Source organism: Ursus americanus, chromosome 2, assembly GCF_024610735.1.
Source record: "Ursus americanus isolate L20-20 chromosome 2, mUrsAme1.1.p, whole genome shotgun sequence".
Lineage (NCBI taxonomy): Eukaryota > Metazoa > Chordata > Mammalia > Carnivora > Ursidae > Ursus > Ursus americanus.
Window position 1 is genome coordinate 94479972 of NC_142128.1, and position 126696 is coordinate 94606667.

The following is a 126696-nucleotide window of genomic DNA, read 5'->3' on the forward strand; positions in this document are numbered from 1 at the left end:
TGAATTAGATCATAACGCTCTGATATATGAAAGCATTTGCTGAAGGGAATGTGTGGTCAGGGAGGGTTTTCAAAAAAGAGGAATATTATGCCATCTTTATAGATTGTGGAGAATGGTCCAGGGGAAAGGGAAAGATCAACAACTTGGGAGAGTAATTGGTCAAATTATAGGAGAGATGTCCTTGGGTTAAGTGTGAAAGGATGGAATCCAGAACACTGGCAGGAATTGCCCTTCGGAGCATAGATAGTCACCCCTAGTAACCGGAAAAAGTATATGGATACAGCTGCAGGTGGATTGGAAAGTGTGGTGGTGGGAACCTGGTGGTGCTCTCTGCTAATTGTCACTATTTTCTCATCTGAGAGTGAGCTGAGAAGGAAATGGTGGAGGATGTGGCAAGAGGTGATGATATAAAATAGTCATCTAGGAGATCAGACTGGGGAGGGAAGGAATTAGAGCAATCTAGCAGGATTTGGGGGCAGTAGCATTGGCATGAACTGGAGAGTGATTAGTTAGGGGGCTGAGTGTTCTTCCTTTGCCTAAAGTCAAGTGCTCAGGGGGAGGTTTGAAGTAGGTGGAGAGTTGGCTTTTGACCAGAGTTGGAGTTCTGACATGCAACTATGAATGAATGAGAGGGGGTAATGAGTTGAATGCACATGCAAGTGTGATATTACCAAATCACAAAGTCTAAGCTGGGTAATGAGGGAAATGAGAAGCTGAGGGGAGGCGGGAAGTGAGAGATGGCCGAGTGTTTGGATTGGAAGTCCCAGCAGTTAGAAGAGAAGGTTGTATGAGGAAGACTTAGCTGGAAGACGATGGTGTGATTGGTGGAAAACATAAATCAGACCATGGAGAGCTGCTCTTGCTGAGAATGACAAGGCCAAGACTTGCAGTGGCTGATACAACAGCCACTAGCCATATATAGGTATTTGAGATTTTAATTAATTAACATTAAATAAAATTAAAAATGCATTTTTTATTGGCGCTAGCCACATTTTAAGTGCTTAGCAGCCACATGAGGCTGGTGGCTATCACATCGGAGAATAAAGATGAAACATTTCTGTGATGGTGGGAAGTTCTCTTGGGCATCACTGGTCTAGAGGGTGAGCATAGTGGTGAGCGGTTGAGACAGGTGGAGGGTGAGATGGTTAGAGTTAACTGGGTTAAGGAACTGAGAGGACATGGTGGGGAAGGATTGTATACTTGATTGTGAAATCACTGAGAATTATGAGAAAAGTAATGGTAAAGAGAGAGACGTTGAGTCAACGATCCATTCACTCCTCCATGCAGCTCTTAAGCCTGGGAATGCTGGCTCCCCCCACCCCCTCACCTCCCTGCTCCAGGTGTGGGTCTCTCTTTCTGTCAAAGGGAATCCCATCCCCCCGAGGCAATGATTGCCTCTGATGCAATTCAGGCCATGAGGACTTGAGACATGAGGATAGATTCACTGGAGACTTTTGGATGTTTTTGGTCTTACCAATGATCTCTTGGATAGAACACCAAAGGCACAGACAACAAAAACAAAGATAGACAAATGGGCCTTCATCGAACTAAAAACCACGAAGTGGGATTCAAACCTGGCAGGCGGACTCTGAGGTCTGTACTTTCACACACAGTTCCAGCTGAACCCTGCTCTGTAGGAGCAGATAGGATTGATGACTGTTGGGGGAGGGGGAGAGGTCAAAGGATCAGGGTGACTTTTGTGTTTCAGTGGAAAACTATGGATGAATGGAATTGTTATTCACTGAGAGAGGTGCTAAAAGAGAATTCTCAAAGGAGGCAAAACCATGACTCTCATACAAATATAAAAGGAATACTGCTGAAAGACTTAAATTAACTTATTATTAAAGAGGGCGGGGGATTGGTAAGACGTTACCATCAGTTAGAAGGTGACACATATTTATAGATTCAGGGATATTGAAGTGAATATCGCAAAGTGGAGGCAAAACTGGTCTTTTCCACAGTGGGGAGCGGAAGCCAATTAAACCTCTATTAGATGTAATTTACATGTCTACAGACAAGATAGTTTTGCATTGCTATTATTGTCTATAATCTACAGAGTTTTAAAATAGGGACTTTTTTTATAGTGGAGAAAGGGGCAGCTCTCACTGGAGGTTGTTGGCATGGAGAAGGTGGAAATGGGCTAGCTACAAGCAAGACATCATACATGACTGGTTCTGGGGAGTGTATCTGACTTTCTTTTGTTGGTCCTGAGTTGGAAGCAGGGACGTAAGTGAGAAGCTGGCACTCACTGATCAAGTCCTGACTGTTCTGGACCGATGCAGAGGTTGTGGGTCAGAGTTCTACTGTTGTAGACGGTCTGTTCATTGTCTGTTTGTACATTCAATCCCTCAGATCAATATATTCAATGCAACAGAGATTAGGTTCAGGTCCCAGCTTGTGTCCTCGTGGGATGTCACTGTGACCTGGGGCCACGTTTCACCTTGAGTACTGAACCTCTCCAGCCGACTTCATGAGGAATGATCTGCTTCGAGGGAGAGTATTCAATGGAGTAGTTTTTCATTATGAATTTCTATGTTAAGGGTTCTGCACCCAATTCCAATGTGTGTGGGGGCTTTTCCCCTATACTGCAAAGCAATTTTTGGACATTAGCTGGGTGTCCTACAATTGAACTCAATTTTGACATTATCTGCCCAGAGACTGCATCAGATTCCACAAGTGAAGAGCCCAGTCCTACAAGATGGCCTCCCCTCTCACTTCAGCCCAGATCGTCATCTGTGCTTCCGAGGACTGGCTATAGATTGGAGATTCCAGTGACTTGGGTTTGCACTAATTTGCTAGAGTGGCTCACAGAACTCAGGGAAACGTTTCACTTGCTAGAGAACCAGGTTATTATAAAAGGATATAACCCAGGAAAAACAAGATGGAAGACACACATAGGGCAAGATATGTGGGAAGGGGTGAAGAGCCTCCATGTCTTCTCTAAGGACATCACTCTCCCCAAACTTCTCGTGTTCACCATTCTGGAAGCTCTCTGAACCCCTTGCTTTTGGGTTTTTATGGAAGTTGCATTTCGTGGAGCTGGGCTCCATGAACTAGCGGAGGTGGTTAATTTTCGGTGAGGTAGATCTGATTTGGGTTCTTACTATGCCAGCTGGAGCGCCCTATTTTGTTGTAGAGTGCATTCTAGGGGAATAAGCACTCCCAGGCAGGAATATCCCTTTATTTTTATTAAAATAATTTTTTTCAATATAGTGATTTGATGATGATACACATTGTAAAATGCTCCCCATAAGCGGTTACATCTTTCAGCGTACAAAGTTATTATAAAATTATTGACCATATTCCCCATCCTGTATTTTTTATCCCCATGACCTACTTATTTTATAACTGGAAGTTTGTACCTCCTAGTCTCTTTCTCCTATTTTGCCCATTCTCCCACCCCTCGCCCCTCTGGCAACTACCAGTTCCCTGTATTTATGAGTCTGTTTCTCGATTTTGTTTCGTTGTTGTTGTTGTTTTGTTTTGGTTATTTGTTATTTTGTTTTTTAGATTCTACATATAAGTGAAATCTCATGGTGTTTGTCTTTCTCTACAGTCCCTACATTCCTTCAGACACATTCCAGTGAATTTATTGAACCCCAATTCTTTTATGGCCTTTATGAGTAGACACCTCATCCCCTTCTCCCTTTCCCCTCATCTTTTCCCCAACTTGTAAAAAGCATAAAAGACCACAGGAAACATTAAATTTCTAGGTTTTCTCTTTCTTTTTATTTCTAATCAGCTGATACCATGACAGGATCATTTTAGTACAACCAAATCTCTTGTGGAGTGGGGGGTTTTAGTTGAGGCCTATGAAAATAGTTCATATGAAAGGAAGATATGAATGCTCAGAGTGCTGTCTTAAATAGCTCTCTCTTGTAAAGTGAACCTGGAACTTCCTAGCAGCCTTCGAATGCACAGAAATAGTGATTATTTTCCTCTAGCACTGGAATGGAAGCAGGTGGAGCTAGGAGAGGCTCAGCAATACCAGTGGTAGCCCTGGGGACAGCCAGGGAAGGACGGGAGGTGGCCGTCACCATTCAACTATGGTTCATGGCTATGAAGATAATTTGGCAATGGAGGGAAGAGAGCACTGTAAATCTATGTGGATCTGACAAGCCACCTGGGTAATCTTTTATTTATAGGAATATTAGGAAAATGGCCATAAGCAAAGCCAGAAGGCTTAAGAGTTTAAGCAAGCTTGCAAAGGGAGATGGGGATTCTTGTACAATTCGAGTTTTGGTGACTTTGAATGTTCGATCCCACTGGGTCAAGATGGCATTTCTGGCTCCTTTCCATTTCCCTGGGCCAGTCAGGCGGAACTGGTACGGTGTGCATGGGCCAAAGAAGATGGTCAAAGCCAGGCGTGGGTCCGTCAGGAGCAGAGAGAATAGGTTGGGTTTTGCATTGATACTGGTCAGGAGTTCATCTATGTATGTGATATAATCTGTTTGTAAAGCTTTGCAGTAGCACAAGCCAAACCTTTATAAAAGGAAAATCGGGGATAAAGAAGAAGAAAAAAAGATAAAAGAATGATAAATCAGAACAAGTAAAAGTACCAAAAGTAAACAGCGGTGTTAGAAAATTTGAAATGGTTTGTGTGTTCCTCCCTCCAAGTCCATAGCTAATGGTCTCATTGTATTTTTTTTTTTTTTAATACAAGCTGAACTCCTTGACAAGATACTCTATATGCATGGTGCTCCAAATGCTTGTAATGCAGCTGGTATTTCTTTAGTTTTTTGGGCAAATAATTAGCAATTTCTAGAAAAAAGTTTTTATATAATTTTGTTATTCTAAAATTTTTCTAAAACTCAATGATTGTTAGATTTGTATAATGTGAAAGTCCACAAAAATCAATAGGGTGGAGTTCCCTGTAATGCTGGTCTTAGTCCCTAAAACCACTGACTGACCTATGTGACAAGAAGCCTTGCACTGTGCAGTTCTAATTAATTATCTATGTTATAGCAGAATTCCATAATGGCGATTGAATCATATTCTGGGTTGAGGGTGGAAAAGAGACATCTAAAATGTTTTTATTATTTTGGGATTTAGTACTTTGACAAGGATAGATCAACATGACGTTTGCAAACATATGTAAATTAGAGAAGTGATGAAAATTCTTAAATGCAGTGATTTTAAAAACTTTCTTTTGGTCTGAGAAATATTATTTAAGGGAAAATTTATATGAAAGCCCAAAACAGATTCACAGTGAAACAGATAAAACCAGAGATGTTTTAGCTGGATTAGGAGTGAGAATGGGGGGTGCGGGGGAGGCCAAGACTTCCTTCTTTGCTGGCCACTTCCCTTCTGTTGTCCCTGGTCCCTGAGTGCCAGCCAAAGAGCAGAGCATAAGTGGAAACCTTTCTCCAGGAAACAGGGTCAACAAACTTATTCTGGCAAAAGGCCAAATGGGAAGTACATTAGGCTTTGAGGGCCATATTACCGTCTCTGTCTCAGCTACTCAACTCTGCTGTTGTAACTCAAAAGCAGCTATACACAGTCTGTAAATGAACGAGTGTGGCTATGTTCTCATAAACTTTATGTATGGCCACTGTGATTTAGATTTCCTCTAATTTTCACATATCAGAAAATAATCTTCTTTTTCTCCACCCATCTAAAAACATAAAAGAGGGGCGCCTGGGTGGCTCGGTCAATGAAGCGTCTGCCTCCGGCTCAGGTCATGATCCCAGGGTCCTGGGACTGAGCCCCGCATCAGGCTTCCTGCTCAGTAGGGAGCCTACTTCTCTCTCCTCCTCTGCTGCTCTCCCTGCTCATTCTCTCTCTCTCTCAAATAAATAAATAAAATGTTAAAAAATATATATATATAAAAAAATAAAAACGTAAAAGAAAAATTCGAGCGATCGGCAGATTTGGCCCACAGGCCGTAGTTTGCAGAATCCTGCTCTAGAGAAGCCAGCTGAGTACAGCAATAGAGCTAGATAAAGATTTGTTGAATGAATGAGTAAGCAGACCCTTCTGGCGTCAGAGTGATGAACACAGCTCTTTGCCTGATTATGAATAAGGCGTGGAATAAGGGATCTGGGAGATGAGACTTAATTACATTTGGTTTAGAATCCAGGCACCATTTGGCGTTAAATAATCATGGCTTGAAGTGACAGTTTGGGGACACTTAAACTCATTTTCCTTTCTGCCCTCTCTCCTTACACAGGCTAGCCTAGATTTTTTTTCCCTTTCAGTCTCAGATGCTTCTTTTTCCTCCAGTGTAGCTCACCTCGGCCTGCTATTGTTTTACCAATTTGAGTGATGATTCAAAAAAGATGCATAAGTGGTTCATTTAGTTAACTTACCCACTGGGTTTATTTTCTTTTCTTGCATTAACTTCCTCTATCATGACACTTTGTGGTGGTAACTTATTTATACCTATGAAACATAAGAAAAAAAAAGGGAATTTAACTTTAAGCCTGCTTGCTTAGTGGTTGAAGATGCTTTGCTATTGCTCCTCTTTTATTCTTAGTACCCACTGACTTGCCTGTTCTGGCAAAAAAATGTTAGCAGCCTACTTGGATTGGTGGTATGCTCCTGGTAATAATGCTACCAGCTGAGAAGTTGTAAGCATCTGATCAGCTCACTTGTTAACGGATACGACAAAACCTCACAATTGAATCCTGTCACTCCATTGACCGGAATTTTAATTTTAATCGAAGCTGTTGATTTGGTGAAAATAACAGGCAGACACAACTTGTATTTTTTGAGCCCTGATTTATCTTTTGTGCTGGTACGGGCTCCAATTCATTATAATAGTGGAATTCCATGCAGACTAGAATAGATCCTGCTTTTAAAGACTGTGTTGTTTTAGATTGGAGCTGGGGATGGTCTCAGAATTTCCAATATCCCAAATAACATGGCAAACCAAAAACGTATGCCGTGCGGTTTATCGTGCACATACCTTTCAGGACTCGAACAACCCATCGTGCTTGTGTTTCTCCTGTGGGTATCATGGAGCCTAAGGGTTTGATGACGCCAATAACAGCCAGGGTTGGGTGTGGCAGATGCGCAGGGAAGATGTACTTGTACAGCGATGCCTGGCCACTTTCAACTTTGACTACAGTCTCATCAAGGAAGGGGAAAGCAAAGGTGTAGCCAGTGGCAAAGACGATGATATCAATGGGCTCTTCCTTTGGGGTGTTGTTAAATACAACAGAGTTTTCCTTCACCTCCTTTATACTTGGCTTGATGAGCACTTTCCCAGTGATGATACAGCCTGGAAGCTCGTCATTTAGCACAGGCTCCCTCAGCTGCGTCCTAGACAGAAACATGGGCAGGGAAGAGATCTGCCAGTGACGGCTGTGGCCAGCCCTCCCTCCTCCTTCCCTTCCTTTCTTCATCCTGGGACTCTCCCCTTGGCCAGGCAGGAGGTGCCAGCCGTGGGAGAAGTTACCTCTGTAGGAGGGACTCATGAATGTCCAAGAGTGATGAAATGTGTTTGCCATTTACTAGAGTTTGGAAGCCTGTGGAGAAGGGGATCGGAACTTTCTCTGGCTCCTGTTTCCCTTGCTGAATTTCAGCTCTCAGTTATCACTGTCATTAGAGATAACCCCGTGTGGAAGGACTACAGGGGAAGGCGGGGACTTCTACATCTGCTGAGAACTGTTGGGAACTCTCTCCTCCTAGGGAGCAATTGTACAAGGCAAGCAGGCATGTGCTTAAAAGGAACAAGGGCAGAATTATCTTTTTCTGCCTATGCCTTTGGGATCACTAAGCAAATACTTGGTGAGATGATTTTAAATAAGCTGAGCCATTTTGAGGTTGTGATGAAGGCACAGAAAGAGACAGTGTGATAAAATGGAAAGAGCACTGGAATAGGAGGGAGGAAAGGTGGCTTCTTGTCCTAATGTTTATACTTAACAGGGCTTGAGGAAGTCATTTGGTCCCTATTGGCTTTTATTCATCTGTAAACTAGGGATGCTGACACTTGCTATCCTTAGTTCATTGGGTAGGATGAAGAGCATATGAAATAGATAGGAGCTGGGGACGGTCTCAAAATTTCCAATATCCCAAATAACACGGCAAACCAAATAACATTGCAAACATGAAATAGTATATATGCAAGAACTTTGGAAATGATAAATGATTAAATCCAAGAGTGAAGGGATGATAGTTCCTTAGGCTCATTTCACCTCTTCTAAGGTTTTGGGGATTAAATAAAATACTTTATAGTCCTCCAGTTGCCATCCAGGTTAGACTTATGGTAGACAAAGCTGTGGTGGCAAGAGTCAAAACCCCTGAGGGGCTTGGAAGTGGGGGGTGGAAGAGGGCAGGTAAGAAATACGGAAGGAAAAGATGGTGACAGTAGAGACAAGAGGAGAGCAGGGTGAGAGGAAGATATGTGAGCGAAGGATGAAGAGAGCAGCCCCCTTGTGTGCCATCTGTGGTGGCTTGGGTGCCACGTGAGCCATGCTCGTCCAGAGTGAAATCTGGAGGAAGATCAGACAGGATCTCCAGGCTGTGGTGCCACCCTGGTAATGGAATATCATTGTACAAACTTAATGAATGAGAAAGTAGAGCCTCATTAGCAGTTCTTGCTAATGAGATAAGTCGTAGGTGATAACTCAGTTACAGACTGAATTAAGGACAGACTGAGATCAAGGTCATCTTGACAAGGGCAAGAAGGCGTTGCTATTGAGGGGTGGTGAGGGGCAACTACAGCATTTGATTTTTCCCACACAGTGAAACAAGGCAAGTGTGTTGCTTACGTCAAAGGAGTCATAGACAAGACGCTGTCTTTGATCACTGTAGCTGAAGCTTGTGTAACTTGCCTAACTCACAGAGCTCGCCTACTCCTGAATGAGCTTGGGCAAGTAACTGAACTTGGCAAAGCCTCAGTTTACCCATGATAAACAGGAGATTATAATAATACTTTAAAGGGTTATTGACAAGATGAAATATATAGTTTCATTTACCAAGAACTCAAAAACAGTTAGCTCTTATGAAGTACATTTGTATGAGGTTTTCCTTCATATTCAATCATGTGATTGTGTTATCACCTGGTTTGGATATGCCAGGGAAGGATCAAGTTTCCTTCTTCCCAGCAGCCCTCAGGAGATACACTATATTTACCTGTCTTCTGGTACTAAGCCGTAATTTGCATGATTGAACCAGCTGTTCATCTTTCTTGCAATCAACCAAGTCACAATTGGAGTTGGGAGAGAATTTCTGAACATGTTCTGAAATCGAGTCATGAACACCATGTCCCATGGGTATCCGGAGTCGAAGACTCGGCTTATCACCCAGGCCCCTCCAGTGGTGCTGAGGAACACCTGGAAGCAATCAAAGAAGCCACTCAGTTTGACCCAGAGAACAGGGCTGGCTTTGCCAGAAATTCAGGAAGTTTCATGATTAGAATGGCACCAGAAATCTGCCACCCTCAAAATACATCCTCAACCACATAGTTCTGGCTCCTCCAGCTCCCATCCTAAAGTTATTCTTTTGAGATCATGGTTTGACTGCCTAGAGTATTAAAACACCGTAGCGCATGTAACGGAGAACTTATTATCTGCCAGACATGGCGTTAGCACCACAGTGAGTGAGATACCGTGACCACTAAGGGGGCGTGCGACTCTCATGTGAAAAGAAAGCGAGCAGGTGGTTACAATTTTGTAGGCATGACAGCAGATGAACGTGGTCTACAAAGAGATTCAGTAGAAACCACTGTTCGAATTGACAATAAAGTTCAGTAACACAATTAGTTTTGGTGAATGCTTTTTTTTTTTTTTTTACTTTACAGATTGGCTCTTTGAGTTTATCAGCTGACTGAATTTGAAATTTCCTATCATTAGAGAAATAGAAATAATACTATGCTACCCACATGTGGTGGGCATACTGGGTGAGACTGTGCTCTTTTTCCTTTCAGGACCTCCTTTCCCCTTCTTTCAGGAAAATTCCATCACACCGCTAGTCTCTCCAAATCAATCAATCCATCAGGTCCTTGTTTGAGAGCCTCCAAAAGGAATATTATAGTCACACATTCCCAAACCTTTTTCTTTGTGGCTATTTTCACTCTTGAAATTACTTACGTAATTGTCATCTGTGTCCCCCACGACTCTATGCTCCACGATGGCAGCAATCTCGTTTCTATTGTGTTCTTCCGTGTATCCCCAGTACCTGGCACAGTATTTGGCACACCAGAAGCCAACAACTCATCTTTATCTGTTGTTAACGTGTGCCAACTGAGGAATGTTCATTACAATTACTACATAAATTCGTACTAGAGAGAGATCACTGTGTTGGGGTGAGATGGCTGGGGATGAACACGTGGATTGTAATAAAGGAGAAAGGGCACTATAGAATGAAGGGGTAGGGTACAAGCAAAGGGGAAAACACGCCGAATCAGAACGGGCCCAGAGTAGTGGGGGATAAGGTTGAAAAGGCAGATTTGAACCAGATTAAGGAGAACCCTATAATGGAGGGCTCATCCATCTGCAATTTATTATTAGTATTTCTTTTGTGTTGATTTTATTTTATTTTATTATTTTAGTAAAAAGAGTTTCCCTGTACGTTTTGGCAGGAGCACGGACCCAGCATTGCTTTCCTAGCTTCCGTGGTTTGGCAAAGTGATCAAAAGAGGCCTGTGCTTTCTCAGATCTGCCTCCTCTGCTTCCTTCTCCCACTTTTTTCTTTTTTTTTTTTTCCACTTGAGTATAGTCGACACATATTTTTTTAGGTAAAAGGGGTTATTAGAAGTTTTTAAACATGAGTGTCATAATGAGAGCTGGCTTTTCAGAGGATTTGTTTGTTGCTGTGAGGGTGTCTGTGCAGATTGCCACATGTGGCAGGAAGGACTGGGCATGCAGAGAGGCAGGCAGAAGTAGGAACAGGTGCTTTGGGTCAGAGGAACTTGAACTTGAAGGCTGGCTCTGCCATCTGCTAGCAGCACAACTTTAGGCAGGCCCCTTGGCTTCTGTAAGCCTCAATTTCTTCATCTACAGTCAGGGGTACCGACAGCACCCACTCCAGCAGCTTCCTTTGATGACTGAGGTCATGCAGTAAAGCATTTAGTGAAGTGCTTGGCACAAAGGAGGCCCCAATAAATATGAATTATTTCTATAATTATCATTAGGAGGACAGTGGGGTAGCCTTTGTGTACGGACTTGCTGAGTGTAGTGGTGGTTAACCAGGAAAGGGGGGAGCAAATGGGAGATCTTCGCAAGGGACCAAGGACAGGATTTTCTCACCGATGGGACTAGGTAAGACACAGATGTCTCCTAAGCTCTTGTTGGATGACTGGGAAAATGACAAAAATGGGAAGTCAGAGAAGCTGGTCTTGGAAAAAAAATGACACTTGGAATTTGGAGTAAAATTTATAAACACATAAGAAAAAATACTTTAAAAATCTGTTTTTTTGGGATGCCTGGGTGGCTCAGTCAGTTAAGAGTCTGCCTTCAGATCAGGTCATGATCCCAGGATCCTGGGATCAAGTCCTGCATCAGGCTCCTTGCTCAGCAGGGAGCCAGCTTCTCTCTCTGCCTGCTGCTCTCCCTGCTTGTGCTCACTCTCTCTCTCTCTGACAAATAAATAAATGAAATCTTAAAAAAAAAATAAAAAAATCTGTTTTTTGTATGTGTGTGTGGCTTTGGGCGTATTTATTTCTTTCATCATTTATCACTGTTTGCCTGAGGCATGCATCTTAAGATAAAGTTCTTCATTAAGTAACATGAAGCATGGTACCTTTTTTGCCACGTGGCTGGCCTCCACAGCAATGTCTGTGCCCGAATTCCCCATTCCAATCACAAGGACTCTCTTGTCCTTAAACATATCTGGATGTTTATACTGTCGGCTATGAAAGTACTGGCCTTTAAATGTATTTATACCTATAGAAAAAGAAAGTCAAATAAAGAATTTTACAGGATCAGTGAATGAAACATAAATATTGTGCCATTAATACCCTTTGGATGGATTATTTTGGTTATTTTTAAATAGCATACTTTAAGAAAATCCAAAATACGAATACATGGCTTTATAAGACACAGAAATCAGTGAGTGATTATTTATTTAATGGAGGTACTTACTCTATTTCACTAGGTAGCCCTCTAGGTTTATTTACTACTAAGTTGAAATATTGTGGCATAAAGATTTATCAAGCAAAAGTGGAAGGAGTCATTACCATTTAAAAGGTGATAGAAATCAGTGGGACAGTAGTATTCTACTTACTAATATTTGACTGTATTAGAGCTTTTTGCAAGCAAGGAGCAAGAGCAGAGAAGTTAAAGGAAACTTGGCGTCTGTGCCTCCACTTTACTCAGCCAACTTTTTTTGGCATGTATGTGCTTGGCACTGTGCTAGTTGATATTAGGGAAATAAGATAAATAAAATGTGGTTCTTATTTGAAAAGATCCATGTGAGTTGGGGAAGTTCACTGAGAGTTCTCCTTGGTGACTGACTATAACGCAGGCTGGGTTTGCTGAGTCAGCAAGAGCTGGCTCTGAGAAAAAGGGATTATGTTGGTTATACTGGGTTTAGATCTACTGTTCTAACTAGAAAGGGTATCTCAGGCGGTTGATACCAAATTTCTCACTGAAACATTACATGTGAATGGAGAGTGTTGGAAAATACTCTCAAGGTTGCATTAACACAATCAAAAGTAATACATACTATACAAAGAACCTATTTTTTCCAGAAAAAGTGATAAGACATCTAGATTCTCAGGGGATAAATATGGATGTTTGTGGCAAGTAGCCTTATCAAGATCTGGTAGCTCTTTAGTTCACCTTGAGTCATTAGAAATCTGATCTGAATCTCTGTTAAAACTCACCATAATCCAGAGCCTTTAGAACTTAACAAGGATGCAACCAAGTTCAAATATTAATTCAGACAGGATCCAGTATGGATCAGAGAATGGCTGAGGAGGGAGAGCTAGACAAGTTTAAGGAGAATCATAGAATTATTATCCCTGGATGTTAAATTATCTTAGATTCACTCTAGAACAGGCTCTCTGGGATCACAAATGAGCAAAAATGAGTCTCTGTGGCTGAGTCTCCTATCAGACTAGTATTTTCCCCTCTTACATCACAGGAAGACAGAGCCAGGACTTTTATTAGGTGAATGTGGTTGTGTTAGTAAACACACTAGAATGTATATATCTTAATGAATAAAAGTAGTTATCTTGGGAAATTAAACATTTATTCTATGACACCTGTTATTTTTACTAAGACTTTTTGGAACATCTCTGGTATTACCTCCAGAACAATGTGCCTCCAGACACGTTTTTGAATGTCTTCAATGAATTTGAATTTTTGTAACGGTTAACAATGACCCCAGGGTGTATGTACTATGTACTAAGCAAGTCTGTGGAATTTGGAGGACTCCTTTTCAAATCTAAAGTCACAAAACTTTAGAGCTCAAAGGCTCCTTAGTGATTAACTAGCCTGGGATTTCAAATGGCCAGTTGGTAGTGGCTGGTTAGACTGGTATTGAGAGGGCACCTGGGTGGCTCAGTCGGTTGAGCGTCTGCCTTCGGCTCAGGTCATGAGCCCCCTGCATTGGGCTCCCTGCTGAGTGGGGAATCTGCTTCTCCCTCACCCTCTGCCCCACCCCCCTGCTTATGTGCACACACTCTCTTAAAAAAAAAAAAAAAAAGACTGGTATTGAGAAGATCTGTGAGTCCCGTGGAGCTCCGTTTGCTTGATTTGTGATGTATGCTGTTGGGTACAGTGGTCCAAGCCCCTCAGATTATGGGCAAAAAACTTAGAAATGTTAAGTGGAAGGCCCAAGATTGTATACCTTGTTGACCGGGTAGCCTAGAATCTGTACTTCCTGGTCTCAAGCCCATCCTATTCAAACTGAGGACATTGGTTCAGTTGCTTTCCAGTACACTTTATCCTAATCCGACCTGACTTGAATGACAGGTGCAGGACAGAGCCAGCACCATTGGGTGTACATGAGTTTGTTGTAAAATGAGTATTGGTTTCACTTGCAGGTCATATGTAGACTGTGATTCCTCCACTGGATTCCTATAAATCTCATTTCCTTCCTCCCATACAGGCTACATATTGTCTTACCCATCTCTGTATTTTTTAGTACTTTGTGTAATACACTGAGTGCCAAATAAATTCAGTGTACTCCCTATGTCATGGAACCTTCTGGATTCTTGGAATGATCCTTTACTGGGCACTCCTTCCTGGGAGTTTGGAGTAGTTTTCCTGCTCAGGGATTTGCTCTGTGGACAAGAGCTGAGAAAGGATTGGGCTGTCTTGTGGGGTGGGGAAAGTCCACTGTTGAACTGTTCAAGCAGAGGCTTGAACTGTTGGAGAATAGTTCCTTATATTGGGCTTGATCCTTTTTGATTCAATGACTCTAGTCCATGGCAGTTTTCAGGATGTGCTTTATCTTGACTTGACATGACGTGAGTGAGCTCTGGGGGCATTGGAAGTATGTGAGTTTATTTTAAGATGAGCCTTGAGATCCCTCCAGATCTTATTTAGATGATGAAGAGAAAAATCTCCTAAAGTTTTAACTTTTTGAAAACTTACTACGGTTAAAAATAAATGAAACCATTTCATCTTCTAGTCCCTCTTCACTGTTGTCCACTGGAAATTTGACATAGATTAACATGAATCATGGTTGCAAAAACCAGATAAGGAAGCTGAGATCCAAGGATGACTTAACTTATCTCCCAAGATTCTTCTCCCTGTTGACTACTGACCTAGTGGTATATACCTCTCTGATCTAGCTAAACCTCTACAGAACAAAACAAACAAAAATCATGCTACTTTTCTCTTTATCCATTGATTGAATAAAGGCCTTTGTGGCCTTTAAACTCAGCTTTGGCTGTGTGCTACTCCTGAGGCTAACCACTTGTGTAAGTATCCTGTGTCTCAGAAGACTCTCTGACTGTTACCCATTGCTTACCAAGGGACACTGAATCTCAGTGAAGCATAAAACTGCTTGCTAGTTTTTTTTTTTTTTTAAGATTTTATTTTTATTTTTTTGAAGAGTTAGAGACAGCCAGCGAGAGAGGGAACACAGCAGGGGGAGTGGGAGAGGAAGAAGCAGGCTCCTAGCGGAGGAGCCTGATGTGGGGCTCGATCCCATAACTCCGGGATCACGCCCTGAGCCGAAGGCAGACGCTTAACGACTGCACCACCCAGGCGCCCCTGCTTGCTAGTTATTTATTCTACTTTTTGGCACCTATAGGTCTTTTGGAACAAATGAAAGCCAAAAACTGGCCAGAAAGTGCTGGTTAGAAATAAAAAATCCCTGTTACTTTACAACTTTAACTATTTAATGGAGGAACCATAGACATTCACTCCCGGATCAAGCCAGTATCAGGATGGCTCCCTTGAGGCAAATTAAGGTCAGTTTCAGAAAATGCCGTACCTGGAAAAGAGTCCAGTGGCAAATACTGATTAGTAAGGAAACCAGTGCAGACCATGACAGCATCAAAGATGGCAGACTCTTGCTTTCCTTCACGCTGAGTGACCACCTCCCATTGGCCGGTGGCAGTAAAATCTGGGCATTTTGTTACTTTGCAGACTTTAGTCTGAAAAAGAATCATAGTCACAATTAATTGTTGTCAAGTTTCTAGTAAGGGCTTGCTGGCCAATGTACTAGTTGACATTTCAAATGTTCTGGAACACAGACTAAACATAGTTAATAAGCGTAAACTTAGAAATTGAATCGAGTTATCAGATTAACCATAATTTTCTGGATGGAAGTATTCTGAGCTTAGAGTTATGGTGGGGTATTTAAGAGAAGTGATGAGATCCAAAAAGTTTGAGTGATTTGCTCAAATTCTCACAGTAAGTGATAGAACCAAGAACCATGGTCTTCTGATGTCTTTTTCATTATTCTTTCTGTTATGTGTATCTCTCCTAGAGCTGTGCTTTAATAGAGACATGGGTAATATAAATTGAAAATATAAATTTGGACCTTATGAAAGGTGCTATAAAAAATGTTGCTGAAGTTTTCCCAGATCCAGAGAATGTTTGGGAAATGCTAACTTTATGGCCTGAATGTTCTGGGAGGAGTCCAAATTTCAGTCTATTTTTTGTTTTAATCAAGTATATATAAATTTATGGGTGTGAGGTTCTGATTCAGAAAATATGTGAAATAAATTCACAAGTCAAATTTAAAAGCATAAATACTCCACTGGCCAAGAGACTTTGCTGTCTTTCTTTTTTCAGTTTTCAGAGAAGACAGGTATCTCAAGTCTTTCCTAATGGGGTCACTATTTGGTTTATAATATTTATTTATTTATTTATTTTTATTTTTTTTTTTAAAGATTTTTTATTTATTTATTTGACAGAGATAGAGACAGCCAGCAAGAGAGGGAACACAAGCAGGGGGAGTGGGAGAGGAAGAAGCAGGCTCCCAGCGGAGGAGCCTGATGTGGGGCTCGATCCCATAACGCCGGGATCACGCCCTGAGCCAAAGGCAGACGCTTTAACCGCTGTGCCACCCAGGCGCCCCTTGGTTTATAATATTTAAAGCACTTGTTGGATTCCAACATTGGTAATAGGAACTCTTACTTCTTTAAATATAAGTTTTTAGTTAATTAAATATTAATTGATTTCAAAGTAGAGTTTACTTTTATTTAAAAATAAAGTAAGAACTGTTTGTAATTAAAAATTTGGAAAGTACAGAGAGGAAAGAAATCTCTTATGTGTGTACTTTCTTGAAACTTTGGTGAACATCTAGCTTTAAACATTTTTTTCCCAATTATTTTAAAATAGACTTGGGGCAGCATGTAGTAGAGGAAAAGCTTCAGATTCAGGAACTCTGATGCATTAAAAATATTTCTGTGGATCATATTCATTCATTATGGTGGTGTTTCATTTTTACTGTGTCCCTTGAAAAATAAGGAAGTAGAGTAAAATATACTTTGGAAAACTGCAATACTTCCATTTACTCCAGTTGGATTGAAACATAATTGGTGTACAATATGGTATGAGTTTAAAGTATATGATGTAATGATCTGATAAATGTGTAATACTGCAAAATAATTGCAACACACAATAAATTTAGTTCATATCCATCACCTCACATAGTTGTAATTCTTTTTCTTGTGATAAGAACTTTTAAGATCTACTCTCTTAGCAACTTTCAAATACACAATACAATACCATTAACTATATTCAGCATGCTGCACATTATATCCCCAGAACTGATTTATCTTATAACTGGAAGTCTGTACCTTTTGACCATCTTAACCCATGTCCTCCAACCCCCACCCTTCTCCTCTGGCAACCACCAATCTGTTCTGTTTCTATGAGTTTGGTGTTTTTGTTTTGTTTTTTGGATTTCACACACAAGTGAGATCATACAGTATTTGTCTGACTTATTTCACTTAGTGTAATATTCTAAAGGTCCATCCATGTTGTTGCAAATGACAGGATTTCCTTCCTTTTTATGGCTAAACAACATTCCAGTGTGTGTATGTGTGTGCTATGTTTTCTTTATCCATGTACCCACCGACGGACACTAGGGTTGTTTCCATGTCTTGACTATTGTAAATAATGCTGCAAGGAATATGGGGGTGCAGATATCTCTTCAAGATAGTGGTTACATTTTGGTCAGTACTTTGAAGGTAGTGAATATGAATTTTATTTACTACTAGTTTTGGTCATTCATGTTGCTTTCAATTCCCTAGGAATTCCTTACCATCCCCATCTGTAGCAGGGAGAGGGGGATATAGGAGAAGAAAAACACACGGATTTTCATGTTTCTTGGAGAGGAAAAGAACGGGAAAAAAAGAGTATATTTATTTGCCTCTGTGTTCTACCTTCTTCCTGTCTCTGTTCTTGGAAATGGAAAGGGAGGTGGATAAGGCCTATGAAAATAACAATATTCAAAGATTTTTGTATTTCCAAGGATATCTAGAAAAGATTTCCTTCAAATAGTGAGGTTCTCTTGTCTATGGGCCGTTGCGCATGTTCATTCGTACAAAGGGATACTCAAGAAGAGAGGACCTAAGGACTGGTAGAAGTCATCAATGTCCCTGTGCGCTTTTGTCCCAAGCTAAGAATGTGGTTTGATATTTTCAGGTCCCTTTGGCTACTTGGATGACATTATTACAAATTAAAAATGTATACATGTGAATCCTTACAGAGAGTATCCACCTCCCCCTCCAGATTTACTGAGGGGGGGTGCGAGTACAAAGGGAAAAGGAATCCAGCCAGTTGGCATCCATCTTGCCAGTTCACGATCTCACCTACAGAGCCAAGGGCTAGGCTATTGAGAGAAACAGGAAACAGGTAGGCAACACTTTCTGACTGCTGACTGATGTTTTGTGTCTTACCTTGAACTGAATGCATTCCAGGAGGTTGAACCGGTTTGCATACATTTTGAGATATTCCAGGAATTGAGAGTTTGGCACATAGTTTGGATAATCTTCTGGGAATGGAAAGTCTGAGTAACAAGACATCTCCTTGCAGCTGTTGGAAACCACAGACTTATAGAGGCTGGCTCTGCCTTCTTCAACATGGTCCTGTCCAAACAGTGTATACACATGAGTGTGTATGCATTTGTGCATGTGTGGGCACACGTGAAATAGATGTTAATATTAATTTAGACGTTTCAAACATTGACCGAGATTAAGGTTACCCTTTCTAATGGGATTTGTTATCCTGTACTTGAGGTAGGGTGAACACTGAACACTGAATTTTATGATCTGAATTGCAATTTCACTCATTACATGTGAACAAAGAAACCCAGGATGAACTTACCTGTCCAGATTCACACAGCATGACTGCAAAATACTGGAACATATGGAAATAGACCAGAGCCAGGAAGTAGTGCCTGGATGATGGACAAATGCTAGGTAGTTTGGTTTCACAGGGTGTTGTTGTAAGGATTATGGATGGAGAAGGATTATGAAGGATTTTGTGTCTAAAGTTACAGAATTTGGATTTTATAGGAAGGTGAGGGCAGTCTTCTGAATGTTTGAATGTGGAAGTGATTCCTGTTATATTTTAGAAAGATAATTCCTGTCCTACAAAAGATGAATGACAGAAGTCTCTGGAAAAGAAGGAGGGAGGTCAGTGAATAGCCTAAAACACACATCCACTTTAGCCAGCACTGAAGGTAGCCTGAGCAGAGGCAGTGGCAGTTGAAAGAGGGAAGTGGAAACTGAGGCAGCAGAAAGACAGAAGGCACAGGAGAGTGGAGCTGTTTGGATTTAGGATCTGGGATAAGAAGCCGGACAAAGGTTTCTAGACTGGATAACTGTGCACATGGAGAAAGACTCATTTCCCACATCCAGTTTTGAGATGAATAAATGGCAAATATCAGTATCTCAGACAACTCCCCCCAGGTTGAATAATAAGCAGTTTTGCTACCTGTAGTCGTTAATACACATTGCCTCTGTCTTGTGGATGTATTATGAAGGATGTTCTGAGTTTAGTGGGAAGGCAGTTCTTAGTATTTTAATATTATTTATCATTTTGGTTACGTATAAGTCTTTTTTTTCCTGTGAAACAAAAATTATTTTATTTATGTGAACAAGTGGAAAGACAACATAAACTTCACATGTGGAGGAGGGCTCACCTCTTTCCCTCAGAGAATGTGAATCGAGATCTGCGTGAGATGTATAGTGAGTACAGGGAATAAAATTATAAACATATCTTTGTGGTTTCAGTTACTGTTGCCATCTCATCAACTAATGAATTCACTGTATCTTGCTTGTCTGTGGCCCCACCTCTGACAGTCTCATTTGTCCAGAGTAGATCTAGAAAACTGGAATCGAAAGGCTTCCGAGAACGATGCCGTTTATTCTGCTGGAAGATCTAAAGCTGTGTTACTCAAGGACGTAGCCGGCGAGCAACGGAGCTGAATTGTTCGTTAGCGCGCTCTGACAAGGTAAGTACCCAAATTGAGAGTAAGCATCTGGTGGAAACTTTTGCAGCGATAATTCAGCATTGCTCAATATCCAAGCATGTGGACTCCTGTATGTTGAATGAGACTCAGATCAGTCTCCGTTTTGTCTGACTCCTGTGAGGAGCGCTGTGGTGGTCAGGTTGTGTACTAGACATGGGCAGTGGGACTACGTTAGTGACGTTTTAACGTTAGTTTGAAAACTGTTATCCAAAAATGCAAACAATTTATCATTTTCTTTCATCGAAAGATAACTGATCTTGGCACATCTGGGCGGCTCAGTCAGTTAAGCGTCTGCCTTGGGCTCAGGTCACGATCTCAGGGTCCTGGGATCGAGCCCGAGGCTGGGTTCCCTGCTCAGCAGGGAGTCTGCTTGTCCTTCTCCATCTGCCCCTCCCCCAGCTCCTGCAAGTACACGTGTGTTCTCTCTCTCTCTCAAATAAATAAAATCCTAAAAAAGAAAGATAACTGATACTTAATTATAACCTTAAAGAATAAATTCTCAGAACTGGCCACTGATAAAAGGTTGAAGATAAGTTTTGAAAATATAACACCACTTGATTCATTTTGGATAGGAGTTATAAGAACGTCCTGGGCACCCCGCCTGGGTGGCTCAGTCGGTTACGCCGTCTGACTCTTGATTTCAGCTCAGGTCATGATCTTAGGGTTGTGGGATTGAGCCCCATGTCAGGCTCTGTGCTCAGTGTGGGGTTTGCTTGAGATTCTCTCTCCCTCTGCTCCTCACCCTGCTTGTCCTCTCTCACTCTCTCAAAAAAAAAAAATGTCCTGAACTTCCTGAGATCGCTTTAAAATTTCTTATTCCCTTCCAATCAATGTACCTTTGTGAACAGTGATTCTCTCCTTATGTGTGCTATTAGGCAAAACTTAGAAACAGTTTAGATATACACTGTCCCTTGAGAAGAACATGGTCATTCCTCCAATCCAGATGAGATAAAATAACAAGCAAGAAGCTAGCTTAATGATCCCAGTAAAAACTTTAACTATTAATATGTCCAATGCATAGTAAAAGTGTGCCTACAGGTGTTTCAACTGGAGACTATTTCACACACAATGCTCTATTTGGCTAAAAGTTGCAAGTGTAATAGTGATGTGCTATATTAATTGCCTATGTATACATATGCATATAAGAAAGAAAAATGGGTCCTCTTTTTGGAATTGTTTTCTTTGTATGTTCATTAAATGACATTTGCTGAATTTTATTTTATGTCTTTTGACTCTATAAGAGTTTTGAATTCATATTTTGACATTTTTCTTTGTTTCATTTTCATTGTTTTCATAGTTCATTTTTACTATATCTTACAAACGTAATTGTATCTACTCGATTGGAAATTAAGCAACAGAACAAAAACTGATTCTTCTCCACAGTTTGAGAAGCACAGCTCTCTAGTCAGTGCTCCTTAATCTTGTGAAGAATTACCTGGGGAATCTTATTAACATGTAGATGATGATTCAGTAGGTCTGCGTGAGCCTGAGATTTTTTTTTAAAGATTATTTATTTGAGAAAGAGAGAGAGAGAGCACACTTGTGAGAGCAGAAGGAGGGGGGGCGGAGGGGAGGTGGGGGAGGGAGAAGCAGACTCTGTACTAAGCACAGGGCCCCACAGGCAGGGCTGGATCTCACAACCCTGAGATCATGACCTGAGCTGAAACCAAGATTTGGTTGCTTAACCAACTGAGCCACCCAGCTGCCTCACGCCTGAGATTCTGTATTTCTAACAAATTCCCCTGCAGATGCTGTTGGGCCTGGGCCATAGTTTGAGTAACAAGGCTTTAGAGCAGTCCTACCCAACAGGAGCGTGGTGGAACATGCCCACTTTAAAATTTTCTGGTAGTCATATTTAAAAAAGTAAAAAGAACCAAGTGAAACTAATTTTAACAGGATACTTTAACTCAGTATATCTAAAATTTTATACTTTCAATGTGTAATCAGTATAAAAATTATTAATGAAATATATTACATTCTTTTATGCATAACAAATCTTTTGAGTATCAGTGTATATGTTATACTTCTCAATTCAAATGCCAAATGTTGATCCAAAAAAGGAATTCATATCCCCAAATTGTTAACGAACATACTTAAAAGTGCTCCAGTAACTGAATTGAGGATTGGTTTTAAAATTAAAATTAATTAAAATTAAATGAAATAAAAAATTCAATTTTTTAGTCCTATCAACCAGTTCCACAGTTCCACGTGGCTGGTGGCTACGTGAATAGCAGAGTGGTGAATAGCACAGCTTTAACCTGAAGCTGGGTATTAGCACGAAATTTAGTGTTGCTTTGATTTAATTAAAAGTGAAGTTTCCTCTCGGTTATAGGAAAAAAGGGAATAGGAACAGATGTAAAGAGCTGTAATATGGAGCAGAAAGACCAAACAGCAGGGGAAGAAATTACAGTACAATAAGAGAAACATCAGCTATGAACATTGTGGGGTCAATCAGGCCAAAACTCCCTTACTGTTCTCTGTCATCTGAGAGCATCACGTAGTGAATCATACTTGGTTAGTGCTGTCAATTTCTAGTTAACAACAATAAAAGGCTAAATTTGGAATACATACTACTTAGGAGGAGTAGAGTTGTGCATAATACATGTTGTAAAGATTTCCATAAAGATGGTTCAAAAAATTTTTAAGTATGTTGTAGCGGTATGTTTAAATAGCAAAGAGTAATGGGGCTCGGTGGAGTTAGTTAAGCCACGGAACCATGTACTTATAGGACCTGAGAACAAATGAACAAAAACACAAATAGAAAAAAAAAAAAACCTCCAATAACAACTCTATTTTGTAAAACTGTGGGAGATGTAAAGGGAAAAAGAAGAAAACTTTCCAGGCAAAACTGAAGCCTATCTTGAAATAATGTATCACAGATGTTAGCTGAGGAAGAACTACAGTGCAGAGTGGAAACTTAGCCCTTAGGGTGGAATCCAAGACCACCTCTTTACTCTCGTCTCTCCTTCTTCCCATGGATTGTTCCTCCTGGAACAATACGTGGTCTGGAGTGCACAGCTTATATACCGAGAGTATGGGTCCGTGCCGCTTCTGAACGGTTTTTGGCTCCTGAGCCCTCCTCTCCCATGTTTGCCTCGGGAGGCCACCTGCCCCACTGATTCCCGGGCCCTGCTGGGACCTCCGGCTGCATTGTCCCTGTCGGTCTGCCAATGGCCCTGGTACTCCAAGTATGGAAACGCATGCCTCCCGAAATGATGGGGCCACTGAGGGGAAAGATTTTTGTCTTGAAGAGAAAATTAAGTGGGAGGGGGTCTGTGGGCAGAGGGCAAAGGCTAAGAGCATGAACAGAGGGGTTCTGGCTGCCTGGTGCACTTTCGTCCTGCAATATGCTGGGAAGATCCCCATCACTCCCTAAGACGCTTGGTGGGATTCCACGAACAGACTAGAATTTGCCTGCCCTCATTCCTGAGCCAGACTCTGGAAATACATGAAGCACAGTTCTTGACAGCACAGACCCAGACTCAGACCGCCTGAGTCCCTCTTCAAGCTCCACATTTTTAGTTCGGTAACCTTGGGGATTTTCTTAATCTCTCTGTGCCTCAGTTTCTCCAGCTATAAATAGGCATAATAATATCCCTTAGGATAAACTGAAACGATAGCTGTAATGCATTTTGAACAGTGTCTGGTAAGCACTCAATAAATATTAACTGTTATTCATTTTATTCTTCTACGATGATTATGGAGATTTACTTTCTCAAGCTTTGTGTCCTTCAGAGAGGATTATAGGCAATGGGAAGAAAGCTTTGGCAGGTCAGAGGTCTCTCCTTCCTCATTTTAAAAATATTTATTTATTTATTTATTTATTTATTTATTTATTTGTTTGTTTTTTGAGAGAGAAAGAGAGCATGAGTGGGGGAGGGGCAGAGAGGACAGGAGAGAGAATCCCAAGCAGGCCCCACACGCAGCACAGAGCCTGACGCGGAGCTCAATCTCAGAACCCTGAGATCATGACCTGAGCTGAAATCAAGAGTTGGACGCTTAACCCACTGAGCCACCCAGGTGCTCCTTCCCCTTCCGCATTTTAACAATAAATGTAAAATGATAATAAAAGTTACTCCTAAATAGAGACATTCTCTCTATACAAGACGTTCACACCTCCTGTTCTCCAAGAACAATTATTTCCTTCTTTCCCCCTCCTTTGAGCAGCCAGAATCCATTTTTCTTTCTCTCCTCCTCTCCCCAGTGAGAGGCAGAATCTTGCTGGAGGATAGTGCCCGGTTCTCAGATCTATGACCCATGCGAGCTGTGGATACTCAGAAATGATGCGAGGAATCCCCAAGAGGATGGGGGCCTGTCAGGTGTACCCCCTTGAAACATAATAGGAATTCAATAAATGTTTGTTGAATATGTGAATAAAAGGAAACCTACGAAGACAGTTGAACTTTTAGAAATAGCCTTTTAAAGAAAGACTGGAAGAATTAGGTTTACTAAGCCTAAAGAATTAACTGAGAAACTTCTTCAGTGATTTAAAGGGGGAAGTGTTACACGTCTTCATTTTCCTCACTGAATGTAAATATACGTGGTATATAAGGCACAGGGTTGATGTTCAATAAATCTTTGTTGAATAAATAAATGAAAGGTTGCATGTGCAGAAGAAAAGACCTTGAGGCGCGTCTGGGTGGCTCAGTCGTTAAGCATCTGCCTTTGGCTCAGGGCGTGATCCCGGGGTTCCGGGATCGAGCCCCACATCGGGCTCCCTGCTCCGCTGGGAGCCTGCTTCTTCCTCTCCCACTCCCCCTGCTTGTGTTCCCTCTCTCGCTGGCTGTCTCTCTCTCTCTGTCAAATAAATAAATAAAATCTTTAAAAAAAAGAAAAAAAAGAAGAAAAGACCTCGATGCCCGTAAGGAAGAACATCATTGCAGGGAGGGGTCTTAGGCTCTGGACTGTGTTTCAGGGATGTGAAGGACGAAGCTGAGTGTGTTCCCACCAGTGGAGTGTAATTCCCTCTAGATGACCTCAGTGTGGGTCTACAGGAAGAGCATCGCCTAAGATCCCTTCCTATAGATTCTCTAAGAGTAATATTAATTTTGCGTGATGAGACAACGCCTCACATTTTATTTCTTCAATACGACTTTATAACTGAGGTAATTAACCCGCGGTAACACTACAGTCGCTATTCAAGAGCCTAAGAGAGTTGGTTGCAAAACAGACTTTCCGTACGTACCTCCAGCTTGAGTTAGTGGACGGAAGTTGGCTCTTTACCAACATATCCCTTTTCTTTTTAAAGACTGCCACCCCCTCGGCCACCCCAACCAATGATGACCTTCTTTTCTATTGCAACCTTTGTCTGTTTCTTCTTTGCTTAAGGCTGTGGTAGTTGGAAGAGACAGAGTCATGTGTCTCTGAGTGTTGAATTACGTGCAGTGCTTTATAATCTCTGTAATCTTTGGCGCATCTCCCTATTTGAATGCGGTCTCCATATGCGCTTTCTTGGGTTTCTGCAGATCACTTGTCCAGTTTTGCATGATGGCCGCTGCTGCCCAGAACAGGCACTAAGGATCCCTCTGTGGGCTTCCTGGTAAGTACAGCCCTCGCTAGAGCAGACACTTTAATGTGTAGGTTTTAAGCTGGCCACCTGCTTGGAGTGCAGAGACACTCTAAGCAAGCCTGTGTGTGTGTGTGCGCGTGTGTGTGTGTGTGCGTGCGTGCACGCTGAGGTAGGAGGAGGAGGATGGGTTGTCTCTAGAAAGACTCAGGAGGTTCATAGCATGTTAGAGCTGGAAGGCCCCTTTAAGATCACCTAGTTTAGGGATTTTCTCTCAGGCATTAGAGGAATCTCAAGGTGGTCCAGTTGTCTCAAGAGGCCACTGTGTCAAGAAACGGCCACTGAATGAAGGTGGGGGTGGTTTTTCCTGCTTCCCAGCCCCCTAGCTTTAACTATCTTCCAAACTGGTTCCCCATTCTCATTCAACACATGAAGCAATGGGGCTGGAATGACTTGTTAATGGGCTGCTGCTGGGTTACCCTTTTTGCCATCCTTTGGATATCCTGTCATGGGCTTCACAATATGTGTTCACGACCATCTCTATTTTTCTTACTTCTCCATGCCACCCCCCCCCCCACGCCTTCTTCACCCTCCCCAGATGCTGCATTTTCCCGACAGCGTCATCGTGGCCTCTGATGCGCACACTCCTGCATCTTGCTTCCCCTAAACTCCAACGTTTCTCTTCGTGTTCACTTTTCCTTCCCTTCCAGGGTCTGAGGAGGTTGTGCCTCTCCCCCTTTTCCAAGGCAAACCCTTCCATGTGTGTCCAACTCAACTCCTTCCCTTTTCTGCCAGGATCATGTTCCATGTTGGGCTTACGTATTCAATAGTTTCCCACCGTCCAATGTTCTCTCCTTACCTGTAAACGTGTTTGGGTCTTCCCATCATGCAAACAAAACCAATAGAGCAACAAGTCATCGTCTTAATTCTGTTCCTCATCATCGATTGCTTTCTAAATTGCATAGGAATCCTGCACTGGAATATTCAGCCACCCTCGTCCCCTCCGATTACTTATCTGTGCTGCATATACCAATAAGCTATTTTTATTTTCCAAGCATGCCCCCTACATTTTCTTTACTAGTTCCCTCTGTGTAATCTCCCACTCAATCTCATGCACCTGTTGAAATCCTTCCAAGTCCCTCACACACCATCTCTCCCATGAAGCCTTCCCTGATTTCCCTCCAGTGCAAGATAGAACCCCAACCTCATTTAAATGCCCATAGCACTGTTTCTGGCTTGTAGGATCCTACTCCTTCCCCATGACCCTGGCAGCAACCTGAGCGTGGGATGAATCCTTCTCATTTTTGTGTCCCGCCTGGTGCTTGTGCGTAGGCATTTGACCTGCCCAAGTCACACAGTCAGGTGGGCACAGCTGGATCTAGAATTCATTTCTCTTGATTCGCAGATCTGCGATTTTATGTGTTAATAATTATGTGTCTGTGAACTGTATAAGGTGCATTTTTGTCCAGTATCCCCAGGTCTCTGGACTCACTTTTGCTTTGACTGAAATTACTTTAACCAAGTAAGCCTGCTAATTACCCTGCTAACTGGGAAGTTTCATCTTGCAAACCAAATCCCAACTCTGATAGATTAGTCCTATTTGTCTGGAGTACGTATTAAGAGGGATTCTGAGACTCATCAGGGGGAGTGTGTCATGCTCGATGAGTGACATCTTCTGAAGGCACAGGAGGGGAGGGTTACAGCACGGGTGTCTGTTAGGTTTCTGCTATCCTAATGGAATGTATGCACTTTGAAACATGGGAACAAGTGTTCTCTCACCTAGTGCCCTTGGGGAGGTTTCTATGTATTGATGGTCACCTTTAGTGGTTAGACACATTTCAAAATACACAGTTCTTTCTGCGAGCCAAGCTGGCCTATGCTGGGACAACTGCCACTAACCAGTCAGAGTATTAGAAACTATTAGAAAATACTTTATTCCAGTTCCAAATTCTACCCTTCTACAGTTAGAGGAATGCCATGTTTTCTCTTAGCCCCTTATGGGCTCTGAGACCCCGATATCTGACTCTGTGCTCCTTTTCACTATTCCTGACAGCCTTCTTGTCAGCACGTTTAAAGCTCATGGGAATTGTTCTTGCCTTCTTGAGAAGGAGGGGAAGTAGGGGGCTTGGAGCTCTGATGCAAATGTTTCCCTGGCCAGCCATGGAACACAAAGGGTTTCAGCGGCCCCAGCAGCACCCCCGTGATCCCCTTTGGCCCAGGCCAGTGAAGGGTGGGCTTCATAGTCCCCTCTTCTCCTTCCTCACTCATTCTCCTCTCCAGGTTGGACTGTAACCTTGCTGAGGTTTGAGGATATTACTTTCTTTTGCTCAGGAAACAGAAAAGGCTCCAAACTCACATTCTTTACTTCTGATTGTTCTTGGCCTAGATTGGGATTGCCTGGACTTAGGACCCGGAGGTTAGAGCTCATCCTACACTGAGCCCTGTGTTGTTCCCCCTCGGATGGAGCAGGACAGGGAATAGAAGCAGGAACAGCACAGCTCAGTGTTGCAGGCAGAGGCCGACACTGCTGCGCAGCTGGGTTCCTGCCTTTTCCCCAAACACTGTGGTCGCTGGCCTTGCTTCAGACCCCCTGGTTCTGCTCCTGCTCCCCTTGTTCTGGGCTTGCTTGGCCTGTCCCAGCCACTCCATTCTCTGCCACCCTTTGGGGGCATCTCTCTTCCTCTTGGCCCCAGATAGAGTTTACAGGGTGGCTCGTGCCCTCCCCACCCCAAGCATAGGCTGTGCCCTGCTCCTTTCTTTTATCAGTGTCCTTTAGTCCTCCTGGCTCCCTGCTCAGCAGATGCTTCTAACCCCTCCCCCCCAGGGGCAGTCAGCGTTGGGGGGGGGGATTCAACCTCCTTTCACATCCGTTGAGCCTTTTCCAATAAGACGCTTCACACAACTGCTGAGACCCCTACTTACGGTGAATCTCCACAGTCCCCCGAGGTCGTCGCTCCTCTCGAAGCATGTGGGCTCCAGTCCTTCCTCCAGGCAGCACTTGATGGAGGCTAGGCCACTGACCCCGGCTCCCACGATTGCAACTCGCTTGGCCATGTTCGCCTGTGTGGGGAAGCAAAGCAGAGCTTTTTATTCACAAGTGAAAGCCCCACCCATCCTTGGCTGCTCGAGCCAACCAGGAGAAAGAACTGGGCAGATTGAGAAATTTGCTCCGCTTGAATCCTGCCTCCGTGGCTGTTCTCTGGTGGTGTGAAGGTGAGGAAGGTTCAGGTCACCGCTTTAACCCTGGGCCTGGTGAGCTCCCGCCCCCCCTGGAGCTGCCGCCCGGCGTTGAGACTGTGGCTTCGGAGCGTCCTGCATTCCAGACTGCACGGCGGCCTCCAGCCTCCCTTCCCTGACCGCAGAACGGCATGGAGCGGTGCGCCAGAAAGAACCACCTCGTCAAACACGTTTCGTAAATAACATGCAAAAACAGAGCGCAGATTGGTGTGGTGACATGACACAGGGCCATGCGGCCGTGGTGGCCTGGAGCTGGGAGCAGGAGCCAACCGCGGTGGCCACCGCAGGAGCTGCTACGGCAAATGCTTCCCGGGGCTGTGAGTCCCAGCCGCCCCCGCATACCCTGGGGGCCCAGCTCTGCCACCATCCTCCTTCCGCCTGAGGCCGGGGGACAGCCACCAGTGGAAGAGAGAGGCTGCTGCCAGCGAGGCGGTCTGTGGACAGCCACCCCTCCTCTCCCCATCAGATGCTAGTTCCCCCCAGGGAGCATGGCCCTGTCCCGACTGGCACGGGTGGAGGTGATCTGTCCCCAGACCACGGAAGAACACTGAGAGGCAGTATGGCGTATTGGTTAAGCAACCAGGCTCTGGCAGATTGCCCCGGTTCAAGCTCAGCTCTGTCAGTTACTGCCCTGTGATCTTGGGCAAGTTAGTTAACCCCTCCGTGTAGCATAAACATGGAGAAAACAGTGGTAGTTTCCTTGCGGTGTTTGGTGAGAATCAAGTGAGTCAACACACGTGGGTTGACTTAGAGCTGTTCCTAGCATATAGCAAATGCTCAATAAATACAAGCTATTAGGTGATTACCATAAAAGCATTCCCCCAAATTGGTGTCCTCTCCTGCCTTTGCCATTGGTGAGCCTCTGCTCTTTTAATTCCTATACATTTTGGTCAATACACACATGTTTAACACCGCATCATGCGATTTTAGATGTTGTTCTCTAATATGTTTTTGTGATAGTTTTATCGCCTCAAGTTAGTGAGTTTGGAAAGCACACGGGTCGCACAGTAGATGCTATTTTCTTGTTTCGCAGATGAGCTCTTGCCACCAAACTGGATATACATCTTTTGCGTTTTAGGATGGGGAACCTGAGCGAGATAGCTCAACTCTAGGGATGTCACCTGCTTCTTCTCTGCTATGGCCCCCGGGGCCAGGGAAGCACTGGGAACAAAATACAACAGGTGCTCAGTACACAGCTTTTGAATGAAACAGCAAGGCCCATTTTTGTCAGGTGTTATATAAAAGTGTTGCAGGGCTGGTTCTTCCCTAGCAACTGGCTCAGCCTGGGGAAGAGCTGGTAGATTCCCTGTAGGGAAAGTCATGCTCTAGATCCTGAGGGACACCCTAGAATCACAACCTTATACAATTTCCCCCTCCCGGGGTCCTAGAGCAGTAAAGTGACCCCACATTCGGAGAGGCAGCTAATGTAATGGAGTAAATGTGGATGTTGGGACCAGACACATCTGTTTCAAATTCCCTGCTCTATCCCCTTCGTTGGTGCATAGGAAAATACCCCCTTTGGGCTTCACGGTCCTCATTTGTAAAATGGGACATAATGCTATTCATTTTTGTGGGACAGAGCAGTCATTCAATGAAGAATATCCACTTTTATGGGAAAAGTGACTCTAGGAACAAAGAGGGGAATTGCACAGATCATTATGATGCTTGCAGCTGTAGCCCTGGAGAGACAGCAGGTCTGATTACAGCAAGATGCTTGCGCCCTCAGCAGGAGACCAGGAAGCAAAGCAGTTTCCTGCCGTGTAAGGGGAGTGTGTGGAGTCATTTGCAGGAGCTAGACTGAGAAAGAGACTGGGGCAATTTCCTCAGCCTGGCTCCACCGAAACTAGAGGTCCGCAGGGGGAGATCTAACTTTCCCAGGAGAGAAGCTGGTCGGTGTATATCCTGTATAATGTGTCCCGGGCACATCCCAGGCAGGAAAAATGGGCTCTTGGTATAGCAAGAGCCCGTGTGCATGATTCATTAACTAGGATGTTGTAGCTTCAGGCACAAACAGCTGAATGAAAGCGCCAAGATGATTCTATAAGAAGAAAGGCACCCATAACATTGCATGTCAATGACTCTTCAGTAATAAATTTAAAAAGAAGGAGAAGAAGGAGAAGGAGAAATGCATCCATTCCAACAGCTAGCTTGGTCAGACGGAGGGCCAGCCAGGGACCTGGCTCCCCGAGAACTAACCGTGGAGGCCTTGGGTAAGAAAATCAACTGTATTGGGCTCACTTTGCAAAAGAGGCTAACGTGTTAACTCTTACTCCAAGGGCCTGACTCAGTTCTGTAAATATTTGCCTATAAACATTTGAAGAATCATTGCAAACAGAAAGATTAGATTTAAGGCCAGTGGTGGAACTGAAGATGTTAGAGGAAGGCAAATTTTAGCTCAGTATAAGCACTTCCTAGTATTTCAGGCTCTGATATTTGTTCAGTAAGTAGGAGATTAGGTAGAGGATGGAATCAAGTGCCCTATAGGGTTCTGTCAACCCAGATTCCGTGACTCCTTCTCAGATTAGTTCAGCCATCAGACACCCAGTGAGGGGCTTCTATGATCCTAAGTCCGAGGCGAGGTATTGGAGGTGCAGAAGATCCATAAGGTGTGATGCTTTCTCTAGAGTCGCTCTTACTCCGGTGGGGAAGTCAGACTGATAAAAAAGTCATTACAATGTTCTGGTGTCCCATGCTAAGACAGAGATGTGTTTTATGTACACATTGCAATAAAAGCATGAAGGAAGAGGCTCATAACGTGACTTTGGGATGTGGGAAAGCAACACTGGGGAATACTAGTGGCTTTAGGGTTTAAAGTGTGGCTAGAACGCCAGTGGGCAGAAGAGGGGAGGAAATGAGCTCCAGAGACAGCAGCAAGAGTAGGGGCCAGAGATGGTCCAGAGAGGCATCTCCCACTGCTCAGCTTGCCATCCTCTTGAAACCTACAGGAAATCGCATGTTCCCAGCAGGAGACTGCCACGGTGTTGATTCACTGGATCACGTCTGTTAATCTTCTCTCTACTTAAGGCTATACGTTTCCCCAAAATAGGGCATTTTCTTTGACTCATCTCTTATTTTCCCTTTTTCTTATTTTCTATAGTGGCACACTTGGACTGTACTCGTAGTTGCCTAAATACTTGGCAATAAGTGGATTTCCTAGTGGTAAATGAATGAATTCATCACCGTATATGCTTTGCAATGAAAAAGAAATAAATAATTGAGCAAATACTTACTGGGAGCTAATATCCTAAGGTCAGAGTTTCCTTCCTCAAAAGGACCTTCTATCAAATGCACAATAAATAGAAATCCTCTCTCTAAAGGGCCATATGCACCCCAATGTTCATAGCAGCAATGTCCACAATAGCTAAATCGTGGAAGGAGGCGAGATGCCCTTCAACAGATGACTGGATTAAGAAGTTGTGGTCCATATATACAATGGAATATTACTCAGCTATCAGAAAGAACGAGTTCTCAACATTTGCTACAACATGGACAGCACTGGAGGAGATAATGCTAAGTGAAATAAGTCAAGCAGAGAAAGACAACTATCATATGATTTCTCTCATCTATGGAACATAAGAACTAGGATGATCAGTAGGGGAAGAAAGGGATAAAGAAAGGGGGGGGTAATCAGAAGGGGGAATGAAACATGAGAGACTATGGACTATGAGAAACAAACTGAGGACTTCAGAGGGGAGGGGGGTGGGGGAATGGGATAGACCGGTGATGGGTAGTAAGGACGGCACGTATTGCATGGTGCACTGGGTGTTATACACAGCTAATGAATCATCGAGCCTTACATCGGAAACCGGGGATGTATGTATGGTGACTAACATAATATAATAAAAAATCATTAAAAAAAAAAAAAAAAAAAAGAAATCCTTTCTCTAGCCATCATTGCAACTGAGCGTGAGCCAGATGCAGCCAGCCTTCTCTGAGTATCTGAGTATCTGTGTATCTCCTCCCAGGGCAGTAGGGAAGCTGGGAGTCAGACCTGGGTATGAAGGTCAGCGCTGGCCAATTACCAGCACCGGAGTTTAGGCAACTGATCTGTTTCAGTGTCTCCTTTTCTCTAAAGTGAAGCTAGAACTAGAACGTGTTCTAAGAATGAATCGACTAACGTATAAACAGCACTTAGCCCAGCCTGTGGGACGTTGATGTGACTATGTTATTTTTACAGCTTCAGGAGATTTTTCCTTAAACTGACACTTTTGTAGGTATCTACCCTGACAATCTGGGGTTTATTTACAGAGACAAAGTTATAGAATATTTGGAATCAGAGCCCTTAGGGTAAGCTAGAAGTGTGTATCTGAAGGTTGTGTTCCAGCAAGAGAAGGAAATGAGTAGGGAATTAGAGAAAGAGAGAAAAAGAAAAAGAGCACAAAATAGGCTTCAAGGTCACCTTCTCCTTTCTTGTGTTATTTGTCTGATTCACATCTGCTTGCTGTCTCCCCAAGGTGTCAGCGGAGTTGTTCCCACGTTTGCAAAGGCAAACCTGCAAGATGACATGAACACATCAGTGTGCAAGGTAGTTGCTGCCTTCCCGGGCTGGGAACAAGGAGGGCTTCCCACCTCTTTGTTTAAAATGGGTGATTACATGAAATCAAAGTGATGGGGTTGTGGAGTATAAGTGAGGTTCAGCGGGGTGGAGTCCGGAGCCGACGACCAAGAAAGAATTCTTGAGACTTCTTTGGTGCAAGATGGTGGTTTATGAAAGCACGGGGACAGGACCCGTGGGCAGAAAGAGCTGCTGCCCCAGTTGTGAGGGGTGGCTGATTATATACTATGGGGTTGGGGGAGGTAAGGAAAAAGGAAGGTTTCAAAAGGATTTTCATATGTTAAAGAAGACTCACAGGATACCAAGGCCTTGCCCTTGTCAAGTAAAGGTTGTTTTCCCCTCTAGTAAGGCATTAACATGAAGATAGTTGGGAACTTCCTGGAGGCTGCAGGTTATAAAGACATTTAATTGTATCTACATTCCCTTCCGGAAGCTAGGTTATTGATAGAAATGCTTTGTTCTTGTAGACTGCTAAAACATTTGTAAACTGAGGGAGACTCAAGTCTTGCAGGATTGTGGTCTCTATAGGTTAACTATTTCTTTTTCCTTCAGGGCAGCCAGGAGTGCCTGAGGGATGTCATGTACATCGCATGGGGGGGGGGTTGTGGGGTGTCAGTTTCTGCTTTGTCCTCAGCTTGCCTTCTGTTCCCTCACCAAAAGTGTGATCAAAAAAATTTAAGTAGGGGCGCCTGGCTGTCTCAGTTGGTTAAGCGTCTGCCTTCTGCTCAGGTCATGATCCCAGGGTCCTGGAATCCAACCCTGTGTCCGCCTCCCTGCTCAACGGGGAGTCTGCTTCTCCCTCTCCCTCTCCCCCCCACTTGTGCTCTCTGTCTTTCTGTTTCTCAAATAAATAAATACAATTAAAAAAAATAAAAAAAAATTTGCCCTCTTTTATTTCAGACAGAGTGATCAACGACACCGTAGGCAATTTTACTAGGGTGGGAAATACACTAAAGCTATTGGTTATTGGGGGGCTGTTTCACATGCTAGTGCAAAAATAACATTTAAAATGTTGTTGCTCCTTATGTGACTATTCAGTAAAAATCAGGCCATTCCTTTGTTGAGGGTTCTAAAGAAACGTTACTATTATTTTAATGAAGAAAGCCCTCTCAAACGTGACTAAACCTAAAAATTATATAAGCAATCAAAATTAGGAAAATATAACTGAATTAGCAAGGTCAGTCTAGTCACTGGTGGAAAGTGAATTTATTTTTTACGAGGTGAATTTATAAAAAACAACACGTAAAATAACCTAAGCAACATGAAATTGCTAAGTGAGTTGGGAAACCCTGTTAGTTGCATCAAAGTTCCCAGTTTTTAACCACAGTATTAGAAACTGTTGTTCTTTTCCTGGACATTCTATACGGCTTCCTCTACTTCAAAGAAGTAAAATGCAAGTATGTAATGCATTAAAGTCAGATGGAGTGTCCAGTTGATGAGGGAACAGAAGGCAAGCTGAGGACAAAGCAGAAACGGACACCCTGCAGCCTCCCCCCCCCCAACGGGATGTACGTGACATCCCTCAGGCACTCCTGGCTGCCCTGAAGGAAAAAGAAATAGTTAACCTATAGAGACCACAATCCTGCAAGACTTGAGTCTCCCTCAGTGTACAAATGTTTAAGCAGTCTACAAGAACAAAGCATTTCTATCAATAACCTAGCTTCCGGAAGGGAATGTAAATCTAATTAAATGTCCTTATAATCTGCAGCCTCCAGGAAGTTCCCAACTATCTTCATGTTAATGCCTTACTAGGGGGAAAAGCAACCTTAACTTGACAAAGTCAGGGCCTTGGTATCCTGTGAGTCTTCTTTAACATATGAAAATCGTTTTGAAACCTCCCTTTTTCCTTACCTCCCCCAACCCCGTAGTATATAATCAGCCACCCCTCACAACTGGGGCAGCAGCTCTTTCTGCCCACGGGTCCTGTCCCCGTGCTTTCATAAACCACCATCTTGCACCAAAGACGTCTCAAGAATTCTTTCTTGGTCATAGGCTCTGGACTCCACCCCACTGAACCTCACCTATATTTCACAACCTCATCGCAGTTAGGTTTCCTAAGATAATGTAGGGGTCAGCATATGAACCTAGGCCTGCCATTCCCAAAGCGGTGTGCAGAGGCTGTCTGAGTTATTTTAAAATCGCAGGGAAAGCACATGTTTATTGCATGAGGAGCAAAAGCAGAGGTAGTTGACAGTTTTAATATCAGGTAGGGCAGTTTTCCATCAGATGGCGTCATATCTTTGCAACTCTGGGCTGGCGGCAGTTGCAATGTTAAAAAGCAAGTACTACGTGAACACTGGTTGAGGTGAAACAGGAAAGAAAGGGGTGATGTCCCCTCTGACTCCAAGGATTGAGAAATTGTAGGGTGCCTAGCAGGCACATACACCTCATTATTACGTAGTTGTGGGTATTCAAGAAGGAAATAAAATGATTATTTTCTTTCAATTTGTGTATTATTTTTCAAACAACTACAAAGACGTAAGAACAGAAATACTTAATTTGTTTGGACCTGACCACTCACACACTATAGGGCCTCTTGAATCTAGAAAGTTTGGGAGCCTCTGGGTTAGAGTCTTACCTTCCAGCTATATTTTATTTTATTTATTTTATTTTATTTTATATTTTTTAAGTAGGCTCCATGCCCAACGTGGGGCTTAAACTCACAACCCCAGGACCAAGAGTCACATGCCTGACTGACTGAGCCAGCCAGGCATGCTGGATATTTTTTTCTTAATTGACCTGGGGACCTTGTCTATTGGTATCAGGAAAATGCAGGTGATCCTATATCTGCGTCTAGCACTGTATCAATTAAGCCGTGCTTCTTAGCTATGTCTAGTAGAACTTACCTGTATGTTTCCCAGCATGCCATCTCTACTGGTGCTGTCAGACTTGCATCCAAGCCTTTATTTATACATTCCCCATTCCGCTCTCCTTCTTCCCTCTTCTCTCTGTCTCTCTCTCTCCCTCTCTCTCTCTGTCCCTCTTCCCTCTTCTGTCTGTCACATACACACACACACACACACACACACACACACACACACACACACACACACCATCTTGGCCCATGGGTACTGGCACTGACTACACAATGATACAATATCTTTAAGGGCTGTGCATTTCTGGAATAATCAGAGATAAGTACATTGAGCTGGATGGAAGACAATCGGAGGTGCGTGAGGGTGGCTACTTAGCCCCTGAGAACAAATGAGCACAAATTAGAAAGAAACTCAGGTCAGAGCAGGGCCATGCTCTGTGATTCCTATCTCCCAGCAGCCGTTCCCTGCCTCCTCAAGCCAGTTCCTAACCACATAAGAAAAATTCTGCTAGGATTTAAATTTATCTAGCCAGTTACAAGGCCATAGATGTTTCCTAGGCTGGAGGAGAAACTAAGAAATAATAAAGGACCGAGACTTAGTTTCTCCACCTGTAAATCAGACGACATTAGACTAGTTTTCTATAAAAGATTTCCAAAACCTTTGAAATGTATAGTGAATTCAGCTGGGAGTGGCATTAATGAAAGAGATCTGACAATAGAAACTCAAGAAACTTTGTCATAGTGCATAGAATGGAGCACTTTGAACCACAGGAAGAAGGACAGCACATCAACATAAATTAGATTCTAAAGGGGGGTTGGTTATCTCTCTTTCCCAACTTGGCCAAAGACAAACCCCCAAACCATGTCTGATACCACGTTAGAAGGTATTATATTAATGGAAGCACTTACAAAAAATTGCTGATTTCTCTTTTCATTAGGAATCCAAGTTTTCCCTTTTGATTCATTGCTTAATAATCTACCAGCAGCGTACTTACCAGTGTATGCCGAAGACTTGCGAATACGCGACTTTACGGTCCCTTTGCAAGTACTCAGGCTTTTAACACTCTCTGTACTGGGGGGGGGGGCAGGGAGTGGCTTTATAGTTCCTCCCGGGTCACAGACTGAGCAGGCGACATTCTGCCGAGGGCATTCCATCCTGAAGCACAATAACACAACAGGAAAAGTCTGGGCCCCACCTCCCTGACTCAAAGAAATCAGAGATTGTATCTGGTCACTTACTTTACGTACTTACTTCATGTACTTGAAATTCCGACAACACCCATCACAATTTGGACTCTGGAGCTAGTGGAAATTGAAATGGATGGTCGGAGCCAGTGTTGGCCTGGGAGTCCCCAGCACACGGGATGAGCTGGGTCTAAGAGATAAGGAATGTTATGCAGAATTTGGGACCTAAGGTTAGTCATTGTTTACATTTTAACTTGATTAATGGTAATAGTGAAATGCTAAGAGAAATATTGCATGGTGGGTGATGCTGTGGAGAACAAAGGTAAAAGAAATGTAGGGAAATTAAATCTCCTTACAATTTACAGCCCATTGGCAAGTGCTTGAGACAGGCTCTCAATTGCCTCATCTTAATATTTGCTAGAGGCAAAAGTACCTTAGCTTGACATTAGACTGAACTCCAGGATCCTCTAAGTCTTTAACATATAAAAAAATCCCTCTGGGGGCGCCTGGGGGGCTCAGTCTGTTAAGTGTCCCAACTGTCGATCTCAGTTTAGGTCAAGAGTTCAAGCCCCACATTGGGCTCCACACTGGGCGTGGAGCCTACTTAAAAAAAATTCCTTTGGAAATTTCCTTTATCTCTACCCCTCAAGATATATGTTAACAATCATCCTCTTTCTGCCCTTGGGTCCTGTCCCCATGCTTTACTAAAACCACCTTTTTTGCACAGAAGATGTCTCAAGAATTCTTTCTTGACCATTTGCTCCCGGAGCCCAACATTTCACATCAGGTGATATGCCCTTTAGACCCACACTTCTCCTTGAAAAATAGAAACTAATTTAAGGACTCACAGAGCATCTTCATTGTTCATCAATTTCACTCTTTGAAGGAAGAAAATAAAAGAAGACAATCATGTCAGCAGCTGCTACACTGAAGATTTACTTTTAAGGGTTTGGTCTATTTCACATTTAGAGAGAATTGTTACTTTTAAACCACACATCACCCACATTGTCAAATTCATCTTTAAAAACCTTTTTTAAGTGCCCAGGCATTTGGAAATGTAACAAATACATGGGCAGATCATGACCTTTGGAGTCACAAGTCCTGCGTTCAACTCTTGTCTTTACCAGTTGTTATCAGTAATCTTGGGAAAATTATGTGAAGTTTCAGTTCCTTAATTAAAATAAATACGATAATACCCAGCTCAGACAGTTGTGGTGGGGATTAGAAGAGAGAAGCCATGCAGAGTCTTATACATAGTGAACGCCGCTTACAGCTATGATGACGGTGATGGTGAGATCATTAGGCCAGATAAGGTGTCTTGATTATTGAATCGTAGTATTAAAATGACTTCCACAGGCACAGACAGTAAACTCCAGGATAGATTAGGCTGACTGAAGCGGGGGGGGGGGGGGTTGTCTAGAAGAATAAATCTCTTTTTCTTGATTTCATTATAGTAGAACCACACCCTTAAACTGTATCCAGAGGGTCTTGTATTACCGAGTCTGTTGCTTGCTCATTAGGTGTACCCTTCACCTTATTTCCGGCTAATTAAAGACTTGGCATGGAGACAGCATCGTTCGCTGTGTTGAGTTCAGCTGCCTCTTCCTGCAGCTATGAAGATGATGATATTTGGATGATTTCAAAGCTTAGTTTTTACCCAGAAAATAAGTCTTCAAAACTATTGTGAGTTCAATCATGTTTTTAAAAACCAAAATATCTTTGACATCGAGTCGGGGGCACCTTGAGAGCTGGGGCCACAATTAGTGTCTGGAACCCCAGTACTCTGGCACTTACCTTGATATGTACATGCAACTTTGGTACACACCCAGTAGGTCACTGGGCCTGACCAGGCATGTTGCTAACTTTAGTAGAAACGAAGAACTTAAAATATTGGTTGAGCATAAACATGATGATTTATCAGATCATCTCATTTTCCATAATTAGCAAGAGACTTGTAGTAATTATAACCGGGGAGACTTGTAGTAATTATAACCGGGAAGACTTGCTTTCAGTGGCACTTTTTTCTGCCCTTTTTAGTGCTTATTGTAAATCAGCTCTCATTGAGGCCGTGGGATGGGGAAAGCTATCCAGGACCCTTTTTGAAGTGGACCTATACCCTCAGAAGCCAAATTAGTAGACAATAATGCACTTTAGAAAATATTTCGGACTTTCTGCCTTCCAGGCGCACGGGGATTGAACTTCTTGTTCTGTTGGTGTTTGACTGGGAACATGTGACTAACTCTGGTCAGTGAACCGTGAGCCAAGGTAACAAATGTCCTTTCTGGGCTCAGGGCAATGAATCGCCAGTATGAGACCCCAGAGAGCTTTCTTTGTCTTCAGTGTGGCAACAGCTACTTCCAGCAGCGCTGTTCCATTAGCCTGGATGCCTGAGGGACTGATGAGCAGAGCCTAGCCCCCAGTGGATACATAACACAAAAGAGAAAGCATCTTTGTTTTATTTCAAGGTTTTGAGATTTGGGGTTGGTGGTAGGTGCACCATACCTCGCTTCTATGGATGGATGCGCTAGGAGGATCTTTCTGGCTCCTTCACTGTATTTCTAAATCATCTTCTGAAGTCTCCCCTCCCTTCCTTCTTCCACCCTGCTCTGACGTGTAGCCAGAACTAGAGAATCTCAGAGTTGAAAGCGAGAATTTACTTAGTTTTAGTCCCAGTTGAAATTAGACCTACCTTGTGCAATTTTTTTCTATCTCTCTCTAAAAAACAAAGTGATTGTGATTGGTGATTGATTGATTGATTGGTGTTCTTTTTTTTTTTTTTTTTTGAGAAAGGGCAGAAACTCATGTTTATTTCATTTTAAGGGCCAGTCACTTACAAATTTTAACCAAAACCAATTTTTTCTTATTTCAAAAGTATATTTTTAGGGAAGCAGTAGTAGATATTTTTAATCATGGCTTTGTTCTGTGAAAAAATTTAGTTATTTATCAACAATGTATTGGTAGAATTTTTGTGGAATATGTAAAAACACAAGAAAAAGTTCAAACTACATAAAATATATTTAATCTTAATAATATTTAACCTTATTAATAGGATTAAAAATAATGTATATTGATGGGAGATGGAATTATAGTTGGACTAAGAGCCTACAAGGTACTTTATTTTTTATTTTTATTATTTTTAATTTTAATTTTTTAATTTAAATTCAATTAATTAACATATAATGTATTATTAGTTTCAGAGGCAGAGGTCAGGGATTGATCAGTCTTATATAACACCCAGTGCTCATTACATCTTGTGCCCTCCTTAATGTCCATCACCCAGTTACCCCATTCCCTTAACCCCCTTCCCTCCAGCCAACCCTCAGTTTGTTTCCTATGATTAAGAGTCTCTTGTGGTTTGTTTCCTTCTCTGATTTCATCTTGTTTTATTTTTTCCTCTCTTCCCCTATGATCCTCTGTTTTGTTTCTTAAATTCCACATATGAGTGAAATCATATGCTAATTGTCTTTCTCTGATTGACTTATTTTGCTTAGCATAATACCTTGTAGTTCCATCCATGTTGGTGCAAATGGCAAGATTCCATTTTTTGATGGCTGAGTAGTATTCTGTTGTGTATATGGACCACATCTTCTTTATCTATTTATCTGTCAATGCACATCTAGGCTCTTTCCATAGTTTGGCTATTGTGGACATTGCTGCTATAAACACTGGTGTGGAGGTGCCCCTTGGGATCACTACATTTGTATCTTTGGGGTAAATATCTAGTAGTGCAATTGCTGGGTCATGGGGTAGTTCGGTTTTCAAATTTTTGAGGAACCTCCATACTGTTTTCCAGAATGGCTGCAGCAGCTTGGATTCCCACCACCAGTGTAAGAGGGTTCCACTTTCTCCACATCCTTGCCAACATCTGTTGTTTCCTGAGTGGCTAATTTTAGCCATTCTGACCAGTGTGAAGTGGTATCTCATTGTGTTTTTAATTCATGTATCCCTGATGTGGAGTGATGTTGAACATTTTTTCATGTGTCTGTTGGTCATTTGTATGTCTTCTTTGCAGAAATGTCTGTTCATTTTTTTTGCCCATTTCTTGATTGGATTATTTGTTCTTTGGGTGTTGAGTTTGATAAGTTCTTTATAGATTTTGGGTACTAGATAAAGGTATCTGACAAGAGATTTGCAAATATCTTCTCCCATTTTGTCAGTTGTCTTTTGATTTTGTTGACTGTTTCCTTTGCTGTGCAAAAGCTTTTTATCTTGACGAAGTCCCAATAGTTCATTTTTGCTGTTGTTTCCCTTTCCTTTGGAGACGTGTCTAGCAAGAAGTTGCTGCAGCTTAGGTCACAGACATTGCTGCCTGTGTTCTCCTCCAGGATTTTGATGGATTCCTGTCTCACCTGTAGGTCTTTCATCCATTTTAAGTCTATTTTTGTGTCTGGTGTGAGGAAATGATCCAGTTTCATTCTTCTGCATGTAGCTGTCCAGTTTTCCCAACACCATTTGTTGAAGAGACTGTCTTTTTTCCATTGGATGTTCTTTCCTGCTCTGACGAAGATTAGTTGACCATAGAGTTGAGGGTCCGTATCTGGGCTCTCTATTCTGTTCCATTGATCTATGTGTCTGTTTTTGTGCCGGTGCCATACTGTCTTCACGATTATAGCTTTGTAATATAGCTTGAAGTCTGGCATTGTGATGCTACCAGCTTTGTTTTTCTTTTTCAACAGTCCTTTGGCTATTCGGAGTCTTTTCTGGTTCCATACAAATTTTAGGATTATTTGTTCCAGCTCTGTGAAAAAAATTGATGGTATGTTGATAGGGATTGATTTGAATGTGTAGATTGCTCTGTGTAGCACAGATATTTTAACAATATTTTTCTTCCAATCCATGAACAGGGAATGTTTTTCCATTTCTTTGTGTTTTCCTCAATTTCTTTCATGAGTGTTCTATAGTTTTCTGAGTACAAGTCCTTTGCCTCTTTGGTTAGGTTTATTCCTAGGTATCTTATGGTTTTTGGTGCAATTGTAAATGGGATCGACTCCTTAATCTCTCTTTCTTCTGTCTCATTGTTAGTGTATAGAAATGCAACTGCTTTCTGTGCATTGATTTTATATCCTGACACTTTGCTGAATTCCTGTATGAGTTCTAGCAATTCTGGGGGGGGGGGTCTTTTGGGTTTTCTACATAGAGTATCATGTTGTCTGTGAAGAATGAAAATTTGACTTCTTTGTGCCAGTTTGAATGCCTTTTATTTCTTATTATTGTCTGATTGCTGAGGCTAGGACTTCCAGTACTATGTTGAACAACGGTGGTGAGAGTGGACATCCCCACCATGTTCCTAATCTCAGGGGAACAGCTCTCAATTTTTCCCCATTGAGAATGGTATTTGCTGTGGGCTTTTCATATATGGCTTTTATGATATGAGATGTTCCTTCTATCCCTACACTATGAAATGTTTTAATCAAGAAAGGATGCTGTATTGTGTTAAATGCTTTTTCTGCATCTATTGGGAGGATCCTGTGGTTCTTGTCCTTCCTTTTATTAATGCAGTGTATCACACTGATTGATTTGTGGATATTGAACCACCCTTGCAGCCCAGGAATAAATCCCACTTGGTCATGGTGAATAATCCTTGTAATGTACTATTGGATCCTATTGGCTAGTATCTTGGTGAGAGTTTTGCATCCATGTTCATCAGGGATATTGGTCTGTAATTCTAATTTTTGGTGGGGTCTTTGTCTGGTTTTGGGATCAAGGTAATGCTGGCCTCAGAAAGAGTTTGGAAAATTTCCTTACATTTCTATTTTTTGAAACAGCTTCAGAAGAATAGATATTAATTCTTCTTTAAATGTTTGGTAGAATTCCCCTGGGAAGTCATCCAGCACTGGACTCCTATTTGTTGGGATTTTTTTTTTTTAAGATTTTATTTATTTATTTGAAAGAGATAGAGTGAAAGAGAGAGAGATCACAAACAGGGGGCAGGGAGAGAGGGAGAACCAGACTCCCCACTGAGCAGGGAGCCCGAAGTGGGACTCGATCCCAGATGCTTAACTGACTGAGCCACCCAGGTGCGCTGGAAAATTTTTGATTACTGCTTCAGTTTTCTTGTTGGTTATGGATCTGTTCAGGTTTTCTATTTCTTTCTGTTTCAGTTTTGGTAGTTTTTACATCTCTAGGAATGCATCTATTTCTTCCAGATTGCCTAATTTTTTGGCATATAGTTGCTCATAATTTGTTCTTATAATTGCTTGTATTTCTTGGTTGTGATCGCTCCTCTTTCATTCATGCTTTTATTTATTTGGGTCCTTTCTCTTTTCTTTTCGATAAGCCTGGCCAGGGGTTTATCAATCTTTTTTTTTTAATTTTATTTATGTATTTGAGAGAGAGAGAGCATGAGCAAGGAGGAGAGGCAGAGGGAAAGAGGGAAGCAGACTCCCCACTGAGCAGGACCCCGGGATCATGATCTGAGCTGGAGGCAGACGCTTAATTGACTGAGCCACCCAGGTGCCCCGGGGGTTTATCAATCTTATTCATTCTGTCAAAGAACCAGCTCCTAGTTTTGTTGATCTGTTCTGTTCTTTGGTTTCTATTTCATTGATTTCTGCTCTAACCTCCTTTATTGTTTCTCTTCTCCTGCTAGGTTTAGGCTTTATTTGCTATTCTTTCTCCAGCTCCTCTAGGTTTAATTTAGGTTGTGTATTTGAGGTCTTTCTTGTTTCTTGAGAAACGCTTGTACTGCTATACTCTTCCCTCTTGGGACGGCCTTTTCTATATCCTAAAGATTTTGAACTGTTGTGTTTTTATATTCATTTGTTTCCATGAATTTTAAAAATTCTTCTTTAATTTCCTGGTTGACCCATTCATTCTTTAGTAGGATACTCTTTAGCCTCCATGTATTTGAGCTTTTTCCATATTTCCTCTTGTGATTGAATTCGAGTTTCAAAGCATTGCAGTCTGAAAATATGCAGGGAATGATCTCAATCTTTTAGTACCAGTTGAGATCTGATTCGTGACCCAGTATGTGAGCTATTCTGGAGAATGTTCCATGTGCACTCAAGAAGAATGTGTATTTTGTTGCTTTAGGATGGAATGCTCTGAATATATCTGTGAAGTCCATCCGGTCCAGTATATCATTCAAAGCCCTTGTTTTCTTGTTGATCTTCTGCTTAGATGATCTGTCCATTACAGTGAGGGGGATATTAAAGTCCCTTGCTATTATTGTATTATTATTGATGTGTTTCTTTAATTTTGTTATTATTTGGTTTATATAATTGGCTGCTCCCATGTCAGGGGCATAAATGTTTAAGTTGTTAGATCTTGTTGGATAGACTCTTTAATTATGATATAGTGTCCTCCCTCATCTTTTATCATAGTTTGTTTTAAAATCTAATTTGTCTGATATAAGGATTGCCACCCCAGCTTTCTTTTGATGTACATTAGCATGATACATTATTTTCCACCCCCTCATTTTCAATCAGGAGGTGTCTTTGGGTCTAAAATGAGTCTCAGCATATCAATGGGTCTTGCTTTTTTATCCAATCTGATATCCTGTTTCTTTGGATTGGGGCATTTAGCCCATTTACATTCAGATTAACTACTGAAAGATATGAATTTAGTGCCATTGTATTATCTGTAAAGTCACTGTTTCTGTAGATTGTCTCTGTTCCTTTCTGGTCTATGTTACTTTTGGGCTCTGTCTTCGCTTACAGGATCCCTCTTAATATTTTTTTGCAGGGCTGGTTTAGTGATCTCTTTGCTTGAGGGGAATATCCAGTTTTGTCCACAATGTTATGAGTGTTGTGGGAGTAAGGACTCCAAGCAGGTCTTTTGTATTTACACAAAATAGTTCTAAGGCTTAGGCAACCTGAGAACTTATCTGAAGTATAATATATGTAATTTGCATAGCAGACGGGGGTCACCCTATTCCTAGGCACATGGTCCCAATGTCGTGATCCTCCCCAGACTTCTGCTTCTTCCCTGCCTTCTCTGTCTGCATCAACCCTGACCACGCTGTTAATGTTTTGCCCTATCCCAACATAAGTACAGAGCTTAGGTCCTTCTGTATTCCATAAAAAGTGCACCTCCACCAGATATTGTTGTGTTTAATAACTTTACTGAAACTTAAGGGAGTCACAGGGAGAGGTTGCATTGCTCCCGTCACATTCTGCTATCTTGTTGGCTCTATTCTTCCCTTTTGTTCTTATTTTCTTTCTTTCTTTCTTTCTTTCTTTCTTTCTTTCTTTCTTTCTTTTAAAAAATTTTTTTATTTGAGAGAGAGAGAGAGGGGGAGGGAGCACAAGCAGGAGGAGGGGCAGAGGGAGAGGGAGAAGTAGGCTCCCCACTGAGCAGGGAGCCCGATGCGGGACTCGATCCCAGGACCTTGAGATCATGACCTGAGCTGAAGGCCGATGCTTAACCAACTGAGCCACCCAGGTACCCCTGTTTCTTTCTTATTTTTTTAAAAAAATTGCATCTCATAAATTTTTAAAAAATATTTTATTTATTTATTTATTTATTTTAGAGAGAGAGTGAAGAGAGGCAGAAGGAGAGGGAGACAAAGAACTTCAAGCAGACTCCCTGCTGAATGTGGACCTTGATTTGAGGCTTGATCTCATGATCCTGAGATCATGACCTGAGCCAAAATCAAGAGGCCCATGCTTAACTGACTAAGTCACCCAAGCATCTTGTTCTTTTTTTCCTTCCTTCAGTCCCCTTTTAAGTAACTTGAACATTTCTCTTTTCTCCTGAAGAACCCCATTCTGCCCTAATCTGAAGTCTCTCTTTTTCCCCAGACACTTGTGAAGATATATCTATTTTTTAAACAAATGCAGTTTCTATTCTTATTTAGATACTTTATTACCTAAATTAATATAATATTTATTAATACAGACATTAATACACTTTTATATCATCTTATTAGACATATTACGAGCATTTGTGAATCTTCTTTGATGACTTGTAGTTTTTAGTTCCTGGGAATCAGTTCTATTTTTGGTGTGTAGAGAAGGAACAAAATTGATTAAAATTAAAATTTTATCTTGGATATAAGACAGACACTGAAAAACGGCTGCCCCCCCCCCCCCCCGATTCATTACCTGATACACTGTCACATAGCATAGGATGTAGAGGCAGGGGTGGCAGGAAAACCCAGCTGGACCCACTTACAGACCACATAACTTGGGAAGGTATTTAACCTCTCTGAGTCTCAATCTCCTGATGCGTAAAATGGGTTTGAAGATTAAAGAAACGAAATTGAATTCTTTATAGCATCTACAACATAATAAATGATGAGTAAGTGATGGCTTTTTATTATTTTATCCAGGTTACTTGGGTTATTAGAAGTAGTTCAACACCAAGAGAAATTGACATCAATTACTTTCTACTGTCCAGCAACACAAAGTATAGGAATGTCTAGCAATAAAACTCCTTTTAATAGCTGCAATTAAAATCCCTCTTCCAGAATATGTAGCACATATAGATGGACAGCTAGGTGTAAGAAAACATGTTTTAGATACCACTCCACAAGGGTGAAAAGCAGCCAGTTCTTACCACGGTGGGTTTGTCTTGTTAGTGGAAGAAATATCAGGGACATGACTGGGTATGTGGCCCTGAACGGTGCCTAGTTTTCTTATCTGGGAGCATTCTGCTTATCTCTTCCATCTCTAAAATGACCCAGGAACTTGCAGTGACCCTTTGGTTCCAAAGTGTAAATCCTATTATTGCATGACCCTGAAGAGTGACAAAGTGTCTTAAGCTCTATTTTCTAGAAGTTGGATTTGGTGGCTCCGAGGCACAAAACTGTCATTTTTGCCGTTAGTGCCAGCAAAAAGACAAGAGTGTAAACATTATTGCAGAATGAAGACAACGTGGTTTGGTAATAGAGAGGCAGAGGAGAGGACTTTTGGCTGGAGGGACTGAGGAGGGACTGGAGAATACCCTGTGACCTAGCATTGCAGGAACCGACGGATCTCAGCCACTGGGGGCTGGGAGGCCATAGTACGTAGCGGGAAGCAAGCCTAAGTGCCCCACTTTTTAGAATGGTGAGGCAGTGGGCAGGTATGGGGGCAAAATGGCAGGAGGTAGGGCTGGAAAGGAAGGTTACAGCTAGTGTGGAGAATCCTCAATGACAAAGGCGGTGATAAGGAGCCGCTGAAAGTTTCCGAGAAAAGGAGAGGGAAAAGAAGACCCCGCAGCACCTCTTTGTCAGTGCCTTCTCAAACACCGTCAGGTCTGGGCTTCTAGGGAACTGGAAGCTTTGGATTGAGGGGAAGGCACGCCTCTGTCTTAGAATTAGCTGTGGAAGCAATGGATGACTAAGTAGGTAAATTAATTTAAAACCTGTAATTCAATTAGTTAAAAAGTACAAAAATGACGTTACAAGCCTGAGAATGTGCTTCTTGGATCGCTAACCACAGGTTGCATCATTGACCAGCGGCTTTAGCTGTTGTGCCCGAGATACATTGCTGTGCTTGTGCTCAGGTCCCCTTCCCAGGAGCTGCTGCCGGCCAGATTGAGTATGGCAGGGAGGCTGAAGCCCATCACACGGGAGAGTCAGGGTTCCTTGATGGCCTGAGGACTCCCCAGTGGCTCTGCTGCACCTTCCTTGGCCTGCACAGCTGTCCGGGATGTTTCTACCCAAACCTTCTTCTGTCTCTCCTTCATTCAGAGGCGGACTTGCACTGCTCTCTGACAACTCTTCTGGCCTCTTCCTGCGCTTTCCCTATTTCCCCCTCATACAGGCATTTTCCTTAATAAAGCCTTGCATGTTCAATCTCATTTTGGCATCTGACCTGGATTACAAGAATCTAATCCCAGGAGACTTTTTTTTTAAGCCTCGTTGATCCATAATTTGGTCATAAGGCAGACCGGACAAGAAAGTGAGTTATGTTCTGTGCAAACACAATCTCCCTCAAGAAATGGCCAAGAGCTCTGCACCCGGGGCTGTGTGTCAGCAGCAGTGTCTCCCAGGATGAAGGACCAATTATAAGGAAGGACCTTCCTTCACCATCCTCACTGTAATATGAACACTGGATTCTTTCCGGGTTAAGCTTTTGAAACCTTTATTATTAGAAATTTTGTTACGTGTCGCAGTCCAAGAGTTTTATTTTTAAAATATCTTAATTTTTCTGCAAAGAGCGAATGGGACCCATTTAGCTTTTGGTAAGAAAAACTGAGTAGCTATCATAGAGAGAAGGGTAGTTACTATAAAAGGTTAGTAAAGGGAACCTCACAGGGAGATACTTGGGAAGAGGGTGATAACCGGTTAACATCCTTTACAGAAGAAGAACGTTGTAAACTGCAGCAAGAAACATCGAGGCTGAACCAAAGGGGGAATTTGGCCCTGAGGAGTGGAGAAAGGCACAGACCAATCTCTGAAAGCAGCTTTTTTAGAGGCCCCTCAAACCAATGGTTTTTAAATTTAATGTGCAGAGGAATCTTCTAGAGAGCTTGTCAAGACTGGAGATTCCAGCACAGACTCTCATTCAGCAGGTCTGAATTATTACTGTATTTGTATTAAAAAATCTGCACTTCTGTAGGCTCCCTGAGGTATTCGGACGCAGGTAGCTTGTGGGATGTCGTTTGGAACCAACTATCCCAGGTGCTTTGTCCGGGATAGTTTCCTGTTTCAGGGTGTATCGAGGCAGAAGAATAAACTTGGATGAGACTTCCTTAGGCAACCTCAGACTCTGGAAATGAACTATTTATGTTTTTAAAAAGATAACAGAATATTTGGAAAGATTTCAAGAGATCAAGTTCTTCCGAAGATTTTCAAGGTCATACATTCAATAATAATTCTGTCCTAATGGAGCTACTTTTCCCCACTGATTCAGTATCAATCTGACACTTGCTTCCCGATCTAGTCCACTGGAGAAGTGGGATAAGGACCATAGTTACTTCCTAGGGTAGTGGTAATGATGAAGGAAGCAAGTTATGAAAAATAATTAGGACAATGCTTTGGATATTACAAAGCAGGGATTGGTAGACTTTCTCCGTAAAGGGTCAGAGAGTAAATATTTTAGGCTTTGTGAGTCATACTGCTTCTGTTGCAACTACTCAACTCTGCCATTATAGCTCGCAGGCAGCCATAGACCATAAATGTGTGTTGTGGCTGTGTTCCAATAAAATGTTCTCTAACCCGCAGGCAATAGTTCACCTATTCTTGCCATACAGGCTTGATAAACTCTACTATGATTAATAATAATATAATGCTTTGCAAACAATCTTTAATAATTAGCAAAGTAATCAGTTTTTAATCAAGAAGTATATATACCATCCTAAATTTTTTTTCAAGGGGAACCGCTCATAGGAACAATGAAAAAAATACATTGCATTTAAACGCTGGTGTCATTTCAATGGACTTTAAAGAAATAAAGCTTCCACTGACAGAGATCGCCATTGCATTGCTCTGGGTGCTTCAGGGACAAATCCAGGCCGAAGTGAAGATCAGTGTCCACACAGACTTTGGAAGAGTAAGAGGAGAAATTTGCCTAAATCTTTAATCTTTGACCTTTTCCCTCTTCAATAGGCCTTGGTCTGGGCTTAGGGCATAGCTTATCTCCCAAAGCACAGTTCATGGAGAGAATGGCTGTAATGGATTAATAAACCAGATGTTTATTCTGTTGCTCAATATCTTTTGACATTGAATTGCTTGTATGTTTTTTTTGGATTTCAGTTCCAAGAAAATGTGCCTCCTAACCAACTGGTATGCTTCCTTTTATCAGATGACAGAGATTACATAGTGTTTCACTTTTTGCTTCGTTTACCTCTAAGTTTAGAGCTAAATACAAGGCTCAATCATTATAATGCTTTCCATCTACTTGGGACATATACTTGTGCCACAGTGCTTGCTTTTTCAAAATGTCAATGATTACCTTAAATATTCTTGTATAGGTGTCTTTCATTGTAAATTCCTTCAAATGCTCTTTAGATCTGGCTGGACTATACACTAAATATTATGAATAAAATTAATTGATCATATTTGCAAGAAGAGTGCTGTCATCTGTGTTAAGTTCCTCCAAAAGCAACATATATATGATTATAAATAGCATAAACTGTTAGCAAGCACTTTGTCAGCAATGGGGGTTTTGTAAGTAAGGATATTCTGGGGAAAGGTTATGATCCACAGTTCCAGAATCCAGCAAAACTGGGTTCCAATCCCGGCTCCACGACAAGACCAGCTGTATGGTCTTGGGTATGTTACCCAACTGCTCTGAGTCTCTGTTTCATCATCTGTAGAATGGGTAGAATAGCTGCATCCATCTCACAGATTTGTTGTGAAATTTCAATGAAGTTATATGTACGATGTGCCCTGAGCACAATGTCTGGTCTATGATAAGCACTGAATGTGTATATAGCCGTTACTGCAGGTTTATTTTTATTTTTACAACGGTGTTTCTGTCAAAATGTAAGAAATGTGCCTATTGGCTTTGCTTTCACCACGAGGCCCAAGGAGTCTGTCTGATCATCGCCATTGCTTTCTGAGTCTAGCCTCTCATTTTCTCCTCCAGGATTTTTGAGTGATTCCCTGCCAAGCAAATGGAGCATGACGTAACACTTGAGAACTTTGTTACCAAATACAGTCCGGATAAGAAGCCTATTGAGAACATCGTGCAGGCATTTAAATATTTACCCACCATTGACATTTTCCAATGTTTTAAACCATGGGGCTTGCTTGTCATTCTGTGTATTTCTGTTTTTTCCACACAACCCTCTTCTGTGGGGCCTGCAGCACTATTTAGCCAGTGCTATTTAGTTGTCCTTTTGGAGAGTCTGAAGAACTTGAGGGAAGGGTGGAGTGGCAAAGAAATTTCATGACACCATTTTGGTGTTTTTACACGGACCTAATTCTGCTCTTCTCTGCGACCACCTCTCTCTGTTCCTTTCAACCCTGAAATATAGAATCTAGATTTCATATTTTTTCTTTTAAGAGGAACTGACACTAAAGTCAAAAGCTTTATGCTGACAGATTAGAACCACTGAAGCTGAAAAAAAAGGGCCACAGCAAGAGCAAGAAGCCCTAGGATTTTCAACAGGAAGGAAACTGGGAAATCAGATGAAGCTTTTAGTACCCGTGTCTTCAAAGGCTTCAGTATCCGTTGTTTCTGGGTGAGGATGGCATTCTTGGCTCCCTTCCACTGCCCGGGCCCAGTGAGGCGGTACTGGTAGGAGTTGCAGGGTCCGAAATAGAGCTTCACAGCCAGTTTGGGGTCTTTCAGCAAGAGAGACAGGATGTCTGGCTTCGCACCTATCTCTAAGGCGAGCTCGTCCAAGTAGTCGATGTAATTGGACTGCAGCGTCTGGCTCTGGCTCTTTCCAAACCTTCATGAAGAAAGTAAAAAAGGGCAGATGCACAAAATAGGGATGAGTGAGTGAGTAAGTGAGGTTTGAGTGAATCTCTGGTGGAAGGTATGAGCTTATCCCCGCAGAAGCCCCAGATCTCAGATTGAGAGTAGGCTGTAAAATCAATAGCCCCGAATTCATGGAAGTTTTAGGAATGTGACAAGGTTTATAACCATGATTACTATTTGATATTTAGTAAGTGGCTTCAGTTCTCCAGGCAAATACAAATTAGTCAGGATTGCCACAAAGAGTCATGAGCTAACACAGATGAAAGCCTAGCTCAGTGTCTTGCGCAGAGGAGATGCTTAATATTTGCTTGTTAAATTATTAAAGTAGTTGGTACTCTGGCTAGCATATAATAGGTACTCAATAAATGTTAGATTAATTAGAATTTGACCATGAGACAACCCCTACATGTGATGTCGGGCCCCCAAGTCTCCTCTCCAAGGTGCTTGATCACTGTTGAACCCCACTTTACCCTATCACAAAGCATACAACTACTTTCACTTCACACCAACTCCTTCTAATTTACTTTGATAGGACAGTCCCCAGCTAACTTTTCAGAGACACCTGGCCACTGTCACTACTGCTGCTCCCATCCCATTTCCTCTCTCACCACAGAGAGTGGGCAGCCTGAGAAGATAAGGACTCCAACACGGACATCATACAAAACTGAAATAAAATTAAGTCCAGGAAAAATGTCCTGATTTGGTTAAATTTCTATCTTTATGTAGTTGGTTCTTTTTTTTTTTTTTTAAAGATTTTATTTATTTATTTGAGAAAGAAAGTGAGAGAGAGCAGGAGCAAGGGGAAGGGTAGAGAAAGAGGGAGAAGCAGACTCCTTGCTGAGCAGGGAGCCTGATGTGGGAATCATGACCTGAGCTGAAGGCAGATGCTTAACCAACTGAGCCACCCAGGTGCCCCATGTAGTTGGTTCTTAAACTAGTATGTATAAGAATCATTTGTATTTTCTAAAAATACAAATTTCCAGTTTCATCTTGCGGTTCCAATTCAGTTGGTCTGGGTTGTGACCCAGGAATTTGCATTTTTAAGAAACAGGTAGGTGGTTCTTGTGGGTAGTTAGGTCACTATATCCTGAGAAACATTGCTTTATGTAAAGAATTTAAAAAACATTCTTACAGATCTATTCTTTCTTCATTCCTCTTGATAATGTCTGCCACCATAGTCCTCTCCGAGGGCAAGGTACACAAGCCTAGAAATAAAAGGCTAGTCTGAGTAGTGGGTTTGATTCAATATCATTGCTTTATCTAGTAGTAGATTCCTTCCATTAAACTTGGCCATTTACCCATGTCATGCCAATCAGGGCTGCTGTGTTGTTGAACTCCTGGGTGGGTTGAATTTTATGCTCCTTAAGGGGAGCACAGGTTACAGTGTGAACTCTGAGGTGGAACGCGTAAGAAGAAGAAGAGGCAGGAGAAGGAAGGCAAGCCTGAAGAGCCAGAAATCATGTCAGGTGGCTTGAGCTCTATTTTGAAGGTGAAGGGAAGCCATGGGAGGGTTTTCTGCAGGTGGCGGCAAGATCAGATTTACCTCTTAGAAAGATCCTCCTAGCTGGTGAATTTTGGGAAATGGGCTCCAGGAAAGTGTGTCTAAAGCTAGCAAGATCAGTAGAGAGGCTGTTGAAGTAAACTTGGTGGGAGTAAAGTTGAGCAGTGGGGACAGAGAAGGTAGATTGATGCAGGAGTTATCACTGTGTGCTTGTGATTCCATCCCTGTGTACGGGTGTTCTCAGACATGGTGAAATGGTCAGTTTCCCCTGGATATAGCCAGTCATCAGACATATCAGTCAATGAGTCCAAAACGGAGCCCATCATTGAAGCCCTCCTGGTCAGACTTGCATCTTCTTCCACATGTCTTCTCTCTACTGTTAGCCCTGCTGTCCCTCCAGTTCCCATGGCCAGAGATCTGCAAGTCATCTGTGGTTCCTCTCTCTCTCTCTCTGATTTTCCACATTCAGCTGATCATTATGTCCTGTGGATTTTATCCCTAACGATTTCTCACATTTCTATTGTCTTCTCCACTTGGCTCAGCTACATCATGTTTCAGCAGAGACTTGCAGTGGCTTTCTCGCTGGTCTCAAAGACCCCATTCTTTTCTCCTTTCAAATCTATCTTCCACACTAATGCTGAAATAATCTATTGAAAATGTAAGTCTGGTAATGTCTATTCCTTGCTTATGACCTTTCATTGGGTTTTCTGGCTGAAAAGCTTTCTAAAATGGAGATTCTAGATCCTTAGGTCAGACTTAATCAGGGTCCCTAAGGATCCAGATGATTTTTATGTGTGGCTAGATTGGGAAAGAACTGATCTACATTTTATATTGAAACCTTTTAGTATGACTTACAAGGCTCTTGTGTCCTGGCCCTTCTTCTGAAAGCTTATTCTTTAACAATCTCTCACCCCTCTCTGCCTTACCTGTCATGTTCTAGGAATGTCAAAAGCTTGTAATTTTTCATATTCATCATGCCTCTGTGCTTTGGCCCAAGTGATTCCCTTTTCTGCACCTGAGAAACTTGGTCACCTAGCAAGTTTTCCTTGACCACATGCCCTCCTTTACCCCAACATGCTGCAAAGCACCCTTTCTCTTCTTCCCACGCACTCCATGCATCCCTCTACCAAAGCATTTATCTTAGTATGTGGAAATGATCTGTTTAAGTTGCTCTCCATCCCACCAGGTTCTAGCAGAAGGCTAGCTATTCAGTGAGTTTTGGTTGAGCGGAATTGAGCCCTGGGGTCAGGGAGATAAGAGCCTCCTGAGGAATGTGAAGTGTTATACAGGTACTTAGAAACCTTTCAGTAACTTTATAACTTTGTAAGGATCTGTGAGGTTGAGCTTCTTACTGTATTAAGAGCTAATCTGGAGTTAATGTAGAGGCCCTGGGTCTCTGGATTTGTACATATTCAGACGAAATTACAAACATCATATAGGCAACACCAGGACTCAGAGATCTTTTCCTTTTCAACTTTTCTTTCACTATTCCAGGAAAGGATAATATGTACTTAGCTTTATGAAAATTGAAATTCTCTGGAATTTCTAATATTTTAAAGGGATGATTACAGATCTTTATGATTATTATTTTATCTCTGTATTTGTTATTTTGCAAATTCTCCACTAACTTTTTAAGATGTTCATGTCGTGAGAGCTGCCTAAGGTTGGCCAACTTCTTCCTGGCAACCTCCTTATCTAAACTTGTTATTGAGCAAAATCCGTCAGGTATAGAACCCTCAGCCCCTCACTTTCCCACTCACATACCTTTGAAAACCCTGGTTGCCCAACGAGCTTGAAGTTCGACAGTTGGGAAAATGGAACCTAGGGGCTGGATGAGACCAATGCACGCCAGAGTGGACTTCTCCAGGTGAGGAGGGAACATGTATTTATACAGTGAGACCATCTTATCCTCTACTTTAATAAGTGAATCTTCAAGAAATGGAAAAGAGAAAGTATATCCTGTTGCAAAGACAATGACATCAATCTTCTCCTCCACTGTTCCGTCTTCAAAGATGGCAGAAGTTTCTGTGAGCTCTTTCACTCTCGGTTTCACCTTGATGGCTCCGTAGAGTATACGACTTGGAAGATCATCATTTAGTACAGGCTCTTTCATAAGATATCTGAAACACCAGGAAGAAAACACTTAGAAGGAATATTTAATGATGAGTCTTGAAACTCTCATATTGATATTTTATGGGGCTGGCTCTTCGAATAAAAAGGTTTCTCAAATATCCATCAAACTTCCTAACTTGACTAGTCGGCCTACCCTAAACCTTACTACTTGACTTCATTCTCATGTCACAAATCTCTCCCCTCAACAAAGTAGAGAAACCTGTAGGTGATGTGGGTAAAAGACATTTCAGAAAAGGAGGCATCCCCAAGGGCTTAAACAACATACCAGTGCCTATGGTCAACCCCTGAATATTCCAGTCATTGTTACCCCATCGATGTCTTGATATTGTTTTATGATATCTACCTTTAATTATCTTGCTGGTCTATTTAATCTCTCTCTGATCATAAGTAAGAAAGGAAAATTTTGTTAAATCCCCTCTAGTTTTGAAACTTTTATTAAGAGATCAGCACAAAAACTAATGTATAAAATGAAGTCTGGGGATATTTGTTGATCCCAAATATCCATGGAGTCTCTGTATGATAAAGTGATAAAGTGATAAAGTCGGGTTGTATTTCTCGAGTTTCCCTTTTTGTAGATTAGAGAACCATGTTTTTTTTTTTTAAAATTAGACAATACATGCCACATGTATCAGATCTCAGAACTGAGCAGTCACATGGCATTTGTTGAAAGTTCTTCTGTTTCTGTACTTTTTTTAAAGGGAAGGAGCCTATTATCAACTAAAGAAAAATAAACATTCATACTGTTTGCTTGTGTTTATAAGATCAGTGATATATAACTTTGAGCTCAGTAGAGATTTATTTTTTGGCAAAGAGATGGTGAGTATGTTCTCGAAAGCTGCTCATGGGAAGAAACCTTATGGTGTACAGAATTAGCAAAGCATGAGTTATCACATGGAGAATTTGGGACACATTTCCCACCACACCCCTCTGAAAGGAAGGCCACGATCTCTTAAAGCAGCCTTTTCCAATACTGGACAGCTTTGGGCATTAAGAAATTCTTCCCATGATTCTAATTCTGTTTTCTAGAGCAGCTCATAATATTTTTTTTAATTTATTTTTTATTCATGTATAATTAACATACAGTGTTATATTAGTTTCAAATGTATTATGTAATGATTCAAGAATTCTATGCATTTCTCAGTGCTCATCAAGATAAGTGTACTCTTAATTCCTTTTGTCTATTACATCTATCCCCCCACTCATCTCCTCTCTGGAACTACCAGTTTGTTCTCTGTATTCAAGAATCTGTTTTTTTTGTTTCTTTTGTGTTTTAAGTTCCACACATGAGTCAAATCATATGGTATTTGTCTTTTTCTGACTGACTTATTTCACCTAGCATTATCCCCTCTAGGTCCATTCATGTTTTTGCAGATGAGAAGATTTCATTCTTTTAATGACTGAATAATCCAATTAAAAATGGGCAGAAGACCTGAAGAGATGTTTTTTTTCCAAAGAAAAGCTTATAGATGGCCAACAGACACATGAAAAGATGCTTAACATCATTAATCATCAGGGAAAGACAAATTAAATGCACAATGAGCTATCCATTTTACACCTGTCAGAATGGCTAAAGCCAAAACATAAGAAATAACAATTGTTGGTGAGGATGTGGAGAAAAAGGAACCCTAATGCCCTGCTTGTGGGAATGCAAATTGGTCAGCCACTGTGGGAAACAATGTGCAGGTTCCTCAAAAAATTAAAAATAGAATTATATGACCCATTAGTTCCACTACTGGGTATTTGAAAAGACATATGCACCCCCATGTTCATTGCAGCATTATTTACAATAGTCAAACTATGGAAGCAACCTAATTTTCCATTGATGGATGGATACAAAAGAGGTGGTGTATATACACAATGGAATATTACTCAGCCATAAAAAAGTTCATAATATCTCTACTTCATCTTCTTAAGTATTTACTTTTTCAAAGGTATAGAGAACAAATTTGGAATTCAATGCCAGGGTGTCTATGATACTCATACTCTTAGGCTGTAGTTTGAAATACCACATTAGCAATTTGACTCTTTATAAAGAGGTGCCTCTGACAACCGTGCTTACCAATGAATATACCATTAAAAAGCAAAATAACTCTACTTGTTTTGAGGCTCAAGGCCATAATTTTCGTGGTTGAACCACTGGTTCATCTGCTGTTCCATCATCCATTTTCGAATCACTTGTGGCAGGACATTTCGGAGCATGGACCTAAACCGCGTATGGAACACCATGTCCCAGGGATAGCCATCTTCAGAGATACGGCCCATGACCCAGGAACCGTGTCTGGTGCTGATAAATACCTGGCAAGCAAAAAGGAATGCTGTTTAAATCAGAGCATTGTCCCTGCTGGAAGGAATCTACTGTGTAGTTGATATATTACATGTATGGCTCAGAGAAGTAAAAGACTGGGTCTGCGTGACATGGATGATTAGTGGCAGGGCTGGGAGGTAAACCTTGGCTTCCTGACTTACAGATTTTTTATGAAACCACACGGTAGTAACCAACTGACCAACCAACCCATCAACCAACCAACTAATTAATGATTAATGGAGCTTTGGTTATATGGTTGGGGTTTTCCAATATGCCCTTCCTCCTTTCTCTCCTCCACGGTACAAGATAAGTAGAGAGCATCATACCTGAGCAGCCTTCTTACTCAGCTCAACGGCAATATCTGAGGCCGAGTTTCCTAGTCCAATCACCAGGATATGTTTCCCTTCAAGTCCCTCTGGGTGCTTGTATTGGCGGCTATGGAAATACTGGCCTTTGAACCTCTCGATACCTTCAGGGGGAAGAGGAGACATGTCCATGAATTATGTCAATTTCAATAAAAGTGCACTGTCAGATTTTCTTTTCTGGAGTCAATTATTTGTTTTGCCTCCTCACTTCTTAGAGGAGTTACAATGGCAAGGCCGACTGGCAAACTCAAAGCATAAAGTATATGAGAGATGTTAGCTTATGCATATGGAACAGGACCAAAAGAGTTGATTTCAGAGGCTGCAGCTTACGTATTTATTAGAGAATAAACAAATGGTTTTGATGAATAGAGTAGAGTCAGATGCTGACTTCTGACTACCCATTATCTTATTTTGGACTGTACAGTAATACTTTAATATCACATAGCAAATGTATTCTTTTAATATGCTCATAAATATGTCTTTGAACATATTATGAAGTGCTATTATTGTGTTTGTGTAATAATTAGGATAATATTTATCATTCTTATTTTGCAAAAGCAAACAAAAACTAAAGTAAACTAAAAACCAGGCACATAGAAATTGAAGAATGGTTTCCACATTGCAGTATAAGTCAGTAACTTACTGGATAAGCCATTTTGAAGACAAGGCTCTCTGTATCTTTCCCAGGAAAATATGACTTTGTTAAATACCTATCTTGGATGGTGGGTTTCTTGAAAGAACCTTTAGATCATTAGTTCTCAAAGTGTGGTCCTTTGACTAGCATTATTAGCTGGAACCTGGGAACTTGTTGGAAACGCAAAGCCTCCCCTTAATGATGCTATATCCACTGAGTTGGAAATGCCAGAGGTGGAGCCTTGCAAATTGTTTTTAAAAGCCCTTCAGGGGTGTCTGGGTGACTCAGCATTTAAGCGTCTGCCTTCGGCTCAGGTCATGATCCCAGGGTCCTGGGATTGAGCCCCACATCAGGCTCCCTGCTCGGCGGGAAGCCTGCTTCTTCCTCTCACACTCCTTTGCTGTGTTCCCTCTCTTGCTGTGTCTCTTTGTCAAATAAATAAAGAAAATCTTTAAAAGCCCTTCAGGTGATTCTTTTTGAGAATCAATGCTTTAAGGGTAGAAGATCTCACACTTGGCTGCATATTTTTTTTTTAAAAAGATCTATTTATTTGAGAGAGAGCATGAGTGGGTGTGGTGCTTGGGAGAGGGGCAGAGGGAAAGGGAGCAAAATTCTCAAGCAGGCTCTGCACTGAGCATGGAGCCCCAGTGGGGAGCAGGGGGTGGGGATGGGGCTCGAACTCATGACCCTGAGATCGTGACCTGAGCTGAAACCAAGAGTCAGAGGCTTAACCAACTGTGTCACCCAGGTGCCCCTCGCCTGGCTGCATATTAAAAGCACTTAAGTAACCCTTAATTGATCTAAGCCTACCCTATACTAATTGAACTTTGGAGGTCATAAGGATGTTAGAAGTTCCACAGATGGTTTGAATGTGAAGCCTGGATTATGAACCACTGTATTAGATGTTTCCCTGAGGGCCTTCAGAAGGAAGTACGCTCTCTGAGGGAAGGACCTGGGAGGTACCAGGACAGATGGCTGCAGGGTTCCATTGTCTGTACTCCTCTCCTTCACTCTCTTTGTGCCCATCACTGTCCTGTAGGAGCACTTGTTTCCAGTGAATCTCCTTAATAACCCTGTCTGAAGGCACGACTCTGAGGAAAAGTCTCCCAGGACAGGACATAAAAAAGTCACAGTGTTTGGCAGGATAGATAAAGACCAAGGTAGGCACATGGCTCTAAGGGCCTCTCCAACAGAGAACCAACTTGGGTGAAAATTCTCTGAAATTCTGGGGAAGATTTATTGACTTTGGAGGAAGTTGCTAAAGTTCTTGTGTCATGAAGACCCAAAGAGGCCAATAGAAACAAAGATGGTATGTGGAGGCTTTCATCTTTCTAGCTCTATTCAGGTCTTAATATTACGCCCAGTATGGCAGTAGCTAATTCTGCTTGTCAATCCAACCTCCATATAAAATACCTGGACACTGTAGAGGAGCAAAATCTGTCACCTCAAAATGTGTCTCCTTGGCATGTGGATTATTTTAGGCTAATAATTTTTAAGAAACAGAAGGCTTAGAAAAACATTTGACTTCCCTCCCCAACTGCCTAATAGAATTTGGATAGAGGACCTGCTCCAGGAAGGGAGCTGTTACCAAAGATAATTATAGTATAATATGAACTAGGTGAGGTGTCTGTCTCTCAAGACATTCCTCTCTATGTCCCACTGTTTCTGAGCAGCAAACAGTTTACCAAACATTTGTCCTTTTTCATGTTCCTGTGAATTGTTGTCCTTCCCCTTATGGTCCCCAGCTCCCACATCCTTCTCTTTAGCTCAGAATGGTACATAAGCCACAATTGCCCAACTGCCTGTAGACCTCATATTCTTATGGAGTCTCTATATGCATAACCACATTTTATTTTTTCCCTATTAATCTGTCTCATGTCAATTTAACCCTTAAACTAAGCCCAAGGAATGTTGAAAGGTAAGAAAAAATTATTCCTCCCCAACGACACCCTCTCTGAAAAGCTGGGAATCAGTGCAGGCCTCACCTGGAAATGACTCCAGTGGGATGTGAGGGAGGATGTGATGGCCACTGCAAACCATAACTGCATCAAAGACAGCACTTTGCTTCTTGTTGTTGCTCTCGGTAACAACCTCCCATTGGCCAGAGGATGAAAAATCCAAGCGTTTTTTCACACTGAGGACAGTTGTCTTGAATAAATAGAGAAGGCATCATTGAACATTACTCTGGCATAACAGAGGCTTCACACAGCACCCTGGGAGTGGGAATGGGTATAGCACAATGTGTGAATCCATTTAGGTTCCATTTGAATCCAGTTCAAACCACTTAAAGCAAAGATTGCTAAGTGTCCCCTTCTCATTCTTCTTGGGCAGGGAGCTACCAAGGATATGGTACTTGGTGCAAGACTCAGCCACGAGAACCAGTCTCTTAAGGACTGAATAAGGACTTGAGAGACAGACATAAAAGAAACACAAAGTCTGGGCAAGATATAGAACACATGTCCATCATTTAAATGATCACACAGTCAGTATTTATTAAGAGTCTTTTATGTGTCCAATTCTGTGCAGACTCTATATTAGAGAAGATATTTCATGGGAAGCACCTTGCATCATGTCTGGCACATTGTCAGCATCCTGCGAATGATAGTTGTTCATATTATTATTTTTCAAACAGAGTATATCATGTTAGCAATATAGTTCATGATCTCATTTGGATGAAATAATTTATGTTCATTAATTTTTTTATGTAGCTCACTATCTGGAAGTCTATGAATTTTTTAAAAAGTGTCCATAAAGGTTTTACATCTTTGATATTTAAGAGACAATGTCAAGTGGAAGCAAAGTTTTTCTCACTTCTCTTGCTTATAAGTATTTGAGTCCCATATACATGCTTTTAAATTTTCAGATATTAAAAAAAATGCTGGGCTGGCAATTTTTGAAGCTGTTTCAATTAAAAACTATATAGAGACTATTAGCATAAAGCTTGCAAAGGACTATAAAATGTCTGGGCATTTTTGGCTGAGATTAAAGATTTCAGATTTGCAGTTTAGGGTAGTAGATTAGCTAAAGTACTATGGATTATTGCTATTCAAAATGTGGTTTGAGAACCAACATTTTCAGTACTCACTCAGGAGTTTATTAGAAATGCAACAGAGCCTTTTACAGCCTAACATCTTTATGACTTATACCAACTTAGAGACCAATAATGGAAATGTGTCCCTAACCCCTCTCTAACCTACAGGAAACCCAACAGCAGTAATACAATAAATAAGAGAAATAGCTCTCTTGCAACTTTAACCTGATCTTTCAAAGAAAAGATAATAAAAAGTACATACCATAAAAGGGCAATATAGCTGCTAAATAAATTCATAGTCAAATGGACAAAGAACTATAAAAGCTTCTGGTATAAAAAAATTTGTTATTCATAGGATGGGTCCACCAGGAAATGGGTAATAGTTTTCTAATGTAGTGCAATAGATACATTTTAATGGCATTTACAAATATAGATTTCCACCACAATCAGCTCTTGTAAATTAATATAATACGAACCTGGAATAAAAATGAAATTACTGAGACAATGAGAAGTGTTACAAAAAAATTAGTTCACTGAAAGATCTACATGTGAGACAGGAATCCATCAAAATCTTAGAGGAGAACACAGGCAATAATCTCTTTAACCTTGGCCGCAGCAATTTCTTGCTAGACATGTCTCCAGAGGCAAGGGAAACAAAAGCAAAAATGAACTATTAGGACTTCATCAGAGTAAAAAGCTTTTGTACAGCAAAGGCAGTAATCAACAAAACTAAACGGTGACCAATAGAATGGGAGAAGTTATTTGCAAATGACACAAAGGGCTAGTATCCAAAATCTATAAAGAACTTATCAAACTCAACACCCAAAACCCAAAAACTCCAGTCAAGAAATGGGCAGAAGACATGAACAGACATTTCTCCAAGAAGACACACAATGACCAATAGACACATGAAAAAATGCTCAACATCACTCATCATCAGGGAAATAAAAATCAAAACCACAGTGAGATACCACCTCACAGGGGTCAGAATGGCTAAAATTAACAACTCAGGAAACAACAGATGTTGGAGAGGATGTGCAGAAAGGGGAATCCTCTTACACTGTTGGTGGGAATGCAAGCTGGTGCAGCCACTCTGGAAAACAGTATGGAGTTTCCTCAAAAGTTAAAAATGGAACTACCCTATGACCCAGCAATTGCACTACTAGGTATTTACCCAAGGGATACAAACATAGTGATTTGAAGGAGCACATGCACCCCAATGTTTATAGCATCAGTGTCCACAATACCCAAACTGTGGAAAGAGCCCAGATGTCCATCGACAGATGAATGGATAAAGAAGATGTAGTTATGTACATATAATGGAATATTACTCAGCCATCAAAAAGAATGAAATCTTGCCTTTTGCACTGACATGGATGGAACTAGAGGGTATTATGCTAAGTGAAATAAATCAGTCCGAGAAAGACAAATACCATATGATTTCATTCATATGTGGAGTTTAAGAAACAAAACAGATGAACATTGAGGGAGGGAAGGAAAAATAAAATAAGATAAAAACAGAGAGGGAGGCAAACCATAAGAGACTCTTAACCATACGGAACAAACTGAAGGTTACTGGAGGGAAGGTGGGTAGGGATATGGGGTAATAGGGTGATGGGAATTAAGGAGGGCACTTGATGTAATGAGCACTGGGTGTTACATGCAACTGATCAATCACTAAATTCTACCCCTGGACTAAGTTGAAATTAAAAAAAGAAAATAAATTTATCTCACTAACAGTTATTTATTCAGAGATATAATTTAGTTTTATTAACTCAGCACAGTTACTAGTTTTTAGAGTGTAGGTTATTGATAAAAATTCAGCATGTTTAGTGAGAATATTGTTTTCTTCTTGTTGATTATTTGTTTTTGAGAGAGCATAGGAAAGGTAGTTCTAATTGTATTTCAAAATGATCTATCCCTCCTTATGTTGCTAGGAGTGCACCATGCCCCCTCCATACCAAAAATAGTTTCTATAGACTTATGAAATGAATGGAGGACTGTGAGCTTATTTAGTACATTTTTTTTCTCTTAGAAATTCCATTTCTACAGAGATGATCAGAAAATGAAATAGTAGTTTGATTTTTTTCTTCTGTCCTTTCAAGGGAAGTGAGGCTAGGAGTCTGCAGTGGTTTTAGATATTAGCTTAACTGCAGTTTCATCATCAATATCATCATTATTCAAACCCTTAGTTTTAACAGGTGATTTTCCTCTCCTGCTAATGTGTACGTAAACTATAACGTCACTATCTTTTAGGTCTTCTATCATGCTCTTCTCTTCCAGGAAAGAATTGGATTGGAATACTTTGTTTTATTCACAATTTCTTTCATTACCAGAGTAACTTCTCCATTTAAATGTGAGCTGAACCCATGTAGAGAAAACCATTCTCCCCAAAATATAATACCTGGAACTGAATATATTTTAGAAGATCGAACTTTCTGGCAAAAATCCTGAAATATTCCAGGAGCTTAGAATTGTGCAGGAAGTTTGGAAAGTCTTCAGGCATTGGGAAGTCACTGAAACAAGACATTTCTTTGCTGGTGTTGGTGATGACAGACTGATAGATACTCGCTCGGCCATCTTCAACATTTTCCTGAAGAATCAAATAAAAAAGAGTGATAATCATGTTGCATTTAAAACAGTCCCTTAGTGTTTTACACTTCTTCCAAATCTAACCCTTGGGAGATGTGATCCTCTTTCATTGTTGCAGAGCGATGGCAGTGTCTGGGTGATGGGGTACAGCATGTGTGCTCCATCATCCCATGAGACAGGGCCCAGCTGGGGCTCTCCAGTGTTGCTCACTGGAGGGACTATTACCATTGGTGGGATTGGGAGTGGGGACAATCCTCCTTTTGGCATATTGCAGGGTGTTTAGTGTCCCAGGTCTCTACCTATATAATGCCAGGCTTTGTGACAATTAGGCCCATTCTGAAAATCCCCCTGGGGAGGCTATACCCACCTTCCATCAGGAACCAATAAACTTTGGGACACTGGTCAGAAAACATAATGGAGAATTTCAATTAAAATGAATACTTCTGGGGTGCCTTGTTCGCTCAGTCAGTTAAGCGGCTGCCTTCGGTCATGATCTCAGGATCCTGGGATGGAGCCCTGCGTGGGGAGTTCCTGCTCAGCGGGGAGTCTGCTTCTCCTTCTGCCTCCTCCCCCCTGCTCATGCTTATGCTCTGTCTCTTTCCCTCTCAAGTAAATAAATAAAATCTTAAAAAAAAAAAAAAAAGAATACCTCTGGGGGCAGGTAGTTCTCACATCTTAATTGGAATGCCCCACCTTCATTTTATGCTTTATGCAAATCAACCTTCCTCAAGTGATAAAAGTGAACAGCATTAGTACCAATCAAATCTTAAACTTGAATATAAATGTTGGCGAGTATGCTTTGGTAAAACTGGAGGTAGCTCATAATACGGCTGAGTTTATAATTTCCTCTAAGCACTCTGCATTCAGATAACATTCTTTATGTTAAATTATATAACAGCCAAGTATGGTGATTCAAAATTTCTGAAATCAGCAGGTTATCAAAGAGGCTTGCATAAGAAAATTTAAATAACGTCACCCAAGAAGTCCTCAATAAATGCTTCTGAGCAATTTGAGGCTTGTGTTTGAAAATTAGAATACCATGATTTATTCATCCAGAGTTCAGGGTCATTGTATCCTTGTGTAAGAGAGGGAAACCCCTTCAAATTCTAACGCAAACTCCCTTAGCATTCAAACACTTAAACAGCTAACACCACACTGAACTCTAATCACCTAGAAAGCTTGCTGACCCTCATCTCAAAGACTTAAAAAAGAGTAAACCGTGGGATCTCCCCCTCTTCTATCAGCAAAGCTTTTTATATGCATTGGATCCCACTGTGTCCGAAGTTCAGGATTTTTAGTACCGATATGAGTTACCAAAGCTAAAACAATGTTGTGCTCAGATTATGTCATTTAAGAGCGGTATGTAGAGTACGTGCTAAATAAGTCTTTGTTTATAAGGATTCTCCTGAAACTGTAACATCTGTATCATCTGAGCCTTGATTCTGGACTAGTAAAGTTAAATGCATAGTTCCTGTTCACGCTCACAAACGCATTTGGCTCGTGGCCTATGGTAGGCAGAATGAATGGATGAGTGATGAATGAATGAAAAGAGAGATAGAAGGAATGTGTAAGGGAGGAGATTGCAATTGATAATACTAGAGTCATACTGATATGTAAGCTAATTCTGGATGTTTCAACAAGGTCAAATACAATGTCCTTGGTAAGACTAAGTGTCTGACTTTCTAATCCAACCAAACTCTCAAACTTGGAAATACAGTTGACCCTTGAACAAGATGGTTTTGAACTGCGTGGGTCCACTTATACTCGGGTGTTTTACAGTACTTAGGATTTTCTAATAACAGTTCTTTTCTCTAGCTTGCTTTAGTGTAAGAATACAGTGTATAATACATATAACATACAAGGTATGTGTTAATCGACTATTTATGTTATGGGTAGGGCTTCTGGTCAATAGTAGGCTATTAGTAGTTATGTTCTGGGGGAGCCAAAAGTTATATGTAGATTTTCAACTGTGTGGGGGTCAGCACCCCAACCCCTGTGATGTCCAAGGATCATCTGTGTTTCATGAGGCAAAGAAATACTAATTTTTTTCTCAAAACCAGTTAATTTTGTAAGTAGTACGGAGCAGGGTTAAACATGAGAGCCCTGGAGTCAGACGGGATTGATATCCTGATTCTACCACTTTTAATGGCTTTATGGCCATGGGCAAGTCACTCCAATCAATTTCCTCAGTTTCTCCTGTAAAGTGGGGTTCATTAATAATTACAACATTGGACAATTGTTATCAGGCTGAGATCAGATAAGGTGCTTAGCACAAAGCCTGACTTAAGTGCCCAACACATGCTTGCCTCTGTCGCTAGGATTATAGGTCATGAGGGTTAATCTTATGAAACCAGTCATAGATTTGAAAAAGCTACACTAAGATTGTTGTATGATAGCCAACATGTTAGTTTTTTTCAAGCACCAGTAAAGTGGCTTTGAAACGTGGTTGGCTCTTCTGTCGGTCAATTTTAAGGGCACTTGGAGTGATGAGAAGAACTGGTTCTGATGTGCGAGCTCTGTAGTTATTTCAGAGTCCAGGCAAGACTCTCCTCTGGGAGTTGTCCTGGTGTAATTTGTCAGTAATTGATGATGACATCACACATTTTTTTCCTGAAGATCATGTAATAATCTTTATTATGGTTGATCGGTATACAGCTGTTAAAAAAAGCTTTATTTCTATTGCACTTCTTCTTATGTTGGCTGAAGCAGATGTCTATGTGTTTAGATAAATCTGGGTAAAACTAGGTTTGCTGAGGGTAATAAAGGGAGAATGATTCTTATTAATAAACAAATACATATCAAGTATGTCTTGTGTCTAGGCCCTGAGCATGGAGTTAGGGACAAGAATGCAAACAGGACACACAGTTTCTATCTCTAGGGGGCTTATTACTACATTGAATAAAAATGCATTTGGACTTTGAGGATGGAAAGGTGGAGACAATAAGATGACAAGAAAAAAACGGGAAGACACAGCTTTCAAAATAAATAAATGTAACTCACATACATAATTTAAAATATAAGCAGTGCCAGGGGTATCTGGGTGGCTCAGTGTCTGACTTTTTTTTTTTCGTTTAGTGTCTGAATCTTGATTTCAGCTCAGATCTTGATCTCAGGGTCTTGAGTTCAAACATTGCCTTGAGCTCCACACCCAGCATGGAACTGACTTAAAAAAAAAATCTATCTGTCTATCATCTATCTATCTATCTATCTATCTATCTATCTATCTATCTATCTATCTATGTATATATATAAAAGCAGTGCCCCAAAATGAGATTTAAGCACAAATACTGATAAATAGTCTGAATTTCCTAGCAGACAGAATATACTGCAATTTATCTGTTTAAAATAAATGATCATATGATAAAGTATTTTCCTAATATGGAATTTTCTGAATGTCAGAAGACTATATAGCAAAATCGAATTAGCTCAGACAGCACTGCTTTAGAATTTATGACCTTTTGATCAAAGGTTGAACTGAAGTTTATCTTTGACTATGAAAATAAAAAGGTTGTAAAGACTAATCTAAGTTTAAGAAAGATTATAAGGGTAATATTTAATCTACCAGAGGGAGCAAGCTTATATAGTGAAAATAGATCAATTTAATACAAATGTGAATTATAAAAACTTACAGATTAGTCATTTTCATTGTGAAGAATTATTATATTGACCTCTACCAATCAATATTTTGTTCCCATGGCTAGTTACTCTAAGCAGTTGGAAACAATAAAATTGCATTTCTTTAAAAATATTCTATCATTCCAAATTTTCACTCTTTCTGCTCCATTGCTTGAAATGAGTAAGACTGAAACAATTTTTATGTTCTTGTCCTACAGTTTGGGACAAAATTTTGGATCCTAAATGCCATTCAGTGGACTAGTTGCATTATAAGAATTCAGGGGAGCTCTGAAAAAATATAAAGTGCAAGTAGGTCTGGTTTGGACTCAGCCATCTGTATTTTAGAAGTGCTTCCCTGCTGATTTTTACGCACACGAACACAGGGAACCAACATGTTCATTAGACCGTCACTGCATTCTGCTCTCTCTCCATTAGGCTGGTATCTCTCTAGATCTCTGGCTTGGATCCCCAATTAAACTCTCTGACCCCAGTATTGCCCACTTTCTTTACTGCTCAGGGTAAAGAGTACACCCCTTGGCATGGGACACACGTTTCTTATGATGAGACGCTGGCTATCTTCTCTAGCCTCATCAGTTACCACTCACGAGCCTACATCCTTCAGTCTAGCTGTATCACGTGACTTTAACTTCTCTAAGCGTGTCAGGTTTCTCAAGATTCTGTACTTTTACACATGCCACTCTCTCTGCCTAGAACACTCTTTCTCCATATTCACATGCCTAATCTCTGTTTATTGTCAAGACAAATGAAATCATCACACCCTCTAGGAAGCTTGCCCTATTCTGTATGACCTGAGATTCTGTGCTTTTCATAACACTCATAAAATTGCTCTGATATGGATTTTCTTTATTATTTCACCTCCTGAACTAGAAGCCCTGAAACTACAGGGGCTGTTCTGCATTTTTAGTACTATGAAATTTAGTAACAGAAAACCTCACTAAAATGGAGTTGGGAGGTTTTGGCCCCAACACTTCCAGTCAGTTGCAGACCCAGCAGGAAGAGATGGACTTATCTTGCACATGGATACTACTCTCCTCTTCCATCTGGAGGAAGAGATGCTTTCTTCATCCCCCTTCTCAGCCAATGAGAAGCCCCCATACCTCAAACTCCCAGTTTACTCCAATGGACTTTTAGTTTATAACAATCTTCCCAACTTACCCCTTTTCTCCTTAAAAAAAAAATCTCTTTACCTTGTTCCTGGATTTTTTTTATGGTTTTGCCATAGCTTGTTTGTCCCATATGGCAATTCTCTTTTATTCCTGAGCAAACCCATCTTTTGTTGGTAAAATAACTGGCAGTTTTTATTTTTAAGGTTAACAGTACCTAGTATATGCCAGGGATATTGTACAAAATCATTTAATATGTTGAAAGAATGAGAGAATATGTAATGTTAAGAAGCATTTTTTCATCCCTGCAAATAGGGCTTAATGATACTAAAATGGACATTCAGTAGCATAGTGGGAATAAGTAAATGTTTTGCTAGTAGTATGCTATAAACTTCGTTCTCTCCTTTACACACAAACATTACTTTTTAAAAAATATTATGGCAAGTTAACCAATGTACATCTTAAACTACTGGTGAACAGGCTTAATTAAGGACCATGCATAGTATTTTATATTTCATTGCTTGAAGAGTTACAAATATCTAACATCTTAAATTCGGTTCCATTAAATGGCCAGCAAGGTACAAAAACCCAAGTTATATTGAATTTGCTGTGATAGATTCTTGGGATAAATTTACCTAAGGGGATGCCTGAAAGTAAAACAAGGGAAAGGCAGTTATCTCTTCTGGAGAGCAAATGGTTGTTTGTTCTGAAACAGTGAAGAGGAGCAGAATTTGCCACCCGAGAATATGCCCTTTTGGCATGGGGATTACTTTAAATTGGTTAGTTTTAAGAAACAGCAGACACAGGGGAAATTCTGAAAACTGAGTAGAAGTTACCCTTCTGTAAGAGATAATTTACATGTAGAAGGGAAATCTCCACTTGTAAGGATGTCTCCCTTGAGGTACCAGGATGAAGGGGATGAGTCAATATCTAGAAACTCTTACCAAAGGAGAAGGCAATGACTTAAATCTGCACAATAACCTTACCCTTACTTACTGCTTTTCCTGGTCACCTTCTGTAACTGACTCCCCACCCTCAACATCTTCTCTTGTCTTTAGCTGAAAATGGCGTCTAAGGTGATGGACACTTCAGGGAGTTGCTCAGTTTTCCTGGGTCTCTCCCATGTACAGAAGAGATATCCATGTTATTAAAAGTTTGTTTCTTTTCCTTCTGTTACTTTGTCTTATATCAATTTGATTATTAGACCAGACAAAGAAACTGAAGAAGAGAAGAAGAGAAAAATTTTCTTTTTTTTTTTTTTTAAAGATTTTATTTATTTATTTGACAGAGACAGACAGCCAGCGAGAGAGGGAACACAAGCAGGGGGAGGGGGAGAGGAAGAAGCAGGCTCCCAGCGGAGGAGCCTGATGTGGGGCTCGATCCCATAACGCTGGGATCACGCCCTGAGCAGAAGGCAGACGCTTAACCGCTGTGCCACCCAGGCGCCCCAGAGAAAAATTTTCTGCCCCTACACTAGTCCTGTATAATGTTGAACTTTAAGGGAACAGAAGGTGCTGAAACAAAAGAGAGACGACCGTGAGCCACGGGAAAGCTAGACAGGAGTCCATGTTCAGGTCAGTGCAGAGACGGTGTCACGTGGGAATTTCCATTTGGTGATACTCCAGGTGTCTGTTTCACATTTTTATCTTCCTATTTTCAACATTTAAGTCAATAACTTTGATGGAGACAAATACAGGTGATCGAATTTGTACCCAAAGCATAGAATTGAAAGAATTGAAATAGAATGGACAGACCTGAAATTTCAAATAAACATTTCTTGACCAAGGATAAAACCAACTAAATACTGTTTAACATTCACAAATGTGATTTCCTATAAAGAGGATTAAAAATTCAGTTTTACAAGGATAGAATAATAGTGACCTGGATCATCAGTGGTTCAAATAAAAAAGATCCAGAACTTTTAGTTGATCCTAAACTCAGTATAAATGATTGGAGTTATGTGAGACAAAGCATGATGGAGAACCTATGTATGCTTAATCTCAATATTGTGGCTAGTTCTAAGACCTATCAACTATCATTTATTAGTCACTATGAGTAAGCCACTTACCTTGGTTTTCTTATACTTATGCTGAAATTAATAGTAAATAATGTAAGAGAGTATTGTGAGTATAAAATGAGATAATTCATGTAAAAATAATATGAATGATAGTTTTAATTTTGCAAATGCAGAAAAAGCTAATGCAACATTCAATTTGTTTTAGTAAAGTTTGACCATCTAGGCCAAGTGAATTGTTAGACCAATTGATTATAAATTCTTTGAGGGCAGTAATTGTGTCTGATTCATTCCCCATTGTCTGAAGCAATGCCAAGAACCTCTTTGGTTCTGAAAAATACGTATATTATAAAAATAAGTTGGTTTGGAATATTGGATCTTGTGGGAGTCACATTTTAAGAGAGAAAGTGAAATTTCAGATTGAATCTAGAGGAAGGAAATCAAGATGGAGAGACATTTAGAGACTATTATAGGAAGATTAATTAAAATAATTGAGTAAATGTAGCTAGGAAAAGATATATTTATATCCAGATGTAAAAATCAAACAAAAAATCAATGTATATCAGTAACTTGCCTGTGAACCCAGGTGTCAGGAACAATGAAAAAGGCAGAGAAGGTTAGTGGCTAAAGGAAGATCACGCTTTCCTCTCTTAACACCTCAGTAAGATCATCCACTACGCGGGCTCAGGAATCGTACAGACCTTCATTTTTGTGCTTTTCCACCACCTGTGTTCCCCTGAACAAGTTCATTCCAAATCTCAGCTTCCTCTTCATGTGTCCATGAGGATGACCATAACTACTGAAGGTTCAGGGCAGGCCCCTCCTCACCAACATGCCACTTCGGCATGTGGATTATTTCGAGCTGAAGCACTTGAGACCCTATGGGCTCAAGAGAAACTTTTGTACTCCCTTAACCACACAGAAGAATCTAAATTGGGGGTATTTCCCAGAGTAAGTATTATTAACAGAGATGAATTTTGTCGGAGTGACCCATCTGAATGGTAGGGCAAGTATCTAATTACCAAGTGTCTCCTCTTCTTATGGCCCTGTGAAGTGCATTCCTTCCCTCTGAAGTCCCATAACCCCCTTCTCCTTAGTTCAGAATCACACACATACCTCATTTTGCCTGTCTTTGGAATTCACACGTCTATGTGGATTCCCTGTGCGTACACATACTAAATTTGATTTTCTCCTGTTAATCTGTCTTAGGTTAATTTGACTCTTAGTCCAGCTGGAAGGACTTTTGAGGGGGCAGGAGTTCTTGCTCCCCGACACTACTTTTTAGGAGTATTGTGAAGAAGAAATAAGATGATGCATGGCAAGTATTTTTCCATTGCTGGAAAAATGCTAAAAATATGTTAATTACCCACCTGCCCATGTTTCAAAGCTGCCACTAGGTGCTGCTGGAGAACCTTTTGGAAGAACTCAGCCCTCGGAGCTGGGCATGGGGCAAGGATTTTTAAATTTTGTTTTAACTTGTTGGCACTAAATAGGTTAAGTGACCTTAGAAGGTTGTGTGTAAATATAGACATTAAAGGATGACCTATTTTCAAAATTGATTCTGGATGGTAGAGTAGTGAAGAGGCAAAGCTTCCCAGGGGAGTGGGCATGGTGGCTCCCAGCGGCCTTTTCAGGACCTTCTCCCTTTGGCAACCCAGTCTGTTGGTAATCAAGACCTTCACATGGCTCCACTGGCCACCTGCGAAATTTTGCATCCTGTATGTTCCACATCGCAGGGAGATTATCTGTCTTGTTTGGGTTGAGAAAATTGTATGTTTATTATATACAGTTTTGAGAGGTTTGAAATGTGATACTGTTACAGGTTTCAGGAAATTATATACTTAAGCTTTTTATATCTAGTAAGATTTAATTAATTCAAATTGTAATCTAACTTCTCTTTTCTAACCCACAGGAAGGTGTCTCTAATTCTGAAATATTAGACACTGGGAACTGGGGATAGGATTGTAGGAAAAATATTTCAGGGTAGAAAGAAATCTTCCTGGAATTCATCAAATCATATTTTTAACAGACCATTCAACATAACTCTCACCTCTTCTGTTGCCAAGTTGATGATAATCAAGTAAGGGACATTTGGCTTGTTGATATTAAGTCCCAAATCAGGTAATAAAACAGTGACAAATTTATTATTCAATATTAATTTGTTATAACTTCACATTTCTTCCTTGGGTTAAAAAATCTACCTGGGGGGAAATAACCCCAATGGAATCTGTCTGTGAACCTAGAGTGAACAACAACAAAGAATACATCTTTGGTTAAGACAGGGATGACCACCTCATTATATTACCCTCTCCGGAAAAGCTACAGTGTTTCCAATGATCAGTTGTTAGTAAGCAATGAATGTGCTTCAAGCTGTTTTTCTTGTTTCCTCTCTGCAAGTTACCTGTCCTGTATAAGGATCAACATCTCCATCATTAGTTCTGACTGTGTTTGTGTAGTTGAATGAATAGATTTTTTATTCGGTCTTTGTGCAATTTGTTTGCCAAACTTGTCTCATCGTAGGATTCATTTGGGACTCCTGTTAAAAATAGATCCTCTCCTCAGAAGATTTTGATTCAGTAAGTCTGGTCTGGTGTTAAGTATTTTTTTTAAAATTAATTAATTAATTTGGTGTTAAGTATGTTTAAAAAACCCTCTGGGTGTGTCTTATGGTCATATACATTTGAGAAACCTAAGGTTTAAAAAACCTGTTTTGGCATAAAATTCAGTTCAAACTCGCAAAGCACATGTCCTTCCCCCTAATTGGTCGGCTTGTAGGCAGAGCCCTTTGGATGGTCTCTGCTGATGTCAGAATCTGCTTTTAGCATATTCAAACCTTTTGCTTTTGTCTAGAGTGTTCTCCCCTGTTCGATCCCTCACTTAGATGAATCTGACACACAATCCTAAAGTTATAGCTCTGGAGATCTGGGCTGGAACTTTTGTTTAAACTTTTTGAGCAAAAATGCAAGTTGGGTATGGTTATCAGTAGGGGGTTAGCTGTTCAGAAGTCACAGAGACCTGGGTTTGAATGCCAATTCCTCTAGTTGTGTGACCATGATCAAGTTACTTAACTTCCCTCAGTTTCTGTTTGCTTGTCTATAAAATATAAATATGGTTATTGTAACTAACATTTATTGCATTCTAAGTTTTTTACATGAATTATCTCCCTTAATCTTCAAAACAGCGCTGTGAAATAATTGTACCGTTCTATTATTTTCCCGGTTACGCTTAGAAGACTAAGACACAGGGGTGTAGATAAGTTAGCCCAAGACCTCACATTGAGAGAGTGGCAAGCTAGTACTTAAAAGAGTGTGGGAAAGAATAATTATGAATCTACACAGCTGTCTATCTACACATCTTTCTAATTTTTATGCAAAATCTGATGAATGGATAGCATTATCAAAATTTAGATTTGGCTAACAGAATGAATTGAATGAATGTATCTAATAATATCTTTTTATTTTATTTTTCTTAATGATTTATTTATTTATCTGAGAGAGAGAGCACAAGCAGGAAGGGCAGAGGAAGAGAGACTCTCAAGCAGACCCCACAGTGAGTGTGGAGCCCGACATGGGGCTTCATCTCAGAGCCCTGAAATCACAACTCGAGCTGAAACAGAGTTGGACACAACAGACTGCACACAGGCACCCCAATAATATCTTCAAAGAGTTTCCCAGCAGTTACCCTAGAGGGTCATCAATAAAACTAAGCAAACAAACATGGTTTATTTGTCAAAGAAAAATGAAGTCAGTAGTAATAAAAATACACTCTCTGAAAAAGCATCTGCTCAGTGATGGGAATAGAAGTGGCATCTTGAAAAGAATTCCTGGCACTTCTGCTTTGTAATGTGTTCTCCAATATTAGTATTTTGCTTTGAGAATTACAAGAATGTGGGCTGCAAGACACTTGCAGGATCCATAAGAAAAAGTCCTTTGCATGCCCGGGTTGGCGATCTGGGTTATGATAGTAATGATCTGGAAGAGATGACAGCCTATTTCTTTAGTTCCTGTAGGGCTGCATGAGATAAGTCTGATCAAAGTTGCTTAAGAAATCCCCCAGTAAGGCCCATCTGTAGGCACAATCTGTTCAAGAAACAGGAAGGTCTTACTTACTTTGAACCTCCACAGCCCTCCAATATCTTCTGTCCGCTCAAAGCAAGTGGGCTCCAGTCCCTCATCCACACAGCACTTCAGAGAGACCAGGCCACTGACCCCAGCTCCGATCACCGCCACCTTCTTTGCCATGGTCTTCTGTCAAGGAATCGATCAATCAATACTGCTTCACTGGGACAAGAGGCAAGAAAGCCCTCACGGTGTGGTCAGTAATCAGCTTGAAGCACCGTAGCAGTGGCAATATGAGAAGCAGCACTAACTTAATAAAACACCTCACTAGTCAAGTCACAGACTCCTCATCCCTTTCCTTGGAAGAGGCCAAGTTGTTTCACGGACTTGGCTGCAGACTTTGTTTATGTTGTCTTGGTTTAGCATTTAAAACCAGCCCACTTAACAATGCCAAACCGTTTAATAACATAGTGTCAAATGAGCCAAATCTCATTGCATTTTTTTGGAGTGCTGAGCTTTTCCTTTTCAGCTACTATCCCCGGCTATTATCCTTACCTTCCTTTTGCCTTTTCGTGCTGTCCCTTTGACACAATAGTTTTCTCTGTTGGGTGTGGGCTAGGAAGCAGTAAGAAGTGCTTTAAACGTTGGAGGAGGCTGCGAGAAATGGGAGGAGCTTCCCACTCCTTCAGCATTTTGCAACCTGAAACTCCCGGGCCTTGCTTAGGAGTTCTGAAATTAAGCAAGAGGCTTATATTCTGAGGTCCCGGGTAATGATCTTTACAGTAAAACCATTATACACTCACACACATCCTACACATAGTATAAAAAACCTTTTTATAACAGATGTGACCAATGTTCATCAACAAAGCTGCAAATATGAATAAATATAAAGAAGTTAAAATTATCCCCAACCCCACTGTACAGAGATAATTATAACCAATATGGACATTTTGGTATATCTTTCCAGATATTTGTATATACACATATTCACACCTGAACAGAAATGGAATGACACTTAAGGGTGCCAAATGACTAACTTATTTTTCCTAATTAAAACTTTTTAAAAATTTTGGAAAACTTCCTTTTGCTTACAACCTCAGTTATTAGCACTAACATTAATTAAGAAGCCTAAATCAAGGGGCTGGAAAACCTTTGTGTACCTTGGATATTGTCTAAATGGTGAAGATAAAGGACTCTGTTCTTCAACAAGACCAGTGGGTCTAAGGACCCTGAGATTTTTTTTTAACATAAATTCATTCAACAAATATTTATTGAACATGTCCTAGGTATCAGACGTTTTCTAAATGCTACAGACACAGCAATGAACAAAAAGAGATAATACTCCCTGCCCTCATCAGCTTGCTTTCTGATGGAGGGAGTCAGACAAGCAGTTAATAAAACAAAATAAACAAGTAGAGTAGCCGTGGTAGGTGTTCAGGAGGAAAAAATAAAATCTTTTTTTTTTAAAAAAAAAGGATCATAGGTATTATCATCCATCCTTGTTTTATGGATATGGGAACAGGCTTGGCTGGGCTACTAGGAAGTTTAAGAATAACCAGGATGATAAAATGAGCATAAAACCTTGTCACATAAGGAGCCACCGAAGAAACTTTTGATGTTTAGCCTAGAGAATATATGTACATGATAACAGTCTTCAAAAGGCTGTTATATGGAAATGTTTGTGTAAGTTTATTTTGGGTGGACATAAAAGTCTGTCTAGGACCAACTATGTGAATATTACAGAAAAGGTGAATTTGTTTCAATATAAGGAAGAACTTCTGGCTAATAACGGTTTATAAATATGGAATAGACTGTTTTGTAAAGTAGTGAATTCCCTATCACTGTAAGTATTCAAACAGAAGTTAGATAACAGTTGTTATAGGACAATAGGAGGATTCACCCAGGCAAGGTATGATACTGAAATAAAGTGATCATTAAGTATAACATTCTAGTGTCTGAAACCTGAGATTTTATCTTTATCAGTTGCAATTCTATTATAGCTATGAAGTTGCTGAAAAAACTTTAGATTGGACTTGCAATTATACTTGAAACTGTTGGCACTATTCACCCATCTATGTGATATGGGCCCTGCAGTCACTTCCCTGAGCCGTTTCTGGAAGTGTCTAAGCTCCCTTAATTATGGCTACTCCTGTAAGAACAATGTATATATCAACTGTGGTATCTCTTACTCCTTCAATTTTAACATTCTATTATTTGTTTCAAAAGAAAATTTTTTCTTAAGACCATATCTCTTAAACAACACAGTAAGCCACCCAGACCTAACAGACATGTATAAAACACTCCATCCAACGAAAAGAGCATAAATGCTCTTCCCAAGTGTACATGGGACATTTTCCAGAATAGAACATATGTTAGGCATACATTAAGTTTCAATAGATTTAAGAAGATAGATATGATACAAAATATTTTCTCTAACCACAATAGGGTGAATTTAGAAATCAATAACATAGATAAAACTGAAAAATTCACAAAATTATGGAAATCAACACACTTTAAACAACCAATGGCTCAAAGAAGAAATCACAAGGGAAATTAGAAAATACTTAGAGACAAATGAAAATAAAAACAACATACCAAAACTTAAGAGACACAACAAAGTGGCGTTAAGGGGGAAATTTATAGCCGTCGATGCTCACATTAAAAAATGAGAAAGATCTCAAATCAACAACCTCACTTTATAACTTAAGGGAGTAGAAAAGAGAAGAAACTAAACCCAGCCAGCAGAAGGAAGGAAATAATAAAGATTAGAGCAGAGATAAAGGAAATATATATGAAATAAGAGAATAAAAAACAATAGAGAAAATCAATGAAAACAAAAGTTGGTTCTTTGAGAAGATCAACAAAATTGACAGACATTTAGCTCGATCGACTAAGAGAGAAAACAAAAGACAAGAAGGGAGAAGAATCAAATTACTAAAATCAGAAATGAAACTGAGGCATTACTAAATATTCTACTGAAATAAGAAAAACTGTAAGATAGTACTATGAACAATTGTGTCGAAAAAAATTGGATAACCTAGATGAAATGGACACATTCCCAGAAACAAAAAGCTACCAAGACTAAATCACAAAGAAATAGACAATCTAAATAGATTAATAACTGGTAAAGAGATTGAATCAGAAATTGAAAATGTCCTGACAAAGAAAAGCCTAGGACTTGATGGCTTCACTGGTGAATTCTACCAACCACTTAAAGAACGAATCCAATCCTTCTCCAACTTTCCCAAGAAACTGAAGAGGAGGGAACACTTCATAGCTCATTCTATGAGGTCAGAATTACCCTGATACCAAAGCCAGACAAAGACACTACAAAAAAAGAAAACTACAGAACAGTATCTTTTATGAACATTGATGCAAAAATCCTCAATAAAATACTAGCAAACAGAATTCAGCAGCATATTAAAAGGATTGTACTCCATGATGGGATTTATTCCCAAAATGCAAGTATGGTACAACATAGGCAAATTGATCAGTGCAATAGATCACATAAAAAAAAACGAAGGAAAGAAAACATATGATCATCTCAGTTGATGCAGAAAAAAATATTTGACAAAATTCCACACACTTTCATGACAAAAACACTCAAAAACATAGGAACAAAAGGAAACTATCTCCACATGATAAAAGCCATATATGAAAAACCTGTAGCAAACATAATACTCACCTGTGGAAGACCAAAAGTTTTTCTTCTAAGATCAGGAACAAGGCAAGGATGCCTGTTTTCATTACTTCTATTTAACATGGTACTGGAAGTTCTAGCCTGGGCAATTAGTCAAGAAAAGGAAAAAAAAAGACATCTGAATAGGAAAGAAGTAAAATTATTTCTGTTTGTAGATGATATGATCTTACATAAAAAAAATCCTAGAGAGTCAACAAAGAAGCTGTTAGAACTGATAAATGAATTCAGGAAGTAGCAGGATACAAAGTCAACACACAAAAATCAGTTGCACTTCCACGAGCCATCTGGAACGGAAATGACAAAAACAATTTCATTTATAATAGCATCGAAAATAATAAAATACTTACAAATTAACCAAGGAGATGAAAAACTTCTACAATGAAAACTATAAAACATTGCTAAAAGAAATTAAAGAGGACATAAATGGAAACAAATCCCATGTTCATGGATTGGGAGGATTTAGATTGTTAAATTCCAATATTACCAAAGCAATATTGCAGATTCACTGCAATTCCTATCAAAATCCCAATAAACATTTTTTGCAGAAATAGAAAACCCATATTCCATATTGCATATTCATACGGAATATTCAAGGGACCCTGAGTAGCCAAAACAATCTTGAAAAAGAATAAAACTGGAGGACTTACGTGTCCTGATTTAAAAACCTACTACAAAGCTACTGTAATGAAAACAGCATGGTATTGGAATGAAGACAGACATGTAGACCAATGGAATAGAAGAGAGAGTCCAGAAATATACCATTGAATATATAATCAAATGAATTCTGACAAGAACAAATCCATTCAGCGGGGAAAGGAAAGTCTTTTCAACAAATGGTGTTGGGAAGCCTTGATATCCACATGCAAAAAAGCAAAGGTAGATCTTTACCTAACACCATATACAACAATTACCTCAAAATGGATCAAGGACTTACATGTAAGATCTAAAACATTTGGGGCGCCTGGGTGGCTCAGTCGTTAAGTGTCTGTCTTCAGCTCAGGTCATGATCCCAGGGTGGGGATTAGCCTCGCATCGGGTTCCCTGCTCAGCAGGAGGCCGGCTTCTCCCTCTCCCACTCCCCCTGCTTGTGTTCCCTCTCTCGCTGTGTCTCTCTCTCTGTCGAATAAATAAAGGCTTTAAAAATAAATAAATAAAAATAAAACAATGAAACTCTCAGATGAAAACATAAGGCAAAATCTTCAAGACATTGGCTTTGGCAATGATTTCTTGGATATGACACAGGCAATGAAAAAAATAGACAAATTGGACCTCATAAAAATTAAAAATTTTGCATATCAAGAGACACTGTCCACAGAGTAAAAAGGCAACCCACAGACTGAGAAAATATTTGTGAATCCTGTATCTGATAAAGGATTAGGATCCAGAATTTTATATATATATCCGTATATATATATCCAGTATGCATTACACACACACACACACACACACACACAATGGAGTATCATTCAGGCTTAATAGGAAAGAAGTTTTGCAACATGCTACAATATAGATGAACCTTGAGGACGTTATACTAAGTGAAATAGACACGTATTAAATGACTCCACTTACATGAGGTACTTAGAATAGTAAAGACAAAAATTAAATGGTGGCTGCTAAGGGCTGGGGGGAGGGGAGAATGGAGAATTATTATCTAATAGAGAGAGAATTTCAGATTTACAAAGTGAAAAGCGTTATGGGGATGGATAGTAGTGATGGCAGCACAACAGCGTGAATGTATTTAATACCGCTGAACCCTACACTTAAAAATGGCCAAGATGGTAAGTTTTATGTTATGTTCTATTTTAACTCATTAAGCAAAACCAAACACCAAACCATGTCTCACTTCCTAAGGACAGGAATTACTGAGCTGGGAGGACAAGTTCTCTCATTAAGTTGCTTTGGACCTTAGGCAAATGACAAGGTAAATAGGTTTTATTGTCCCTCCATCGTGACTCAGTTTTTTTCTGTTTGAATGAATTCACCTGCATCTCCTGTGTGATGTATACAGTCCCATCACTTCTATGTGCTCTCTATTTTCTGATGCAGTTCAGATAAGGAAATGCTCTATGGACCAGATTTTTAAAAAACAGTTTCATTGAGATATAATTCATATACTATATAATTCACCCATTTAAAATATGCAATTTGATGGTTTTTAGTGTATTCATAGAGTTGTATAACCATTACCACAAATAATTTTAGAACATTTTTATCACCCCTAAAAGAACTCCTGTACCCATTAACCATCACCCATCACAGACAACCACTAATTTCTGTTTTCACTTTCTGTTGCTATAGATTTTCCAACTCTGAACATTCCATAAAAATGGAATCATATAATATATGTTTTGTGTGTGTGTGTGTGTGTGTGTGTGTGTGAGACTGGCTCTTTTTTCGCTTAGCACAATGTTTTCAAGGTTTATCCATTTATAACATGTGCCCGTATTTCCTTTTATTGGTGAATAATACTTCATTTTATAGATACTCCATTCACCAGTTGATGGACATTTAGGTTGTTTTTACGTGTTGGCTATCATGAATAATGCTGCTGTATGTATTCATGTGCAAGACTTTGCCTATCTCCGGACCAGATTTTGATGAAACTTCTGGAAGGTGGAATTAGGATGGGATCATTTCAACAAAAATGTGCAGAAGCCCAGACATATGGGAGAAGGGTGGAACAGGGATGGGAGGTATCCTTAGCAATGAAGGCTATGACAGGCAGCGTCATACCTATTATTTATGCAGTGCTTATTAATTACCAAGCATTGTCAAGCAATGCTTCATTGTTACAACAATCCTATGAGAGAATAAATCTTGTTACCTGCATTTTGAGAGAGAAAGCCAATACACAGAATTAACTGAAATGCTGCAAATCACATAACAAGGAGGGCTCTGAATCCAGGCCAACTAAGTCCACTTTTAATCACTGCACCAAACTACAAGCCCTAAACGCCACTGTGGCAGGTGTGGGGGAGATTGTGGGACATTGATCAAGGTAATTAATTAAATGAGAACCTGCGTAACACCTGAGCTGGTTCTTCAGGTTTCTACCCATCACCTTCCAGCACAGAGACTGGGACCAGCAGTATTTGCTCCAGGATTAATTCTAATTGACAGAACAAACTTCAAAGTCTTTAGAAGAGTATTTTTATTCTCACAGTCTATCATATCCCAGCATTCTTCCTAGACTTCATTCCCAAATAACTTTAAAAAAAAAGATTGTATTTATTTATTTGACGGAGAAAGAGACAGCCAGTGAGAGAGGGAACACAAGCAGGGGGAGTGGGAGAGGAAGAAGCAGGCTCATAGCGGAGGAGCCTGATGTGGGGCTCGATCCCAGGACTCTGGGATCACTCCCTGAGCCGAAGGCAGACGCTTAACGACTGAGCTGCCCAGGTGCCCCCCCAAATAACTTTTTGCCATTTCCTCAAACTCCTTTTGGTGAGTCCTGTTTGAAAAATGTGGACTGACAATTTTTGTCTTTAGTTGGAATACTTTATCCCTTTCATTTAAACTCCCCGCCCACAATTTTACCATTTATATCTATCTGTCTCACCTGTTCTACTTTTCTTTTTTCCTGTGCTTACTCTTGAATTAATGAAATACATCCCTCCTCCTCCATTAACTCATTTGTTGTCTTTTACTATTCTTAGGAGTTTCTTTAGGGATCACAGTATGCATCTTTGAATTCTTAAAGTCTAAAATATATTTGCATTCTTACATTTCCAAGACAATAAAAGCTCTATATGATACTTTGAATTTATTTACTTCCCTCATACCTTTTTTGGGACCGTTGACATGTATATTTGCTTCTTCATAGGTTTACTACCTTATTAAACATTAGGTTTTTGCTTCATGCCATCAATATTCCTACACACATATTTACCTATTCATTCTTTAGTATTTCCATGCTTCCATTTGGGATCATTTTCATTTGCCCAGAGAACTTTGATTTTCCTTCAGTGTGGGTCCGCTGGTAACTATCTTAGTTTCTTTCCTTTTTTTTTTTTTTTTTTTAAATCAGTTATTTTACTTTCATTTTTGAGGGACATTTTCAAAAGGCATAGAATTCTGGATTGGCAGTACACCCACCGTCCCAGCACTTAGAAAAAATTATTCTATTGCTTTCTGAATTCCATAATTTTGATGGAGAAGTTTCCTTTTGATTCTCCCGTTGAAGATCGTAAACTATTCTCTCTGTATTTGGTTTTCAACAGTTTTAGTGCCAGGTCTGTGGACGATCTCTCCGGGGGTGCTGTAGAAAGCAGTTCGGCTGCTTTCGCTGACTAAAAGCTTTTGATGAGTCCCAGACAAAAACCTGGGGTATTTTCCAGGCTCCCTTTCCTTTGGAACTTCAATTTTTACCTCCTGAGCTCCTCAGGGTTTTAAAAAAACCCAGCTTCTCAGTTTCTGCTTTCTAAATGTACACGCCTCAAACAAACCTTGAAGCTGACTGGCTCACCCTCAGTGAGCTTTCCTTCTTTCTAGATCTTGGTTCTTGCTGCCTTGGTAACTGCCTGATACTTTAAACAAATTATTAAAAAATGTTTTATACTGTTTTTCTAGTAATTGTCAGTGGACGGGCTGGCCTAATATAAGCTAACCAGTCATAGCTGGAAGACTTCATTTTTTTTCAGCTCTTTCTAATAGTTTCCCAGATTTCTATCTCATACAAATCCAGAATAAAAATCATTCTGTTTCTTCTGCTCTTTTCATCTTGCCGACATTCTATTGCTGAAGGGCTTGTGAGACAGTGTCTTCTTGGCATAGCTCTTCCTCATTGTTCAACTTTGTGTAAACCCTCACTCTAAGACCACTTCTCTGTAAATCCTTATTGCACTACAAAGATGGAGATGTCATTTTTTTTAACACTGATAAAGACATTACAAAATATTTAAGATACATAAAAGGTATACTATGAGTACACTCATGTACTTCCCCGTTAAGGCCCTCCTTGTACCCTCCCTGATTTTATCCCTTTCCGCGCCTGTCAAATGTACCCAGCATTTGAACTTATTGTTTCTTTTTTTGTGCGTTTCTTTATACTTTTGCTACATATGCATGACTCAAACATTGTACATTATCAGAAAAATGGTCAAGCCATATACACTCTTGTGCAAGTTGCATTTTTGCTCAATGTCATCTTTGTGAAATCCACATTTTCTAAATATAAGCAACTTAATTTCATTTATTTTCGTTATGTGGAGAGTTCCTTTATATAAATATACTGCAATTCATTTAGTTCTCCACGGATGAATATTTATATTCTTTCAGTTTTTTTTCTATGACAAACAATGGTACCCTAAATATTCTTTTGCTTGTTCACTTGTGCACCTGTGTCAGAGTTTCTCCAGGATACATGCCTCACTGTCCCCTTTATATTTATAGTATAGTATAAAGAATAAGTTATAGCTGATACTAGAGTTATTTTCTCTTAGAGCCCATTTGCCCAAATCAGACCTCAGAGTTCCTCACCAGGTTGACTTTTTGCTTGGCTTCTGGCAGAGGCTAACCTCAGAGTCCAAGACCAGCTGCTTCAAAACCCAGAGAGAAACATCGCCATTGCCCACCTCAGTTTCTTCCTGAGAATTACCCCACTCTCAGTATAATTGACAATAAGAACTTCATATTCTTCAGGGAAGATTCATGACCTTCTATCTCGACGATCTGGACAAACCACAATTCTAGAATGAGAGTATGACCGAATAATGACATACTGTTAGAATGACAGTAAATCTACCCCAAGCTGGAGTTATGGAGCGTCAACGCCACGTGGGCAGCCCCGACAGTTGGATAGTCTTCTATCTCACTTTATCGTCTCAGGGAAGGACTGCCTGAATGTCCTTTTCGCTATGTTCTCATTTCTACTTTTGTATGCTGGAAGCCAAGTCATAAATAAGCAGAAGCTCACATACATCTCGCAACAACTGGTGTTAAGCCTGGGTTGGTCTAGCTCCAGATTTATGAAAAATCAAAACAAAGCAAAAAAACCAAGGCCAAACATTTCACTAGCTCTGAAGGATCATAGCTTTGCTAAAACACCTAATTTCTATCTCTAAACAAAACATTTAATCCTACAAAGAGAGTTGAATAGTATGAGAACTGATCTGTGTACAGATTATTCATTGAAGAAAAATGCCAGAACGCTGGAAACAACAAAATGTCCGTCATTAGGAGACCGATTTAATAAATCACAGTGCCTGAACGCAGTTGAATCATACGCAGCTTTTAAAAGAATGGGAAAGTTCTCTGTACGCTTATGGCCAAGGTATATTATTAAATAAAAAAAGCAAGGTATGGAACAGTGTATATATTTTGCTGTACTTTGTGTAAGACAAGGGGAAATAAAAGTACATTTTAATTTTCTCATATTTGCGTAAGTAAACTCTGAACAATTATTCGGGACATTAATAAAAGTGAATACCTGAGGGGACCAGAGAGAGGGTGGGGACTAAAAAGAAGGGGATCAGGACCTGGGCAGATAGAGGTCAGGAGTGAAAGTAGGATTTTTCACCTTTATTTTAGAGTTTTTGAATCATGAAAATATGTAATTATTATAACAAAACAAGCAGACACATAAGCTTAACACTTATTATTAGTCCATGATCAAAACAACATCTTCATCTGGGTTACTTCCTCCAGGCTTGCCTAAGAGAGGTGTGAACACTTGTCCTGCATTGCCATTGCTGAAACGACGGGACAATGGGGATGCCTCGGGGGCTCACTTGGTCTAGCAGGCAACTCTTGATTTCGCTTAGGTCAGGATCTCAGGGTTGTGAGATACAGTGGGTGTGGCGCTCCCCGCTGAGCGTGGAGCCTGCTGAAGATTCTCTCTCTCCCTCTGTCCCTCTCCCCACTTGTTCCCTCTCTCTCTGTCTCTCAAGAAATAAATAAATGAAAGGCTAGGGCTATGAACTAAAGGACAAAGGGAACAGTGAGAAGGTCTGCTTTAAGAGGCAAATGATAACGTCCCAGTTCAGCAAGATAGAAAATGATTGTATCTGTCAAAATGGCAGTTTTCTCAGTTTCAAAATATTCTAAGGTCTAGTCTTTGCAGAACACTTATTAAAAATAAATGGTAATGATTAGTCACCTTGTTTAGAATGTCTTGCCTCCACCTCCGCCTATGAAACTCCTACCTGTCTGTGGGGGTCTTTGCTGATCTCCCCAGCAAGAAGTTAGAACTTACACTTGCTACTGTTGAATTGTAACTTGCACAATCTGATATACAGTACCTATTAGACCTCTCCTTTACAACTAATCACTGTGGCTCTTTCTGTCAATTTAGTTTCTCTCAGACTTGTCCTCTTCCTTATTCCTGCTACCATCGTAGGTAGGATCATCATTTCTTTGAACCGGAAGTCTCTCTTGTCTCCCTACTCTCAGTGGTAGCCCATCACTATCAACCAACTTAGCAACCCCCCTCTCCCCATTCATTCTTCACACTGTAGGTGTAATTGAGAAGACTCCAGGTTAGACTCCAGGACTGAACATATATTTCTCTCTGCTTCCCTCTGTATTCCCACTAAGATGAGAAAAAGCCATAAGCCTAAAGGATACCAAAAACAAGAAATGGAAATGTCAACACATTTTCTGAAGATGCGAAGTGAGTTGATGAGCCATCAGAAATGAGAGAGCTAACTCTGAGGGCCTGCAAGGCGGATGCTAGCACCTAACGGTGAATTTATACCAGATGAAGTTGGGGCCTCAGGGGTTGGAGGCACTGAGAGCTGCAAAGGCGTTAGTAAAAAACACAACATGAGTGGTTGAAAGTTTGTTTAGGGAACAGGTATTTCTCACCTCCATCCTGCCCAACCGCGAGAGGGACCTTCCTCCATCCCGGATGAATACTGGAGGTTTGATCTTTGTAGAAATTGAATTGATGAAGTTCCAGATCTAGAGATTTGAAGAGACTCCAAACCAAGGCACTTCACCATGAAATTTACTGCAGGGATAAAAAGAAAGTACTGTGACCTTCCAGAAAAAGAAATACAAGTCATGTATAAAGGACAGAGAATGGACATGACAATGGACTTTCGGTAACATGGATGCTGGAAGGTAATGAGACAATGACTTCAAGTCTAAGATTATTTGATTTTTAGCTTATAATTTTAGATATAGCTGAACTACTTACTGATCAAGTGTGAAGATAGACATATGAGAGATGTGACATACACTGTTCATTGGTTATCCGAGAGCTTCCTAGTTGATTATTTCAGATGCCCTCTCACTTAGAAGTCACCACACAATTTCAGTTCTGGCCAAGGAAACATAAATAGAACTCTTCCAGTGGATCTCTGGGAAAGGATTTGGTTGCCTTTCCTTTGTCCCTCCCTTCCTTTTTTCTCTCCTTCTTCCCTCCCACACTCTTCCTTCCTTCCTTCCTTCCTTCCTTCCTTCCTTCCTTCCTTCCTTCCTTCCTTCCTTCCTTCCTTCCTATCTAGCTATCTACCCATACATTTATCAAGACATAACATAACCTTCATCTTTATTTTTGTGATATTAGGATGTTTTATTAGATTCCTCAATTAATGGTGTCTTCTTCTGAAAGAATAGAAAGTTTATGTATTTAGCAGTTTGTTTAATTATGGTGGAGGGGTTAGGAATTCTCCAAATTTTGTGGTTCTTTTTGTCTTGCAGGACTCTACACTTTTCCTTTTCTTTTTTCCTTCTTTTTTGCTTACCAACAAATTTCCAAAGGGCCTATCTTCTTTTCTTGTGTCTTTCTTTTCTCCTCCTAGAGCTATGCATTTCAAATACTGTCTCATTAAATGCAGTCTATGTTTACACCAGGCTGTCCATTCAGATTGTATCAATCCCTTTAAACGGTATCTAGTTCTTCAAACTCCTAGATTTGAAATTCTTTCCAGTAGTCTGTGCTCTGAACTGCCTAGATGCTTTTTTAGTATTTTCTAGTGTATGTAGGCCCTTTCACTAGTTTCCCTCTCCTTTCTTCCATGTGGTTTTTCTTGGTCTGCCTCTACACAGCCTTGCAATAGGAATATGGGGGGGGGGGTTGGAAAAGTGAGAGACCTTACCCTGTAATTCGGTGACTTTTCTCTTTAACTCCAGTTATTTTGCAGTTTTGACACTCTCTCTTTAAGTTATATTGAGGGCATATTTTGGTGTAGAAATTACTTTTTCTTTCTAGTTGTTTCAAATCATTTGATGACGAGATCCTGGGGGATGGGTCACTATACAAGCATCACTCTGTTCAGCTACTCCAGAAGTTTTGCTTATATTGTGCCGGTGTATATATATTCATTTAGATAATAAGTTCTGGGGAGAGAGGATCTAGTTATTTTTTCCCTACTAGCACAATGCTTTGCGTGTACTCGTTGCTAAATGATTCTCTTATTCAGGGTCAATGAAATGGTCCCTTACCTACTAAGATGCCTTGAGGATTATTGTTATATTCCTCCTAGTTTTAAATTTAAGGCAAAGAGACTGACTAGTATTTACCTTTCAGTAGTATCAGTGAAAACTAATGAAAAGTTAGAATAACGATTAATTTTTAAATAAATGCAGTATGATTACTTTCATAATTTATAATCATCATTTATAATCGCTATACTTCTTATTTTTTGTGGTTTTATGTTGCAATAGCAACTGGTTAGTTCGTTTTCTTAATTAGGTTAAGTAACCCTCATTGAAATAGTGTTCGCTTGATTCATTTGCTTTTCAAACTCAAAAACAAAAGTCATGGTTGGGAAAAGTCAATGTTAGCTCGTGCTCTCCATGACATTGCGCATTTTATGTGGAGATTTAGTGAGACTTATGGAGCACTATCGTCTTTATGAAGCCTCTCAGAGCAGCAGATGCAGAATTCTCCTTGGTGCTCATTCTTCTTTTGGCCGTGCTCACTATCAGGAAGTTCTTCCTTATGTTTAACTGAATTCTTTGCGTTAACCACAATACCTCTAACAGGAAAACAAACAACTTGAATTTTAGTGGTTAGCTTCTCTGCAGACACATCCGTAACCTCTAATCCTACTATACTTTGTGTAATTTAAAATTATATAGTTTAACTTTATAAGTCAAAGGTAATTTTTGGTCTATTCTTAAATATTCTAAAATACATGCTGGGATCATACTTTATTCTATGAGAATATTTCATGCGTAGAAGACTTAATTCATAGAAATTAAGATGGGGGGCTAAAGTCAGTCAACGAGTATAACATCTGAATGAAGGGCTATTTTAATTTTATTTTTAGTTCTCTGTAATTTCATTTTTTAAAAAGATTTGTTTATTTATTTGAGAGAGAGGGGAGAGGGGCAGAGGGAGAGGAAGAGAGAGCATCTCAAGCAGATTCCCTACTGAGTGCAGAGCCCGTTGCGGGACTTCATCATGACCTGAGCAGAAATCAAGTCGGTTGCTTAACCAACTGAACTAACCAGGTGCCCCTGAATGAGGGGCTATTTTTTAAAAAGTTGATGAATAGGACTACTTTGGAAATATTTATTCAGTACATAGTGTGTGCCAGGTGTTGCACAAACTTGTACTCCCGGACAAATTGTTGCGCAAAGTCTGTCAAGAATGTCCTTTAAAAAATAAGTAATTGTTTGTAACTAGCACATTGTCATGGGAACATGATTGCTTCCAAAGTATTTAAAAATATTTTGTATTTTCTAATAGTTAAAGCTGTCTCTTAGATTTTGTTTACAGTATCAAAGTTCATGGAATTCTGTTTTTATAGATAAAATAAAGGGACTTTATTTTTTATTTATTTTTGGGATAATCACAACTTCTGAACGGTTGAAAATAAGGCCTAGATTATTGCAATGGGCTTCTAACTGACCTACTTGCTTCTACTGTTGCCCACTTGTAATAAGTTCTCCACCCTGAAGCCAGATTATTTTCTTATATTGTTAATTTAATTTATACCACTTCCCTGCTTAAAACTCCCCATTAGTTTTCTATTAAGTTTTTTTGAGTCTTTCAATATTTGTTAAAATCTTTATTATTATTATTTTTTACATTAAACATTTATTATGCTCACAAGTATGATACTAGGTTTTTACAACAAGTTTGGCTTGGCTGAGTGTTTCTGCTGCTGCTTTTTTTTTTTTTAATCATGTTATGTTAGTCATCATACAGTAGCCAGGTGATGGGTATTAAGGAGGGCACGTAGTGCATGGAGCACAGGGTGTTATACGCAAACAATGAATCACGGAACACGACATCAAAACCTAATGATGTTAAAATTCTTTTTAGATCAATCACATTTTGTCGAGTGTAACATATTCACAGAACTAAAGAATGTTACAATATATGTAAGTGAAACAGTGAGATCCAATCAACAATAAGCTCTGTCACTACCAGATATTTAAAAGGACTGCAGGGGCGCCTGGGTGGCACAGCGGTTAAGCGTCTGCCTTCGGCTCAGGGCGTGATCCCGGCGTTATGGGATCGAGCCCCACATCGGGCTCCTCCGCTAGGAGCCTGCTTCTTCCTCTCCCGCTCCCCCTGCTTGTGTTCCCTCTCTCGCTGGCTGTCTCTATCTCTGTCGAATAAATAAATAAAATCTTTAAAAAAAAATAAATAAAAGGACTGCAAACACCTGCATAAGTTGAGTTTTAAAATAAATAGAGGCCAGAATTATAACATATCCAGAAAAGAAATGGGGAGAAAATCCCTAAATTTCAGAACAAAACCCAAGCGTTGAACGACAGCCTTCCCGACAGTGAGTTCTAGAGAAAGCAAAGTGACTATGATTTCCTCTTTGCTGTGCTATTCCTCTTAGTTGCGAAATGCTACTCTGGGGCTCCTTTAACCTTTCGAGGTTGCCTTTGATTTCCCCTGGCAGGGCACAGTTATGACACATGAAGGTAGTTGTTTTCAGTGGAGGATCCTTTATTTGTTGACCGAGATGATAGGTGTGAGGATGCTGGGCTGGAGAAGCCAGAGAGAATAGAATTGTTCTAATAATCAAGAGTAGAAAGTTGGTGGGGAAAAGACAAGGGAGGCAGTTAGTTTGGAACCAGGGGATGGAGCAGCTGTGGGAAGAGTTGAGAAGAGGGTGAGGGTGACATGTCATCAAAGAGGAACTTTGAGAGAAAACAGAGATGTCTAATGCAGATTTTTAATTAAGTTTCGCCTTACAGTGTCAAGAATATTTCTTTGTCTTCCCACAGAAACATCTGAATTATTTGGCTAACACTTCAGAGAATTAGATTTATTTTTAAGGAATAGTGGGAACAAGAACAGAGAATTAATTTATTTCCTTTAAGGCCGTACGATGTACTCACGTTCAGATTTGCGTACGTGCGTGGAGGGATGCGTGCAGGATGAACATGGGTATTCTGTGGCTTGATCTTCTTTCTCCGATTCCTCTGGATGTTTCTGTTTTCAGAACTTGGTGACTTCATAGCTGCAAATAGCTAAGGAGACAGAGATAATACAGATTATTTGTAAGATGTTAAGCTTTATGGACCATCCTGTACCAGGAACAAGAGCCTTCTTGGAACGGCCTATTTGGAATCCAGTCTTAGAAGTGGTGCGAGGACACCCGAGGCAGCAGAATATGAGGGTTGGATCTAAGCAATAGTGAGAGCAAGGACTAAAGACTAGATGTGGGGCCATAAGAACAGAGCTGAGAGTTATGGCAGAGAGAAGATGCTCACAGCAGAATGAACATTTGAACAGACGGAGGTCAGGTGTAGGAGAAGGTCCTTCTTGCAGAACGTGATTCAGGAGCGGTGGGAAGCTCTGGCCAGACAAATGCTTCTCCATCTGCTGACTGGTATGTGAAGTCCCATGTTGGAGTCTTTATCCGTTTCATTTAGCTGACACTTTGATACTTCTGTCCCTCCGGTGGCATAAGCACAGGGCCTCACAGGCTTGTTGCTAAATCCTGATAAAATCCAGAAACCCAGGGGTTAGGGATGCCAGATAAAATACAAATGCTGCACAGGCTGCACTTACTCTAAAACATTATTTATTGTTTTTTTTTTTTTTTAAGATTTTATTTATTTATTCGACAGAGAGACAGCCAGCGAGAGAGGGAACACAAGCAGGGGGAGTGAGAGAGGAAGAAGCAGGCTCATAGCAGAGGAGCCTGATGTGGGGCTCGATCCCAGAACGCCGGGATCACGCCCTGAGCCGAAGGCAGACGCTTAACCGCTGTGCCACCCAGGCGCCCCTAAAACATTATTTATTGTTTATCTGAATTTTAAAATTGGTTGGTTGTCCTGTATTTATATTTGCTAAGTCTGGCAACTTTGTCTGGAAAAGGTCATTAGTCATTTAAAACCGAGTGTAGGGGCACCTGGGTGGCTCAGACGGTGAAGCATCTGCCTTTGGCTCAGGTCACAATCCCAGGGGCCTGGGATCGAGCCGTGCACCAGGCTCCCTGCTCAGCAGGGAGTCTGCTTCTCCCTCTCCACCCCACCCTGCTTATGCTCTCTCTCAAATAAATAAATAAATAAATAAATATATATATATATATATATATATATATATATATCTTAAAAAAAAACTGAGTGTAAATTAATTTGTCAGATCTGTTTTCTTGAAAGCAGGTTTTTTCTAAGGAGGCGTATGTCTATGGGAGTCTATGGAAAAAGGAGTGAGGATGATGGCCTTCAGAGAAAGTCACTGTGGAGAAAGAATAAATAACAAAAAAGCAGGAGTTATCCAAGGAGGTGGTAGTGGAGATGTGTGTGGGGTGAAGGATATCTGTGACAAAGGGAACAGCATGGGCCAAAGCAGGGAAGAGAGAATTATAATGGTATGAGTTTAAGAAATAGGACTAGGCTGATACCGTGAGTATAAAGAGGGAAGCAGGGAGAAATAAGAATGAGAGAGATGAAGGCCAGTTCATGGAGGCCCTTGTATGCGCTCGAGCTTGGACATTGTCCAAAGGGTGATGGGAAGCTTTTGAAGGTGTTGGGAAGGGTTTTGAGGATGGACTCGCCATACCACACTTGCATCTGTGTGGATGGTAGACGGGGTGGCAGGACATTAACTTCCCTATGTTTACTTTGCCTGTAGAATGATTGATATGCAATTTGCCTGCTTCACTCATTTATTTATGAGTCTAGTCCCTGAAGGCATCCAGGCTGGGATGTTTAAGGGTTTCTGTAATGCATTAAGGCAGGTTTGTAGTATGAGTCAGTCCCTTAGGTACGAAACTCATCAGATACTTAGCAGTGTGGTTTAGTGAAGGCCCTGCCGTGAATTAATGCTTCAAATGCCTGAAGATGACTTTTTTTTTTCCCCCTGCAGGTAGGAGTGATAAACAAGCATAGACATTAAGGCTCTGGTTACACTTCTTTTATATAAGATAAGAAAAGGTAGTCAGTGAAGCTAAACCTTATTAAATCTAAGCAGAGGACCATTGAATGAGCTCATAATGTAAGATGTAAATATTTAAATTGCACAGGAATTTCAGTTATCACTTCCTTGTGGCTTTAAAAAACTTTCCCCCTAGTATTCATTTTGCCTCCAACTATTTTTTTACTAAAAGCCATATTTGAATACGCATCCAGATACATCTTTGTTGATTATCGAGGTATTATATTACCAGGTTGTGGTCTTATCTCTTTAAAGAAATTGGTAGACACAGCCCAGGTGTTATGCCCAAGGGGCTGTCTTTGATCCCCGTAGCAGCCTGGTAACTTGGTCTCTTTGTTCTAGATCTTCTACTCAAAGCCCAGATACTTGCTAAGTCTTCAGAAAGAGAATCTCCCTTCCACTGCTGGGTCCTGTTTTCTTCCCTAGGCTCATCCTTTGTCTTTCCCCCTCCAACTCTTCCTGAAGTCATGAAGAATTTCCAGCGTTTCTTCAAATGTGCCCTGCTTCTTTGTATCTCCCAAACTTTGCAGAGGGGGGTCTCTCAGTAGGAATGGTTCCTTTTATTCCCTCCTGTGACATGAAGAATATAGTCCACATCAAATGACACTTCCTCGGAGAAACTTTTCTAAAAATGCCCCGGAAAAATTTCTCTTCCCCATATCCCCATAGTCCCTTCATATCTCTATTTCTTTATTATCTTGATCATATCTTACCGTGTACACATATATGCACCCCCCTCTCTCTCTATAGACACATGTCACGTATAAAGTAGGTAGTAGTCTTCAGAAATATGACCAAATGCACTGTGCCTGTATACACACACGTATGTATGCATGTACACATTGTATATATGCACGTATACATATGTATTTATGTATACTTGTATGCATTACACACTCATATAAAATGAACAATGCATTTAATCATATTTCTGAGGAGTATCCCCATATATGAAGACTACTTCATGGGTGGTAATATAAATATGTCCTTTCTGTTCTTGATGCCCTCATGTGCTGTTTAGAAGAAATGGTAGGAACTGGTCAAATAGATCTTAGAGAGAACTCTGGATTGGGGAATAAGAGGCTTACTTTTGCTCTTAATCCCCATGTTACCTCAAAGTTTCTATTTCTTGTTTTTTTTTCTTTTTCCTTATTGTAAAATAGGGCAAGTTGATGTTAATAATTAGAGGAAATGTCACAAATATTAATAAAGTTTCTAAAAGATTCAGATATGACACAATAGACAAACATGAGAGAAGAGAATCAATGTTGATGAGTTCTTGTAATCACGGTGCTAAATATATTACTGCATTTAGTTTATTACTCTATGCTAGAATTTTAGAGGCTAAGTAGAATGTTAAATATATAGTTTCTTTTGTGTCTGATGGCATGAAACAGAGCTGTCTCTTAATCTTTCTACCAGTCTGGTTTAAAAATCAGTGATGATCATTGACAATGAACTGGTAAAAAAAAGGTTTTATTTATTCAATTTGTTAATAAGTTTGCCTGCTATAGTCCTTACACTAGATTCAATTACAAACACACCCACATATACACCTTAACACACACACACACACACACACACACACACACACACACACACACACACACACAGAAATTTTAAGGATGATCTGGCTAAGTCCCATTCAGAAAAATCAAGTGCCCTTTGAGTCAGCATGCTCCCTAGTCCTTTGTTACCCATTTTGAAAAAAAAAAAAGATTTATTTATTTATTTTAGAGCGAGAGAGAGAGAGAGAGAGAGAGAGAGGAGGGAGGAACAAAGAGAGGGAGGGGCAAAGGGAGAGAGAGAATCCTCAAGCAGACCTCCCACTGAACATGGAGCTTGATGTGGGGCTCAATCCCAAAACCTGGAGATCATGAACTTAGCCAAAATCAAGAGGTGGATACTCAATGGACTGAGCCAACCAGATGGCTTGCCCATTTTATTTTGCATAATTAGTAAAGATGATGGGAAGGGACTTATGTATGTGTATTTATTACATAAGACCAAGTATATAGCATTTGTAAGTAACATTCCATCAAATTTAGTTAATGAAAAGTAATGTAGTCCATTTAATCGGTTAAAGATCTAATTGGTTTTATTTAATGATTCATGAATTGGGCAGCATCCCATCTAGCAGATAGAAAAGAGCTCTGAAGAGCTGTACACAATGAAAAGGCAGCCAAGAAATATAAGCAATATCATATAATCCTCTGTGTTTATGTCTTCCAAAGCAAGTATCCATTATACTTATTTGATTAATTAAATTTTATTTTATTTTTATTAACATATAATGTATTATTTGTTTCAGGGGTACAGGTCTGTGCTTCATCAGTCTTACACAACTCATGGCGCTCACCATAGCACATCCCCTCCCCAATGTCCATCACCAGCCACCCCATCCCTCCCACCCCAGTATCCATTATATTTTTAAAAGAGCTTTATTGAGGTACAATAGACATGTAGTAAGCTATGTAAATTTAAATGTACAATTAGACAAGTTTTGGCATGTGCATACATCTGTGAAACTATCACCACAATCAATATAACAAATGTATCCATCACCCCTCAGAATTTCCTCTACCGCTTGGTAATCGCCCCTGCCTACATTTCCCTAGCTCCCAGCTTCCCACCATCCCTAGGAAAGCACTGATTTGATTTCTTTCACTCTAGATTGATTTGAACTTTCTAGAATCTTATATAATTAGAATACATTATGTATTTATTTTTAACTGGCTTTTTCCCTCAGTATGGTGATTTTGAGGTTCATTTACATTGCTGTGGGTAATCTTTCATTTTTATTGCTGAGTAGTATTACATTGTGTGAATGTTCCACACTTGATCCATTAACATTTTTTTAAAGATTTATTTCTTCTAGAGACAGACAATGCATGTGCACAGGCAAGCAGGGGGAAGAGCAGAGAAAGAGGGAGACAAGCAGACTCCCCGCTGAGTGGGGAGCCCAGCTCAGGGACTTGATCTGGGGACCCTGAGATCATGACCTGAGCTGAAGTCAAGAGTCATTTGCTCAACGAACTGAGGCACGCAGGTACCCCTATCTATTAACGTTTTGATTACATTAGCTTGTGTATAGCTTTTGGATACTGCAACCAGAGCTGCTGTGAATATTTATGTACCAGTTTTTTAAAAAAATATTTTATTTATTTATTTGATAAAGATAGAGACAGCCAGCAAAAGAAGGAACACAAGCAGGGGGAGTGGGAGAGGAAGAAGCAGGCTCCCAGCAGAGGAGCCTGATGTGGGGCTCAATCCCAGAACGCCGCGATCACGCCCTGAGCCAAAGGCAGACGCTTAACGACTGAGCCACCCAGGCACCCCTATGTACCAATTTTTACATAGACATATATTTTTATTTTTCCTGGGTTAATAAATATCTGAGTTGAATTATTAAATCATATGAAAGATATATGTTTAACTTTTAAGGCAAATACACTGTTTTCTAAAGTGGTTATACCATTTCACATTTCCATCAGCAGCATATGCGCTCTAGTTACTTCACTTCTTAGATAACACTTGGTATGGTCAGGGAAGCTGTGTATTAACATTTTATTTTAGATTTTCTTAGTGACTTGATGTTTAATATCTTTTCATATGATTATTTAACACCTGTATATCTTCTTTGGTTAAGGATCTGTTTCAATCCTACCCATTTTTAAATTGGGTTGTGTGTCTTATTATTGAATTTTGAGCTTTCTTTATATATTCTGAATACACATCCTCTATGAGATATATTATTTGCAAATGTTTTCTCCCCATCTGTAGTCTATCTTTTCATTCTCTTAACATTGTCTTTTCAAGAGTGGAGGTTCTTAATTTTGATAAAGCCTAATTTATAAATTTTTTTATGGATTGTGCATTTGACATTATATCTAAGACATCTTTGCCTGATTGAAAGACTTTCTTTTATGTTTTCTTCTAGAAGTTTTATACTCAGTTTTTACATTTAGTTCTATGATCCATTTTGAGCTAATTTTTGTATATGGTGCAAAGTATTAATTGAGTTTTCTTCATATCATGTAAATATCCAATTGCTCTAGTACCATTTATTGAAAAGACTGTCATAGTGCCACTGAATTCCCTTGGGTAAAGCGAACGAATTGCTTAAAAAATACATACTGCCAAAACTCTCTCGAAGAAACACATAACCTAAGTAGTCCTGTATCTATTAAAGAACTTGAATTTGTAGTTTAAAAACTTTTCCATAAAGAACTAGAGACCAAAATGGTATCACTGATGAATTCTACCAAACATTTAAGGAAACAATAATGCCAATTACAGACAAACTCTTCCGGAAAATTTAAAAGGACAGAATACTCTCTAACTCATTCTATAGGACCATTGTTACATTGATACCAAAACAAAGACAAAATATCACACACACAAAAAATACTGATCAATATCCATCATAAACATACATGCAAAAATCCTTAACAAATGGTAACAAATATAATCCTACAGAGTATAAAACAGGTAATAATGTCATGACCAGATGGGGTTTATATCAACTGTGCAAAGCTGGGTTTATAGTCAATGTAATTCACCATATTTTAACCCAAACTATATGATCATCTCAATAGTTGCAAAAAAAAAAAAAAAAAAAACCATCTGACAAAAGCCAACCTCCATTCCTGATCAAAACTGTCAGCTCACTAGGAATAGAAGAAAACTTCCTCAACTTGATAAAGCGTATTTATGAAATATCTATAGGTAACAGCATTCTTACTGGTAAAAGACTCAATGCTTTATTCCTAAGATTAGGAACAAGGCAAGGAAATCTGATGTCACCACTTCTATTCAACGTTATACTAGCGTTTCAATGCAATAAGGCAAGAAAAAGAGATAAAAGACATTCAAATCGAAATCGAAGTAAAGCTATCTTTATTTTAGACAACATGATTATTTATGTAGAAAGTGTTATGGAATTTACAAAAAAGTTACTAGAACAAATGACTGAATTTCTAAATATTAGCAGTAAACAATAGGAAATTAAAAAATGTTTAACTACCATTTGTAGTTAAAAAGTATGACATAGAATAAATCTGACAGAAGATGGGTAAGAACTCTACACGGAAAACTACAAAACACTGCCGAGAGCAATTAAAGAAGATCTAAGTAAATGAGTTCATGTCATGGGTTGGAAGATTCAGCATAGTTCTGATGTCATTTCTCCCCATGATAAAACACCCTTAAGAAATTTACTAAACTTTGTTCATCCTGAAAATTTGTGCTCATCCTCCTTCATCCTTATCTCAAGCACCTCCAACCTTGCCAATTCAGGAAGTGAGAAGTCTTTTTAGAGTATAGATTCTCATCAGAAAGGGAAAGGCCGAGTATTTTCCATTTTATTTAGACTTTGAGTTAAATACGCCAGAATTCATTTTTACATCTGCAGGAAGGGAAAGAGTAGCTAGGAGATTTTATGTATGGGTATGTGTATTTATCTAGAATTTAACTACCTACATATCCACAGTAAAACTTCTAGACCAAACTCTGAGACCTAAGGGACTTCCTCATTAATAAAACGTAAGCCAAACAGCCAGCAAAAGCAGTGGGAATGAAAGCATTTTGAGCAAATTGTGAAAGTGTTGGGGTCTCTGAGCTTCACTGACAGCTCTTGTCCTGGTTGGCTTTACTGTCCTGTCCCACTGGGTCAGGATGGCATTTCTGGCCCCATCCCACTTCCCTGGTCCCATCAGTCGAAACTGGTATGGGCTGCAAGGACCAAAGAACACCTCCAGAGCCAGCTGGGGATCAGTCAGGAAAAGCCACGGTATGTTAGGCTTGGCCCCTATGAAGGAGCACAGCTCGTCCATGTATGTGATGTAATCTGTCTGCAAAGTCTGGCTCTGGCCAAACCTGAGGAAAGAAAAGAACATAGTGGAATGAGCACAGTTGTAAACCAAGCACTGATTTCTTACTACCTCCGAAAAGTAGCATTTGAGTTAGCACCTCCAGGGTTATCCTACTCCTCTTTCTCCACAGCATTGACTTTATCATTTGTTCTTTGGCTATAAATGAATTGATTTTCTTTTCTCCTTCCTAATCTCTAAGTTTGATGTTATTTCGGTCTTCTGCCTCTGGCCTGGAGCAAACTGACGTTCGTGTGTCCAGATGACTGATTAACTTAGTTTACTCTTTAACACATGGTTATTCTTTACATAACATCGTTTGCGATCTGCCCCAATGTTAGATTTTGGGGCATGGTCTCATTTACTTTTACAAGCCCTGAAGAACGGGCTACCATTTAAGAAATGAGGTTGACTTTGGGGCTTCTCTTCTTCCTCCTCCTTATTCCTAGAGGCCTGTATTATAAAGGGTAGTAAGTAGAGAGTTGCGTGAACTGCTAGCACACAGGGGTGCCCGCTTCTCAGAGCTGTCCTGTGAACTGGATGAGATGCAGGAGAGATTTTGTTAAGTCGGAAGGTTCCAGGTCTTCTCTTCTCTAGACCCTTCACCAGCAACTACCTGGCAGCACCCAGTGAATGATGTGTTAGAGCTTGAAAGAGGAAAGAAACTTCTTCTACAGTCAGCTCTTCATTTGAGTGGGATTCATTATTTAATTATTCTTTCAACAGGTTTTAATATATAATTTGAAAAGGATTTACTTATATAGAAGGAATTAACATAAAAATTACATTTCAATATCTGATGTCCAGCCACTTAAATGACTTTCTACAAATCCCATTTATGGTGTACTTGAGAACCTATGTTTGGATGAATCAGAAATGAATATTCTTTTAGAAAAAAATACCAGGGCAGGTGAATTCAGTTTAGTTCTTCATTTGGTTTTCCTATTACAGTGCTCAGTTCCCCACTAGTTAGCTTGCTGGTGGACATGTGGCTGATGGAAAGGACTTCCTGGAGATGTTTGAGCTGGATAATTCTTTGTTTAGGGGGCCTGTCCTCTGCAATGTAGGGTCTTTAGCAGTATCCTCACTTTCTACACATTAGATGCCAATAGTATACCCTCTATACTTCAATAACCAAAAATGTCTCTGGAATTTGCCAAATGTCCCCTGGGGATCGAAATCACCCCCATTTGAGAAACCGTACTCTGGAGTGTAGTGTGCTTTAACACGACAGGTGACGTGTTATGACTATTATTTTCCTATCGAATACTGCTTGATCATAGCAAGTGTTCCAAAAACGTGAACTTTGACTACTAAACATATTATAAAATAGATAAATATTTTCCTACATATAAAGGAAAAACTTAGGATTTGTTTCATTAGCAAGTGTAATCTCTTACCACTTGAGTTTCTTCCCCATTTTCTCATCAATATCATCCATCATTTCACTTGTGGTTGGCAAGGTACATGATTCTAGAAAAGAAATGAGAAAGAAATATTGAAAAAGATGAAAAAATCAGAAATATATAATGACACATGGTGAGTTTTTCTTAGTACTTATGAACTATGTCCCTAAAAGATTTTGTATCAAGAGGAGCTATCTTTGGTATCTTTGGTAGAATAACAATTTACAGAAATAAAGACTTGAGATGGCAATGAACCCCCTCTGTGAATAGCAAAGTTGGCCGGCAGTGAGATAGTGAGAGCAGAGAAGTTTATGGCTTCAAATCACCCAATCTCATATTGCTGTGACGTCATACAAGGCCTAATCCTCAACATGCCTGAGATATACCTTATACACATAATAGCTTAACAGTTTCTTTGTATTTCTTATTTGCATCCTCTTATTAATAATTCTTTCAAGAAATAATCTGCTAAAACAGTTCACTCTGAGGTACATGGCAATTAAAATGGAACAATGGAAGGAAGCATGGGTTTGCCAGCATCAGCTTGCAGCCAGAGGGGATATTAAGGGGCATTGGAAAATTTTTAGTGTTTTGCAATACCTTATCAGTGGGGGGTCATCTGATTGCTGAGGGTAGCCCTTTTGCTTTTGTAACAGTGGCAGAAAGCTATTATGACATTCATGGTGGAGAAACGTCCTAGTCAGAATATTACTTAGCCTGCTAGTACCTTGTGGTCAGATGTGTGCTAGAATTTTTGTCTGCTTCCTTTGATGTTGTGTCCCAAGTGCCAAGACAGAGTGTGGTACATAGTAGTGCTCGATAAATATTTGCTGAATGACTAAGTGATACATTTTGTTTCATGTAAATTTCTTGGGTTTATGAACTGTAGCCAACTTTTTTGTAAAACCCCAGGTGTTTGGCACTGTTGTGCCTTTAAGAGAAAAACGCAATGGAACTATTTTACGGAAAGCACCCTTATAAAAGATTTCATGACAGGGTTTATTTAAATAATGATCCTTCGTGGTACACTTGAAATAGCTTATTTATCCACGACATTTTGAGAAAGCATACAGTCTATGATTGTAACATTTTCTTCATTACCTAGAGTCTAAGTTTTTATTTATTTAATTTTTTTAGATTTTTATTTATTTATTTGACACAGAAACAGCCAGCAAGAGAGGGAGCACAAGCAGGAGGAGTGAGAGAGGACGAAGCAGGCTCCCAGCAGAGGAGCCTGATGCGGGGCTCAATCCCAGAATGCTGGGATCATGCCCTGAGCTGAAGGCAGACGCTTAACGACTGAGCCACCCAGGCGCCCCTATAGTCTAAGTTTTTATGGACAGTATGTTAGGTGAGGTATACCTATATTGACCAAGGTTTTTGAACCCTTGAATAAAAAGACACCTTAAGTAATAATGTTGATCAGTATGATTGATGTAAATTAAATCAATATATTTAAAACATTGCCTTTCTTCAGGCAATCCTCATATTCTTGATTTCCTCACAAAAGTACACTTGTAGCCACTGGAGACCATGGGGTCTAGGGTGGAGGGAGGAGGAGAAGATGGTCAATAGAGTAGGTGTGGCCCGACTTTGTTATTCTGGCTGTTGGACGCCAGTAAGATCCCTAGCATTGTCCGCAACATCCTCCAGGGCCCTTCTTTTTTTTTTTTTTTTAAAGATTTTATTTATTTATTTGACAGAGAAAGAGACAGCCAGCGAGAGAGGGAACACAAGCAGGGGGAGTGGGAGAGGAAGAAGCAGGCTCCTAGCGGAGGAGCCTGATGTGGGGCTCGATCCCGTAACGCCGGGATCACGCCCTGAGCCGAAGGCAGACCCTTAACTGCTGTGCCACCCAGGCGCCCCCCCTCCAGGGCCCTTCTAACCTTCACAATGTATCTTGACATTGCCTTTACCTACTGCTGTCTTTCTCTTGCTTAAAGCCTTGCAGAGTCCCTCCAATTTCCCTATGAGACATCGAAGCTCTACAACACAGCTCCTAAGGCCCTCCATACTTTAGTCCCTTTCTCTATTTCTTATGCTTCTTGCCTCTGTTTTATATTCCCTTACAGAACACCCTAAGACTTCCCCTATTGTAACATGCCCCTGGCTCTATTTTAGACTGTGTAACGTCAAGGAGTATGTCTTGTTCCTTTTGTATTCCTAGCACCTAGCCCCGTACTTGGCATATAGTAGGTACTCAATAAATGTTCATTGACTAAATGGATAAAAGACAGAATGGTCCACCTACTTGCAAACACTTTAGCAGCCCAGCGAGCCTGCAGGTCAGCTGTGGGGATGGCAGCCCCAAGGGACTGGACAAGGCCAATCACAGCCAAGGTTGGCTTCTCCATTTTGGGGGGGAAGATGCCTTTAAACAAGGTGACCTCATGGTTTCTGCTTTTGATGATGGAGTCATCAAGGAAGGGGTAGGCGTAACCATAGCCCGTTGCGAAGATGATGGAGTCGATGGCCTCAAACACGGTGCCATCCTCAAACACAGCCGAGGTCTCCGTAAACTCCTTCACCCTGGGCTTGATGGACACAGTGCCACACAAGATGCGGGATGGGAGCTCGTCATTGAACACAGGCTCTTTCCTCAGGGGGCTGTTCAGAAACAAGAGACAAAGGCTCTTGCTGTAACATACCTCAAGTCCAAGAAATATCTGCAACAGTTCATAGCACTGGAACCAAATCTGAGGGGTTAAACTTGAGCATGAGAACAGCTGAGCTCTCCTTTTGTGGCAGTTTTTTTCCTATTGCCTGCAACAATCCTTAAGAAATTCTGTCTGAGGGACGTCTGACTTCAGCTCAGGTCACGATCCTGGGGTCCTGGGATCGAGTGCCGCACCAGGCTCCTTGCACAGCAGGGAGTTAGCTTCTCCCTCTGCCCTTCCCCCTGCTCATGCTCTCTCTCTCAAATAAGTAAATAAAATCTTAAAAAAAAAAAAAAGAATTTCTGTCTGAGCTGCGTCTTCTGGCCCTTTGAAGCTTGGATTTCCTTCTGGGTGCTTATATGATTTGGTGATTCACCGAATAGGTGAGAATAAAACTAGTTCCTAGCCATAAGCAGTGCTTTAGGGTGAAGAAGCTGGAACCAGATGGCCCAGGTTTATAATCTACCTCTGTTTCTCACGAGTGGCTACTTCTCTGTATTCGTTTCCTTGTGTGGGAGATGGGGATAGTGATAGAATCTACCTCATACTGTTGTGAGAATTAAATGAACATTACCTGTAAAGGATTTAAAACAGTGCCTGCCACTTGCAAGCATCATTGTTATAAGTGAACTAGTATTATAAATGAGGCCTTCTATCAGAAAATCAGATTTGCTTGGTGAGCTGCTTTATTGCCATGTTTGGTTTCCTTTACGTTGGTTGCCAACATTCTAGGATTCAGGGATTTTGGAATTTACTCCACGTATCTCAAACACTCAGAAATTTTATAAATCTTAGAATCTGTCTAGATGCTTCCACACCATGCTCGACATCAATCATTCTGCAACCTCTTCTTTTGCCTTATAAGGTGACAAGAAGTAGGTCACAGTAAAACCTGTTTTTTCCCCCTGCCCCCTACCCAAGGGAGGAGTGAGAAGGTGGCATCAATACCTTAAGGTAACTGGAACCTTTTCTAAGAGGGAGCTTCATTCTTGGAATGAATGGATTTCCAAATCTATGTTTCAACTGTCTAAAGGGCAAAGCCAAATATGATTTGCAGTTGCTCTTAGAAGACAAAAATCTTAATTAGCTCAGGCTTTGGAGCTTCTGTTATATTAAACATAATTTTAAATGCATGAAATCAATATCTTTTTTTCTTTAGGGATGTAACCGTCCGCCAGACTAGGTAGGATAAATGTCGTGGAGTGAGGGGCTCCTGAACCTGGCATTTGCTATTTCAATTTACAGTTTCCTCTTACTTTTCCTTGTCTGATTCTCTAAACACAATGAACATTTTTTAAAAGATTTTATTTTTACATAACCTCTACACCCCACATGGGGCTTGAACTCATAACCCTGAGATCAAGAGTTGCATGCTCTACCGACTGAGCCACCCCGGTGCCCCTAGAATGCCTTTCTCATTAGTAGTTGTTGGGCTCTGCCTCTATAGAGAAGTATATAAACAAATATTAATTTTACAGGCTACATCAGTTTTGTGAATCTGCACTGTTTTACACGTTCCATGCGTCCCGATTGTCCTGCTGCAATCCCAGACTCTGTGGTCGAGGAAGTGAGCACTTTCATTTTGAGATTTTCTGCTTTCTGAGACATGTGATTAACACTGCTTTGTTCATTGCTCTTTAGAAGCATATTGGAAAATTTGAGATTCATAAGAACCAATATTTGTAAAGCTTTATAGTTTATAAAGTGCCTTGATTTTTTATCTTACCGCATACCACAACAGTCTCCAGGATAGATATTATCATTGTTATCCCCATTCATCCATAGCATGGGTAAGATACTCCTCAAAAAGACAATTCATGAATCGGTTCAGCCCTCAAAATTCTATGCTATAGCTCGTAGCTACCATAAATGAATCTTGCATGTCAGGGGGATCTAGCTAGCTGCCTGCTCCTTTGCCATTTTGTATTTTCCCATATACCTTTCCCCACTAGAGTCATTTCAGTAAGATTTTCACCCCATGCATGATCTCCGAGTATACTGTGTCACTTATGCAGTCCTCAGTTTAATCCCAATAACCTCAGCGAGATGACTAAAGTTAGACCTAGAGAGAACAACTTCAAATGAAGCTAGTGCCCCACTTTTTTGGATGATACAACAGGAGTTACTCGTAGTACCCATTTAAAGGCATCAGGCCGTAGTTCTCATGCTTAAACCAAGTGTTCATCTTCTTGACATACAACCAGTCAGAGACAAATGAAGGAAGGGCATTCCGGAGGAAGGTTGCAAAACGGGTCACGTATACCATGTCCCAAGGATAGCCATCATTCCAAACCCGGCTCATGACCCAGGAACCACTTCTGCTGCTGATAATGACCTGGTGGGGGAAGGCAACATGGATTTCAATGTCACTCTGTAAGAAAGAAGTAGATATTACATGATGGACATGTTCTGGCGACATCTCCATACATTTCCCTCAATATCCAGGCAGGAGCATTTCTAAAGAGTTGGGTCAAGATGAATAATCCATGATTGAAACTAGGTAGAGACAGAACTACTCTGCCTCTCTATACCCCAGAGTGCTAGTGCACAGTTGTTGAAATAATGAGAACTTGTCATCTTGGAACAAGAGGGCTGTGTATTCAATTGTGACGGGCCTAATCTTCAGAGTCAGAGACATCGATGGTAGGACTGGTGGGGACCAGCCGGTCCAGAGCCTCAGTGGTGGCGGGTGGTGGTAGTTGCCGGATTGGGTGGGAGAAATGTAGCTAAATCTCTATCTGAAATTAGGCTGGAGAGATGCCAAAGAGTTAATTCAGTTCTCAGTCTAAAGTCTCCTCTTCCAGTCCTTCTTTCACACCCACTCCGCGACCTCTGCTAGGCACCCAAATCATGGCAGCTGTCTCGGCTCTGAGACAAGCCCAGCTGCTTGTCTATAATGCCACTTCTGTGACAACCCAAGGGAATTGAACTTCAAAGAATTCCTTAGGTTTTATTTACATACACTTAACAATTTGTTTATTGAGCACATGTTTCCTTAAAAATAGGTTAAGTTCTTCAAGGTCTGTTGGTCATGGATGATTTAGCTTAGAGTCTTTCGGGAAGCCTTCCTCGACTTAATCCATGCTAAGCTAGGTTCTCTTTTTATGGTGCTGCCATTGCCACACCTAATGTCACTGAGATTTTATTACCTTCTTTAGTGCCTGTCATCTCACCTCCACCCACTGACTGCTCCTGGAAGTCAAGAAGTAGTCTGACTTATTTCTGTGTTTATTTCTTTTTTTTTTTTTTAAAGATTTTATTTATTTATTCGACAGAGATAGAGACAGCCAGCGAGAGAGGGAACACAAGCAGGGGGAGTGGGAGAGGAAGACACAGGCTCATAGCAGAGGAGCCTGATGTGGGGCTCAATCCCACAACGCTGGGATCACGCCCTGAGCCGAAAGCAGACGCCTAACCGCTGTGCCACCCAGGCGCCCCTCTGTGTTTATTTCTAGTCTGACACGTAGTTCTGGCATATAACATGTGCCCAGTGTTTGTTGAGCACTGGCTGTTGAGTGGATAAATGACAGTAAGAACCAAATTGTACGTGTCTTCCAGACCTTCAGAATGATAAGCACAATGCCTTTTGTATGGTAGGTGATCAGACATAGTCTTAAATAAATAAAGGTGGATCCAGACTAGCAACAGTTTGCTTAGAGGTGATCAGAACACAAAATTAAATAAAAAAATGCACTCTTATATATACATATATACACACGTAGACTTACCTCTGGGTCCGGCAGAATGGACTTCCTTGCTAGCCTGGGCCACATTACCTTGCTTCACAGGGAGAATGTCTCAAGTCCTCCTTGATTCAATGGGCACATGCAATAGGTGGATCCCTTGTTGAACGACATGGCTAACGTGAGCCTCGGTGCCTAAGCTTTGATTTAAGAGCACAGCTGTACCCCAGGTTTGTTTCTCAAAGTGTACCTGTGCAGCCAGACGACTGAGCTCCACCGCAATGTCAGATCCTGAGTTCCCCAGGCCGATCACAAGGACCCTTTTCCCCTTGAAGGCTTCCGGGTCCTTATAGTCCCTGCTGTGGAGGTAGTGGCCTTGAAACTGCTGTAGGCCTAAGTGGAACATGAGGAGTGGTTTGAGTTGATTTTCAGAAGAAATGATGAAGACTCACTGTTCTCATTTTTAAAAAAATTCCTATTATCAGTCTTAATTTTTAAAAAAAGTTTCCTGGTTGGAATACACTTATCCTTTGTCTATTTACACAATGGACATGTTCTGGGTTTTTTTGACACTAACCCCCAAACTAAGTATTTACAGTGCTTTAAAAAACTTACAGTATGGGATCTTACAGTTTGATAGTAATAATAGCTAATATTTATTGAGTACTTACTGTGGGCTAGGCCCTCTGCTAAAGGATTTACAGTTTAACCATTTAATTTTGATAACATCTCTGAGTGGCTGATACTAGTATCTCCATTTTAAAAGACAAGGAAATCAAGACAAAGAAATTAAGCTGACTCATCTTAGGTCACACGGTAAGGAACTAGTGGAATAAGAGGTTGAGGCCGAGTGTTCTAAGGCTACACTCAGAGCCCCCAAATATACTGCCTCTTGACCTTCATGCTTTTAATCTTCTCTTCTTCCTGAGTCTTACTCTTTTAATTATCTTGGCCTATGAACAGCATGCCTGCAGATTTTACAGTGGACATGTGTTCCTGTTGCAAGGAAAGAAGGAAGGAAGGAAGGAAGGAAGGAAGGAAGGAAGGAAGGAAGGGGACAGGAAGTTTGCTCGTGTATTGTATTTACTTGACCTTTGGCGCTTTTGTATAGTAATGGAGTATGCCACTACACACACACACACACACACACACACACACACACACACCGAAATTTGCAAAACGTGCCTATAGATGACTTCTAACAGCCCTTCCTCTATACAAGCACTTCCTCTGCAGGTCTTCATCTGATCTCTGACTTGCAGGTCCTTGATTCAAAATTTTAGCATAAGGGTTTAGGAGGCCAATTATTACTGTATTTCACATATCATCACACTTTAAAATTTTGTTTTGAAATTTTTGGAAACTTAAGGATAATTATTACATACAATCTATGGAAAGATCTCTCTCAACCCTTGATGTTTGCGTATAAGTCCCCAGACTATTGTATATTTTCCACACTTACCAGGAAAGGAATCAATTGGTAGATTGGGGTATACATGATGTCCTGAACAAATCATTACAGCATCAAAAATAGCAGATTCCTCTTTCCCATCCTTTTCTGAAACAACTTCCCATTGTCCAGTGACTAAGAAGTTGGGACATTTCTTTATACTAGAAACCAGGGTCTTAAAGAAAACAGAAAGAAATTCCTTCTATTTACAATTCTATGGGTTTTAATTTTCTCACAGTGTTTCTGTAGAGGAAATAATTGTCATGAGCTCACCTGATCATTGAGAAATATAAGGGAAACCATTAAAATAAGGAGTCATAGTGATTCTTCAAATCTCCCAAGGAAAATTACTCAGTGGAGCATATTTACTTTTTTGACATCTAGTTAGTAGATCTGGGGTAAATTACACTGAATATTCTTGTGAAAGATGCCATGTCATTTGCTTACTGCCGCCCTCAACCGACATTCGTGGCTTCTTTCTCTCTGACCACATTTTCTATCAATTCCATAAATATGGGGATGCCTCAGGGTTATCAGTCCTTATTTCTCCTTTGCAATGTACAGATACTCTCTGTATTATTAGTCACTTGGAATATTAGTCACTTGGAAATATTAGTCACTTCCATAGCATGACTATTATGTGAATATATGTAAAATTATATTAAATATAAAAATAAAATAATAAATAAATGAAATTATATTAAATATAATCCCAATTCATAACTTTGTTGATTATTTTTCTCACTACATATATATGCTTTGCATTTAACAGTAATGAATTGAGATTAAGAATTCTAAACAAATGCAAAGTATTATTGTTACTTAAGGAGCCAAGGCATCTCTGTTATAAACAGCTAGTCTAAGGAACTAAGTGGGTGAAGGATGAGAGCAATGACTATGTTCGTCATTCATTTCAATGTTTACTCTCCTCATAATGGCACAACTTCTAAAGAATGCCATGGCTTCTTGAACCACAGTTCATTGGCATTGAACCCAAGAAGTCTAATTATGGACTAGACAATTTGGGAATGTCTCTAAAACACAACAGTATGAGGGTGGAATGTACTATGATGGTAGAGTCTTTTCTAATATTTTCTATTGTATGCTAAAAGCTCTCAGAGACTAGTGGAGAACATGTTTAGGGAGAAAAAAACCCCCAATACATGAATACGTTATAAACCAAACCAACATTTGATTGGTGAGCTCTCCAAATATTTGGCTCTCATTTCTAGAACAGAATAATACTATATCCTTGCTTCCCCCCCAATCGATAAACATACTGAGATCAACAGCACCAGTTATAAGGCCCTTACCTCAAACTGTATGTATCTTAAAAGATTCTTCTTTTGAGCAAATGTCCTTATGTATTCCTGGAGTTTGCTGTGGTGCATATAGTTGGGGTAATCATCAGGATAAGGGAAGTCTGGAAAGCACATCATCTCTTTGGAAGAGTTGGTGAATACAGACTGGTAAATGCTGGCTCTGCCTTCTTCTGCATGGTTCTAGGAAGAAGAATAAAGCTTAAAAAGGAAGCCAAGAATGACGTTCCCCTCAGTGAGTATTCAATTTTAGTTTGACCGAAACCTTTCTAATACGTAAAAAAAAAAAAAAAAAAAAAAAAAAAGACATTAAAACAATTCAGAGCTCTCTGTAAGATGTGGAAAAGAAAGCCCTTAGCACAGCACCTGGCACAGAGCTGGGGTTCTCTTACTTGAATTACCCCCATGTTAGCTCTGTGTTCATAGTCCCATAGAGTTTTCTTTCTTTTTCCAATCACAGCAACTGTTCTGATGTCAGGCTCATGTTAAAAATAAAAACAACAACACAAAAACCTAAATGGTCCAAAGGAGGCAGCATTTTTAGTCTATTTGCTCAGCTCTATGGCATTCAGTGAACACTCACCAGCAACAGAACCTTCTCTTGAAGTGGAGGGTTTGTTTATTTGGTCTAGTGAGAATCAGCTGCAGGGCCCCTTAGAGCACAGATGCATAGGCCCCACCTGCAGAATTTCTGATTCAGTGTGTCTAGGCTGGGGCCTGAGAATCTGCATTTCCCACAGTTCCAGGCAGTGCTGACGCTGCTGGTCCAGGAGCCGCGCTTTCAGAGCCACTGCTCTATTTGAAACGAACTCTGTGCTTGAGGAGTTCCTCCGTCGCCGGTTAGGGGTACTCACCCCTCACCAAACAGACACAGGACACCAGAAGCCTCGGAACTTGTCTTAAACCTTGCTACTCCATCATGAAGCCACTGTGTCATTTTGGCCTCTTTTCGAGAAGTAGTTGAAGGCTAAATGGAAACCAAACATCTCCTTTCTGTTTTAAGGACAGGATGAAAGTTCACATAATGTGCTGCCTTGAAAGTACATTAAAAAGCTGGCAGCCTCTGTTTCCCCCAAACCCAAAAGAACCTCTTTGAAACGCGGGGAAGGGTTGGAATGACATGTTCCTGCTGGTTTCAAGATATATCTCCCTCCAGCCCCATACTGACCTCGGCAAGAGGTCAGACAAAGGTGCTGGAAAGGACCGACAGGCTTGCGCCTGGGGTGGGGAGGCTTGAGGCCTCCGTTTGAAAACAAAACTTCCTCTAGTCACGGTTGCTGTGTTTCTCATAATTAGCCAGGCTCAGAGATTTTAACTTTCGTAAGCCTCACTTTGAAATTTCTGCTAAGGTGAGAAAAAGAGTGATGGCTCGTGCCGGGCAGATTTTCAGACTTGAGTCTTTCCCATTCGCTCAAAGCCATACCTTTGGTGGGTGTTTGTGAGAAGGAGAAGTGGGAGGGAGGGCTCTCAGCGGTGCACTGAAGGGAGGGAGGCCTGAGCTTCAGCCAGGGGACTGGTTAAAGAAATATAAGACTGCTCCGGGAAACAGAGAGGGTAAGACCTTGGATTATTTCCATCATGAATGAATCTCGGCTCTTCTGCCTCTTGACCCCAGCCAATTATAACAGGAGGAGGAAGAATATGTACCCTATAGCTCCTTGGAATTTTCCCTAAAGGGCTCTTCGACACACAAAGGAAAACAGATGTGTTATATAACAACAGGCCATTACTTCAGAGAGCTCATATTTTCAATTTCAGCATGTGGTGTGGCTTGAATGGGTAAGGAGGAAGTTCAGCTCAGACTCTGCCTCTGGCTGAGAGCTCTTGCCCTAGACCCAGAGATCCAAGCAGTCGCGGTCACATTATCGTGGCCTGTCTTGGGTTATCGCTGTGTTCATGTCTCATCTTCCCCACTAGAACGTCAGCAACCGGAGGGCGAGGTCAGAGGCTAATTCGAGAATGTTGTGCCTGCATGTCAGCAGTCTGCCTTGATCTTCTTCCAGATTCCATCTCTGCTTGTCAATCCCATTTCTACTTGTCCAAATATACCCTCAAGGACCAGCTCAAAAGTTGCCCCCTCTGTCACGCCTTTCCTTGCCTCTTTCTTACCAACCGGAAGTCATCCTGTCTCTACCTCCACCAAGCCCTGATTGTCTTTACTGCCCTAATCACATACTCACTTATATTATAGTTAGTCTAAGACTTGTTTTCTCTGATTTTAAAACGCTGGCTGCCTGCCCTATCTTATCTGCAGCCACACCCTTACATTGTATCCTATGCGTAGTGTACTCCCAGTGTATTTGTGGAGTGAGTAAATGAATGGGTGAGTGGAACAAAGGGCCAGATAGTTCTGGTTCCATTGTTCTGCCCTTTTGTGTAGCAGAAGCATGAAAGCCTTTTGAGGAGATGAGGCCTTAATGCTGGAGGATAGGAAACTTAAAACATGCTCACATTCAGCCTGCTAGTGTTTAAACCTCATTTGGTTTCCATTTTGCAGAACAATCTCACGGTCAAAAGTTCAGAATTATCAGGTTTCTTTCTTTCGGGATACTTTCTGCCTAACAGGACTTGCAAGATAAAAGCTTATGTAACACGTTTTTCAAAAATCCCTTTCTGAGAATGGATTGTATGTACCAAGCAACTTTCCTTAGAAAAGAAGAAAGCAGTACAGTGTATGGAAGGGACTAAAGTTTAGGGTGTTTTTATGTGCTTACATGCCCATAGGGCTGTGAAGTATGATTCTGCTTATAACCAGTGACCTTATGGGGAAGAGATACCCCGTCTTGTGGATAACCCAGACCTGCCTTTGCATTTTATTGATCTGCCATCTCTTGCCTCCTTCAATAAACTCCGTGATCTGGCTGCATGAGTTAACTTAAAGATCCCTGGGTATTCCCTGTTTACTGCCTCCTCTGTGCCTTTCATGCTGGTCATTCCCACCTAGAAACCTCTCCCACCTGGTCCTGCACGCTGTGGGTGACTATCTATGGGCTGTCATTCACAGACTACAGTGGGAATGTCACTCTCTGGAGCTGTGTCACGTAATAATCTTTTACTTTTGTTGTCTGAGAACACCCTTTGAGTCTCAGCTAAGAGCTCTCCTTGCAGGAAATTTCCCTTCACCTGCTAACATTTTAGTAGCAACCCCCCTCCCCTCACCCCCTTCTAAATCTCCAGGCACTCATTCATTAAGTTGACAATCACCAAGGGCTATCTCACTGTTGCACAGTTTTATAACCTCTTATTTGAAATTCTTAGGGCTAGATATATTTTGGAATTTGTAGATTTTTGGATTTTTCTCCATAACGCTTCTAGTGAGATCTGGGACAGCACCCTATAATCAAATACAAGAAAATTTCTGCAGTGAAACACAAACTGGCACAAATAAAGATTATAAGTAGCCTAATGTCAAATTCAACTCATGTTTTCTAACCATATGACTTCGGGAAAGATTTAGACATCAAACGAATTTTTGCCCATTTTCCATCAAAGGATTGTGAACCTGTATTATGGCTTACTTCACCAAGTGGATTTGAAAACGTTTCTGTAGAGTAATTATGTCACATATTTTTCATCTCAGGACCTGGCACAAAACTCTGCCAAAATAGATGTTCAGGCAGCATTTAATTGTTGCTGATAAGATCATAGAGAACCATTTCATGATTTAGCCTAAGCTGGCCACATCTCCCTGAACAAATGTAAATAAAGAAAATCGCATCCTTAAAAAAATAGCTCTTGATTATTTCCTAATGGAAATGATCTTATATCTCGTATGATACATTCAGGATGATAGGACCTCTCACTTAAAAAAAAAAGCCTCTTGAGATGAATACAAATACGTCTTAAGTTAGTACTGATATATTCTATCAGAGCAGCATGTTGTTGAGGTCTGGGCAAGCACTGAGCCCAAGACAGAATTTGGTTACAAGGCAAATGGTGTGGATATAATGTCTTCACGTCAAATATGTATCATTTACATCCAATCACAATGGCTGGGAAATTCAGGACAGAAAAGATAGAAGTTTCCCCAACCTGGCTTTCAAAATTTAAAAATTGTTTTATAGTGAATAGTTTCTGATTATATCATTTGTCCAACAATGAGTCTGAATGGTAAGGACAATCATTTTTCTCTCTGGTTTTGGAGTTCACAGAGTATTCAATAACCACACACACAACATGCACAATCATCATTTATCATAACTTACAATGTCTTTGCAATAGACATGAGTGAATTATAGCATCACATCCCATTACATTTGGAAGGCGTATTAGAGGAAACCTAATCTCCAACCTAGGCATTTGACAAATGAGCATTTGAAGTCCAGAAAGAAAAAAATGACTTGCCTAAAATTAATTTTCCCAGGAAACCTAAGGTTGAGACTATAACTCAGAGCTTCTGACTTTGGTCTAATTTTTTCTCTTTCTCCTCCCCCCCATGTTGCTAGGTTTTCTGAGCCATAGTGAATGGGGATAGAATCCTTTCAGTTACAGGGGGAAGGCAGTGATACGTTTTTGTTTTTGTTATAAATTCCTGACATTAGCACCCTTTATAGCCTCAAGATCTGGGCTCTGTTACGCAGGTAACAGTGTTTCATGAGCTGGTGTGAAGTAGTTTTGAGTGACTGGACAATAGCATGATGGGAGAGATCGAATTTTACTTTCCAGACCTGGAGCTTTGGTGACCTACCTCCCCAGTCTGAAGAGAACTGATCAGACTTGATTTACAGAGCAACCCATCTCCCTTCTGTTTGTATCCCAATAACGTCCCACTCACCGAGAATTTCCAGAGGCCTCCAACATCATTGCTCCTCTCAAAGCAGGTGGGCTCCAGCCCCTCTTCCAGGCAGCATCGGATGGAGGCCAAGCCGCTGACACCAGCTCCGACAATGGCCACTCTCTTCCCCATGGTCGCCAGAAAGAAGGTCTGCAGAGAGCTCCTTCAGAAGAGTGTCCCTGAATACTTGGGATTTTTCGGTAAGAAGAATCAACCCAGGTTTGTGCGTCGGTTCCTCACCTTAATACAAGAAGACATAGATGCACATTAGCAAGTTATGCTTATTATTTTTACCACTTTTGCTATAGTAAGATAATAAATCTGGCTTCTTCTCCTGGTTACTCAAGACACCCAAAATAGCAGAGTCAGTGACTATTGGAGCAGGAAGGACCTTGAAGTTCATCAATCTAATGTTCTCAATAACAAATGTAATAATAGTCACCCCAAGAAGCTTAGAAATGACTTCTTCTACATCTCACAGCTGACAAGTAAAGAAGTTGGAACCAGGACTCAGGGCTTCTGCACGAAATCCGCTGTTCCAAATAATCCCTACTCACTTTGAATTCTTGGCTCTATGGGGTCTTAGTCTCAATGAACTGCCTTCCTTTCCCCCAGAGAACCAACAGTTCTTTAAATGTAGAAGAAGATGGCGTTTGACAATGTCTTTTGATGTAAAAACTGAGGAAGGGGGAGGAGTTATTAGTCTTAAAGTAAAAATTCCTCTTTCCTTGTATATTTCATGGTGTAGAGCCCTGGTAAAACCTGGAAGAGAAGGACTGAGTGTGGTAGGGATAGCAGAACAGGGGAAGGGATGGGGAAGCAGAGGAGGAAGGGGACAGGGGAAGGGCAAGAATGAGGTCCCTGGTCCTGGTTCCAAAAAATGAGAGTAACTGATATTGTTCACTGAAGCTGTAAGGTGAAACCTCTGGGAGATTAAAGGAACAATGGTTCTTTTATTTATTTTTGGTTTGGAACTATAGAATATATAAACAAAGGCTGTGCACCTGGCCTGTTTGTTAGGCTAATAGTGAAAAGAACCCTCAATTTTCTGGAAACTTAGGAGTGCATGATGTGAGGAGCTGAGCTAACACTTGGAGATGTTGAGTTTGTAAAACTAGTGAACTGTAAAGTCACTGAAACTTGTTTCTGGCTCCCTCCCACTTCTTCCCCCTTTTCCTGCGTCTCTCCATCTCCTTCTCCCCCTTCCTCCCTCCTGCCCTTCCTTCCGTCTCAGTACTTACCACATGTCATGTGTTATAGTAGTCTCTTGAGGATTCAAAGATGAAAAGACTCAGTGCTGTCCATCCAGAAGCAAAGAGTCTAATGGAGAGAGATGATCGATGTCGCAATGGAAGTTTGATTCAGTGAGTGCCAGCACTCAGGCAGGAACATGAGTGCACCTAAGAGAAGAATGAGAGGTTTCAAGAGGAAGTGAGAAGAGAACTGAGTCTTGAAGGAAGAATAGATGCCTGCCAGGTAGTCAAGGAGCAACACAACAAGCAGAGAGAAAAGTATGTGCAAATGCACGGAGAAGTAGGAGAACTTGATAGAGCGAGCTACAATTAGTTCTGTGTTGCTGAAGCCACAGGTAATGGGGATAGCAGAAGGTAAACTGGACATGCAGGGCCCAGATTCTGAAGGATATTGAAGTGCTGCACTCAATGGATTGCATGCCATCTGCTAGGTTATCATGGCCCATTCAAGAATTCTGAGCAAGGAAGTGACAAGATCAGAAAAGATCAGATTCATATGGAAGCTAGAAAGAACAGATATCTAGCTAAACAGCTAGATTCATATGGAAAGTGGTTAGAATCAGGGGTACCAGGAGGTAATTTCAATAGTCTAGAACGGAGATGCTGAGGCCTAAAGTAGAGCAGTGTCAGGGGAATGGAGAATAGAGAGACATAAGAAATATTTAGGAAGTAGCTGTTTGGGAACCTGTTGACTGATTATAGACTTGATGCCTCAAAGAAGGTCCTTCGATCTTTGAGGTTTCATGTTGTGATTTATATGCATATTTGCTCTTGATTTAGTGCAGAAAGCAGTAACCACAAAGAAAGGGACTTAGTACAGGAGTTAGGTGTAATGGACCGAAAGACTGATGAGGAGCAGAAACAAGGGGTCTGCTTGCCGTAGGCCTTGTAAGATCACACCTCTAGAGCTGCCATCCCATGGACAGGACTTGCTGTTGTCACTACAGGCATCTCCAGAGCGTGGGATATGGAGTTTGGCTGATGTAAACACACCTGTTGGAAAATGATTACAGATCAACACAGTCACAGAAACTCAGCCTCTGCTTCCAAGCCCACATGGCCATTATCTCACTGGAAAAACCTAAATTGCATCCAAGCCCTAACTGCAAGGAAGTCTTAGAAATATAGTTTTTAGCCTTCCAGTCCTTGTGATGGAAGAGGGAACCCAAGGGGGGGCAGGGACGATGTGCCGGGTGTCACTAGGCAATGTCTAGCCCAGTGGGTTATGTGTATTAAATGGAAGCCATTCCCATATTCTTAGAATACTTCAATCTACTCTGTTCTTCTCTAATAGTAATATAATCAATCCTCAGTGATTTATTCTTTTGGTTGTATATTTTGTGATCATTCTTACCGGCCTTCTGATCTCTCCTCTGTAAGATAAACAAATTGAACTAGATAATTACTAAAGTCTTTTCAACATTCCACAAATCTTTTAATTTACTGAATAAGCTTCAGTAAACCTTTTCAAAAATAGAAAATATAAGCCAAAGATGACACAAATGCATTTAAATCGCTAAAGAGGACCTTTCTGGTTTGACATATCCAATTGTCCAAAAGTTGATTTGATTTGCTGCTGAGAGCCACTCGTTCAATAGGAAGTTTCAGCTAATAGAACTGAGAGTATAAGAGAGTCAAAAATGGGGAGCATGAGAGAGAATCTTTGGAGTAGATCTCTTTGGAAAGAGCTGTCGGTGTGCGGTGTGTCCTTTTCCCATCAAAGAAGTGGAATCAAAAGACCTGCTTCTTGAGACAAACAGAAGGCGAGGAGCTCAATCCCAACACTTGGAGAGCAGTTTTGGGGCTCCGTGGAATTTTCGTCTACCTGATCTTGCCTGGGAAATCGAGAGGATGGGATTTGGGCTGGCTAACTGCAGCAGGGAGTTGCGTTTATGTTGTGTTGGGCCAGCACTCCCAGAGTTTATCGAGACAAAGCATGTATAAGGGTTTCCTGGGGGCCAAATGTGATTCACCAAGAAAGAGCAAATATGGGGCCATATTAGGTCCTGTCTAATAGGGCTACAGAAGTGTCTGCCAGGATAGGGTCCATTCTTCCCCGTCAAGAGAACTACTGGGGAGAGGTCATCCTTGTTTGGGGGCCCCTGAAGTATAAGCCAAGACATCCATGCAAGTAAGAACTAGTTTTAAACATCGACCTGCCCAGAGACCTGGTAACGGCAATATGATAATACCAATGAATCTAGAGCTCCACCCCACCCCACCCTGCCCCCTGCTTGGCCTTTATTAACCTCTCTTTCCCTTCCCTCCTTCTACTCCCTTCCGGGCCTTTCTGGAAGCCTCAGAAATCTCCCATCGGCATCATGGGGAGGAAGAGTGGAAGCATAAAGTGGTAAAGAAAAGCTTCGTGCCCTCTTCCAGAACCTTGGTTTTCTCCGGCAGCAGGGCCAGGTGGAGGTACTAGAGAAAGCATTAGCACTTTAAATGAAGTCCAAGTTTTCGATTATTACAGGAGAGACTGGATCTTCCATTTTCTGAATTAAGAGTGTGGTTGTGACTTAACAAGACTGAAGAAATGTCTATTGCCCAAAACTGATCAGGGAAGTCGTGAGCTTGGGGATCTTTCCCCTCTAAGCTCCCGCAGTTTGACAGCATCTTTAGGGACATAAGTAGGGGTACTCCAGGTTTAATGAGATGAGTGATAATGTCCCCAGAGTTACCTAATAGATTAAGTTGAGCAGGACTGAGAAGCAATGGGAGCGCATTTTTCAAAGTGCCCTGGAAATGCCTCTTGAGCTCTGACCCTGGGCACTATGGAGGACCAGGAAGCAGAAAAGTGTTAAGACCAGGGAGAAGGTATTCCAGGGCTCCTCTACCTCCCCGTGAGTGGGGAGTCTGTCTCCTGGTTGATCCCAGCTCTCCCTGTCCTCAAAGTACCCCGCTCTTTTTCTGTAGCTCAAACCACTGAGGCTGACAGCACCCCGAGGTTCACACTAGATTTCCAAGATCAGGATGAAGATCAGACTGAGATTAAGGACTACTTGTGGAATACTAGCAACTATTTAGAAAGTGTTTTCTTTCCATTTGTTATCTCGGAACACCCTTCCTTGTAAGATAATTATTACCATGATTCTCAATTTGCTAATGAAGAAACTGAGCTGTTCAAGTTAGTTAAACCAGCAAAGGTTTATGACTTTATGGTGTGTCTTTTCCAATAGCTTATGAAATGAGTGTAATGAGAATACCTACTTTAGAAAGCACGGAAAAGGTAACACTTCAGTGGGTTGTCCGACAAATATTAATTGAGCACTTACAACGTGCCAGGCACTGTTTGAGGCATTGCGATGCAACAACCACAAAAAGAGGACAGAGTACCGGCCCCTGGGAATGCATTGTTCTGTTGCAGACTCCAGGATACAGCACGTAAAATGTTTCCCACCGTGACTGGCCCTCAGGAAATGACGGGGTGGCATTGGGGTTTGCCACTAATAATAACCACTATTGTTTGTGTTGACTGTTCACTCACTGTGTACCAGGCAGTGAGCTAAGCATTTTAGATACATTATGTCATTTATTTTTTAAGGACTTGGGGAGTCAGGTATATTACTGTCTCCATTTTTAGAGGAAAAATGGAGATTTAGAGAGGTTAAGCTGCACAGGGTCGCATAGCTGACAGGCGACGGGGCTGTGACGCTTTGCCGGCTCCCCTCAAGGGGAACAAAGGTGGGGGGAAGGAATGAACGCGCACGGACTGTGTATTGGGTGCCAGGGATTGTGGTAGAACATAAAGATGGGACTAAGCCACACACATTGCTGTTGCCGATACAAGTTTGATGATGGTCAGCACAATAACAGAGGCTTGTGCAAGGGTCTTCCGAACTCAGAAAGGTAAAGAGTTTACCCCGTGGGAAGGGACTAGAGAAAGATTTGCAGTTGCATCAATGTTTGAGTTAAGTCTTGAAGGGCGAGGAAAAAAAAATGTAGTGAGAGAGAGAGGAAAAGCCCTGTCAGCCTTGGGGACCACAGGAGCAGTGCATGCACCTGGGAGAGTGCCCAGGAATGTGTGAGTCCGAGGGAGGTGTCTCTCCCACTGGAACCTTTCAAAGCTTCTCTCCAGGTAATGATGTCTCTTTGCAAGGGATCTGAATAAGAGTCACACTAAGTGGTGAATGACTAAGAAAGGGTTGATATGGCAACTCATGAAAGGGAGACTTTTAAGAGACAGCACTGTCTTAAACCAAAAGGAATGTCTTTCTAATGGAACTTTGAGCATTAGAGAAAGGTCAGGTTGGTGGAGAGGGTACTTTTCCATAAGCAGGGTGGCCATGCATCCTGGTTTACTCCACAAAGTCTTGGAACTGCTGTGCTGGCATCCTTATTAACAGTGCCCTCTCTCATGCTCTCACTCACAAACGTCGTCTGGTTTAATTGAAAAATGGTACGGCCACCTTACTTATTATAAGAGATGCTCTTACCCTAGTTCAGGTTTCATCCCAGAGGCCTCTACAGACACTGCTGACTCGCTTTCTGGTGGCTACTGTCCTAGAGTAGAGTCTGTTTCCTGGAAACTTCTTATAGTATAAGTGCAAAATAATCTTCTGTAAGACTCATTTTTACTTATTGAGTTGTTCTCCGTTATAAGAAGACAAGTCTACCAAGGAGAACCATTTTCTTAAATGATGCAAACACACCTTTCCTTAATTGTTTCCCCAAGGCTCTGACTCAGAGCAAATGTTTCCAATCGGGCTTGTTTCCCAGCGTGTTTAGGGGTTTTGCACTCATGTGGGTGCTGACGTACTGTGAGTAGTTTTCCCCCAAATTCCAGGTTCCGCCAGGCTCTCTCTTTTCTGACCTCTGAATCTTTTTCTAGTCAGTTTGACAGCATTCTAAATTATTATTATTATTTTACTGTAAGAAGTATACATTTTTTTTAATTGATGCATAATTGAAGTATAACATATTGGCTTCAGGTATAGATATGATTTAATATTTTTGTATATTGCAAAATGATCACCACAGTAAGTCTAGTTAACATCTGTCACCACACATAGTTTCAAAAATCTTTTCTTATAATGAGAGCTTTTAAGATTTACTCTCGGCAATTTTCACATATACGATATAGTATTATTAGCCAAAGTCACCATGCTGTGTATTACATACTTACAGCTTATTTATCTTATAACTGGAAATTTGTACCTTTTGACCCCTTCACCCATTTTCCCTGCTGCTTATTCCTCACCTCTGGCAACCACCAATCTGTTCTCTGTGTCTATGAGCTCGGGTTTTTTTTTTTTTTAATTTGTTTGGTTGTTTGTTTTTGTTCTTTAAGGTTCCGCATATAAATGAGATCATGGTATTGGTCTTACTCTATATGACTTATTTCACTTAGCATAATGCCCTCATGTTTGATCCAAGTTGTCACGAATGGCAAAATTTCATTCTTTTTTATGGCTGAATAATATTCCATTGTGTGTACACACACACACACACACACACACACACACACACACACACACGGCACATTTTCTTTATCCATTCATTCATCAGTGGGCCTTAGGTTGTTTGCATACCTTGGCTATTGTAAATAATGCTGCAATGAACATGGGGTGCATATCTTTTCGAATTATTGTTTTTATTTTCCTTGGGTAAATATCCAGAAGTGCAATTGCTAGATCGTATGGTAGTTCTATTTTTAATTTTTTGAGGAATCTCCATACTGTTTTCCAGAGTGGCCATATCAATTTACATGCCCACCAACAGTGCCCAGGGGCTCCCTTTTCTCTATTCCTTGCCAATACTTATTATTTGTCTTTTTCATAAACCATTCTGACAGGTGTGAGATGAGTCTTACTGTGGTTTTGATTTGCATTTCTTCGACGACTGGTAATGTTGAGCATCTTTCCAGTAACTGTTGGTCTTTGTATGTTTTCTTTCTAAACTACTCTTCACCTGTGCACTATTTGAACCATTAGGTGGTGAGCTTCTTTACCTCAAAAACCATGCCTTACTCATCTTCCTATCCCTCTACCTAGGGCACCGCTAAGCACATAGCAGGTGTTCAGTAAGTATGTTTTTATTAAATGATTGTTCAGCTACTCAGGGATTATAGTGTGTTTTGGAAATACAGAGTTCCATCTCTTGAAGGGGCTGCAAGGACTTTAAGAGGGTTGTAAAATCCGTCCCTCCCTTCAAAGTGACTAAGTGTGTTACAAGATGATGGGACAGCAGCAACTACCTGGCCAGGCTCTTGGATTTTTTTTATAGACTTTGGTTCCCCAGTTTTCAAATTCCATAAGTAGTTTGTGGTTTGAATACCAGACTGAGCAGGAGTGGTTTACACAGCGTGCCTGTTACTTGGCTTCCCCGGGTAACAGACGAGGAGTTTGGAGGACATGAGGGAATTTACTTTGGACCTCATGGTAAAGTGTGGGAAGCCTGGTGCTCGCCAGACAAGCTGATTATTGCAGAATGCGTGAGGATCTGGGGAGATTTTCCAGATCATGTTATATCTTGTTATTCTCATTATTGTATTTTGCTGAATCTAAGGGAGTTTTCGAGGATCTACAACTGTATGCAGGGATCTTGATTTCTTATGATTTCCGGATGCCTGGCTTCATTCTATCACATCTCCAGAACTGTTCTTACCACAGACATACTCCTGCACACCCTTGTCTGGGCCCATGCCTCATTGGTTCTGTCTTATCCCAAGGATAGAAGGAGGGAGACAGAGAAAAAGATTTAGCCTTCCCTTTCTTGAAGTTTCCTTCAATAACCAGATACGACGGTGCATCACCTTGCAGTGACCTCTCGTGTTGGCCAGGATGATCCCCTGGGCCACGGGAGGAAGGCTTAAGGGCCAGAAGGGCAGGGCCCCTTTTCCTTTGTCCAGTGACTACTTCCTCTTCTTGACACCACGCTGCTCATCCGGTGAACTTAAGCTCAACTTGATTCTTGTCGTGGAGATCTTTCGCTCGTAGCAGTGAGTTTCTTTCTCCTTCTCAGGGATTGTTCTTCTCAAGTTGGGACTTCAAATCGTGTCAGGGAAATTAATCTTCCTAATCCACCGGTTATGTTGAGCCCCTCTTTAGGGGTCGACAGCTGTGCCCCACTGGCATTCACACTGCTCTCATCACTTCTCTGCACATACCCTGCCTGCCAGGATGTCTAGCACCTGAATGCCCACCACGCATACCACAGTCCTTCTTGTCTTTCAGATGCTGGGGGTGGGGGCCCTTCCACTTTCATTTTGTCCAACAAGTCCTATTGGTGGGTCAAGACCCAGAACAAACTCCACTGTCCCCAAGAAGGCTTCCTAGCACCTGCACTCGTTGCTGCTGAGCTCCCAGAGATCAAACACTGTGTCCCACACTACTTAGCATTGCAGACTTCCAGGGATTGTCTGCTAAGTGTCTCATGAATGTTAATGACCTCTGTAGAGAGATTTTGTATTTCCTCTCATGTATACTTTTAATTTTATCTTCCTCAACGCTTAGTGGAGAGCTGGGTATTCAACAGGAGTTCCGTAAGTGAATGTGGATTTAACCTGATGACCCCTTTCTAAGTGTTTCCTTATTAGTGACACAGAACAGTGATTAACTTTATCTGCCGGGGTACTATCTGTACCACAGGATTTGGAACAGACTTATGTCTTTCCACAGGAATGCTTGGGGCCGTTCTTCCTTTGTTTTGAATATAATATGCTATGTTTATCTTTTCAGGCAAGTCTATGCCAAATAAAATTTTTTTTGTCATTAGAATTGGTTGCAAAACACATTCACTACATTTGTTATGCAATGTGAAACTAGTTTCGGGTTATGGATCCACTTACATCCATGGGGTTTTGGCAAACGTCTTCCTTCTGACATGGTTGAGGGAGCAGTGGGGAAGGCGAGGAGTTAGATGCTGAGAAGTTTCCTGAGTTTGAGTCACTCCACAAAGATGGCTTACTACTTCAACAAGGCATTCCCATATTCGAAAACCCCTGGTGTCAGCCAAGCCTCATTTCCCCAGACTGCTATTCAATTCAGTTAAATTCATTCACAAACTCATTTCGTCATTTGTTAAAATATATGTGCCTACTATGTGCCAGGTCCAGTTGTGGGCACTGGGGCTTCAGTGTGAATAAATTGATAGTGAGCTATTGTCACAGGAGATGTGGAGACAAAGGAGGCACTCCTGTTCCAGCATGCATGGATCATCTCTCACGGACATGTCCGTGCAGAGGGGAATGGCGGTGGAGCGGGGAGATTGAGACAAGTACACGCATTACTGTGGCGGGGTTGTTGGGGTTGGTCACCATGAACGTTGCATATTTTCTGGGTCGCTTTGGTCTAAAGCTAGAGGACTGGACCAGATCACTTTTTTGGCCCTTTATTCTTTCTTTCTAGTCTTTCTTTTGTTCTCTAATGAATATTAAATGTAATATATAATGATAACTATGATAAGTGTAATAACATGAGATAGAATAAGATAAAATGTTTTAATTATTGTATTATTTTCTATTATTCTATGATATTTAAAAAATTAATTTGTATATTTGTTTATTGATTGTTTTCCCCCAATAGAATGTAAGCTTTTTAACAGTAGGGACCGTTTCCATCTGATTCATTGGTAGATCCCTAGGGGCTGGGATAGACTCTAGCATAAACATTTAATAACTGTTGACAGAAAGTATGAATCCTATCCTAAGTGTTATCATTTTTACTGAAACTTTTAGACTGGAAAGCATGATAATGGTTTTGGAGCTGGAAGCATTGGCATTGAAATGCTATTTGCAGCAGAACAGCAGTCTGAGAAAGAAGCAGATTATGTTGCCTCCAGTATTACCTGTTGATTGTTCTGCAGGAGGAAGACCGATTGAGAAGCGGTCAGGGGAATAACATGAAACACTGCATAGGAATAGCGTTATCTGAGGATGCAAGTGGCACAGTGATGTTGAGATAGGAGTTTGCCATTATCTTGTTGGACAATTTTGAAGAAGTTATAATTTTCTTATTTGAAAGCTCTAGGTCTTAAATTGATAGCTTAGAGCCTCTCCTTAATTTATATACATTTGGGAAAGGAGGATTAATAATTTCCAGTATGTCTTCACGGAGAGGCACCTGTTCACCTGTACACAGAGAAGTTTCAACCTGTTGACTTTGCTGCCAGTCTTTGAGCCAATCCTCGAGCCAATCTACCCTCTGGGTGGAAAGTGCACACTGGCCAGCACAGGGTCTGGGATGAGTCTCGCTTTAGTAATGTTAGTATCTGATAGAAGCTCTTCACTTGTCCCCTCACCAAACCTTTTGATACATCCTATTGCACTGGCCGCTCTGGCAGCCATGAGAACGCATGGTTTTCCAACTACAGGAATCATAACTGACCAAGGACCCAAGCTGCTCACTGCTCATTGCCTTTAAACTGAGGTCATCCATGCTTGTCTGGGCTGCTCCCAGCTGGTGATTGAGAGCGGCAGGGACACTAAGCAGGTCTATTCCTTATAGACCCAGGACTCGTCTGATGCCCAACTTTGGATCTGCAGTTCTCCTAGGGCCTGGCCTTGACACACCGTTCTTAGACTGCTCAGCAGTCTAGGACTCTTCACCCAGCTTTCCTCCCCTCTTTGCTTTGTTCAGACCTACCTCCCTATCTGACAGCTGTTCCTGTCTCCCTGCTCTCTCCCCGTTACCTCTCACAGCTTTCTCCTAATAAAATCCTGGCCCTGTTTGTCCTTCTTGACATATCCTTCTAGAAGAACCCTGGCCTAACACCCTCATTCTCTATGACTGGACTTTTACTCTCTTTGTCTTTTAAATCAGAACTGAACTTCTATTCTTTTTTTTTTTTTTTTTAAAGGCACTTTTTTTTTTTTAAAGATTTTATTTATTTATTCGACAGAGATAGAGACAGCCAGCGAGAGAGGGAACACAAGCAGGGGGAATGGGAGAGGAAGAAGCAGGCTCATAGCGGAGGAGCCTGATGTGGGGCTCGATCCCATAACGCCAGGATCACGCCCTGAGCCGAAGGCAGACGCTTAACTGCTGTGCCACCCAGGCGCCCCCTGAACTTCTATTCTGATCCCTAGGCCACTTGATCGGGACTCTGATATTGTCTGGTTCTTAGCAATATTCTCTCCTCTTCAATTAGATGCTGAATCTTTCCTATGTGCCATTTGCTTCTGGTGGGACTCTTATTTAAATGGGTGGGCCATCTAGAATCACAATGCTCTTCCAGAACTATCTGCAAGAATTTGACTATTGCTACCACCTGGAAATTCACCATCTTGTCATTGTTATTGCTAAGACCAAAAAATCAACTTGTCCTCCTCTTGGATATCAACTATGAGTTGATCTAAGTTGGAAACTGGAATTTTTGCCTCTGGCCACATTTCTGTGGTGTTAGTCCTAGAACGAGCAGGTTAGTTACATAAGCCTGCAGCGCTTTGGTGCTTTGTTCCCTTCACACCAGCCTATAGCTGATGTCCTAGCTTCCTGTGTTAGAGTACCAATAACCTAAAAGAGATTTTGAAATATACTCTCCCTAGGACGGGTTATGTTTTCAACAATCCTTATTAAAAGTGAATTACAGATATTTATTGGGATTAATGTGAAAGCAGAAGAAATATGAAAGCAGTGGATATTTGAGTGACACGGAAAATATTCTAAACAGCCCAAAAGGCAAAGGGCAAGCCAGTAACTTCAAAGTAAAGCCTCATTACCGCCATAGTTTTTTCCAATGTCGGGGAGTGCTGTGGGCTTTCCACATACCTGTGTTGTGGACTCAACCAGAATTGAAATCTCCATTTGTCAGACACCCACCTGGTTACACAACATGCAGGAGGCTATAGATTTCTGCACGGGTTATAGTATTACAGCTTAATCCTTCTGGCAATCCGAAATGGGCGATTATCCTGACCAGTTTATGTTTCCAATTTAGCAAGCTCTTTATCTTCAGGGCTTCAACCATACTTAAACTGGTAACTGAGTCTGTGAGAAGTTGTGAATAGAGGAGAAACAAAAGTGCATAGGAAAAGGTTTGAGCAGTGTAGGCCCCATCTAAGGATTAGAAATTATAGTCATAATTTCCTTTATTAAAGAATGTTGTCTTTTTTTTAAAAAGATTTAAAAAATTTATTTGAGAGAGAGAGAAAGAGTGCAAATGGGGGAAGGGCAGAGGGAGAGGGAGGAGCAGACTCCCCGCTGAGCAGGGAGCCCGATGTGGGGCTCGATGCCAGGACCCTGAGATCATGACCTGAGCTGAAGGCGCAGGCTTAACTGATTGAGCCACCCAGGCACCCTTAAACAGTGTGATCTCAACCCGAGGAAACTGTCAACAGATAGATGGTTTTCTAGATTATAGGTCCTTCCCTCCTATGCTTTGTCATAAGGATTAGCCTGCACCTTACCAGGGGACTGGAAGATCCCTGGTTATACCACTACCTCTTTGTGTCGGTATTTCCTCATCTGTGATATGGGTAGGGAGCATGTCCTGGCCAGCTCACATTCTCTTGTTAAAAAAAGACAACAGTCAACATGAAGGCACTTGGAGA

At 40.8% G+C, this 126696-nt stretch overlaps 3 protein-coding genes across 5 annotated transcripts; all 3 read right to left on the reverse strand.

Annotated features, from left to right (window-relative positions):
- Positions 1–3706: 3706 nt before the first annotated feature.
- Positions 3707–37024, reverse strand: FMO1 (flavin containing dimethylaniline monoxygenase 1). Its single transcript, XM_045813797.2, has 10 exons — positions 36939–37024; positions 32973–33065; positions 28259–28396; positions 18254–18442; positions 15334–15496; positions 11686–11828; positions 9079–9278; positions 6908–7263; positions 6309–6381; positions 3707–4482 (listed from the first exon to the last, which is right to left on the reverse strand). Exons 3-10 carry the CDS (start codon positions 28388–28390, stop codon positions 4140–4142), a joined length of 1599 nt encoding a protein of 532 aa, XP_045669753.2. The 5' UTR covers positions 28391–28396; positions 32973–33065; positions 36939–37024; the 3' UTR covers positions 3707–4139.
- Positions 37025–48126: 11102 nt separating this feature from the next.
- On the reverse strand, positions 48127–78626 carry FMO2 (flavin containing dimethylaniline monoxygenase 2). 2 transcript variants are annotated; one of them, XM_045813784.2, is made up of 9 exons: positions 78483–78626; positions 74849–74986; positions 63799–63987; positions 60349–60511; positions 57691–57833; positions 57155–57354; positions 54691–55046; positions 52558–52630; positions 48127–51396 (listed from the first exon to the last, which is right to left on the reverse strand). In XM_045813784.2, the coding sequence occupies exons 1-9, from the start codon at positions 78558–78560 to the stop codon at positions 51045–51047; spliced, it is 1692 nt and encodes a 563-aa protein (XP_045669740.2). In that variant the 5' UTR covers positions 78561–78626; the 3' UTR covers positions 48127–51044. The 2 variants fall into 2 exon arrangements, with proteins under 2 accessions (XP_045669740.2, XP_045669732.1); XM_045813776.2 differs by lacking the exon at positions 78483–78626 and adding an exon at positions 75353–75463.
- Positions 78627–98294: 19668 nt separating this feature from the next.
- Positions 98295–114087, reverse strand: LOC123803041 (putative dimethylaniline monooxygenase [N-oxide-forming] 6). Of its 2 annotated transcripts, none has more exons than XM_045814214.2 (8): positions 113956–114087; positions 109176–109364; positions 107875–108037; positions 106663–106805; positions 104865–105064; positions 102324–102679; positions 100067–100139; positions 98295–98673 (listed from the first exon to the last, which is right to left on the reverse strand). In XM_045814214.2, the coding sequence occupies exons 1-8, from the start codon at positions 114085–114087 to the stop codon at positions 98331–98333; spliced, it is 1599 nt and encodes a 532-aa protein (XP_045670170.2). In that variant the 3' UTR covers positions 98295–98330. The 2 variants fall into 2 exon arrangements, with proteins under 2 accessions (XP_045670170.2, XP_045670161.2); XM_045814205.2 differs by having other exon boundaries at positions 98295–98694.
- Between the last annotated feature and the right edge of the window lie 12609 nt (positions 114088–126696).

Coding starts and splice junctions, on each gene's coding strand:
- FMO1 (XM_045813797.2), bottom strand. CDS start 28,390: ATGGCCAAGCGAGTTGCAATCGTGGGAGCCGGGGTCAGTGGCCTAGCC. Junction 11,829..15,333: donor GCCACTGGACTCTTTTCCAG/GTACGGCATTTT, acceptor CTTTTTCTATAG/GTATAAATACATTTAAAGGC. Junction 7,264..9,078: donor GGCTTAGTACCAGAAGACAG/GTAAATATAGTG, acceptor GTTTCTGTCTAG/GACGCAGCTGAGGGAGCCTG.
- FMO2 (XM_045813784.2), bottom strand. CDS start 78,560: ATGTTAAATAGAAGTAATGAAAACAGGCATCCTTGCCTTGTTCCTGAT. Junction 74,987..78,482: donor AAACTTTTGGTCTTCCACAG/GTGAGTATTATG, acceptor ATTCCTTGACAG/AAGACCATGGCAAAGAAGGT. Junction 57,834..60,348: donor CCCACTGGAGTCATTTCCAG/GTGAGGCCTGCA, acceptor TTCCCCCTGAAG/GTATCGAGAGGTTCAAAGGC.
- LOC123803041 (XM_045814205.2), bottom strand. CDS start 114,087: ATGGGGAAGAGAGTGGCCATTGTCGGAGCTGGTGTCAGCGGCTTGGCC. Junction 108,038..109,175: donor TAAGATACATACAGTTTGAG/GTAAGGGCCTTA, acceptor GTTTTCTTTAAG/ACCCTGGTTTCTAGTATAAA. Junction 102,680..104,864: donor GGCCTGATGCCTTTAAATGG/GTACTACGAGTA, acceptor GTTTCTGAACAG/CCCCCTGAGGAAAGAGCCTG.